This window comes from Danio aesculapii, chromosome 17 (assembly GCF_903798145.1).
Source record: "Danio aesculapii chromosome 17, fDanAes4.1, whole genome shotgun sequence".
NCBI classification, from domain to species: domain Eukaryota; kingdom Metazoa; phylum Chordata; class Actinopteri; order Cypriniformes; family Danionidae; genus Danio; species Danio aesculapii.
Window position 1 is genome coordinate 20,741,996 of NC_079451.1, and position 144,179 is coordinate 20,886,174.

General features: G+C 35.8%; 6 protein-coding genes and 1 long non-coding RNA gene across 12 annotated transcripts in view; 5 read left to right on the forward strand and 2 right to left on the reverse strand.

Annotated features, from left to right (window-relative positions):
• arhgap5 (Rho GTPase activating protein 5) overlaps positions 1–21,888 on the reverse strand; it is a 58,408-nt gene extending 36,520 nt beyond the window's left edge. Inside the window, exons 1-3 of one of the 2 annotated variants that reach the window (XM_056477154.1) lie at positions 21,642–21,888; positions 14,481–18,377; positions 13,842–13,995 (exon numbers count right to left, since the gene is read on the reverse strand). In XM_056477154.1, coding sequence (XP_056333129.1) covers positions 13,842–13,995; positions 14,481–18,200 — 3,874 coding nt within the window. In that variant the 5' untranslated portion in view covers positions 18,201–18,377; positions 21,642–21,888. Of the gene's footprint in view, positions 1–13,841; positions 13,999–14,480; positions 18,378–21,641 lie in introns of both variants that reach the window. The other variant, XM_056477153.1, reaches the window with a different exon arrangement.
• An 11,500-nt stretch (positions 21,889–33,388) lies between these two features.
• nubpl (nucleotide binding protein-like) lies at positions 33,389–42,156 on the reverse strand. Of its 2 annotated transcripts, none has more exons than XM_056477157.1 (11): positions 41,822–42,156; positions 39,864–40,011; positions 39,730–39,764; positions 39,522–39,612; positions 39,217–39,256; positions 38,427–38,517; positions 38,029–38,122; positions 36,164–36,249; positions 34,695–34,815; positions 34,466–34,548; positions 33,389–33,850 (listed from the first exon to the last, which is right to left on the reverse strand). In XM_056477157.1, the coding sequence occupies exons 1-11, from the start codon at positions 41,951–41,953 to the stop codon at positions 33,788–33,790; spliced, it is 984 nt and encodes a 327-aa protein (XP_056333132.1). In that variant the 5' UTR covers positions 41,954–42,156; the 3' UTR covers positions 33,389–33,787. The 2 variants fall into 2 exon arrangements, with proteins under 2 accessions (XP_056333132.1, XP_056333131.1); XM_056477156.1 differs by having other exon boundaries at positions 34,466–34,566.
• A 35-nt stretch (positions 42,157–42,191) lies between these two features.
• On the forward strand, positions 42,192–46,093 carry dtd2 (D-aminoacyl-tRNA deacylase 2). Its single transcript, XM_056477068.1, has 3 exons — positions 42,192–42,430; positions 42,507–42,576; positions 45,633–46,093. Exons 1-3 carry the CDS (start codon positions 42,317–42,319, stop codon positions 45,953–45,955), a joined length of 507 nt encoding a protein of 168 aa, XP_056333043.1. The 5' UTR covers positions 42,192–42,316; the 3' UTR covers positions 45,956–46,093.
• Positions 46,094–48,298: 2,205 nt separating this feature from the next.
• On the forward strand, positions 48,299–64,748 carry pomt2 (protein-O-mannosyltransferase 2). Of its 4 annotated transcripts, none has more exons than XM_056477431.1 (21): positions 48,299–48,817; positions 48,921–49,005; positions 49,091–49,195; positions 50,656–50,764; positions 50,865–50,973; positions 52,245–52,404; positions 53,663–53,769; positions 53,859–53,941; positions 54,032–54,141; positions 55,290–55,356; positions 55,444–55,504; positions 55,598–55,676; positions 56,230–56,381; positions 56,475–56,566; positions 56,664–56,740; positions 57,320–57,391; positions 61,960–62,019; positions 62,104–62,209; positions 62,285–62,425; positions 64,157–64,268; positions 64,401–64,748. In XM_056477431.1, the coding sequence occupies exons 1-21, from the start codon at positions 48,546–48,548 to the stop codon at positions 64,504–64,506; spliced, it is 2,265 nt and encodes a 754-aa protein (XP_056333406.1). In that variant the 5' UTR covers positions 48,299–48,545; the 3' UTR covers positions 64,507–64,748. The 4 variants fall into 4 exon arrangements, with proteins under 4 accessions (XP_056333406.1, XP_056333405.1, XP_056333404.1 ...); XM_056477430.1 differs by having other exon boundaries at positions 48,299–48,441; positions 48,545–48,817; positions 61,960–62,209; XM_056477429.1 differs by having other exon boundaries at positions 48,299–48,399; positions 48,511–48,817; positions 61,960–62,209.
• A 2,096-nt stretch (positions 64,749–66,844) lies between these two features.
• Positions 66,845–93,745, forward strand: lin52 (lin-52 DREAM MuvB core complex component). The gene is made up of 6 exons (XM_056477181.1): positions 66,845–66,876; positions 67,414–67,488; positions 67,650–67,687; positions 67,777–67,843; positions 68,816–68,899; positions 93,371–93,745. The coding sequence occupies exons 1-6, from the start codon at positions 66,858–66,860 to the stop codon at positions 93,424–93,426; spliced, it is 339 nt and encodes a 112-aa protein (XP_056333156.1). The 5' UTR covers positions 66,845–66,857; the 3' UTR covers positions 93,427–93,745.
• A 14,787-nt stretch (positions 93,746–108,532) lies between these two features.
• vsx2 (visual system homeobox 2) lies at positions 108,533–115,082 on the forward strand. The gene is made up of 5 exons (XM_056477380.1): positions 108,533–109,009; positions 109,395–109,479; positions 110,345–110,468; positions 113,197–113,377; positions 114,405–115,082. The coding sequence occupies exons 1-5, from the start codon at positions 108,589–108,591 to the stop codon at positions 114,710–114,712; spliced, it is 1,119 nt and encodes a 372-aa protein (XP_056333355.1). The 5' UTR covers positions 108,533–108,588; the 3' UTR covers positions 114,713–115,082.
• A 19,708-nt stretch (positions 115,083–134,790) lies between these two features.
• On the forward strand, positions 134,791–142,065 carry LOC130245011 (uncharacterized). The gene is made up of 2 exons (XR_008839277.1): positions 134,791–135,085; positions 139,740–142,065. It is a non-coding gene; the product is annotated as an uncharacterized LOC130245011 (long non-coding RNA).
• Positions 142,066–144,179: the final 2,114 nt, after the last annotated feature.

A 144,179-nucleotide genomic window follows, 5' to 3' on the forward strand; every position in this document is an offset into this window, starting at 1 on the left:
GTCGAACAGTATTTAAGTACACAAACTGTCAAATTAAATGTAAAATAAATAACACCATATAATATTTATTGCATATAAACTGTACATAAATGCAATTAATGTTTCTTGATTTTACTAAATGCTAATTTCCTGTGCCTGAATGCGTATACAGTCGCAAACACGTGCAAAGTCTATATTTTTTTGGTAACTTTAGTGTTCAATTTTGCAATTACTCCACAATCATGCATGTTTTTAACTCCTACTCAACTATAATCCTGATTCGACATTGCAGATCCTGCGATTAGCCATGGGACAACCGCTTTCAAGGTATACCGCGGTTTGGAAAAGTCAAGGTTTCCAAACTGCCAAAGTTTTCTGTTATACCGTTCCTACGGTATATGTAAGATTTGTTTTTTACGTTTTTTTTTTTGTTTTTGTTTTAGGACAACAGTATCTCCAGCAGAAAAGATCCAAAGATGCCATTTTAAATCGTAAAGAAATCTGTGTTTTTGAAACAAATGAAGACAGCAAAAGTTAATGAATTACTATTTAGCCTGACAAGTTTACGGTTAATTTGATAAATGTTTCAAAGGGTTAAAAAAAAAAAAAGTTTTAGTTTTTTACCCAGACATTTAAAAATAATATATTTTAAAAACAGTAATTACAACACTGTGAAACCGTGATACTTTTACCAAAGGTTATCATACGATCAGAATCATATACAGGCTCATCCCTACCTGCGATGTGACTATTGAGAATGATCACATTGCAATATCGATGCAGAAATGATATAGCAAATACCTGAACCAAAAAACAACTAATTTGGAACTAAATTATATTTATATACATCTATATAATTTATATATTTGTGCACACACAAAAAGAAAATCAATTTTCCCCCAAAAATATGAAATGTAAAAATCTATTTATTGAAGTGAACTTCACTAGCAATATGCTAGTTTGTCATATATTTTGACACTTGATATCAGACCATTTCATATATTTTGATACTTTATAAATAGTTATGTGTGAAACAAGACTATGAGCTTATGTTTCATAATTCGCACACAGGAATGCTTTGTCGAGCATAAGTCAAAGTTTTCTCTGCCATCTCAGAATCAGAATCGGTTTTACTGCCAAGTGTACTTTACACACACAAGGAATTTGTTTTGACTTGAGAGGCTTCCAGTGTACATAAAGTGACATGGGACAACACGAAAATAAATATGAGAAAAGATGACAAACATTAAACAGAGATGCAATTAGACAAAAAGCTCTGGATGTTAAGTTGTATGTATAGATTTGTTATAAATATACAGGTTATAAGGTGCTGTGTACTAATGCATATACTGTACATATCTCTGATGTAATCGTTACATTAGTGGCATTTTAAAGCAACTGTTTTCCCTGACATCGATTGAATGCATTAACATTCAGTATGTTAAAATATTTGGTTGTGTTATGAATAGTCAATTAGTCAATTGATAAACCTTGGACGAAAATATCACGGTTTCACGATATCATGGTATTGATACTACTCTAAAATATATTATTTTAAAATGTCTGGGTAAAAAACAAAACCTTTTTATCCTTTGAACACATTATATTTTAATTTGGGAAAGATTTATAATATTTTGGAACAGTAAACATGTCAGACTACATAATTCAAATGAATTATTGACTTCGGCTGTCTTCATTTGTTTCAAAAACACATATTTTTTATAATTTAAAATGGCATCTTTGGATATGTTTTCTCCTGGAGATACTGTTGTCCTAAAAAAAAAAAAAAAATGTAAATAAAAAAATCTTACTCATACCTTAGGAACGGTATTACAGAATGTTTATGGTTTTAAAACCTTGACTTTTCCAAACAGCGGTATACCTTAAACACGGTTATCGTCCCATGCCTATAGTCAATACATTTGTGTTAATGCTGACAGGCTTATAGTTAAATGTTTAATTCAGTAAAGGCCAACTTGAATTTCTGATTCAATTTAGTGTTTCAAAAAAAGGAAAAAAGGAGCACGAGTTAATCTGTGATTGACTGTTACAAGACAATAAAAATCAAGATACTATTTCAAGACTTGTGGGATACAGTATTCTGCCTAGTTTGCTTTAAAAAAAACGGCACATTTGGTGACTATTTGACAAAGCAAACTGTAAAAACTGTAATGATTTTAGTAACTGTAGTTTTTTCATGATTACTTTAATACAGCACTTTTTGAGAGCTAATTTATTAACGACAAGTCTTCGGACTGGTAAATGAAAAATAATGAGCTTTTAACAGTCATTTGTTCTGAAACCAGATATAAATTCCCATTCACAGAAGGACATCTTAGGCAAACTGTCCACATTATATTACGTTTTTTTTTTTTTTTTTATAAAAATGACATTCTGAACATTATTCTTCCTTTGGCATTTCCCAATTAGATGTCACAAGCCTGCAGATTTTCTTAAGTGAACAAGGTCAGCAGCCTTAAACCACCACCAGCAGGCACTTTGGAAGCTTAAAAAGTTCTGCCTGTGATTTCTTCAAGTACATAAGCTTTATTCTTGCTTTCTCACAAACTCCCAGAGCTTATGGCATCATCACCCTTCCCTTCATTGCATTTCCTAAGCCACATCCTGAGTCTAGATGCATTGGCTGATGTGTGGCGACAGCCTGTCAAAGCCAAGTGCTTCTGACATCCTCTCTCCTCAAGCATGACAAGCAGTACCAGGCCAAGGGGAATAACGGGGCTTTGCGTTGTCCGACACTTATTGCTAAGCATTCACCAGAGACCTTCATGTGTCAAAGGAGGAAAAAGCCAGAGTCATCAAAACTTTCGGCAACCCTCCAGCAAGGTGCATGTCTGCAGTGGGCAAATCAACAGTAATCAGAAAGAGAGATCCATTTGCATAGGGACCCAGCAGATTAAATTTGTTAATATGCTTAATTCTGCCGTATCACATGAGGAGAAGTGTACGAATGTGAAGCAAACTAATTAGGATTTATCCGTTAACACTGAACTAGTCCTAGCTTGGTATATATCAAAAATCAGTATTTATTTTTACATCCAGCCAAATAAAACTGACTGAGCAGAAAAAATGATGGTTTAGTAGTTCTGCAGCACTTACAGCTGTAAACAGATGAGTGTATTGACATGCAAATGACCTCAGGAACCAGGAGGGTTTTATATATAAATGTTTACATTCATAATCACCTGTACGATTTCTACTGGTAGGAGTTGCATATTACTGGCAGGTCTTTCAGGGTTGCCTGAAGGTAAGAGATGTCTATTGGCTTATTTCCATTGAGCGATGGTTTGAAATGGGTACAGTAAGTTATGCAGTAAGGTACGCATTTATGTCCATTTCCACTGTGAAAAACACAAAATAAACAGTGAACTGTGCCATACACCATTTCACATAGTACACAAGAAGGGTACCAAAAGAGTGAAGCTAGACTCACTGCTGACCGCTTTTGCTTTAGAGAGAATCGTCACCAGCATGTGCAACAAGACAAGGAAATGGCAACACAAGAAGCACCATTATTAAATACACAGCGCAAACACACACCGTAATAATATAATGAGGTTTGCAGCAATGAACCATGCTCTAAACAAAGCTTGTATCTTCTTGTGGCAACCACATGCCAAAAAGAAGCAAGATCTACTATTTGTACATCACAGCTGTTTACAGGGTGGTTCACATTTGGCATGTGGAAAGAGTGAGTTGTGCCACTTCCTCTCTCTATTTGCACTCTTTCTTCTTCGAGTAGGAATGATATCAATTACACCTGTCACACCATGCCTATACCAAGTAAAGGTACTATTGGCAATGGAAATGCAAGCCTGATCAGTAGGGCTGTGCAATTAATCGAAAATTCAGTTTCGATTTCGATTTTGGCTTCTAACAGTTATGAAAAAACATTAATCGAGATAAAACGATTGTTGCATCATATATCGCCCCCTTTCCAGTTGCAAACATTTGTTGCTCTGCAGAAGCTCAGTTTCACATGAAAATTACTAAAAGCATGTACTGTACTACTGTAAATTTTTCAGCACGGGATGCGCATCATTCATTGATCTACATTCGAATCATTCATATTTTTTAAAGCGCGAAAGAGGTCGCATGCTGTTGAGTGTATGCACCTGTATGCATCTAAAGTCATCTTAATTCGAGCGCTTTAATAGTCAAATACATGCAAATTTATGTAAAAACGCTGTGTTTAGTGATTATTCATATTAACCCTCATATAGTAATAAACAAACAAGTTGAGAATCAAAAGACATGTGAAAGAGAAACCATAAATCAGAACCGTACTGCTCTTAAAGTGACAGCGCGCAATATTCCTGCTGCCGACTGTTTTTATCATTAATCAAACATCAAAGGACAAAATCACTCACTGCTCTTGACTGAAGGACTTTTGTAGCGATAAATAAGTTTTTTTCCTGCAGTGAAGATGCTTAAAGCACAGTTTGTTTCATATTTTTATTCTATTGTATTTATTTCCTTTTCTTATTTACAGGGAGGAAAATAACTGCATATATACAGTTGAAGTCAGAATTATTAGCGCCCCTGAGTTAATAACGGCCCTTTTGACCCAATTTCAGAACGATTTTTCTAAACCCATTTCTAAACATAATAGATTTAATAACTAATTTCTAATAACTGATTTCTTTTATCTTTGCCATGATGGCAGTACATATTATTTTACTAGATCATTTTTAAGACACTTCTATACAGCTTAAAGCGTAATTCAAATAATAATTTTGACTTCAACTGTATATCATTTTGAATAATCGTGATAACAATTATGACCAAAACAATCGTGATTATGATTTTTCCCCATAATCGAGCAGCCCTACTGATCAGGGTGAGCCAAATCAAACTGTTCCACTCAGTAGAAATGAAGCAAGAAGCACATCAGCTAGTCAGAGGTTCCTCCAGGATCAGTTCTTGGACCCCTCTTCCTTTTTACACCATTTTGTTAGGTCCCATCATGCAAAAACATGGCTTTGACTAAAGGTATAACATGTACATTCATAATTTTATGAGGGAAAAGCTATCAAAGAAGTCTTTTGCAGATGTTAATTTGTACATCAACGTTTTAATATTGCATCCCATTATATTTTGAACCCTACATAACAAGCAACAGAACTAAATATTATTATAGGCATTTTATGCATGCAGAATTCTCCATTGCTATAGAAATTAGGGCTGTGTGATTGATCAAAATCGAATCGCAATCTAAAATGTTTCGATTAGCTAATCGCAAGAAGCTACGATATGAATTATATATGTATTATTTAATTTTCCCCAGAACAAATGAGTGACTGCCGTCTGTGTGTGACAGTCTTACTAACCAATTGAGTAAGCACACTTTTGTTCAACCGAACTATGCGGAAAGCCCACAATAAAACAAACAAAACAAACAGGAAAGCGGATGAGTGGGATGATGGCATTTGCTGCTTCACAAGCATTAATAGACTAATTCATATTAAAAAAACAGAACATCATTAATATGGGAATATTTGGTTTCAAAGTCAGACACCGAACAAAAACAGGTCATTTGTAAGAAATGTTGCCACGGCATGAGGAAATACAACAGCCAGCAGCTAAAAAAGCACCACAGGTGACTATATGAAGAGTGTCTTGCTAAAAAGTCAACTAAAAGTATTGCCAGTGACACTCAATAGTAGCAAGCAACAGCAAAGTACAATTTAAGTAGTTTAAGCCATGTTAGCTTGCTGAGTGTTCTGTATTTTTATAATTATTATTTTTTTGTTTTATAGGCTACACTATCTCCCTAATTTGATTTTAACTTGTCTACAGAAAGGTAAGGTCAATTTATTTGTCTTTACAGTTTGCTCTAGATTAAAAATGAGCGTTTCATTTCTGAATATTTAAAAATAAATTTGAATAAATGTTTATGCAAGTTAATATCTTTTCAGTTCCTTTTTTTAACGAACACTCACTGCATTTTAGCAGTAAGAAGCGACGATACAGATTATTGAGCTGAAGCTTAAAAATTACAACAAAATTAAAAACCGCTAATTAAATCGAAATATCTGTCAAAAAATAAATAAATAAAAAACTATTAGATATTTTTTCCCCAAATAGCGCAGCCCTAATAGAAATCTTATTGATTTACATTGCAAGCCAAGCTATCGGAGTCTCCTTTGTGACCCTAAATATCAGATACTTCACCAAAACTGCATATATCTGACAGCTTGGGCCTCCTTGGAATGCAGAACTCAATATTCTTATGATTATCATTAGATGAGAGGCATTAAAACTTGATATAATCAAATATGATTTATGAAATAGGAATATGATAAGGTTCAATAAATTGTTACATTTAAAATAAATGATTTTACTGACTTTTTTCTAAGTGACTGTCTTTACAGATTATAAGTGCTATGATAGCAATGATGAGCAATATCCGAACAAAAATCTAACAGTAAGCAGAATTCCCACCACTAAACCATTAATGTCATCAAAACAAGGAATTATCTAGAAGGACATAAGTTTCTTATATAGTTTAATTATTTATTTTTTTAAATAATAATAAATGTACATTCCATTCCTAAATTCTATATCCAACTAATACATTTTTTTCTTCTTCGGCTACACCAAATAACTGTACAATAGTACCCTAGCAGTTCAATCTACCAAGAAATTTACTAATTTGAATTGCAATACATCATGTTGAGTTGCACTAACCGCAGAAATGGGCCATGACAATTATTCCCTACTGAGTTAAGTAATCCCTATGGCTGAAAAGAAGCTGCACCATACTGAAAAGCAGGAGCTAAAGACTCTTGAAAAGGCTGACTCCTGCATTTTCACTGCACAACAGTCACTTTAAAAGTGCATCGTAGCGACAGCATCCTTGGCGGTGCGCAGCTTCTTGCTTTTGTGACCCGGTCACCAAGTGCAAATGGCCTGAAAGGTGAAATGCGCAAAGATTGCAGCCAAAGACACAGCTTAAAATCAACAACTGTCAAGATCACTAGGTTAAAACAGACCCATGGACACATACTGGGTGTAATCAAACACTCATTTCTGTGTGAAAGGTGTTATTCAAACCATAGCACTAACAAGATTTCAGTTTATACTACCATGATATGTAAATAAGCTAAAATATAGACCTTGAAAGGAAACATCAACAAGCTGTAAAAAACTCAGCCCATTTCCGCCGCAATACATCAAGCATTCTTGGAAAACAGTCCAATGTAGCAGAAGCGTGGTTTAGTGTAAACACACTTATGACCCTTTTAGCCAAGTACTGTCGCAGCGATCATGAAATATTAGTCCGTTGATTAATTGGTGCTGAAACACTCTCGCCTTTTTCTTCATTCATCAAAGCAACTCTGCACGTCCGGCTATTCGTGCTTATGCAGGACATTTTCTGCTAATCTAATACCCAGTCTGCCAAAGCATACTGAAGTCATTCAGCTATATGTGCTTCTCTGGTACATATCTTATTTCACACTTGGTAGCATCCAGTCATTGGTGAGGTAATGTATTGTTAAGCTCGTGTACGGGGCAGCATCTGCACTTGATCACACGTGTGCATTGGCCAAATCAGGTTCTTTAAACCTTGACATCATTCATTTAGCTACAGAGGCCAGGGACAGCAATTTCAGAGATTTTTCCTGGCAATTCACGTTGCTTGTTAAGCTTTTGCAGCATTCATATTTGAGCCAGAAGCCTCTGCAATGACTTGCTGCTGGGGAGCAACTGCAACTGACGCTTAATGGTATCAGTGCCTTTAACTGCCACCGTTTTGCTGCATTGCTGGCCCATCAAAATTATTGGGCTTTCCTTTTGCAAGTTAACACCAAAATGTGCCCACAGGGAAGCCTTTGTGTTTGGCTTCGCAACCAGCCGCGGGTCCATGTTGTGGATTTCAACAACAGCTGAACTAAAGAAGCTGGCAAAGCATTGTCAATTGAACTCGAAATACGGGTTGTGATGTTACACACAGGATATATAAAATAACTACTGCTATTTTGTAAGCCCATAAGAAAGTACAAATACAGATATAAAAAATTAGGCCTAGTTAATATTCCAGCTTCAGCTAGTTGTATATTAATATTCTAACTGGATAAAAAATATGTTACATTATACTTTTTTTTAGAAGAATAATGTATCCAAAATCCTTTATTGTGTAAATAAATCAACATTGTGATTCAAATCAATATCCCAATATTTTGGAAAATGTTTTGTTAAATATTACGTCAATCAGTTGTATTTTAAAATATATAAAGTATATAAACTATAAACTAATATGAAAATACTTCTAGAAATTACTTTGTAGTTAATTGAATTTTCGATTACAATTAGCCAAATGTTAATATACAAATATTTTCTATTTGAATTTCTTTTAGTTCATATTCAAATCATTTTACCAAATGCTTTGATATTTAAAAGTAACAACATCTCAACTTTATTTAGCTGGAGATTGACATTTTGATTCCATACAGCATTTATTTAGCTTATAAACAGTTAATATCACAACTCTAGTGCAATATTAATGTAACATATATTAAAATGTTTCTAGAAAATGCATTGTTATATAAATAATTTGTTAATCATTGCAAATTAGCTAAATATTACTACTAAAATTCCAATTACAGTATTCAACATTTAAAACATTACTAGTGTTATTTACTAAATGCAAAAAGATTGATTAACTAATTGGAATATGTATACATGCCAACTACTTGAATTTGGAATATTAAGCAATTTATTTATTTATTGTTATATTTCTTGACTTTTACTGGAATTTTGACAAAAGCATTTACGGAAAATACTCGAACAAAATAATTTGAATATTTAAGCTCAACATTCACAGGAAGTGCTTTGTTGTATAAATAGTCACATAATGTTCCAGCTGTATTGCGCAACCATTTTAAACAATTCCAACATGCAAAATTAAGCAAGAATGGACTGTTTGTAAATTACCTCCTCTCCACAGAGCTGTTTAACGCTCTGCTGCATCCGCAGGGAACACATCAAGTCGACTAAAGCGCACCTAATTTGCATTCTATTTGTTGCGACATTTCTAAATTTGTCAAAGTGTGTCAGTGCGAAACACAAAGATAGCGCACTGTGGTCAGCTCAGTTAAATCACTCCTGTAGGCCTAATAATGGACATGGTCGAGCCTTGGAAATATCTGCTGGGAATACTGTTTTTCTCATCATAATCTTAAGTTCACGGTTTGTTTCATAGTTGGTGTCTCATATAAATATCTAAATATCCATAACAGTTCTCACAGAAGAAGGTTATTACTGCAAAGCCCTGCAAGGAGGAAATGACAATGGGGGTACTCTTCTGATGGATAAATGAAGCATCCAGGCCTAAATGAGCCATGAAAGTCAATTAGGAAACCTCCATAAAGTCCATTTTCTCTGTACAGTTTTTAATGCCACAGGCTCTTGGTTTTCAGAATGGATGGGCCCGGAGAAATAAAGGACGCTGTGTGTTCACACACCATGTTTGGAGGAGAGGATTGCTGGAATACTTGTTCTTGACCACAGAAAAAAAAATAGAGTCAAGTATTATCATTTCCTCTGGGTTTCACAATGCAGTACAGAGTGAGATAGAGGGGCATAAATGGGAGGGAGTGAGCATTTGGCTTGGGGGGGCTGGGTGTTTGATGAACCTTTTCATCTGTGCGGCTCTTTGAGGCAAGATGCTTTCAAAAACCTCTTAAATAGAGCCCTGCGATGCTCAGACGCAGCCATGGGCACATTGTGCCATCTTGTCTTACTAGAGAAGAACCCAAAAAAAGGCCCAGGTTTAACCAAGGTCAATACAAATGTGTTGATTCAAAAGGACAATTTGAATATGATAAATATTTAGTATAGTATTTATGATATATACACACACATGATAAATGTACATATATATATATATATAGATTAGGAAAATCAAATATCAAATATGAAAATAATGTTGATATTTCAAACATTGTTAGTTATTAGATTTTGAATGTTCAAGCTTCACATATTATTATAAATTACATCCAACATTGGTTTGTCCATTAACCTTTTATCAACATTAACAAAAAAAATATATTTGTGTTAGATTTTTTTGTTGTTGCTGTTGACAAAACTGAAGACCTGTTACCAGCAATAACAAAATTGATCCTTTTTAAACCGAAATGTAAGGAATTTTTTATCATCCATTGACCTGTTAACAGCAATAATAAAGATAGTGCAGTAGAATTATTGTAGAATCTTACTCAATTGTAATTTTAGTATTTATTTACAGAACATGTAGCAAATTTACCTGTTTGCAGCAATACCGAAATTATTTGGAAAATCCTGAAATAATTCAGGAATTATTCAACAATTCACATTTAAAAGGCCAAATTTATGTGTTTATGCTTTAGAGTCATAGGTCTCAAAGTCGAATATCTGGAGCAATATCTTGCTCTAACCCTAATCAAACACAGCTGATCCAACTAATCAAGGTGTTCAAAACTGCTAGAGACTATTAAGCTGCACGATTCTGGCTAAAATGAGGATCGCGATTTTTTTTGCTTAAAATAAAGATCACGATTTTCTCACGATTCTGTAGATGTAAAATAAAGCTTAATACGAGTCGGCAATTATTATTGTTTTTTCTCAAACATGGAAAAACAACAATAATATTATGTGTAGATCTACTGGTTTCCATAAATAATTCTACTTATAATAATTCTGATGTTGAATTATGTTTGAGATATAGGGCTGTGCTTGCAATCTGTCATTGACAACATTATTAGACCATTTAATTCACTGGTAAAATCAACATTACATAGGCTTGAGTAGTTATACTGACACTGTAAACATTTATTTTCATGCACAACTGTGTGTTCGCTATGAAAGAAAAGCATATCAAATGCTTGTCGCAATCATAACTCTAAAATGCCATATGATCATTTAAATGATGTACACGCTTTTGGTTTCAGTTTCACTGCTAAGTGCTGTTCATACTTCCCGCGCGGCTCTCAAACGATCACTCTGTGCCACAAACTGAAGATTATTTACAACTTTATTACCTGTAACTCAGCCTATGCAGGTTCTCTTCACTAAAGTAGATGCGCGCGCGTCTATCATTAAGTAGGTTGTGCACCCGCTCTCTCTGTGATACAGCTCACGGTCAGCAACTCACGTCATGTGTGATGTCGTGAATACAGCATTATATGAAGACAAAAAGGACATTTTTAGGTTGATTATACCTTATAAATACAGTATGTGACTCTTTCAACATCATTTGGAGGTGTCTATGTTGCTGAGCAGTGTATGTGAAACACTGAAAAGACTCTTGCAGCCGCTTTTGCTTCTCTTCTGAACTTGAAAATATGATTGGCAGAATTGTAGAAATGCTGGATTAAGATCGTCTAGGGCAAGGGTGGGCAAACTCAGTCCTGAAGGGCCAATGTCCTGGACAGTTTAGCTCCAACTCTAATCAAACACACCAGCTTATAGATTTCTTGTGATCTTGAAGACACTGATTAGCATGTTCAGGTGTGTTTGATTAGTGCTGGAGCAAAACTGTGCAGGACACCGGCCCTCCAGGACCGAGTTTGCCCACCCCTGGTCTAGGGGGTCAAATCGAGATCGCGATTTGAGTTGGAGGTGGTTGGAGCTAAACTATGCAGAGCTGCGGCCCTCCAGGAATTGAGTTTGAGACCATTGCGACTGAGACAAAAATGCGTAGTACTTCAATCATTCATCATGCCATCAAGTAGGGCTGCACGATTAATCGAAAAAAGATCACGATCTTGATTCGACCCTACACGTGATCTTAATTCAGCTTTTCTACGATTCAGCCAATTATATTTTCAAGGTCAGGAGATAAGGGTAAAGTGGACGCACAAGTCTTCACAGAAACATTGACACCTTCAAATGGTGTTAAAAGTGTCACATGCTGTATAAGGTATAATTCACCCAGAAATGTCATTTCTGTCTTCGCATGTATTTGTGGCCGCGAAATTACATGTGAGCTGACCGCGAGGTGTTTGTTTACTTCAGAGAACGCGCATGTGCACACATGACGCCTACTCTGGTGAACAGAACCTGCATAGGGTGTGAATAACAGGTAATGAAGTTGTAAATCATTTGAGGGCCGTGCGGGAGGCTTGATTTGCATGTATGTGTTTTTTTTCACAGTGACAGCAGCCATGAGCCGAACTAGGAAGTGAAAGTGAAACCTGTGCACACATCATTTAAATGATCATATCGCATTTTAGAGTTATGATTACAACAAGCATTTGATATGTTTTTTCATTCATAGCGAACAACCCTAGCTTGTATATAATGCAAGAAGGAATCTGATAATGACAGAATTACTAATTTTACCAGTGAAAACAAATGGTCTAATAATGTTGTCAATAACAGATGACAAGCACATGTCTTAAACATAATAAATCAACTTTAAATTTATGAATAGTTTCTAATGTGATAATTTTACTGTGAATTAACAAATAGGACATATTGAAACACTGTTCAAGTCCACCATAATGACTATACAAAATTTAGCATTTTTAGCAACAGTATACCTACACATAGGCCTAATATTATTATTGTTGTTTTACCATACGTTTCAAAATTAACAATAATAATAGGCTAATCTTATTAACCTTTATTTTATTTACAGAATCGTGAGAAAATAGTGATCTTGATCAAGCAAAAAAATCGTGATTCACATTTTTGCCAGAATCGTCCAGCCCTAACATCAAAAATGAAAAAAATCATAGCTAGGTACTGCTAAATGCTTCGCTATGCTCCACAAACCTGTATGTCACAAAAAGAGTCAAGCCACTCAGCAACATAAATCAATCGTCCTGCACATTAACTGTGCACACAGCACTACGTGTGACTATGAGATCAGCAAAACAGAAGTTTCGGATTATCACGTTTAGGCTTCATGAGTGAGCACTGCAGCCGCATCACCACAAAGAAGAACCAGTTCAACAAGCAAATTGGCCAAGTATTATGCTCACCACAGACACTTTGCCCACTTCCAGTACACACCATAAAAACCACAAACAGCAGCTTAATAATTTCCTTCAGAAACCACATCAGTGGGTTTCATCCATGCATGAGTTTCACTCATGTACAGCCACAGCCAACCTGAACGGCAGTATGTGGGTGTCATCTACTCGCTAATGAAACCTCAAGCTATATTATAGGTCAGCTTTATTGACAGCAGTGTTAGTCAGAGTTTCCATTGAACACAGTTACAGAACAAGGTAGTGAAGGGCACGTTGTAACCAAACAAACTGTCACAGTTAAAGGGCCCTATCAGGGCTTTAAGTATATGAAGTGGACTTTGTCCTAGTCCAAATATGGTCAGCATGTCCTGAAATAACATTAAGACGCCCCTTGCTATGACATATGCTTGGGCCTCAGTGTTTACAACTAATTCACGGTGTCCATATAAAAGCAAACCACAATCTAACGGAGCAAGGAGCTCTGGGAAAAATTAGATCATCATAACACGTGTCATAAAAATCCATTCAATAACTTAAGAAAAGGACTTTCCTCCTACCCTGCCTGTCAACTTCCTGTTTTGTCAGCATTTATTACCTTATTCATTTCTTTCATTTTCAGATTGATGGTATTTGAACTGCATACAGAATTTCACTCACAAAATATGCAACGTGAAATGGATAAATATAGAATTTCATTGGTACAATTGCCTTGCTACAATTGTAACAGACTACATAAGAAATTCAGAGAACAAAAATGATAAGTATGAATGACTTATTGCTTCCAAACTAGCCAAAGAAATAGCCATTAGCTAGAGAAATGACAAACAACATTTGCCTTTTCAGATACAACTCAAGTGATCAGCTTAAGAGAATCAGCAAACGTACCTGTTCGCTCAATGTAGTCAACACACTTCTCAACGAATAAAGGTATGGGTCTATCAGGAGTGACCAAGTTTTGAAGAGGCACCCCAAAATAATTGCTCTCCCAATTTCTTCGAGTTGGTGGGTACAATGGCTTTGTGGTCTTTGTTGACCTTGTCTGCTAAGAAAAGATGACATATTGATGATAAAAACCACATTTCATTTTGTTTAATTTTGTTTAGACATGAGTAATTTGAAAATTGAATGTTATGTAATTGTGCTCTTTAATCCACTTATTCATTAGCATCTATAAATAATACATTTTAAAGACTGCACAAATATTAAAATTGACAAATAATAAGAGTGTAGTAGTTTTAAATTATGTCGGTGAAAAATTATATTCATTTTCAGATTTTAAAACCATCTTAAATGACTATTGTTTTAAAGATTTATTCAAAGTCAGTTTTAAATGTCAACAATGGTAAATTAAATGTAAAAAATATCGAAAAAAAATAAACTCTATTAAATTTATTAAAATATATTATTATCCAAAATGAAATCTATTTATTAAACATTTAGTCCTAAGATATAATTGACTGTACATGTGAAAAATAAGTGTCAAATATATTAAACTGAATAGATATGTAAAAACCAGTAATTCACCTTTTTGGGTTCCTTGGTCTTTGGTGCTTTCTTTTTCTTCGTTTTCCTTTCATCCTGTTCTGGGTCTGATGTGATGGCTGGATTATCTATCCCTCCTTTCCAAGGATCCACTGGTGAGAGAAGCGGGTCTTCTTCACTTCCTCGGTTGCCCCTTCCTTTCTTCTTCTTCTGTGTCGCAGGCCCCGACTCATCATCGCTGACATCCGAGTGCACTCGTCTATGATAAGCTTTTGTCTTGCTGAAGAGGATCTTGGACCGATGTTTATACTTAGAAGGCCTTCTGCCACCCTGAGACTTAGACATGGAATCAAAGCCGTTCTCTTCATCCACATGCACAGCTAGTCCGCCGAAAGAGTTGCGGGTTTTGACAGATCTGCTGTGTGCATCTTCTGGTACAGCATAAATATCATCGCTGTAGCCTTTTGATTTGTGTTGGAGAGTGTCTGCTGGCTCTGCATAGTTGTCAGATGCTTCAAGGTCATCGCCGTGACCCATCATTGGACCTCGTGTCCACCTGGACGTCCTCATTCCAGCCTCGATGGTCCTCAGAAGGTTGGGGTCCAGCTTCTTAACATTGGGTTTGGGCAGCACATTGGGCTTGGGTTTTACCGGGGGAGGCACTTTGTGGTTACGCTCGTGATCTCCAACAGGTGTGCTGTGAAGTGGGTACTCATTACCTTCAAGGTCAATCCTGTACTTCCGTTCACTAGGATTGGGCAAAAGCTGCACATCATCTCCAATCGGGCTGTAGGGTGGTGGCCCCTCTCCATCGTCCTCTGAGTCAGGGTAGTATTGGTAAGCGGGCGAATGGCTATGGGGTGACTGCGGGAAGACGTCTTCGCTGGTGCCGGTTCCATCCCTGGTGTTGTCGAACATGAAGGAGCTTTCTATGTTGCTCTTCTTCTCAAGAACCTCATTGAAAAACGGTGTGAAAACTTCAGTCTGCCTGTGATACTGGGACAAGGAGTAGAGAGCTGTAAACTTAGCAGCAATTTCAGTGGCAATGTGCTCCCCTTCAGTCATCAGTTCTTTTATCGCCTCATTCTCAAAAAAGTCCGCTTGGCTGTCCGTAATGGCCACCAGCTGAACTGGAATGACATCCTGGACTTCCGCCAGGAACGCCCTCAGCATAGCCATGGAAGACTTTCTTTTTGCTGAGTAAACTAGAATGTACCCATGCACCAATTCATCCTTTCTGATTCCAATGGAGGAGTGGTAAGAGAGCACCGTGACCTGTATGCGCCTGCGGCCATTGCCGATGATTTTGTCAAGGATTAATGTGTTGCACTGCCCGGGCTGTCCGGCACTACAGGAATGGGAATCCAGGAATGGTGAGAGAATGAGATCCACGCTGAACGGGTCTCCACACATGGCACACATGACGATCCGCAAATCTGTCTCAGACAGATCCTTAATGGAGGGCATGGGGCTCATCATGTCGAAATTGTGCTTCAATCCCTCCAGCACAGCTCTGAGGGCCTGTTTTATCTGAGACTCATTAAACTTCCTGGGAAAAGTGCCGGTGGGTATATCTACAAAAGTACACTGTAGCTTATTTGCAAGCTGTTGGCCCTGATGCCTCAAAATAGGCATGTTTTTGCAAACACTGTCACGCTGATTTGCTAGAATGAGAATGAATGGCACTGGCTGGCTATACCTATCCCTTCTGCTTTGGGCAATCTCTGCTCGGATCCGGCTTACGCGGTCACCAATGTAATTAAGCGACTCTATAGAGCTGAAGACACAAAAGAACCCATGGGGCTTGAAAGTCGATATCCAGGAATGGTTCAAAAGCATGCCGGAATTGACATCCACAGGCAAAAGGTCTAATTCATAGATTTTCCCATCAAGGGTGTATTCATCATCAGTGGACTGAGCTCGGATTTCATTTGCAAGCTCCTGTGCCAGTCCTTCTCTACCCACAAGACATAAGTTAACCTTCTCAATGTTGGCACTGTTGTAGTAGATATTTGAGCGACCGTGATCCAGCTGAACTAGACGGTTGGCGAGGACTTGCTCTACTTTGAGATCGATGCAGGCCGTGCCACTGAGACATGTTTCTTTTGTGGGGTGATAGACAAACCCAATGTGTTTCAGTAAAAGGGACTCCCTGTCTGTGGCTAGTTTTTGGAGAGCCCTGTATCTAGGCTCCTCATTAAGTACAGCATGAATCTCGCTCATTTTGTCATAGCTCGGGGTCGCATTCAGATCGAGGTCATAGAACAGCTCTGCGTGTTCAAAAAGCATTTCCTGAAACTCCTCTTTGGCCCTTTCAACTATTTCCTGCTGATGCCGACTGTAAACATCTCTGCGATCTGATTCAGTGATGTACTTGTACGCCTCATCCGCCATGACAAAGCACATGACCTCTTCCCACGGTTGGCCAGGGCTAATGAAATGCACTTGCTCCAGCGTCTTCTTAAATTTCTCCTTCATCTCCAGCCGCCTCTTCTCAGATATCAAATGCTGGACGTGGTTTTGATAAATCCTCTCTCCTTGCATGGTTTGGAGGATATCGAAGGGCACTCTTCTGTCATCGGTTTTATCAAGGTGGTCTGTCTCATACCACGGCGTGTGCTCTAACTCAATGAAACAGTATTGAAATTCATGCCTGCTCCTCATAAGGCTCTGAGCCTCAGTCCAACTCATCGTCTCAATTTCCTCCAGGTTGTTAAGCAACTTATTAAAAATTTTTGGCAGGCTGGTAAGATAATCCTCACGCCGCCTCTTGATATGCTCTTGTCTCAGCTGCTCTATGTGCTTTGAAAAAGTGTTTCGGGCCTTTTTGGTGCCTTCTAAATTGATGTACTCCTCATAATCTGGGTGGCTTTTCAACTTATTGCTCACAATTTTCCAGCTTGTGTGATAATCTCGGACAGTTTGAACGATGAGCTTTTCAAACTTGTCTGAGACTGAAGCTACTAATTGTCTCTGGGATTTGTACGCTTCCAAATAAGAGATGATTTTGGGTTTACCTCTGGTTTTGTCAATTTGCTGTGTCAGAGCATTGAAACAGAGTTCCACGTTCACAGATGCTCGTGCAGATGTTTCCACCAACATTAGATTCTTCTTACCTGTAACAAACGTCTGGATTTCCCTTAGGTATTGCTCAACACACTCGTCACATTTTGTTGCAGCAATGATAATGGGCTTTTTAGCCTTGGAAATTTGAGAATAAAGACTGTGGACAAATTTCATCTGATCGTCAAATTTTCTATTGCATCCTTTGCTTATGTCTATACACAATACAAAGCCATCAATGTTGAGCTTGCCATCGGGCATCTGCTTCTGATCAAAATCCTGTTCCAACCCAAGTTGGTCTGTGCAAATGTACATCAGCTTCTCTGCAGACTGAAGCTTCGTATTCGCCGCCCGCTTTGTGTAAGGCTGCAAGTTTGTGCTCCGATGAGGCAAGAAGGTCTGATCATCGATGAACTCTGTCTGCTCGATGACCTGAATCCTACACTCGACGCCATCATCCCCTCGATGCAACACTTCACCCCAGTACAAGAAGTGATCATTATTCACTACACGCCCTCCAAAGTCAATTGTGCTCAACACAGAAGTGTGCTCAAAGTAGTAGCAGTCCGCACTGGGGCGTACATATCTGTTGCATAGGCAGGATTTACCTACACCACAGTTTCCTTTTTCCTTTTCAGTGCCTGAGAGCCCGACGACACTGACAGCATATGTCGGACGGGTCTCCTTATTCTTGGCCATTATATTGCCCCTCTCATTGCTTGTTATGCTAAGCGAAGTATGCCGGCAAGGCAAGCACGTACTTCCATTTGTTAGTGCAGGCGCATTTTCATGTCTCACTTTTGAAAAAGCCGATGTAGCTTTATTCTAGATCATCTGTCCCGGATGACTCCTTTTTTTCCTCCTCTTATCACCTTCCTGCAATACAAAAATATGAAATTACTCAATAACATCAAGCACAGAGTTTCCAAACACTGATCATATCATATTCTGCATTTTTATTATGTTTACACAATAAGCAAAGTAAAATAGTATACATCATTACTGATATCTGAAAAGTGGCAGTGATATTTATCATTGTAACAATATTACCAAGGCTTTCACACCTGAAAAACATATTTAATATTTTCAAACTGTTGTTTAGAATTTCACAATGATCAGCAATGATTCTAGCTACTATAACAAGTCTGTTCAACTAACTCAATGACTTGCATACTGTAAGTACTGTTGAAGTACTGACAAAGTGCTTAGGTCAGAGGTGCCCACCAAACTCGTCCAGGAGGGCCGTTGTCCTGCAAAGTTTAGTTCTAATCCCAATCAGACACACCTGGGCTAGCTAATTAAGCTCTTAAGCTGCGGTCACACTTGACTTTTCTTCCCATAGACTTCCATTTATACGCACGCGAATGCGTCAGACCGGAAACGCAGGGTCATGCGTCGAGTCTCGCAGGTTGCTGCGGTGCAAAGTTCAAGCTTGGTGAACTCTAACCTGCGAAATCGCATCACTTGACTGCGTGAGATCAATTGAGGATCAAAACATGACCTCTCTGGACAGAAATTAAAAACATGGAGCAATCGCTCACTTTATTAATGTCTAATCATCTTGTTTAATCCCGCCCCTTTTCGCAGCGCCGCACAACAAAATTTCCCACACAAAAAGCCCAGTGTGACTGTAGCTTTATGCTGCAGTCACATTAGAGTTTGTGCACGCAAAATTCTTTCATATGGCGCTGCAAAAGGGGTGGGAATAAACAAGATGATTAAACATCAAAAAAAGCAAGCGACTGGTCCATATTTTACATTTCTTTCTAAAGAGGTTATGTTTTGATCTTCGATTGGTCTCACGCAATCACGTGATGCAATTTCGCAAGTCAGAGTTCCCCAAGCATGAACTTTCCAATGCAGCGAACTGCTAAACTTGTCGCACAAGTTTGCGTTTCCGGTCTGACGCATTTGCGCGAGTATGAATGGAAGTCTATGGGGAGAAAAATGCAGTGTTACTGTAGCTTCACTCGGTTTTTTTTAGAAACATCCTTGCAGGTGTGTTGAGGCAAGTTTTAGCTAAAATCTGCAGGACACCAGAACTCCAAGTTTGGACACCCCTGGCTTAGGTTCATTCACTTTTCATTCATTCATTTTAAAAGGCATTTAAGGAATGTTATTTTGATAAATAAAAGTTATTGCTTGTACTAGAAATAAGGCAACAAATCAACTGGTTTGCAAAACATTCTGATCATGATAAACAAAATACCAGCAAAAAGTATTTTAGAAACGACCCAGTAGGGCAGCACAATATATCGGTTTAGCATCGGTATCGCAATGTGAATATTCGCAATAGTCACATCGCGAGCATATGCAAAGTTGAGTCTGGATTATAACTAATCATTTTCCAAGTGTTTTTTGAAGCCTGTGACTATGTGAGGGTTTTAAAAGCATTGAGACATGAGAAAATGTACTGTTTGTTACTTTGACAAATGAATAAAGATTAATTTCATTAAATTGTTTAAAAAACAAAGATTAAAAAGTATTTTTTACATTTGTTTATTCAATTACTGTATACCTGAATACAGTTCGACTCCTTGGAAAACAATAAAATGCAGTTTATTTAATTTCTCTATTGAATTAATCTATGCTTGTAGATTGTTTGTTATATTTTATGCACTCCCCTACAGAATCATCCCAATCAATCTAAAATTATAAATTCTTTCCAAACTGTTTTTCAACTCATCTGGTGAAATTGTATTCCTATCGCAATATATAATCGCAGAATAAAAAATATCGTAATGTCTAATTTTTCCAATACCGTACAGCCCTACGACACAGAGTATAAATACAAACACTCATAGTTAAGCTTGATACTCTCACTTTCTTTCAAAGATTCACATTTGAGGAAACTGTGTCATTTACTCATTCTTGTGTCATTGCAAACCTGCATAACTTTTCCTTCTGTGAAACACAAAGGCATATATATATATATATATATATAAGACAGAATGACAGCCTGAGTCATTGCATCTTGTTTCCATATACAGGAAGTGAAGGATAACTGAGGTTTTCACTCTGTGTTTCACAGAAAATCCTACAGTGTTTTAACTAATGAACTCCCATTTCATTTATTATTACTGGGTAAGGACTTTTAAAGGACACTGCAATTCACACATTTTCTTCATAGCATTCTTGGAATAGGTTTAACCAATTCACTGCAAAAGAACCGACTCAAAAGATCAATCAGCTCACAAATCGATTCACGCCACACAAGATCAATACCTAACAGATGAAATACATCAAAACAGCGTTTCACTTTAGAAATGCCAATGGCTTTTAGAGTTCTATTAATTAAAGAGTCTATAAAATACTTCTCATAATTCTCAACCCTAGACTATTTACTATTTTCCCATGATGTCATTGAGAGACATCAAGCAGGTAAATGATGACATACATTTCGTTTCGGCCGAATAAACCCTTTTGTTGACAATATCGTAAATAAGAGCCGCGTTTGTGGCACATCAACGACGGAAGCTCGCGTGCATTAAATCACGGGAACGCCGGACATTAATGTCGAGACTTGTTTCTTAATGACGGCGGGCTGTATTTCTCAAGCGAGGATGTGAAGCAGACAGCAGCATCTGCTGAAGGTGAGAAGGAATCCCGGGCAGCAGCGCTATTGTTAAACGGGGGAGTCGCGGTCAGATGCGCATGCCACGATTCACACAACTAGTCGAGTGAATTATTCGCTATGACAACTACACTTCAAATTAGCAAGAATTTGTTTTATTTTTACTTCAAAACACATCTCAATCCTCTCACTGCTTTTAAACCGCTGGAACTGAAATTCAAATCAGAATAGTTTTAATTAAATACACGCTGGCGCTTGTTGTGTTAAATAACACGGCGATTCAGATTTGTTTGGCATGTGTTCATTTGGTCATGTTTTATTCGCATCGACAGGGGCCTTGCCTGTAACCAGGCATTAGATGCTTCCTTTGCTTGCTAGCTTCCCAGTTAGCCCGAGCTAGTTAAGTGTGACACCGACACAACGCACCACAAGCGCGACAGACAAATCTGCGCGTTTACACAACTATCGCTTTCTCGTGGATGTAATTCACACATTTGCTCAAATTCACTGAAACAGACGATCAAAAGCAGGCTAGAAAGTCACATACTCCGTGTACATTCCCCTACCTAACATGGTCGCTCCCAGCTCCCGACACCACAGACAGGAGGTGGCATTCCAACTATTTCCTTTAATTTCCACGGATGCGATCCCAAAACTAATTCCTGTTTGGTCGCGTTTACAGAAAATTCTCGGAATAATGGTCGAAAATCCACAAACGTGTTTGTTTTGTGTGATTTTTCAGCAGTAAGAGTGGTATGCGTGTAACCGGAGAGTCATCCCCTCCCCTCTCATTCCAGGCAGTAATGGCGACGGAGATCCGGCTCTCTCTCTCTCTCCCACACACACACACACACACACTCTCTCTCTCTCACTCTCTCTCTCCACACTAACTTTTCCATTCCGCTCACCGCGGGGGCACGACGCGCGCTCACGATCGTCTCTCAGGACCATGTAGGTTAATACTTGAGGATTTCTGATATCTTCATGTGATTTACGTAAGTAATATCTATCAGTCTGTCTGTCTGCCTGTCTGTCTATGCTTGAACATGTTTAAAGCTTCTAAATATAGGCTATTAAATTGTAAATATTTTATTGTCAAGCAACATCATTTATAAATTCAGTAAGTGGGTGGCGCGGTGCCGCAATGGGAAACGCTGTCACCTCACAGCAAGAAAGTCACTGGTTTGAGCCTCATTTGGCATTTCTGTGTGGAGTTTGCATGTTCTCCCTTAGTTCACGTGGGTTTCCTCCGGATGCTCCGGTTTCCCTCACAGTCCAAAGACATGTGCTATAGGTGAATTGGGTAAGCTAAATTGTCCGTAGTGTTTTTGTGTGAATGGGTGTTTCCCAGTGATGGGTTGTAGCTGGAAGAGCATCCGCTGCATAAAACATATGCTGGATAAGTTGGTGGTTCATTCCACTGTGAAGAACCCTGATTAATAAAGGGACTAAGCTGAAAAGAAAATGAATGAATGAAATTCAGTAGTGTTTCTTATGAATACTTGTATAGACATGGGAAAACTCAGGGTTTCTCAGGGTTTACTGTACTTATTATGCATGTGGTTGAGTAAAATTTCAATATTTGTTTATTCTATGAAGGTGTGATTATGGGCTATTTCTTCCAAATAATTATTTAAAATAAAAATATAGTATTGTCGTTAATTATATTTGGGAGCTCTAAGCAGTTACAGCCATGGGGCCAAACGGTCCTTTAATAAAACCATTGTACTTTTATTTATATATATATTGCTGTTTTATTTTTTTTGTTTTATGTTTTATCTTAATGATATCTCTACATTTTTAAATGATTTTTCTAAAAATTAATTCATAACTAAAAAGAATGAAAATATAGAAACTAATAAATTAAATCTTTACCTGACTTGACTGCTGGATTGCTCCATGAGTGGGGGTGAAAAAAAAATGTGTGTATATGATATAATTAGGTTAAAGAAATGAAATTTGTTAGACTCTCACCATAAAAAATATGATAGAAAACAATGTTATATGTATAATTTTTACTTCTATGTATTTTATAGGGGCCCCAAATTTCCTTGGGCCCTAAGCGGCTGATTATTTCGCTTATTGGTTAAATCCACCTCTGGGCATTGGTTATTGTAGTATCACAATTTTAGATGTTATTTATATTGTCTATTTCTACTGTATCATTTTCTAAAATTGAATATAGCATGAAAACATCACACATTTTTGTTATTTTTTATGCTAAAGAAAAACAGAGCACCCAAAGGAAACCAAAAGGAACACAAGGAGAACGTGCAAACTCCACACAAGCCAGGACTCGAATCATCGATCTTTTTGCTGTGAGCCCTTGCTCTAAATCACTTTATTTTAAATTTCAAATCAATCAGAATTTTAAAAAAGAAAAATGATTTACTAGAAGACTATAAATTATAATTTAAAGAGAATTTTCAGTTGCTCTTTTATGTTTTTTGATTGATGGATAGATTTTACTCACTGATCTATATATATATATATTACATCATTCTATACAGATCAGGGATTTTACTTAAGTTAAACCAGTTGTGTCATGCTGGAAGTTAAAACTCTATTGTCCTGGTTTTTTGTGTGAAGGCTCCGCTGTTATTTCAATAACACAGAAAACAGCACAGATTAGGAAGGACAGCCTTATCCTGTTTGCAGCATTTTTATCTATTCTCAGGGAAAGATTTGGCTCAAAGTCTAAAGTTAAATTTAAAACAATTTCTGAGGCTGCATCAATAAAACCTCAGGAATAGTCAATGTTCGTTTAGCAAATGGGCTTTTATATATATATATATATATATATATATATATATATATATATATATATATATATATATATATATATATATATATATAAAAGCCATACTCGCCAAGTTGACTGATTACATTAGGAATCAGAAAAAAATTTGGTATTACAAGCTTTCTAAAATGTTTAAATATGCAAATTACCCTATATGTAATTATATATGCCTTAATCTGCATAAATCTTCATATTAGGTAAAGCCAAGTTTAGATTTGTTTCAGAACATTTTCACAATTTATTGTAGAATGTCATTTATAATCAGGCATTTTGAAAAAAAAAAAAAATCCTTTATTTGACAGGCACAAATGTAATAAAATATGCATTTATTTGCATACATATCTAGCACAAAAATCTTAACATTAGTGGAAGTCAGTTTTTTTCCATATTGGACTTGATGATTTTGGGAGTCTTTTATTTTGTGTTTTATCATATATTGTTTTGGTATATATGTATATATTATAACTGTATATTACAGACACAAATCTATAAACTGCATTTTTGCATTTTCAATAAATGAAAAATCACTAATGAAAAGCTGAAGATAAAATAAAAACTGCATTTTTGCCTGACTCGTTCAGTTCAGTCAGTAGCACATCCAAAGCAGATTAATGACCCTATACTCCTTCGGTGTTCAATTGTTTTAATATTTTCTTTCAAATATATATATTTATGGCAATCTGAAAGCTTGGACTGGTTTGATTTAGGAATGATTTTGATTCTCTTACATTTCATGTATTTGTATTTCATAATATAATTGTCTGTTCTCCAGATCTATTGTCTAGAGAGCATCTGTTTGCAAGACACGGCCTGTCTGTGGTCAGTGGCCACCCCTCCCTGTCCCGAGACAAGTTTCTGCTTTTGTCAATGAAAATGGTCATTCTGACCACTTGAGCTCTAAAAACAGCTGCAGTCATCATGTGGTTTGCATCTTATTTTCCATTCTTTAAAAAAAAACCGTGATGAAACATTTAAAAATGGCGATACTAAATAATCAAAAGTTAAAGTTTTGTGTTTTTAGCTTCAAATTAATCTTGTATGATTAGTTCAAGGCATAAAATAAGGTTTTGTTTATTTTTATGATAGGATGATGGCATTAAAATGAGATTATATTTATTTTTATATATATAAATTCATACTTAAATGATCAAGTTCAAGATTTATGTTAAAAATATGCTTGCTAAGGTTGTATTCACAGGTAATACAGGTAATAAATACAAATAATATTGTGAAATATTCTTAGTTTTTATTTTTCCATTTTAATTGGTTCTCAACCCTTAGTAATTCCTGATCATAAATCAGACACTTTTGATTACAGCATGTGTGTTTTTATCTGCCGATTTGTTTTGTTGCACAGTGGGCTTGAAAGTCTGCAAATGAAGTGTGAATTTTATCAATACCATCATGATTGTGTCTGTTTCTTATATTAAATGTTACTGAATTAAGACCCTTCTTTTGCTCTGCAGAACTTTAAAGTCCCCCAAATCATTTAATTTAGTGTTTTAACATTTATTTTTTTTTATTTTCTACTACTACAAATTATTATTATTATTATTATTATTATTATTATTATTATATTAACACCAATTCTCATTTTCAAAATTTCTGCTTTTGAACTTTAAAAATGTTGTTTTATTTATATGCCAGCTTCAATTCAATTACCAAAATCGCTATAGTTAACAACAACAACAACAACAACAATAATAAACTTATTAAAATATAAAAATTGGTATGTTTTACCACTACATTTCTCATAAATAGTAGCTAATTCAAATAGGTCATGCAATAGATGTAATTCAACAGATGAGAACTTCTATAATGACAGACCTTTCCAAAGACATCTCATATGCAGAGCAGCAGTAATTACAGTAATACTGCTTACTAAACACAAACATGTGCACATCAAACGCTCTGCATCAGGCCTGGCTAATGTGTCTGTCTCGTGCCTGATTTTAAATCTCACCCTCTCTCTTTTTTTACATCATGAATTATTTACCTTGCCCCCCACCCCCAAATCTCCACCCAGCACCTCAGATCTGCAGATTCACTGTCAGCTGTGCTCGGAGTCTTGCTGAGAAGCGCTGGTGTCCACACCCTTTGTGTGAAGCCTGGTAGTGCAAGATAAAGCCAGTCATCATTGTGGATTTAGTGCCATCTAAAATAGCCACTATATTGCTTGCTTATTTTTTATTTACATATTAATCATTTAACTAAATATCTGCTCAATGTCTTAAAGTATTGTTTTAAGGGGACATATTATACCCATTTTAATAACATGTAAAATAAATCTCTGGTGTGAATGAGTCTGCGAAGCTTCAGCTCAGAATTCATCACAGATTATTTTTAATAGCATATCAAATTTGATCCTATTGGCTAAATGCACAACTAGTGTTTTACACCCTACCGATAAACTTCAGATGAAAGCTTAATGTGACTATTTTCAATTTCATAAGGTTCCTTTTACAGCATCGATGTTGTAATACAATTAAAATATCAGTTAAATAGACTTAAGCATTAATTTACTTAAGTATTTAATTTAATTTAGGGAAGACGTTTAAGCGCAAACACCATCAGGAGCTGCAGGCAGGTGCAGAAACTCGATTGAAAATATTGTGGTAAAATAAATGTTCATATTTTTAAGACAATGCCGCAGAACAATGTATCAAATGCAGTGCTTCTTGTACATTCTGAGACCCACTTTATATCGTACATCAATCAGGCAGATCATTGATTTTTAAAGAAAGCAGACCTTAAACATGGCAATTTTGTAACCGCATACAGTTCATCAGGAGTGGGTTACTGAGAATTGAAAGTCCTTCTGCATATACCCTATTCGGATGCGAGCGAAAACACTTTTTGTGTGTGTGTGTGTGTGCCTTTAAATGCAAATGAGCTGCTGTTTCTCAGCTTGCATTTCTGACACTCCAGAAACAACAACACAAGCAAATCTCTCACAGCCCAAATGTAGGAAATAAATAGTTTAAAGCCTTATGTGATCAGACCAGTCAGACAATGATGGAGAGGAGGTGATGAACTGCAACTGGACGTTTCTAAAAGATTAGTGGACACATTTACCTAGTTGTTGTTGGGGTCAATTAAACTCATTGACTAGCATGTTACAGCTCTGGGCTGTGCTCCAGAAAGCAAGGCTAACCCTACAGGCCCCTGTTTACTTGAAAAGATATTTTTAAAAATTACTGAAATGACATAATTTAGAACAAAATCCAGCTGAAATGAAATAAATTGAGTTCATTTCGGCAGTTCTAAACAGCTCACCAAAGCCAACTTTTGTTTGTTTTTGCTCTGAAGTACCTTTGAGCTACCATTGGTCGATTATGCAATCGGTGGGTGTCCTGGAACTCTGACTTCTTGGACGTGCTTCATATTTCTTCAGTTCAGTGTCAGACAGGAGAAAAACATCCTGCACAACAACACCAAGTTAGCAACATGAATAAACTGGAGGGTCGAGCAGCAGAGCTGATACAGATGTATCCGCATCTTGCTCGTGGAGAGATTTTAAAGAATCAGAGTCAAACACACAGATAATAAACAGATAATAAACCTTTTTTAACAGATAATAAACCTTTTCGAACTTCTCTTTGGTCTGAAACAAAGAAATTTAAAAAAGTACTTCATTTAAAGTAAACCGGGGCCTTAAACATATTTACTTCAGGTATATGTCAGTTCCAAAACCACTCCTGGAAGTAACTCCAGTCAACCCAGAGTATGTTAACTTTGAATACAGAAGACATTGTCAAGAGTCACATAAAAACAGATGCCAAAAAGCAGTATGCCACACCTTTTTGTTCTTCTTTTGTTTGATGGGGTGTTGCACTTTAAAAATCTTATCACCCTCTAGTTGTACATTATTTCCTAATGTTGATCTCATTCATTCGGTTTTCATTTCAGCATATTATTAATCAGGCGTCGCCACGGAATAAATCGCCCTTCCAGCTGCAACCCATCACTGGGAAACACCCATACACACTCATTCTCACACACACTATGGACAATTTAGCTTACCCAATCCACCAATACCACATGCCTTTGGTCTGTTGGGGAAACTGGAGCACCCGGTTGTTAGATGCTAAATAGGCAGGATAATGTTGGTTTATATATTGTTAATGGTTAGTTGTTTAAACAAGTGCAGTCCAGCACAAAAGCAGCAGAGCTTTTATTATTCCACAGTCAACCATCATTGTGTGTCGAATGTTAGCAAAATTTGAATAGTGCATTTTTCTATGTCCACGTATATAGAGGTTTACTAGTTACTAGATTGTCCTTTTACACATTTTCTGGGTTGGTAGATAGAATGGAAGCCCGATAATAGCATTAAACATAAAATAAGTCAGACTTTAATGATATTTCCCCTTTAAGATATAGTTATAAAGCTAAATGCAGCTTATAAAAATGTTTGCAAAGTAGATTTCACCAATGAGTTAAATGTCCGAAGGGTTAAAACACCTCACCGATGCCTCCTCAAACACACATCACCCCCCTCCTGCTCCCCTGTGCTGCAGTGCAATTGGAACCAGCTGCTGCTGATATTTACCCGGAGCAGCAGAACAGCTACATTGCCATGGTTATGGATCCACGCTTGGGATTGTGGGAAGGGCTGGGTTTCCGGGTCACTAACGAAAAGGCTACAGGAGAGAAGTTTCATGCAAATAAATACAGCCAGACCCTGGACGTGTGTCAAAATGTCTGTCTGCCGTCAAAACTGGGATTTTATTTTTCTTTAGAAGAACATTACAGATGTTTTAGCTGAAACTGGTGTCCGTAATGGTCCTACCAGCAATTTTAGAGACAAAAAAATAAATAGGTGCACATGCAAAACAAAATGAATGCCAATAATCATTGTACATAAAAAATAAGTCTATCTTGAGTGGCTTGAGGGTGAAACTAACAGCAAATTTAAATTTTGCAGTTAACTATTCTGTTGATGCTTATTTTGTTATTTTAGTTAAGCTGACCTGTGGACAATTGATCACAATTACAGCGGGTTAAATAAGCATCAATCCATTCATACAAAGAAAACTAAAATAATTTCTTTTGAAATTAAGTTATGTGTAATAAAATGAAACGACACAGAGGGAAATTATTGAACACATGAATAAAAATGAAGGTGTAAAAAGGCATGGAAAGCCCAGACCGCAGATTTCAGCAGTTCGAAAAACAACCCTATTATCAGTGTAAATGAATATTAGCTGCAACACCTACATTACCAGATGATGAAGCTGAAACCAGGGTGTACATTTCAGCGAGACAATCATACCAATCACAGTCAAGGAAACTTTTAATAGGTGTCAGAAAAGAAAATAAAGCTGTTATAATGGCCCAGACAATCACCTGACCCGAATCCAATATGAAATAAGAACTAAATATCAGAGTTCATTGAAGAGACCTATAGAACCATCAAGATTTTTAGACTGTTGATGTATGAAAACATACCAGAGCAATGCATGTGACTCCATTCTCCATACAATCTTGAAGCTGTCTTTTTCAAAAAAAAAAAAAAAGCCTTTTATTATATTAAATATATTTCAGTAGTTCAATACTTTTTTTCTTGTGTCATTCCATTGTTATTACACAATTACATTTTTATTTGTGTATTTGGCTTGTTTGAGTTGAAATCTGGGTTAATCTCATGTCAACTGCTCCTCAAGAAATATATTTACCATGCAGGAAAAATAAAAATGTGGTAAATACTTATTTTACCCGCTGTATATATGCATGTTTTTTCTCAGAATCTGGTCTTAAGATACAGCATTAATGAAGATATATTATACATGACAACAGTATAGCTGCTTTGAAAAATTTCAGCCCCAAAAGCCATGTACCTTACATAATTTTTGATCAATTATACATACATGTCTTTTATTATACATGTGTAGATCACCATTTCAACCAACTGAAATGCCAATACTCAGTTATGAAGACTTCATCGTGCTAATATAAGGATTCAAAGTGAGATTATGATAGTTTATGATAGATAATAATTTAATAAAGAATAACTGAAAATTCTGCTGTTTTATTTGAATGTTTATTATAAGTTTTACCTTTAAGTCTAGATAAGAATCTGTTAAAAAATCCTATTAAATGTTTCTAGCTAAAACATTATTTTTAAAAACATTTGTTAAAATTACTAGCAATTTCTGAGTGAAAAATCTTTGTTTATTTGTCAAGAAACTAACACATGATCATTTTAAACAAAACTGATGCAGAAAGCAATCTTAAGTAACGATTTCCTCTTAAGTTTCTTTTGTTTGCACCTCAGCTTATCTTATTAACAGTATCTGCTTCTGAATCAGAGATGACACAGAAATAAGACTGCCCTCTGTCCTGCAAAGCTACCCCATTTAATTATTGATTTTCTTTCCATGGCCTTAGGAAGCAGAAGCTGTAAGCCGTATTTACCACATGGGGCAAAGTCTGCATTTATAATGCCTCTGATAACACCGCAAGGACACCGGGAAATGTTTTAGAAATCCGTGTCTTGCCATCTGGGAATTACCTGAAACAAGCTGCATCATGCTGCTTCTTAAGCAAACTGAACATCTTATATAGCTGCTTTTGTCTTCTATTCTTCATTGTGAAACTGCCTTATAATCCCAAACAGAATTTTGGTGAATGTGGCATCTCTGTATGAATAGATGTTTATTCACTATTTGCTATGGCAAGCCACTCTGACTTTTACTTATTTGCAGGATATGAATTCTTGAGTTTTTACTAGTAGAAATGCTAATTCTTGATTGGATTTCTACTACAGAAACAATTTCTAGCGTAAAGAAAAAATGTATATAATTCTTGATATCAACTTTTTTTAAATGTCACCATAGACTACTATTTTATTTGCAGTTGTTAATATCAATTAGTATTTTCTTACTAGATGAAATTTCATTTTCACATATCATTTCTTACTGCCAGAAATAGGTATTTCTATCAATGAATATAATGTAACTATAAAAATCTGAATTCCTGATCTCAAGCGGTCACAGTTAAATAGCAAAATCTAGATATCTGTAAAGGTATTTCTGACATCTGAGAATGTATTGCAGATAATAGAGAGAATAATTTCAGACATATAAAATGAGTTTCTTAGTAACAATCTCATAAAATTACTATCGGCTCTAATGACAATGTAATTATATTAAAATTGACATTTTACAAGAAGCAATTGATCTGTTGATATCATTTATCATCATATATATTTCACACAGTATACCAGATACTGATCAAAAATGTAAATTGGAATTTGAGCTAAGAAATAAATTCTTGATATAAACAACTTAATTTGAAATTCCTGACATTAAGATTTTTATTTCTGTGAGTGATGTCATTATCAATATCCAAGTTTTACTTATGGAAATTGCTAATATAAAACAAAACTGCCATTAAAGTAGCATTTCAGCTATGGTGAAAACGGAATCATTGATAGATTTATTTATGTATTTATTTTTACTATTAATAATTATTACTAATAATTTTACTAAGCCTTATAGGGCCACAAGGCCGGACTTTTGTAGTTATCTCTCGTTATTTAAGGATTAGTTGGTCTTAAACCACCTTCAGATGGTTTGAAAATCTGCCAGAGACAGGAAAGTGTACGCATTTTCCCCATCTCTCTACATTAGTTACCTGTATGCTATTATACCAACCTGCAAAAGCTCTTAGGTCTGCCATCTTAATGCTCTTTAGTGGTTCAGAGAAAGTGACACAAATTAGCAATAGCTGCTCAGAAACTTTTGAATGTTTTAGAATGGCTCCAATTAAATCAGTTTAAATCTATTTATTTATATCTGGTTAAATATTCATAGTTATTTGTTTTTTCTTTTGGCTCAGCTCTCGATTTACCGTTGGTCCAGCCCTACATGACTGAAATCACAAGAACTCGAATACAAGTGGCTAGAGATTGGGTAAAGAGCTCTGTCACCCATGGAGGAACTCAGATTAAAGGCCCTGCCTCTTCACATCGAGAGAAGCCAGTTAAGGTGGTTCGGGCATATGTTTCAGATGCCTCTTGAGGAGGTGTTCTGAGCTTGTCCCAACCGGAGGAAGCCCAGGTAACAACCCTGGAGGGGCTATGTTTTCTCTGCTTGCCAGGGAACACCTTGGGATCCCCTTGAGGAGCTGCAGGAAGTGTCTGGAGAAAGGGAAGTCTATGGTTCCCTGCTGAGACTGCTGCCCCCCACGAACAGGCCCCGGATATACAGTTAAATATGGATGGATGGATATTCAATTTTTTAAATTTAATAAATGGCTGTTTATTTCGTTGCACGTCGATACTTGTGTTTAGCTGCGCTCTATAAATACCACATTTAATTATCTTGCAAATAACTAAAAGTGCAAACAGCTTGCCATATTTACTCCTCATCGACTGAGTCACAGCGTTGTGTGAGTGACATCAGACGGGTCATGCTATCTGGATAACGCTTTGCTTTATCGCGAAAACAAAGAGAAAATAAATGACACCAAAAGCACAACTGTCCGAATTCAGCTGAGGTCATTGAACAGCTGAAAAGGCCGGGGTCGCTCTTCTGGGAACAGTTAAGCAATTGAGACGAAAAGAAAGCAAAAGAGCTTCATTGCGGTGATGAATCACAGACTGCTCTGTCTGGCCTGGACTGAACACGGCTGTTTTCAGCTGAGTCAAGGGAGCTGTGCTGCTGGAATAAAAGATGGAGGATGTTTTTCTCATCCCGTCTAAACTTCACCCTACTGTCCTTTTGCATTGGCGGAATTTGTCTACATAAAGTTAAGCAGCAAAAGAGTCCGAGTGATGTTAACTACTTAAAAGTTTGTCACAGTTTAAGTGAAAACGCAGTTCGGGCTTGTTCATATCAAGTGTGCGGCGCCATCTAGTGGTTAAGGCCGCTATTGACTCAGAATTTTTTTGAAAAGACAATTCTTAAACAATTTAAATCAGTGAAATAATTCATTCATTTTCTTTTCGCCGTAGTCCCTTTATCAATCTGCGGTCGCCACAGCGGAATGAACCGCCAACTCACCCAGCATATGTTTTACGCAGCGGATGCCCTTCCAGCTGCAACCCATCTCTGGGAAACATCCATACACGCTCATTCACACTCATACACTACGGACAATTTAGCCTACCCAATTCTGTACCACATGTCTTTGAACCTCGGGGGAAACTGGAGCACCCGGAGGAAACCCACGTGAACACAGGGAGAACATGCAAACTCCACACAGAAATGCCAACTGACCCAGCTCGAAGCTCGAACCAGCGACCTTCTTGCTATCAGGTGACAGCACTAACCACTGCGCCACCGCATCACCCAGTGAAATTATTATTATTGATCGAATAAACACCAAATCTGCACTTTGACCATGTTATCTTCAGTTAAACATCTAGCTGGTCTATTCTATGGGAAAAGATCGAGGTCAGAAATAACATTTGTCAATGTGATTATTATTTTTGCACATTTTCAAGGCAACATTTGCACCCTGGTATTTTTTTCCAGGACTTTAAAAATTATAAAATAATTTTCCCACTTATTAAGTGAATCTGCTGTGTTTTATTTCAAATACTGTAGTACTTGTTAACAATTTACTTAATTTTATCAATACCAAGAAACTGTATATAAACTGTAAATAAAGATAAAAAATTGTTGATTCTTTCTTTTAATGTTTTGGTGATGCTTATCAATTTCAATTAGTGACTGCAGTCAACTCTTACTTTCTTTCTTTCACAAGTTAAATTGCTCTTTAATTGAGGCAATTTTAACACACGTATTGTATTGACATGTTATGATACCTGTTAACAGCATATCAGTGCATAAATGAAAATAAATTATTTATAAACATTCTAATAGGTATTTGATCCCAATTTTTGAATAGGTAAATGAGCTGATTTGGAGACAATACTGATCAGTTTCTGTGTAAAACATGGACTTATTTCAGATGCTCTGCCAATCGCCGTACGACTGCTGCTGCAATTCTTCTGTAGGCCTCGGCCTGCAAAACATACATGTTATTTTAGGTCAGCTGTAAAACACTTTTCTTACTAGTATTTATCTAAAACTCTGAAAATGTATACCAGTTGCTTAGTTTATTTACAACTACAACACATTCAAATACATATTATTACAATTCAGTGATTAATATGACTGTTTTTGTCATAAAGAATATTTACAATAGCAAAACAGTAAGCGTCTGTTTGAAAATGTTTTCAGATGATTTCAGTGACGGCACTTCCAGCGTGTTAGCAGCCATTCATCCTCTCATTCCCCACAGAGAGCACCCTTGTGATGGACACTTATTCTGGAATCTGATGCATGTCTCCATGCTGGTTAATTGTTTTCGGTACATCTAACCATAATATTTGATCTCAATTATCAGTTATTTGCTCTAGAGCAAACAGATTTGACTGCAATATAATTAAAAATAAAATACACTGCATACAGTAAATATACAACTTTTACATTTTGTATTTGTCATTTATCAGTACATGCTAGGCAGGTAGAATTTTACACTGAATTGATGGTCAGAAATTGTAGGACCCAAAGAACCTAACAATACCTACCACAATGGAAAAAAATGAAATGCTGGAGTCCAACATGAGCCACTTACTTCTGGACTATCTGGGTATGACACAACCACAGGCTGTCCCCTGTCTGATGTCTCTCTGATGTTTAGATGAAGAGGAATGTCTCCTGAAACAAGGAGAGAAACTTTTGTCTCACAGAATTAACAAAAGGTAGTTAGTTACATATAATGTAATAAAGCAAATGTCACAGTGTTTGGTAAATGTGCTCAAACAATCAGTTATAAAGTAATACTTTTCATAAAATGGCCTTACCAAGCAACTCAACACCGAGGGTTTGAGCCAACTCTTTAGCCCCATCTGAGCCGAAAATGTGAGTCTGATGATTACATTTGGGACACTGGAAAACACTCATGTTTTGAACAAGACCCAGCACCTGTCATTTTTTGTCAAAAAAGAAAACGTTTTGTCAATTTTTGAAGGCACTCTATGTAAGTTTTTGACTCTTCTAAATCCTACAAATACCATAATATGTTTGCAGATATTTAAGAAACATGCTACATTCTGAAAAACAATGCTAAAGTCAGTTATTCTCCAGTTAAATCTGTGTTCCACGTCAGAATGTCTGTCTTTATTTTGGTCTGTGTAACTCCACCCACTGCCAGTTTAGCCAATTATATTTCAGCACCCCACATTGCCTTGGACGCCTCAATGTATGTGGGTGTGGTCAATATGCCGACTCCGAAAGACAGTATCATCCTCCAAAATGAGTCGCGGATTCAGAGTTATAAAAATCCACATGAGGTGGTTTTTATTCGGCTAACAATTCAAATATTACAAACTAAAACATTGACTGATTGACTGAGTGTAAGGCTTAAGTCATGCTTGTAATATGTTGGTGTTGTCAATCTGGCAACCTGCTTGTGCATCATGTCGGAATAGGGGAACTGGGTGGTAAAGTCTCGATAGGCTATACGGCCGGCTGGAAGTGCAAGTCAGTAAATCTAGATAGGATCCAGCTGTGGATACGTACAACAATAATTAATATATTTACAGTACTGTGATGGTTGGGTTTAGGGTTGGGGTAGATGTTAATAAAATACAATAAATGGGAAATTTAATAAATAGTATAAATAATTCTCGTTAACTTCCGGCCACAACCATATTTAATCTAGCAACAACCGGGCTAGGTGGAAAAAAAAGCTTCTCCAATGTTTTCAATTTGGTCCACAATCCTACATACTGCATCATTAACAATAACGCAGTTTAATTTTATTTACTACAATAAGTATGATATTTAGAGTCATATCTTCCATAGAAGTGGAAACAGTGAGTCATGCAGGACCACCGAAATATTAAAAGTGATCCTATCAAATCTGTCAATCCTTTTTCAGCTCAACCAACTGAGAGTTGTGAATCGTGGCTACTATAGAAGTCAGGATGAGCCAGAGGGTATTTATGACTGATGTGTTGGGAAAGAGATTCACACACAGAAGTCCAAATCAAAAATCTAAAACTTGCAAATCACAGAAACAAGGAGTACAATAAAAATAAGCATTGACAATGCTTTAAAAAGATGGAGAAATGTAATTGTTCTTCTGGACAGATCAATTAAACTCTGCTCCAATGTTTTCCAGAAGTGCTAGCTCATTCTGTCAAGCCTCATATAAAACAGTAAAATTCTAAAAGGATAACTCTTTGATCCCAGATTTTGATACTCTTATTACTTTTAATAAATGACAAGCTGGAGGTGGAAACTTTAAATACAAAAGAAAGCACTCTACCGGAACGTTAACTTTTCGGAACATCTCAGCACCTCTTCTTGCATCCATAAGGGCAATATCTTGTGGCGTGGACACTATTACAGCCCCTAAGAGATCAAATGGACACCAGTTAAGCATAAATTATACAAGCTTTGACATTTGAAAAATAAACCTGTCAAAACCTAATCAAACACACCTGTACAGTTATTTCACATCTGCAGACTTTTCCAGAATACTACAAGTACATTGCTGTAAAGAGATTATGTGAACAAGCTCTCATTACCAGTAAATTGCTGGACTTCTGCTGTGTGTGAATAGCATATTTTTGAATCAACTTTTAAAGTCGTTCTTTTTTACATTATGTCAAGTTATTGCCATAACTGTGTGAAAGAGGCTTATGACTGGATCTGTAATAGCATACCGCCTATTTAGAGTAAGTGAGCAACAGTATGTGAATTTAGAAATGAAGATTACAAAATATCAAATGTAGTGTGTCCATATTAATTATAAACTTTATGAAATATGTATTTTTAGTAGTTGTAAAGGTATTATTTATTATGGTGGCTTGAGAAATATATATCTTTTATATATGTGACTTAAGGTTTTCCGAAAACTGACCTGGAAAATGCAGAAAAGTCCCATTGACTTAACATTGGACCAAATTTTATGACCTCATAACTTTGCGCCAGACAATCATACAGACATAAGATTACACTCAATTATCTCAGACTACCAATCTGCCAATCACTGATGACCTTTCAACTTTCTAGCCACACCCTAGCAACCACTTACGGCACCCTAGCAAATGTCCCATAGACTTCCATTGTAAAAAAAACTGCTATTGACTTTACATTGTACATACTAACAACATACCAATCCATACTAGAAACATGCTAACAGCATACTAAATCATACTAGCAACATGCTAATGCATACTAAATTCATTCTAACAAGCTAAGTCATACTGGAAACATGCTAGCAACATGCTAATTCATACTTGAACCAAGCTAACAACATGCCTATTTATTCTAGAAACATGGTAGCATAATGCTAATTCATACCAGAACTATGTTAATTTATGTCAGCAACTGTCTAGCAACCACCCAGAACACCTTAGCAACCATCTAGTAACACCTTAGCAACCACTTAGCAACGCTTAGGCAACCACTCAGAACAACCTAGCAACACAATAGCAACAACCTAGAATACCTGAGAAACCACTAAGCAACACCTTAGTAATTGCCTTGAAACACCTTAGCAACCACCTAGCAACCACTTAGAACACCCTAGCAACCACCCAGCAACACCTTAGCAACTGCCTAGCAACGCCTTAGCAACTGCCTAGCAACGCCTTAGCAACTGCCTAGCAACGCCTTAGCCACCAATGGCAATGTCATTGATTAACCCACGCCAACACGGGGAGAACATGCATACTCCACACAGAAATGCCAACTGACCCAGCCAGGGCTCGAACCAGTGACCTTCTTGCTGTGAGGTGATTATGCTACCCACTGCGCCACCATGCTGCCACAATATATATATATGTATATATATATATATATATATATATATATATATATATATATATAGGCATAAGTTTGAGATGAGTTTGACCATGTTGGGAGCTTATCTTTGAAAGTAAACCTTGAGTTAAGAATCCCTGCCATACATTACGTTTTATAGTGGTAACAAGAATTATAATAAATGTATAATAAACAATATTCATGCATTTTCCAATACAAGAAATGATCATGAGAATCTGAATCAGAAACATCTATTACTCTGGGTTGTTACTGACATGACATAACATAAAACAGTTCTTTCATATTTTATAGATGCTAAGAAAACATGAGACATACAATAAATCAGCCGTATCATTGGGTTACCTGCTATAGGAATATTCTGAGTAATCGACAGCTGGACATCGCCAGTTCCAGGCGGCATATCAATCACAAGGTAATCTAAATTCCCCCAGTCTACCTGCATGGAAAAAGTTATTACATTAGTGAAAGGAACAATGAGTTTGAGTAAACTGGATCTTTTTTTAGTTTATAGAAACAATTATATATATATATATATATATATATATATATATATATATATATATATATATATATATATATATATATATATATATATATATATATATATATATATAGTAGAATGATACAAAGTAATTCAAGACATGTCAATATCCTTGAAGAAATCAATTTGTGCTAAACGAGGACTATGGAGAATAGTAATGTATTTGACAAACAGTTATTTCCAGATCCAAACCACACACCTGTCTAATGAGTTTCTCTATAGCTGACATAACCATCAGACCCCTCCACACAATAGGTGCAACGTCTTCTACCAGAAAGCCAATTGACATGCTGTAGAGGACAGGGAAGCAAACATTAAGAAATTGTTTAAATACGTTGTATGATGGGGGAAAATATATTCTACTGTTACAAAAATGAAAGGTGGGTGAATTTTATGTATTTTATGGGGGCATTTTTTTTTAGCAAAAACGTACTGAATTGATCAAAATGACGTTTAAGGCATTTATAATGTTCGAAAATATTGACTGATAATGTTCTTTTGAACTTTATGTTCATTGGAAAATCCTGAAAAACTGAATAAGACTGTCCACAAAAATATTAAGCAGTTTTCATCACTGCAAATAATAACAAGAAATGTTTCTTGGCCACCGAAATAACAAATTAGAATGACTTCTGGATCATCATGTGACACTGAAGACTAGATTAATGGCTAATGAAAATCTAGCTTAGTCATTACATGAATTATTTATTATTTTAAAAAATTCTAATTCAAATGAAAAAAAAAAAATAAAAAAATTTTACAAAATAAATAAATATATATATATATATATATATATATATATATATATATATATATATATATATATATATATATATATATATATATATATAATTTTCACAAAATATTTTTACAGCATTTGATCAAAGAAATATGCTTTTGAATACCATTGGAGATGTCTCCAAACGTTGAACAGTCATGTATATTAAAAGCAGTATTACATTACAACAATTGTTCAGTCACATACTTACCAAGGAATTCCAAAATTCACAAGTGGTCTCATTAAGTTTTCTGAATAAAAATGAGAAAGAGAGAAAAAAGAGCAGATGTTATTTACTGACTAGTTTTTACAGTCCCTTTAAGATTTTGTAAGTCCAGTGTTTTTTTGATGAGTATTTTAACAGTAAAACACAACAATTACAGAAAATAAAGCCCACCATTTTGAGAAAACTGTCAAAAATATCAGCAATTTTACACCGCAAGTGTTATAATAAATGTCTCTGCAAAATCCTGGAGGTGTTTTGTTTAAAAAAAACAATGTGGCCTAAACACTCACTTTCTGTTAATTCAGGATTTCCTTTAAGGTTCATTAACTTGGGAACTGAGGGACCAAAGACATCAGCATCTAGAAGGCCCACAGATTTACTCTACATTCAAAAATCACATTAAAAAAGATTTGATTAGTTAGAACAAGTGCAATAACTGTGCTGTTTCAATAGTACATATCTTTAACATGGCTAAAATTGGGTCATCTTGAATTTTACCTGCTCGTTAGCCATAAGTCCAAGAGCAAGATTTACTGTGGAGACATTTAACTAAATCAGTGTTTCCAAGAATTATCGGCAGCAGACCATAAAGCATAAAAAAACTGCAGTCAGTGAATGCAAAAGCAACCGACCTGCTGTTGTGGATTTTCCCACCCCTCCTTTCCCTGATGCAACAACAATGACCTCTTTGACTCCAGCTATGGGCTTCTGTTTGGGCAAACCTCGTGCCATGTGCTGCTTCTGTCTCTCCTGTAGTGCTCGATCACCAGCACCTGAAGTCTAAACAGAAAAAAATCAGTCATACTCTAGAATTTGATGTAGTTGGGGTTTACGCATGTTTGTGAAATGCAGTAGTCAACATTTGAAGTGGATCAACACCTTTCATCAATTTTTTTTTCATCAAAGCAGGCAAATGTGCCCCAAATCAGATTTTTTTTTGCCCACATGTGACTCAGATCTGTGTTTGTCTTGACAGTGTGAACAGCCTACACCGAATGGAATCTGATGTTTTCAATTCAGATTTCTGCCACTTTCATATGTGATATTAAATCAGACACAGAGCTGATGTTTTGCAATGTGACCGCAGTGTGAACAGTTATGTAGGAATTCGTCTGACTTTTACATAATCTTTGATCAACATGTGTCATCATTCTGTGCTGTACACATCATCCACTCCTCAGCAGCATAGTAGAATAACACACAGGGCTAATACTTTACCACAAAATGTTGGTTGTTCATTGAAAAAAAAATTAAATAGAAAACTGGCGCTTGTGCATATATCAACATAATAAAACACATAGAACTATACAAAATAGCTATATTTCACTTAAATAATTAATACATTAACAGAACCATATATGAAAGACTGATATAAAAATTATATGAATATGCCAATAAACAAACTCCGCCTTCACAGTTCACTCTGCAGCTGCTTATTAACCTTTAATGAGTTCACCACACTGGAGGTCACAAAAAAAAAAATACCATGCTTGTCATAAATCACAGACTTATTTTAAGTTTCAAATGCTGAAATAAACAGTAGTAGCAGAACAACCCTTTACGGTGCATAAAATGCATGATGGTTGTCTGTAAAATGGGCAATAATAATATTAAACCTAATCTGACAACTCACTTTATACAGTACACACATTTTGTGCAAAATTAGAAATTGTGTGCAGTCCGTAACTGTACTTTTGCACATGCTGGTCAGTTTAGGACCATGATCTGTTCACACTGGATTCTGGCCACATTTATAACAACAGTGTGAACAGCTATGCAAAAAAAATCAGATCTGAGAAAAAAATCTGATTTGAGCACTAAGCCTTGCAGTGTGAATGTAGCCTAATGTATATCATGACCACAACAAATAATGGCACCCTTGGTAAATATTAACAAAGAAGGCTGTGTTATAATAAAATCAATTAATAAAGTAATACAAACTAAAGATGCTTGAGCTTGTTTTATGATGAGAGTAGATTCTTTTTTTCATGTAACACTTACAAACAATTTGCGGGGATGTTGGTGACTTACTGCAGTTTTAAATCTGTCATTCTTGGAGAGTTTTTTGGGGGCTCTCAAACAATCTTCTAACCATGTTAAAGACAGACACATTAACTTTCAGTTGACTGGAATTTCCCAATTATTGCCTTAATAGTGGAAATCTTTCATCTTTTGCCACAAATCACAGATTCATTCTTTGGTTTCACACATTGTGATGAATGGCTGAGTGAGTTTAGCCGATTTGTTTACTCATTTAATAAAATGCTGTGAAACAGGTCATGGATATTGAACATTTTCCGTTTTCTTGTCAGTTGTCTTGTCACCCAGTCTACAAAAATGTTAAATACCAATAGGAACATCCAAAATAAACTGCTCCTATGGATACATAGAGCTGCCAATAATTGTGGCATAAATACATTTAACAAATATATTTATTTTTGATGAGACAGTGCTGTGTTTTGCTATTTAATATAGATTTTAAGCAAAGACATTTTCCACAGCCTTCTTTGCTCATAATTAGCAAGGGGTCCAAATGACAGGAGGGCTCTAGTATAATGTAATAATCACTGCATTTCTCAGATTTACTTACCTTGTGACGAATTTTATATGCATTTTGATGTGATGGACTCGATCTGCTAGGCAGCAGCGGTGTGCCTATAAAATTTGAGGAAAACGTACATATTTGCCAAACCTTTTTGTAGCTGGTGAGTAGTTTAACCATAGTTTAGAGCTTCCAGAGATTAAGTCACGAGAAATGCAAAGACGACGCTCTGGTTTCCATGTGACATTCGTTTTTATGGGCTTAATTTTCGATTACTATGTTACAATTTTCTTTTATATAAAAATACGACATGAAATACTGCGAATGTTATTCAAAATATAAGTGACATGAGCTGTTGTTGGAGTTCGTCGCTCTGTCGCCTGTTGATGACGTCCAGTGTTTGGCTTGTGATTGTCAAACGGAAACGGAACAACCTAGTGGTTCCACAGTTCACCTTAGTGGAATTCATTCATAATACACATTTATAATTTCTATTATTCGGCATTAAAGTAATCACGTTAGTTTTTGTTTTATTTCGTAGCAATGTCGGAGAGAACGGATGACGGAATGAAAGCGCGTGTGGTTCTCCAGCAGTGTCTGCATGCACGGCTGCAGGTCAAACCTCCAGATGAGGAGAGTGAAGCTGAATGGGTTGAGGTATTGAAAAGATAACAATTTTAATAATATTATAATATTGTGTCCATTTGTGACAGGTGTATTTCTTTTTATTCAGATTAATCGAGGAATGGTTATCTACATCTGCTTTTTCAAAAGTGCAACTGAAGATTTAATCCCCAAAATGGGTATGGGTTTCCTCCTCTCACACTTGCAGTAAAACATACTATATCCACCCTTTTTCCTATTCTTTTTATGGTAGTAAATTCGTTTAGTTTTCCTTTTTCCTATTTCTTTTATGGTAGTAAAGTAGTTTAGTTTTTTTTTCCATTAAAAAAGTCCATTAAAGTCTATTAACCCTTTAACTGCTCCACCAAGAAAAAAAATTGTATTGCATTTCTTAACTTCTTATGTCCAGTGCTTGACATTAACTTCTTTGATCACCAGCCACTGTGGCTAGTAGTTTTTTAACATTACTAGCCATTCGCCATTTTTCCCAATTTTTTTTGTAGGGAAAATATATTTTATATGCATAAATATGACTTTGACAAGCTAAAATTACTTGATATAGGTTTTGTGTTATATCCACATGCCTCCTCATTTATTAAACTTTTTTGTGTGTCGTGTATGAGCTTGCGCAATGAGCATGAGCAAATTTATCATGGTTTTATAATGTCATATTACAATTAGTTTTTATTCCACATGAATTTTCAGAGCTCAAAATGGAGGATTTTCCAAATTAATCTCTAACATAAATAAATTATTATTTCTTAGCCTTATCTTAGACTTATCTAAAACTATGCACTGTAATCTGTCCTGGCTAAAGGTCCCTGATCACAGTTACCTACACATAAATGGGGAGTTAATCTCCCATTAAAGCAATGTTATTTGAAAAATAATAATTACACCATAATAACCATAATAACTGTAAGCTAAAGAAAGCTGGTGAAAAACATACTGTGTGTGATAATAAAAGGATGATCATGTGCACTCGGTTAACGTTAGGCCCATTAATAATCTGTTCAAAGACTGGTTAGCGCCAGTGATCATCCCCTCGTTCGGTATTCACCTGGTTTCTTCTCCTCTTGCGAACACAATTATTTTTGTCAGTTGTGCTGCTTCTTGATTCTAAGATTGCATTTGCACCTATATTGGGCCATCCTTATTGTCCTGCTTTTAAGAAAACTACAATTTAAAAAATATTTTCAACCTAGCTAGGTCTAGCCTGCCACAGCTAAAATCTACATTTGGCGGGTTGGCGGGTGTTAATCTCAAGCCCTGCTTATGTCGCTAGTTAACACAATGCCTTTTTTTTCAACACATCCCATAATTTCTAAAATATCAACCTCTACCAAATGGTAGATATGTCGATTTATGGTAAAAGTACTGAAAATATGAAAATATGAAGTGTAAGACAGATTTATTTAAAAACATAATCATAATAAAACATTTTTGAATACTAAATTATCTTTATTTTTTAAAGTATGCCATGAAATATTTCAGATTCTCATTTAACATGTTTTCTTTTTTAATTATGTGTAGTAGTGCAACAGGATTGTTTTTGTTTTTTGTAGACCAACAATGCTGTGTGTGAAAACCATTATTTTAAACAGTCATTCTTTAAATGACTTTAAAAGTCATTATTTAAAACAGTCAGTTTTTATTTTGCTAGTGTACTTTGTCATTAAGCCGAAACAAATGGTCAGATTTTGGTTGAAGATTACCAAAACAAATATATATATTCAGTTGAAGTCAGAATTATTACCCCCCGGTCCCTTTGATTTTTCTTTTTTTTTCTTTTTTCTTTTTGAAATATTTCCAAATGATGTTTAACAGAGCAAGCAAATTTTCCCAGTATGTCTGATAATATTTTTTCTTCTAGAGAAAGTCTTATTTGTTTTATTTCAGCTAGATTAAAAGCAGTTTTAAATTTTTTAAAAGCCATTTTAAGGTCAAAATTATTAGCCCCTTTAAGCTATATATTTTATCAATAGTCTACAGAACAAACCATCGTTATACAATAACTTGCCTAATTACCCTAAACTGCCTAGGTAACCTAATTAACCTTTAAATGTCGCTTTAAGCTGTATAGAAGTGTCTTATTATGAGTTATTAAAACTATTATGTTTAGAAATGTGTTGAAAAAATCAGCTCTCCATTAAACAGAAATTGGGAAAAAAATAAATCAGGGGGCTAATAATTCTGACTTCAACTGTATATACACACACACACACACAAAAACACAAACACACACACACACACACACACAAAGTACAGATAGATTGGAATTTACTGTGCTATATAGGTAATACAAATATAATCTGTAAGAATCAAACCACAGTTATGCTTGTGATTCTAATGTCCAGTGGTGGAAAGAGAACTGAAAAATCACACTCAAGTAAAATTACCAATACTTGCCCAAAAAAGTACAAGTAGAGTAAAAGTATCTGTTGTAAATATTACACGGCCCTTTTGAAAGTACTCAAGAGTAGTCAGTAGTGAGTATTATGGTGTGAAATGTTGAAGGGTTTACATGCAGCTTGTGCATGTGTGTGAAAACGTAACATTCTGTAGTGCATTTCGTTAAATAATTTATGGCCATTTGGTGATTTCAGTCATCATGCAGTAAACATCCTTTATCTTCTCATCGTGCAATCTAAACAGCCCTGGGTCATAGCGTGTAAAGATTTTGGACACTTTTAATGCCTCCAAGCGGTTTGCTTCATTTATAAAGCTCAGATGTCTTCAGGTTGTTCAGTATGGTGCGATTTACTTTCTATGTGGGATTCGATTGGACAGACTGATTTTTTTATTCAGCCAACCCCCAATAATAGTGACAAAATATATACAATACACAAAAATAAAGTAGTGACTACAGGCTGAAGGTAAATAGTGGTGTAAAAGTAGTATCAATACAGTACTAAAATGTACTTAAGGGAGAGTAAAAGTACACATTTTTAAAACTAGTTAGTATATTACAATTCCTAAGAAAAATTTGTCAGTTACAGTAATTTGAGTATTTGTTACTTTACACCACTGCTACTGTCAGATTAAAATTCCAAATGTTCTGTTATTTTAATGACAGATACTATGAAATACTATGGACAACTGTAACCTAAACAGAAAGTGCAACCCATACTTTTAAACACAGTTGTCACGTGCTGAATAAGGTGGATATGGATTCTGATTTGTAACACAAAATATATATTAATAAGATTTTGATATGACGTTTTCTCCCTCTCAGTGAGCACGCTGCTGAACGTGAAGCTTTGTGAGACAGAATCAGGGAAGTTCACCTCAGTTCTTCAGCTACCTGGCAGTGTTCTCATAGTACCACAAGCCACACTCGGAGGAAAACCAAAGGGACGAGGGATGCAGTACCACGGCAATATTGGGAAAGATGAAGGATTGAAGCTCTATGAAACCTTTGTGTCTCTCTGTCAAAGTGAGCTCTCGTCCTGCAAAAACAGTGACACTCTTACAGAGGTGAAACATGGAACATATGGAAACAGACAAGTCCTGAAGCTGGATACAAATGGACCTTATACACATCTAATGGAGTTTTAAGAATGATGCATTTTTATTATTTTGTAAATCAGTAATATATTGGTGGATGAAGGACATGAGTTAGTAAATCATTGAGAAATATGAAAGACGGTTAATTCATGTTTATATTTACACTCCTGAATAAAATACAGTATATGTAAGGCATACATCTGTGGGTGTCTGTAAATGTTTCTATGTTATAAACAATACTATTTATTTGTCTTAGGTCAGTTTAAATTTGCTGTTAAGGCTGTGGTATAATGACTGCGTAAAATCATTTACTGGAATACAAACAGAAAATAATGGGTAATTTTTTTAGTTGCCATTGACAATATGTTGGAGAGATGGAAGAAATGATTGGGGTCAGCAAAAGTATCTGGATGCAGCCTTTATGATGCAAGCTGAGATTGCATCGCTCGTCTTCTGTGAAATAGTTAATGATCTATTCTGCTCCCGATGGTCTGTTTTTCAATTTGATAATGATACAGTCGAACTCAGAATTGTTAAACCCCCTGAATTATTAGCCCCCCTGTTTATTTTTTCCTCCAATTTCTGTTTAACGAAGGGAAGATTTTTTTTAAACACATTTCTAAACATAATAGTTTTATTAACTCATTTCTAATAACTGATTTATTTTATCTTTGCCATGATGACAGTAAATAGAGAAAAAAAACACTTACAACCATTAACTAACCAGAACATTACAGATGAATGGGATTTTCTAAACAGCGATAAAGATAAAACATAAGATTTAAGCTAAAATAACTATAGAAGTTATAAGTTTGCTATTACAACAAATTGTGGAGCCTCTCAGTATTGTTATTTTGAACCACTACTTTACTGCTGCCTTATTTTACTACTTTATTTTACAGTGTTCTCATAAGTCACACATGTAATTATAATAATAAGTAAATTAGGCCTAATTACATGTAGTAATCCTAACAAAATAGTAGGTATACGCTATTATTTAGTATCTAAATGTACAATAACCTTGTAAACAAGGTTACACTGTAAAATTACAATTACACTGTAAAAAAGAAACACACAGAAGCATTGTGTAAACAAAATCAGACCCATAAAGTTTATATCTTTCCATATTTACTCAACAAAACAAAAAAAACAGAAAATCGTTGTTTTTAATTAGTGCTGGGCAACAATTAATCTCGATTAATCATATCCAAAATAAAAGTTTGTTTTGACATAATACATGTATTTATTAGGTAATTCTTTTTGAAATTGTTGCAAATTTATTACAAATAAAACCCCTGAAAAATCACATGTACATAAGTATTCAAAGTATTCACAGCCTTTGCCCAATACTTTGTTGATGCACCTTTGGCACCAATTTCAGCCTAGTCTTTTGGCACACCTGTCTTTGGGAGTTTTTGCCCATTCCTCTTTGCAGTACCTCACAAGCTTTATCAGGTTGGATGGGAAACGACGGTGTACGGCCATTTTCCGATCTCTCCAGAGATGTTCAATAGGACTTAGATCTGGGCTCTAGCTGGGCCACTCAAAGACATTCACCGAGTTGTTGTGAAGTCACTTCATTGATATTTTGACGGTGTGCTTTGGGTCATTGTCATGCTGGAAGATGAACCGTCGCCCCAGTCTGAGGTCAAGAACACTCTGAAGAAGGTTTTCATTCAGGATGTCTCTGTACATTGCTGCATTCATCTTTCCCTCTATCCTGACTAGTCTTTCAGTTCCTGCTGCTGAAAAACATCCCCACAGCATGATGCTCCCACCACCATGCTTCACTGTAGGGATGGTATTAGACTAGTTGATGTGCCCAGTTTTCTCCAAGCGTAACGCCTGGCATTCTCTCCAAAGAGTTTAATTTTAGTCTAATTTTGTTTATTATGGTCTGAGAGTCCTTCAGATGCCTTAGGCAAATTCCAGGCAGGCAGTGGCATATATATATATATATATATATATATATATATATATATATATATATATATATATATATATATATATATATATATATATATATATATATATATATATATATATATATATATATATGTATATATATAATTTGCATTAAATACATATATGTTTTATATCTAAATATGAATAGATTTTTTTCTCAAGTATATGATTGCATGTTTGTATTTATGTAGGCTATACATGGTAAATACAATATACACAGTACACGCACATATTTATCAAAACAAACTTTTATTTTGGATGTGATTAATCATGATTATTTTTTGCCCAGCACTATTTTAAAGTTATCCTTCATTCCCTCATAAAATTTGCTCGCTGTGATTCTGGTCATCCCCCTGGATCTGGATTTACAATTTCTGCAGGTCCCTCTCCTGTCCAGCAGAGGCCAGTGAAGTGCGGACATTCCCAACACTTCCCAAACCAACAATCTACAACAGTTCATGGATAAGGACAACAACATGAGCTGGATAATGTCAGGAGCTTTGCAATAAAGTAACAGAATATCTCATTCGGTACGATGTTGAACACGACCACCCCGAAAGCTCTTCAATCCTGTGAGGAATAATGTTTTATTCAACGTTACTGAACTCTGCCATTGTGTTCATAGTGGTTTTGTTACTCAGATAATGAGCCATTACTGTCCTCTTCATCTTCAAGAATGGACGGCAGACCGAAGGAGAATTTCACCCAAAAACAAGACACCTCCGCTGTAAGACATCGAAAAACATGTAAGGTAAACGAGGGGGCTAAGTTTCATTCCCAGCCTCATAATGGGACCATTATTGGGGCAAATAAGATCACCAAACGAGAAGGAGGACACATCAGTTCAGCCTGCAGAGATGATCATGTGCCCGTTTTTATTTTGGCTCTGGTGGTTGTGTTGTCTGTATCTACACGCTTTTACAAGATCACTGAGCCTCCTCATGTATGGTGAGTATTAGACCTGTAAAAATAGTAAATATAACACTGTAATGTAAAATTAAGCTTATCATCAATGTACAGTCCAGCAGTAAACATTATGGTCCATTTGCAGTTGGGATGAGACTCATTTTGGGAAAATGGGAAGCTATTACATTAATCGCACCTTCTTCTTTGATGTCCATCCGCCCCTTGGAAAGGTGTGGCTTTTAATGCAATATGATCAGAATTATTTTGTGTTTTTATTGTGTGGCTGAAAGGGATGCTTCTGTCTTTCTCATTCAGATGCTGATCGGCCTCGCTGGATACTTGACAGGTTACGATGGGACCTTTCCCTTCATAAAGCCAGGAGACAAATATGAGCACCACAATTACTGGGGGATGAGAGCGGTAAATTATAATTGTTATTATCTTTGAGATGGCTTTTAATGTAGTGTTTAATGTAATGCACAGTTAGTTTCAGCATTGTTGATAAGAAGAATGTTTTTGAGCATCAAATCATCATGTTAGAATGATTTCAGAAGGACTGTGTGAGTAATGGTGATGAAAAAATTCAGCTTTACCATCACTTTAATAATTAAGACTTAAAATATATGAAAATAGAATTGGTTTTTAACGTTATATATGATTATAATGATTAGCAAAATCCTTAAATGAAGACATGTTGTGCTTATGAGACTTTTAAAGGAAAATAAAAGTACATATTTATGGAAAGCGTAAGTTGAAGGGGCGTCTATTTTAACGTTGCAAAAAAAACCTTGCATAAAAAAATGGGTTAAATAATGTTAAGTAAAATTAATATTATTATGTAAAACTACACTCAAAAAACAACATAAATATGACTTTTCTGACTGCCTAAAACCTAGTGATTTTATGCATTCTGGGATAGTATAAAGATTGTTATTTTTGGGCTGCACCGTGAGGTTTAAATAGTATTTTATTATGCCATCAAAGGATTTGGTTATATAATTGTGAATAGTCAAAATTAGTTAAAAATCATTTTAAAAATAGTAATAAATATTGGGACAAGTTTTAATGTACATACTAACTAATGAGTAGGCTCACACGGTATGTGTGTGCGCAGAAATCTGCAGATTTTTAGCCCATCAAGTCCATTTAGTAAATTTTAGTTAATTGTGAAAGTGTGTAAGTTTATATTTATTCAGTTTTTAAATTAATTGCAGTATAATTACTGACTAATATGAAAATGTTTAAATGATTTACTTACAATACAGTTTGTAAAGTAATAATTTCTCTCTTTTAGTAGATAAATTGTACATATATTAAATGATTTGCATTGTAAACATTAAATAAAAGTAAAAAAATTATTCTTCTTTTATTTAACACATTAAGTTTTTAGTTATGATACACCCAAAATCATTCCATATAAATCTGCAGATTTTTTACAATACTCTGTATAAATAGCAAAAAATGTCTGCAGATTCGGTCTGGCCTTACTAATAACTAACCAGCTGATACTTTGACCCCTATATGAATAGTTCCTATGCATATGTTTTAATTTAAAAATATATTATTTAATAGACTTTTTAAGTAATGCCTTTTCATGGACATCAAAAATGTTGTTTTTAGACAGGCTCTCTGTATGTATGGGTTTATTATTTAACCATGACAATTTGTAATATAAAGATATGCAAGATAAAATAAAATCAAAGTAAAATAAAAGATTAAGATTGCTATAAGATAAAAAAAAATACAAGTCTACTTTGGGCTTTGAGTAAATATACTATGATATTTCTTATTGTTAAGTAAAGTAAAGAATGTTACACATAAAAATGCTATTCATAAATAATTCTGAGCTCTAATCCTTGTGATTATTTCATTTTCTGTAGTTCTGTGCTGCTCTTGGTTCCTGTCTGCCTCCTTTTGCCTTTCTTATTGTCCTGGAGCTCTCCCAGTCTCCGGCAGCAGCGCTCATCGCAGCCTCTCTGCTCATCTTTGGTGAGTGCAGCAGTCATCAGCAACACAGAGGCAAGCTGTAGTTAATAAAGTCATTGTGACCATAATCTAAAGCTAAATCAACTGGTCTATTTCACAACAGACACTGGTTGCATCACCCTGTCCCAGTACATCCTGCTGGATCCCATTCTGATGTTTTTCATTATGGGCTCGGTTCTGTGCATGGTCAAATTCAACAAGCAGAGACTCGGGTAAAGCAATTTCAAGCATTTCTATGCCCACATGAGGCTTTATGTGAATTATGGGAATAACTTCCATTAAACTGTAAACAGGGTTCCCAGAAGTCATAACATAATAACATATATATATACACACACAGTTGAAGTCAGAATTATTAGCCCCCGTTTTAATTTTTGTTTCTTTTTTAAATATTTCCCAAATGATGTTTAACAGAGCAAGGATTTTTTTACAGTATATCTGTATAAGAAAGTCTTATTTGTTTTATTAAAAAAGCAGTTTTTAATTTTTTAAAAGCCATTTTAAGGTCAAAATTATTAGCCCCTTTAAGCTATTTTTTTCCGATAGTCTACAGAACAAACCATCATTATACAATAACTTGCCTAATTACCCTAACCTGCCTAGTTAACCAAATTAACCTAGTTAAGCCTTTAAATGTCACTTTAAGCTGTATAGAAGTGTCTTGAAAAATATCTAGTCAAATATTATTTGTGTATATATATATATATATATATATATATATATATATATATATATATATATATATATATATATATATATATATATATATATATATATATATATATATATATAGACATACTTTTTTTTTTGTTGTTGTGCCAATCCAAAATCACTGAAGTCAGAACTCTTGAAATGCTGTCTGTAACAGTTCTGTATTTTTTTTTAACCTGCTCAGAGCTCAAACAGCTTTTTTTTTCTGTTCATTATAGGTAATGGAAAATCAAATTTTTAGTCAGTGAAAGTGAGGTGCAAGTATTCTTCAAACAGTTCATCAATCAAATATTATTAAACGTTAACTTAATAAATTTAACAAATTACTTTAGGCTGACCAAAAATAAATGAAGAAAACCCAAAACATTTTTCCACACCAACAGCTCCGATATAAAGAGTATATGACGATACTGCAGAGAATATAAAGAAAAACATTGAGGGGACTTTTTTTATCCACAGTTTTGATAAGTGCACAGTGCTTTTGATAATAAAGTCACTTTAAAATATCAAGCATAACATTCACTTCTTAATAGATAAAAAAATGCACAAAGCCAACAATACCTCTCACTCAGTTTTCATTATGTATATAGATTATTTTTAGCACAACTTTATTTTATCAAAAAAATGTTTCAGCAAAAGTGGAAGTTCCTCAAACTGGAAGTGCAACCCATATTTTGAAATAAAGTAACGGTGTGTGGATAAAAGGTGGATGGATGGCTTTATCAATTTTGTTTAATGTATCATGAATGCAAAACTTTGTCATTGTGTTCAGGCCTTTCAGCTTCTCCTGGTGGTTCTGGCTGCTACTGACAGGGCTTTGCCTCTCTGGGTCTCTTGGTGTAAAGTTTGTGGGGCTGTTTGTCATTCTCTTGGTTGGAATCAACACAGCGCTTGATCTGTGGAGGCTGCTTGGGGACCTCAGCTTGTCTCTGGTATAAAACTCTAGTTGAAAGGCAAAGTTATCAGCCCCCCGTGAAAATTTAAAGTCTTTTTCAAATATTTCCCAAGATATGTTTAACAGAGCAAGCACATTTTTTCACAGTGTTTCCTACTTTATATTTCTTCTGGATAATTTTTTAATGTCTTTTAGTTAAAAAAATATATTTTAAGAATGTAAAGACTGCTTACATAAATAGTATTAGACCCCTTAAGATTATTATTATTATTATTATTATCATTATTATTATTATTATTATTATTGTTATTATTATCGTTATTATTATTATTATTATTATCATTATTATCATCATTATTATTATTATTATTATTATTATTATTATTATTATTATTATTATTATTATTATTATTATTATAAATGTTATAATTGGCTACAGACAAAAACACTCTTGTCCAAAGACTTGACTAGTTAACCTAACTTGCCTCATTAACCTAGTTTCTTGCAAAAACTTCCCGCAAAACAAAATATTATGTACTAACATCATGGAAAAGACAAAAGTAATCAGTTGTTTAAGCTATCATGTTTACAAATTTATTGAATACTAGTTGTGGCAAGTATTTGAAAAAGAATTAAAAATCATAGCAGGGTTAATAATTTAGTTTTCATATGTATATGTTATTTTACAGTTTAGCTTTTAAAACGTGTATTATTGTAATTCAGTAGTCAACATTTGAAGTGAATCAATAAAACTACTATATATGAAACTACTATATACAGTACATACACAAATTGCTAAAGTGAGATAAAAGCACTTCACATGTGTATTTTCTTTCAGACTGAAGAAAAAGTCTTTGTATCACTTTCCTTTTGCACATTTCTGTTGATTATAAGTTACACTGTAACTCCATGCAAAGTATTTCTGATTAAAGTATTAGCAGTCTCTCAGCTTAATATCTACTGACACTGCTCCACCAACAGACATTTTGCAGAATATAAGAAACTTGTCAACTTAAGCTAACCCTAATCTTACAGTTTACTAATTTTCTAATGTGAATTACTTGCTATGTAGTTATGATGTAACTTCAACAAAATGTTAAAGAGACCATTAAAATAAAGTGATACCGAATACTTTATGAAGGCCAAAAAGCTTGCTTTGGATAACACATCTGCTGAAATCAATAAATGTAAAATTCAGGTGCAGTTTTTTTCTTTATAAAATATCTTTCTGGCCCAACACGTTTCTATGATTCTGTATGCTCTTGTTGTGAAAATATGTACTTCTTGTTCACTAGGTGGATTTTGCGAAGCACTTACTAGCTCGAAGTTTTGGGTTGATAATGCTCCCGTTGTTCTTATACACCACAATATTTGCCATCCACTTCATTGTCTTAAACAGGAGGTAAGTTTGAGCTAATCTTCTGTTTTTCTATTGTCAAAACATCTAGTTGGTCTATAGTAAAAAAGCATTGTTCTTTTTTCAATACACAGTGGTCCAGGGGATGGTTTCTTCAGCTCTGCATTCCAGTCTCGCTTGATTGGAAACAATCTACACAACGCCTCCATGCCAGAGTGTAAAAAAACAACTTCATTTTTTTTAAAGTTTGGATTTTGTGTAAAGATTCCATGTTTGAAAATGGGCTTTTATGCCTCCTCCCACACAGATCTGGCATATGGCTCAATCATAACAGTGAAAAATCTGCGAATAGCAGGAGGATATTTGCACTCTCACTGGCACCTTTACCCAGAGGGGGTTGGAGCTCACCAGCAGCAGGTCAGTTCACCCTCATCTGCTCTTAAGGGGATAGTTCACCCCCACAAAAAATCTAATTTACTCACTGTTTACTCACTTTCAAGTGGTTCCAAAACATTATGAGTTTCTTTCTGCTGTTGAATGCAAAAGAAGATATTTTGCAGAAAACTGGAAACCTGTAACAATTGACGCCCAATAGTAGGAAAAACAAATACCAATGAAATTGACTGTTAGAGGTTTCCAGCGTTCTTCAAATTATCTTCTTTTGTGTTAAAGGTAAACAGATAAAGGGTGAGTAAATGATGGCAGAATTTTCATTTTTTGAGTGAACTGTCCCTGTAATCAAATCTTTTAATTGCAATCTTCTAATGTTGTCGGTAATGATAACCTGATGTTGTATGTGAGGGCTGACATTCATTGAGTACCTCACTGTTTAAAAGTTAACTTATTGCAGTCTTGATTTAAATACTTATTCCAAAATGATTGGGATGTGACTCAGAGAATGTAGCTGAGCGGTACAATTATGAAATATTTTCAGATTTTGTGCTTTTTAACCACACAGTATTGTTATTTGTTCAAAATTCCAAATTTTTTTAATCCAAAATTTGTCAGAGGAAAAGTCAAGCTCCCATAATTCAATTCAGAAGGATAAACATACAACATTAACTGAAATAAAAAAATTGAAAGTACTTTTAATTCAGATATATTTCATAGTGATTATATTGTTATAAGCCATTACAAATAATTCCTGTTCTTTTTAATTTTCAGAAAATCAAGAACATAATTTAGCATCCACAAATGTTTTAAACTGTGATAGTAAGAGTCTGCTAAAATGAACAAATAATCCATCCTGCTATTCAATTACATGTTTAAGTATTTTTCTAATAGAAAAAAAAATTAGAAAAAGTTATTTATAACTCACATATAAATATCCTTTCACAGTATTGTTGTATTTTTTGGATCTGGATTTGTGATCCAATAAATTCATTTATTTGATCACAAAGTCTTTATGTCCTAATGGACTTAATCCAAAAACACTTTGGAAGTGTACATGTACATTTGCATGTGTATATTTATTGACTTTATTCTTTTAAGTTCTCCGGTGTGTTTTTCTAAGAATGATAAATCATTTTCCTCTCCACATCTATTTTGCCTATTATCTTGTGTAGGTTACTGCCTATTTACACAAAGATTATAACAACCTGTGGTTGGTCAAGAGACTTGACAACTCTGATGGTGAGTTTTTAATGCATGTTTGCATATTTGCTCAATATTCTTTATACACACACTGCACAAGAGTCAATAACTCTGTTATCTGCTAAGACCTCACAGGCTCACCAGAGCTGGTCCGACATGGTGATATCATTAGACTGGAGCATAAAGAGTAAGTGTCAGGTCTTTCTGAAAGTGACAAAATAATTAATAAGAACGATGAACATGTTGTTTAAAACAATGCAAACTTGGTTTTCGTCATCAGAACTACAAGAAATCTTCATAGTCATTTCCATGAAGCGCCCCTGACCAAAAAACACCTGCAGGTCACAGGTTATGGCATTGTGAGTACTATATCATTCGTATATTGTTACCATTCATATAATTTAGGGATTTTGTCAATACTACCGAAGCTTGTCTTTAAAGATGCCTATCTGTGGTGGATAGTGAAAAATATCATACTTCTACAAAACAGTGAACTCTAGTGTGCTTTGAATATAGCAATTATTATTTTTATACAATATTACTGTATTTATTGTTAATTAATGCTTTATTTATTCATTTATTTATTACATTTAGCAAAAAAAAAAATAATTGTCATTAGTTGAGAAGCTGTTAAACTTGGATATGTATACTGTACGCCATGCAAAAGAAGAAAATGTATTCAATTAGTGCCCGCCAACTTTTCCAACATCACTGGTTCTGGTATTTTTTTCCAAGAAATACTGTCTGTCTTTAAAGGTTAATCATTTATGGTTAAAATATTTTTTCCTATGAAGATTACTGTTGCCCTCTGTACTTTCACAATTGTGTCTTTCATACAGAGTCTGCTTTGAACTTGACTAGTTGTCCACTAAGAGCATCATGCATTTCTAGAATTCTGTCTTTTGGTTTCAGAATGGCAGTGGCGACGTGAATGACCTGTGGCAGGTGGAGGTGTGTGGAGGGAGGAAGGGAGATCCGGTGAAGGTGCTGCGCAGTAAAGTGCGTTTTCTCCATCGTGCCACAGGCTGTGTGCTCTGCTCCTCTGGAAAGACCCTTCCCAAGTGGTGAGAGCATTTGTTCCGCCAAAACCTCACAGCCGGTCTGGAGTGCACAATGAACAAATCATCGAAAATATTGTGCATTTTACTGTTTAACAGGGGATGGGAACAGGTGGAGGTCACATGCAGTCCTTATGTCAAAGAGACTCCAAATTCACAGTGGAACATTGAGGACCACATAAACCCTAAACGTATGCCTGTATAGCTGGGTTTTTTTTTTCAATATTGATTTAATGGGTAGAAAACTGCAGTTTTGTTCATTTGCTGGTGTGATTTTTCTGTGCGCAGTGCCCAACATCAGTCTTTCTGTACTCAAACCCACTTTCCTGGAGATCCTCTGGGAGTCCCATATTGTGATGATCAGGGTAAGATTCTCCTGACAGGAAAACTGCCTGTTAAATTTGCTCTTCATGTGGGAATTACTTCTAATTAAAGATAATCTCCCTATTAAAAATATCCTACCACATGGGAATGATTTCTGAATTAAATTACAGTATTTTCCAGAATATAAGTTGATTAAAAGTCTGTTAATTTTTTCTTTTTTTTACTGAAATGCACTGCTTTAATTTCAAAGTGAAGTTAACATCAAGAACAAGTAAAGTTTCACATATTTTTACTGACTTGTTTTATACTTGCATTGCTCTTCTTCTGTTGTCTGAACCATTAAATTTAGAGTAATGTAATGTAATGTGCATTTATATAGCACATTTATTGTGTGTGGCCATGCACCAAGAGCGCTTTACAATCATGCCCCCTCTCTCCTCCCCACCATCATTTGTTGTGGAGTGACTAGGGAAACTAAAATCCTAACATTTAACCCATTTACATTTATTCATGAATGAAATTATCAAATGCAACTTGCACCAATTATATACCAGTGTGACTTATCAGTTTAATAAATAATTGAATCCTAAATATATTAAATTAATAATGTTTTTGTGTAGGGAAACAGTGGTTTGAAGCCCAAAGACAACGAGATGAACTCTAAGCCCTGGCATTGGCCCATTAACTATCAGGTAAGTTGTGTATGAGCAGTTTTATTATTATTAATGTAATAAAATTTATATGATTGATCAATATTGATTTATTTGTAAGTGTTATTTATAAACGAGGGCTGCAGCAATTAGTTATTGTAATAATTGATTAATCAGATATGGGTTTTTTCCATTTTCTTTAAACATATTGTGACTGAAGTGCAACAACTAAAATCCTTACATTTAACCCATTTACTTATAGTATAGTATAGTATAGTATAGATCTCAAATAGTCAACAGTAAAAAGTCTATAAAAGCCAAGCACAGATACACACACACACATAAAAAAAAAAACTTATTGCAATAAACTTTATTCCAGGATTTTTTTTTTTAATTTTCATCATGTAATATTGGTAAAAATCCTATGTAATTTATGTATTTGTTTGTTTGTTGTTTTTAATTCTATATTTCTTACTGAAATGTTCTTGTCATGAAAATAGCCTTTGTTGCTGACATGGCATTATATTCAAAAATTAACCATCACACATTTTAATGCGTTCAACTCAATTCACAGCTACTGCACTATATTCAGAATTTAAACAATGGAATTATTTATTTCACTAGAAATGACATTAACTAATAATATCATTACTCACTTACTCCCAGGGCCATTTATATCGAAGTTTGTTACGTTATCTAACTTTGCACGGCTCCACCTAGCAAGCCAGACCTGTAACAATAAATAGTATTAAATAAAAATAATTAGGACACCTCTGAATTAATAAGGAGCCCGAAGACTCATCTCCCGTTCGAAAAGGAAAAACAACAACAAAGAAGATTGACCAAAGATATAATGTAAAGTCAAATTTATTTTACATTTAACTTTTAAGACATAAAAATCTTGCTGAGGTAAAGCCAAAATAACAAACAAAAACTCAACCACTAACTAAGTTTTAAACCCTCTTACCTGCACATGAAATAAACTACTAACCACAAGACACGAGAAAATTTAATAAAGCAAAAAGGCACCCTCCTCATCACATGTGTCTTTTTATAGATCTCAATTAGTCAACACTCAACAATTTCAACAATATCGTCGTGCAACTACAACACAAGTTTTTCTTCCAGTCCAGTTTAAATAGACTTCCCAAACATGCCGGCAAGCTTCCATGCGTCGACACCTGATTCACACTTGTGCGCTCATCATAGATATTTACATTAGATGTCGTCAATAGAGCCGGCATTTTAGTATAGGGTAGCGCTCCTTTGAAATGAATGCGGGACCAAGGTGTAGTGGAGGACTGGCCATCCAGAGCCAGAGATATACACATATGTGCATATATCTATGATCTGCAGTTTTCCTGGTGGTCAGTATGCAAATATTTTTTTATTACGAAAATTATAATTTTACGTCACTTTTCTACATCGATGGATAAGTGACCATGCAGGCATTCCTGACAAGGAGCATGTGTTTGTGTGCATGGAAATGTATTATCCTCCCACCCTTTTAAATTTGATCTCATCTGTGTCCTGAAACACAGCCCCTCTCCTGCTTTCACTTCTCATTCTAATGGAGGGAGCGATTCATTTCTGAATGAATCTCCGTTATAAATGACTCGTTCACTTAGCCGACAATAATACTAGTTTCTAGCACCGCAGCATCTTGTTGTCATATTTTATTTACATTGTTTGCTTATTTTATTCAACAAAACTAGCAGAAGCCTTGTATTTAGTGCAAGTTGGTGCTACTTTGCCTCATGGTCAATGCAGTAAGAGACTATATTATCATCAACAACGTTACTTGTTTAGCACAAAAGTTTGTAACATACAAAAATGTTAAAAACGAAATTTTACCTAAGAAATGTGATGCCTTTGTGCTTTGTTTTGTTTGTTTGCTTGTTACTACACCCGTACACAGTGCTAAAGTTCAGCATCTTCACGTTGACACACTGTCTTGACTAGTGCGGTTGAGTGACATTTGTCCTAGGAGCACTGTACAAATGTGGCGGCACTATTGATGCATGATCAAGCTCCGTATGTGATATCTAGGGTATATATCTATGTGCGCTCCTAATGAAACCTGTCAGAGAGACAGCGGAGAGAAGAGAACCACAACAAACAGAGGCATATACAACAACACAAAGAAAAACTCACTACTTGAAATAAAATATTTTTTGTATGATTGTTTTAATAAAAACGAAGTATATATAATATACATAACAAAGTTGATATTTAGCCGCACCATATTGGTGTTTTGTAACATCTTGTTTTTATGAGGTGAGTTGTTAGCCCAACGCTCAACCCTCAATCTGGAGGACCAAGACATACACACAAACACTACGGACAATTTATCTCACCTGATTCACCTACAGCACGTCTATGGACTGTGGGGGAAACTGGAACACCCGGAGGAAACCCAATGCGAACATGGGGAGAACATGCAAACTCCACACAGAAATGCCAACTGACCCAGCAGGGCTCGAACTAGTGACTTTTTTTGCTTTGAGGCGACAGCCCTACCCACCGGGCCAGCTATAGATTTGATTTAATTAAATATAATAAGCAAATCAAATAAACGTTAAGCAGACAGGAATTAATGCGTTACTTTTTTAAATAAAGCGTTGATTACAATAATTTGTATAAAATTTTTTTTGTAATCAATTAAATCGAATACTCAACAAACACATCTACGTTGAAGCGATGTCTGTACAACGTTGCATTTTTTTCAAAGGCAAAGTCGCCACTTATGTGCTCGCTACGTTGTTACAACGTAGAAATGTAAGACGTGAGACAGCTGTAGCAACGTTGTCAGGTAACATTCATCAACCTTGAGACGACGTTCTTACCACATGTATTAATGTTTTTTTTCTGGCAGTTTACCAATACTGCCTAGAATACAGGCTAAGTAGTGATAATTTTCCAGTATTGCTAAATATTAAATATTGTTCAAATGCCTCACAAATGTAAATAATCAAACTTTTTTATTATATATTTCACAATATATAATACATACGGTACACATCTACCTATAAGCAAACAGTATAAAATAGTGTTTAGATTAAATTAAATCATTACCTATATATAATTAAACTAAAAGGATAGGCTAAATTAAAATGTCAATTGAGAAAGTAAACAAACAAGAAATGTAAACAAGAAAGCAAATTAAAATGCAGACACTGGGCATCTAATCTCTGGACTGGAGAATACAGCAGACCGGGAGCACAGCCGAAGACCAGCTGTAATTGTTGGTACGAAGAAAGCAGTCAGAGAATAAACAAGTCCAACAGAGAATCCAGTTCAGAGATGGATCCACAGCAGCCACAAGTCAAAATAAGCAGTGAACAAGAGAGGACAGATCAGAGACAGAACTACACAAATCACCACTGATGTCTTAATTAGGAAGAAGAAATAAAGCACTACCAAAGACTATTTAAAACACCTGCGTTGTTGAATGAGACTCCAAACTGTCTGTTGAAATTGAAACCGATTCATTGATGACGAGTAAATGTTGTACAGTGGTTGTCCATGCCGCCTAAGCACAACTTAAAGCAACAGCCGTTTAAATGGCAACATTATGACACTGTTGTGGCAACCTTCAGCAACAACGTAGATCCTCAACCTTTTTACAAGGTTGGTACAACATTGGAGGAAGGTCGCTACGTTGAGGCAACATTGTGTGTTAGTTGGGTAACTGATAATAACTGTCAGCCCTATGATTAACCATTACAATATGTGAAGTTTATTTATAAAGTCAAGCTAATGTACGAACCACCAATCAGACGATTCCTAACTCAGTATAAATAACCAAAGCATCTTACCTTCAGCCATATTCATCTTGAAGAATCCCCACTCCCACCCCCTCTCCTCCTCTCTTTCTCTATAGGGCAGCACGGCGGCCCAGTGGCTAGCACTGCGGCCTCACAGCAAGAATGCCTCTGGTAAGGGTCTCCACCCAGCTACCCAGTCGGCATTTCTGTGTGGAGTTCATGTTCTCCCCGTGCTCGCGTGGGTTTTTCCCCGTGTCCTCTGGTTTCCTCCCACAGTCCAAAACATGAGACATAAGTAAATTGACTAAATCAAATCAGCACCATAGTCAAATTCCACCAGCAACACACCCTCATAGCAATACTTAAGCAGCAGGAGGGGGGGGGGGGTTCTGGAGATCTACCTGAGCTCAAACTCCCCTCTCACCCTGCAAACGGGAGGGAGCCCCGGACTCGAGGATCTCTTTAGTCATTTACTCATGAGCTCAGGGCTCTCTCCCGGGACAGCATGCCAAACTAGCTTATTACCAATCATCAGCTAAGTGTGAACTCTTGAATACAGCATTTATTAACAGTAATAATTATCTTTTTTTCAAGTTTTTTCAAGTTCAAGTTTTTTCAAGTAAACTTTTATAAGTTTATTGATTAATATATTATTGTGCTTTTGTCATTTAAGGTAGATTTTGTTTTATGTTTGTCATTTTAATACTTTTATTTTACTTAGCCACATAAACAAAACATTTCTTATTTACAAATATACACACACATACACACAAACACACACAAACAAAACAGTTTTATGTCATATCTCTGTACCATTTCATCACTATTTATTATTCACAACAGGGTTTGAGGTTTTCCGGAGTCAATGAAACTGAATACCGTGTTTATCTGCTTGGAAACCCTGTAAGTGTCTCTGTCTTTTTTTACACCCTCCATTTTCCAAGACCTCTTGTTCCATCATTAGTAAATATCCCTTCACATCCTCAGGTCATTTGGTGGCTGAACCTGTCAAGTCTGGCTCTATTTGTAATCCTGCTGACGGTGGCTTCATTAGCAGCACAGAGAAGAGTGAAGATGGAGGGAATGATGAAAGGTAAGCAGCAATGCAGATGTTTGTGCAGTGTATAAAAAGGGGAGCAGGTCTAAAAGAGCTGATGTTGTGTTTCAGTGCACTGTCACACACTCATGGAGGGTGGCGGGATGCTGTTTTTGGGCTGGCTTTTACACTATCTCCCGTTCTACATCATGGGTCGCATACTCTACTACCACCATTACTTTCCTGCCATGATGTTCAGCAGTATGTTAACAGGTAGGAAAGCTAACCTGATAATAAATTCAGCCCATTATCAACTGGTAGAAGTCTGATGATATTCTTATCACACTGACATCTTACCTGCCCACTGAAAATGCATAATTAAGTAGTGTGTGACTTGTAACATCAGCTTACTTTGCTAAACACTTAATTTTACAAAAGCTTATTTTGGTGGAGCCAACATACTGTCATACTACATAAACTTCTTCTTCTTCTTCTTAGACTATTTTAAGAAGGCATCTTCTCCTAGACTGTTCATACTATAACCACCAAACTAACTCCAAACCTCCAAACTATACTGAATTAAGTTTCTATATCTTTTCCAACTGATCCCACTTATGGTTTTCTGAAAACTGACCCGGAATATTAAGAAAAGTCCCATTGACTTAACATTAAACCAAAATTTATGACCTCATAACTTTCTGCCAGACTGTCATACAGACTTAAGGTTGAGCTCGTTTAACTCAGACTACCAATCTGCCAATCACTGATGACCTTTAAACTTACTAGCCACACCGTAGCAACTACTTACAGCACCCTAGCTACTGTCCCATATACTTCCATTATAAAAAAACTGCCATTGACTTTACATTGAACATACTAACGACATACTGATCTATACTAGCAACATACCGATCCATACTAACAACATGCCGATCCATACTAGCAACATACCGATCCATACTAGAAACATACTAATGACATACTAATCATACTAGCAACATGCTAATTCATACAAAATTCATGCTAACAACATGCTAATTTATACTAGAACCATGCTAATTTATGTTAGTAACTGCCTAGCAACTACTAAGAACACCTTAGCAACCACCTAGAATACCCTAGCAACGCTCTAGCAACCACTTAGAACACCCTAGCAACACCTTAGTAAACACCTAGCAACCCCTTCAGAACTTGACTTTATGCTTAAATAACAAGACAGAATTGTGTTCATTCTTTATCTTTTTGTAATCATGAATTGACTTCTAATGAACACCTCCGAAAATAAGACTAATCATATGCCCTTTTTGCCCTTTTTTATCTTGATATAAGAATTTGGCAATTTTCATTGGAAAACATTACAACAATGCTGAGGAAAAGTATCACATTTAACAGAAGCTAGTTTAAAGGTTAGTCTATATCCTATGAAATTAAACTAAAACTTAAATTAACTTAAATCACATTCCTTTTACGGTTAGAATATTGTGTTTCCTTTAATCTGGGTGATTTGGCATTTCTGTGTGGAGTTTGTATGTTCTCCTCATGTTCGCGTGGGTTTCCTCCAGGTGCTCCGGTTTCCCCCACAGTCCAAAGACATGCGGGTATAGAAGAATTGAATAATCTAAATTGTCTGTAGGGTTTGAGTGTGAATGAGTGTATGTGTGTTTCCCAGTGATGGGTTGCGGCTGGAAGGCTATCCGCTGCATAAAACATATGCTGGATAAATTGGCGGTTCATTCCGCTGTGGCGACCCCTGAATAATTAAGGGACTAAGCCGAAAAGTAAACCAATGAATGAGTAAATGAATCCATTTTCTTCAGTTGCTCTTAAAATGACTTTCAGAATACAGTTAACAGTTTCATCTGGATTTGCCATATTTTTTCGAGCTATTATAAAGTTTGCTGTGGTCGTGTTAATTATAACGTTTAATATAAAACATCTAATAACGTTTAATATAATCTAATAACGTATAATCTAAATATAACGTTTAAACCTTCTTTATTTAAGGTGTTACTCTGGACATCTTCCTTCAGAATTTGCAGCTTCTCTTTAGCTCATCTTTATCTCATTACCTGATGAGGGGAGGTCAATCTGTGCTCCTCTTAGGGGTTATCTACAGGTGAGTATCTACAAGTTTAGTTGTTTTTGTGTCTCACGCCCTTGAGAATTAATTTGCTTTTAAGTATGTTCTATTTATTAAGTTAATATTATTGCTACTCAGCCTGATATTTCCGCTGTTGTCTGGTTTCAGCTTTTATCTTTTCCACCCTCTCTCCTATGGCATGAGAGGGCCGCTGGCGCATGACTCTGCCTCCTCCATGGCCGGCCTCAGGTGGATGGAATCCTGGGAGTTTTAGACAAACATTTGAAGTGTTGCCACTTCATAAAATGTTTTTAAAACTATTTCATATGTTACATGTTGACATTTCAGTGTTGAAGGAAAGCATTTAGTCTGATCTTAGGCTGTGTTGAACATTTTCAAATAGTATTTTTGTAATGTATAAAGTTGCGATATTTTACAGTCATGTATTTTACATAAAAATCTGATGTCGTGCAACTGCTGTAGCTGGACTGAAATAAATTGATTGAAAACATTGAAGTGCCTTTTTAGTTGTAAAGATGCTGATGTATAAAGCATTAACTTTTCATTCGTGTTTAAAACATTTCAGGTTGAGAACATATAATAGCATTTCTGAATTGGTTTGTTAGAAAACTGTAACGTTTGAAATTTAAGTTACTTTTCTGCGACAAACAAGTCATGTTTCAATCAGCTGCCTTTTGATGTTTGTTTGAAATATTGTAATTGTCTTTGAGTTCTTGCTTTAAATGCAAATTGTAGATAGACTGACTAAAAATTGGCATTTATTCAAATTTAGGTTGTGTTGCATTTGATAGCAACACGTTTTCTTGCTCATTTTACTGAAAATATAATGTTGAAGTTAGAATTATTAGCCCCTCTGAATTATTAGCCCCCCCTTTTTATTTTTTCACCCATTTTCTGTTTAATGGAGAGCTTTTTCAACACATTTCTAAACATAATAGTTTTAATAACTCATCTCTAATAACTGATTTATTTTATCTTTGCCATGATGACAGTAAATAATATTTTACTAGATATTTTTCAAGACACTTCTATACAGCTTAAAGTGACATTTAAAGGCTTAACTAGGTTAATTAGGTTAACTAGACAGGTTAGGGTAATTAGGCAAGTTATTATATAACGATGGTTTGTTCTGTAGACGGTCGGAAAAAAAATTTGCTTAAAGGGGTTAATAATTTTGACCTTAAAATGGTTCATAAAAAATAAAAAAACTGATTTTATTCTAGCTGAAATAAAACAAAGAAGACTTTCTCCAGAAGAAAAAATATTATCAGACATACTGTGAAAATTTCCTTCAATTTCCTTAAAAAAAAATCAAAGGGGGGGTAATAATTCTGACCTCAACTGGATATGCTTTTCATTAATCACTGTCATTTTAAGAGCGATGTATTTTTACTTGAATTTTACTTATTGTTTAATTTTTCCTGCATAACTAATTATTTTCCCAGGTATAATAAAGTGGCCTTCTGTCTTTTAGAGACATGATCTGTAAAGAGGTGTCGATATTTGTTTCTTCAACCATGCCTTTTTTAAATAAGTCTATAAATTTGACATTTTGGAGTGATGCTATGTATAACGTATTTGAAAATGGGTTGACCAAAATAATAATGCTACACAACAATTCATTAGCGATATTTCTTTAATGTTTTAAAATAAATAAAATGAACACTCGGTTAAAATTATTGATACAATGAGCTAAAACTAGACTTGTTGATGTTTACTGCCTTTTTTTGGAGCTGTACTTAGAAGTTTGTTCTGCCGTGTATTTTGGCCTGACTGAGTCTTGACTTGGTTTTATTATATTAACACTCGGTTATAAATACTAATCGAGTAAGCTGAATGAAAGCTAAACGTATTAAAGTTTGCATATTATTGATATTTTTCGGTCAATGTTTTTTTTTTTTTTTTTTTTGCAATTTTAGAACACAGAACATACAAGGGCAATAACAACATTATATTGACATCAAAATAAATACAATTTAAAAAGAAACAAAATATATTACAATTAATCAGAGACAAAATTTAAGGCTTTAAAGTAACAGTTCTTTTTGCTTAGGTATTTTTTGTTTCTTTTATTGTACATAGGTAATGACCTATTTCTTTTTTAAAGTGAGTAAAATTAGTTTTTTCACTGCCCATTTACATTTATGAATAAAAACATTTCCATATATAATGACCAAATTAACAATATACCAAATTTTGATGTCGACTGTCTTCACATAAAAAATAAAACATCTTTTTCTTTGAATTCCAATGCAATATTCGTACTCTGCTTAATAAAAAAAAAAAGAAAAGATCACACCGAAACAATTGTGTATAAATACAATCATAAAACAAATGAACAATACTCTCTTCTTTATCATTTCAACATCTTTACAAACTTTTTTACAGGATAAATACGATGAACAATTTTAAATGATACCTCTTTAATTTTATTTGTTATACAAAAACCTCTGGAAATCATTAAAGTCTCGTTTTTCGGTCAATGGTTGCGACCATAGACTGTAAAATATATTGCGACATCCCTTTACAACACAAGAGGGTGTGGCTATATTATCCAAGACCTCCAGCCATTGGCTGCTTAGAATCACATGTGTTGTTGTCAAGATGGCGTCTCCGAATGGAGGTAAATTTTAATTCCTCTTTTCCTTGGCAACATTAGTTGTTAACGCAATAGTGCAACGAACTAATTAAATCCTATAAATCATTTTGCGGTTTAGCATATTTTTCATAAAGAACTGATGGATTCTGAAGCAAAATGAGCTTTTCAGTCGGAATATCGTCATAAAATTGTTTGGAGCCAGTCATTAGCAAGCTACGTGTCAGACGACATCAGTTGTGTAGTAATAATTTAATACGAGTGTAATAGTGTAGTGATTACGCTAGACATATTACTTTTGTTGTGTCGTGTTTTTATCTTTAGTTATGTATCTCCTTATTTTGTGACAAGATTGCCCAATGCAGCTAGCTCAGCTTTGAGTAGCAGCTGAGTAACACAACAATCTGTCACAACATCAGCTTCATTTTACACCTTGAATAATATGTGACAGATTTTTTGTAACAGCATCTACGCTGAGTTTTGTTATAACTAAACTTTTATTTATTGATTTTGTTGCTGATCAGTTTTATCTGACCATAGAGCTTTTATCTTTTTAATGTGTAGGTGAGGACTTTGAATCTTCTCTGATAAGTTTAGAAAATCTTGACCGGGCTTCACCTGACCTGTGGCCAGAGCAGTGTAAGTTTGACTTTCTATTCTTATTCATTTGGACTGAAATAATATTTATAACGCATTAACATATATTTCCAAATATGAGTCAAAGCGACATTGATTGAAATACAGAAATTACATTAGATTATTACACATTGTCATATTTTTAAACGCTTTGTTTTTAACAGTGCCAGGTGTTTCAGAATTTGCTGCATCCTTTAAAAATGTGAGTAAATATTCAATAATGAATAATGAATGATAATGAATAAGTTTCAAAGTTGATGTGAAATTAAGACTTGGTTTTTGTTATTTCAGCCTATTACAAATTCTCCACCCAAATGGATGGCTGAACTGGAGTCGGAGGATATTGAAATGTTGAAAGGTCTGCCTTTTTATTTTTAGAGGAGTATTCCTATCAAGTCTTTTAATGTATCATTTAGTCTTTTATTTCTATGCTTTTATATATTGCTGAATAGAAAAGCTTAATAATAATTAGATGAGTTGCTTGGTGAATTTCAGGGTGTCTGCGGGGTCTTAAAAAGTATTAAAATGTCTCAAAATCAATATTTTACACCTTAAATAATCTTAAATTTACTGAAATATTATATAGTAAATGTAGTGTATAAATATAGTGTTGTAGGTCTTAAATCTTTTTTAAACAGGTCTTAATTTTGCCTTTGTTCATGTATAGCTACCCAATCAGGCCATTAACACCCATTCAATTACAAACAATCCATCTCAACAAAACTTTTTATTTAAAAAGGTAATTTTTAACTCAACCATAATGGTTTAATTATTTTCCTTAAAATAACCTTTATTTAAAAGTGCTCCAAGTATTTACTGCAGAGGACACAGACCTGGATAGATTGTTGTGCATAGATTTAGTTTATTATAGTTTTTAAAACTTTTAAAACATTTGTTCATTTTTTTTATTTTAAAGAAAGTTTATGTTGGAAAAAAAGTGTATGGATAACAAGTAGAGCTTGCTTGTTTTTAAAGAATATTTAAATATTTTTCTAAGAAATATCTAAAATATTAAATTTTTTATTATTAAATTATTAATCATTATTATTGTTTTATTAAATTATAATAATTTTTGATAGGGCAAATAAAAAAATCTTCTCCATCTGGGCCATTTGAAAAATTCCTCAACAATTAGCTCTTTATGAGTCTAAAATTTCATTCATAGGGGTCTTAAAAATGTCTTAAGTCTTAAATTTATCTTGGTGAAACCTGCAGAAACGCTGGAATTTATAAAAGCTATAGTATAATTTTCTGTTTGGGATCTGCTCCATTTTTGTTTTATTTTTTGTAAATTGTTTGTTGTGGCGTTTTTTTTTTTTTTTTTTTTAAGAATTAGGAAGTTTGACCACAGCGAATCTGATGGAGAAGGTGAAGGGTCTGCAGAATCTGGCTTACCAGTTGGGCTTGGAAGAGTGTAAGTAATGTCTTTACTCAGATAAAGTGCATTAGTTCACACAGTTTATCTAGTGGTAATATATTGTAAGTCGTCCACTAGATGGCGATATTAGAAAAAGAATAAAACTTACTCACAAACGCAAACCCTGCTTTAATACATTAAGGCATTTTACATATTTTTTCAGCCGCTGTAATATTTATTATAGAGTAAAAAAAAATTCTTTATATGAAGTCTGGAACCTAAATCCATCTGAATCCTTGTGTGGAAAAACAATGTATTTGTTATGTTCTATTCGTTTATTTTAGTCTATGTCTCAAATGAATCCCCACTCTGTTTAAACAGAACTGGCTTGTTGCCCAGTGTCTCTGTAATATTATATCACAGAATTGCTAGATGTAGTATTAATCCACATAGGCAGGATTACAGGAAAGATAAGTGTTTCAGTTATTTTCTAGATGAAAATGGGCATCGAAACAAAGCACAATTTGAAAGCGAGTACTGCAGACCATTTGTGAACACTTGTTTCAAATGCATTTACATTCCTTCTGTTGATTTGACCTTTGTGTGGCATGTCCCTCAGAAAGCCCTCAACAAACTATGCTTCAATGTGGAAAAATCAGTCAAAAGCTTTTCAGTCCACTTGGTTTTTACTCTATTATTTTGAATAATTTCCATATATGTTACAGAGAGAGGATAAAAAAAACATCAGTTAAATTAAATAATTAAAAGATATGCATTTATATTGGACCTTAGATTAAGCGCATGAACTATTTTATTGAATAAAAATCTTACATGCACAACTGTTTTAATAACGTTGGTAGTTTTTAGATTTAGATTCATTCAGATATACATTTTAATCTCCTTAAGCACTTGTGATATTACTATATTTGTGAATTTGAAATTCACAAACTTAATAAAATTAATGATGAAACTGGTATCATTTGAACAATGGTTCTTATCATGGTAATCTGAGATCACATTATGATATTACTTCTCTTATAATGTCTTAGTTGTAAATAATACTTGTTTTTATTAACCCAGCATATATTTAAGGGACAGTATATGTTACATTTAATTTTTTTGTTTCATATATTAATAGCTTGAGGTTTCTTTATCCGTTGTGTAATATCTATAATATTGTATTTATTTTGAATGAGCCACATTTGGATAGAGCTTCCATGCTGCCTTTTATACATACAACAATACAGTGTGTAAATATACATGTAGTCTGCTTGCATTTAATATCATTGCAGTCTGCTTCAATCTTACTTGGTGTAATAAGTCAACCTAGATGTCTCCACCCTCTAGTCATTTTGTCCTCTGCTTGTTTAAATGCTCTCTAGGAAGGCAGCATATTCCAAATATTTATTAGTCTTAACAGGAGCAAGAAAATGAATTTCACACAATGTTAAGCAAGTCTCTGTGTCTATATAATATACAGTGGGGAAAATAAGTATTGAACACGTCACCATTTTTCTCAGAAAACATATTTCTAAAGGTGCCATTGGCTTTAAACCAAAGAAATCTATATATGTAAAGAAAACAAATCTAATTAGTTTACAAATTAAGTAATGTGTAGTAAAATGAAATGACACTGGAAAAAAATATTGAACACATGAAAAAAGGGAGGTGTAGAAAGGCAGTGAATGCCCAGACAGCAGCTGAAATCTCTACTCTTTGTCAGTGTAAATTAATATTCGCTGCTTCAGTCCAACATCTACATTAACAGGGTGATGAAGATGACACCAGAGTGGACATTTCATCCAAAACACAGCCAAGAAAACTCTCAAATGCTTTCAGAGAAAATCAAGCTGTATAATGGCCCAGCCAATCACCTGATATGAATCCAATAAAAAATACAAAACAAAGATCAGATTTGATAGAGGAGACCTACTTAACCATCAAGATCTTTACACTCTGTTGAAGTCTGAAAACCTGAGCAATTCATGTGACTTCATTCTCCATACGAGAGACGTCTTAATACATTTCAGTAGTTCAGTACTTTCTCCTCATGTTATTTCTTTTTTATTACATAATTACAACAAATCTTTCCGATTTCTTTTGTTTTGTTTTATTTTTATGTTTCTATTGTTTGGGTTTTTACCAAAATTTGGCTAAATTCCATGTCAACAGCTCCTTTAAAAATATTATTCTCAGAAAAAAACATGACGTGTTCAATACTTATTTTGCCCGCTGTGTAATCGCTACATCTGTTATTTAGTGTATTTATAACATTTGTTTCACTAGTTACTTTAGTCTCTGCTCAAACCTGGTGCTCTAATGGGAAACATATACTGGTAAAGTGATGAGAGGTCGCTTTGTGAGTTCACCGATGACTTGTAAAATCTCCATCAAGAGTGCAGGATTAAAGTAAAGTCGTTCATCCACGATCATGCCGAACATAATATATCACCGCTCTATGCCATTAATAGAGGATAGCGAGCTGGATGAACCCCACACGTTTTGTATAAAAGTTAATGTGTATGTTCTGTAACTTGATATGACAATAGTGTAAAGCGAAGCTTGTCCTTTAGTGAAAGAGAGAAAGAGAAAAAAAACTGACTGTCTGTAAAATGTGATGGAATTTACTTTAATTAGTAACTTCTATATATATTTTATATTTGTTTCACCCATTGAAATGTTCATTTTCTATAAAGTAATAAGCAGTACTTTTTTCATAATTCATAATTATATAAACGTAAACAAAATTTGCATATTCAAATGATTTCTCAAGGATCTCATGACGCGCAAGAACTAGACTGGGAATGCTTTGTCATTACAAAATTAAATAATATTTTAATTTATATGAAAAACATTTTTGACCGTCCTTTCAGCCAATCAGCAGTAAGGGGCGTGTTTAATAACGATAGCAGAGATATCAAAAAGAGGCAAGGTATTGTTAGGTTAGCATCTACACAAATTTCTCTAAGTGCTCCTGTAATATACTAAGCTGTTATTTTAAATCATAAAAAAAATCATTTTTTTCTGTATTTTTAATCATTGGTGAACACTCTTGTCAATATTTATATACTACTGTACATCACAGTGTTTATTTAGATGCTGTTTTATGCTTTTTTATTTTATTTTTTTAAGTTGGACCATTCTTTGCTTTGTTTACGGTAGCTATTCATCATGCCATTGTTTCAACAATCATATGGAGTGTCAAAATTATGTCTATCAAAAGTTGCATTACCTTTTGGCAAGAGATCTTGCTTTAATATCTGACCCTGAGGAGAACCACTCTGTCAGGTTTACTCTAGCATGATCCAAACACTTTCTATGGACTTCAGGTCAATTTGTAGTCAAGTCGTGTGTGACCATTGAATTCTTCTTCTTCCGACACAGTTGTTTAAGAAAAAAACAGCCAGTCATTAATGAACAGTCAATTTTGGGTTAACAAAATTGTAATGTCATGTCAAAAACATATTAGATACAATTTTAACAATAAAGATACATTTATAGACCTATTTAGAAAAAAAAAAAAGCAGGTGTTTTTGTGTATGGTGTGGGAAAAATTAAGAGACCACTTGAAAATTCTCTGTTTCTTTGCATGTACCAGATTTACTAGGTATTGATTGAATGCAATCTATTTTTTTTTGTTATGTTCTATTAGGGTCTGGTAAAGTTTCTGATAGGATTTTAAATAAGAATTATGATTTTTTTTTTCAGTCAAATATTGATAATATTGATTTCTAAACCTGGAAATGTTAAAACATTGGTTTTGTGTTATATATACATAACTGAAAACATGACACCTTTTTGTTGTTTTGATCCAATATCATTATGTCCTGCTTTAAATTACAACATTTTTCTTTTAATCATATTCATTAGTAGTTAGCAGAACAAAACAAAAGGCATGTTTTATGCAAAATCATGTTTTATTCATATAAATTGTGAAACAAAAGAAACAAGCTATATGCATATACTGTCTTAGGACTTTATTATTTTTGTGGTATAAATATCTGAGGAAAGAAATTAGATTTTAAATTCACAATATGGTCAGTGATAAAAGAGTCTACTAATCTACCAATGGAGAGAGCGTAACAGCTCACTTGGTTCACGTGTCACTTTAATAACCAATCACGTTACAGACATAATGTCCATTGACTTTCTGTCAGTTTGTGAAGACCATAGAAACTAGAAAATGCCAAGAAGTGTGTGCTGTATCCTACCTCTGGCAACATTGGCCGAGACTGTAACTGCATTTTCATTCAGTTGATGGAGTTAATCATCTGAAGTCTCTGATTTATTTCTGGACTTCATTTAAATGTTGCAGCTGCTGAAGAAAGTCCAGCACAGACTAAAACATTTACTGTTCGTTTATGTGTGCATTACCTTTTGTGAGTTATATATATATACATCTTTAGAATTGTTTAATAGGTCTTCCATTTGTTGGGTGTGAAAACTAATTGAATCTACACACCCTAGTATAAATATTTACTTTATTGGTGCAGAATTTCGTAATATTTTTAGACTTGTGACGGATTATGCAGACTTTTTTTCTGGTGTAAAATTTTAAATTAAGTCAATCCAAAACTATACTTAAAGGGCACGTATTTCAAAGGTTAGCCAGTACACTGTTGATTCCTAAAACAAAAACTTCACCCCTTTTCACAAAAACAGCATTGTTTTTTCAGCATATTGAATCATTTAATTCAATTCAGTTCATGTTTTTTTCTTTAGCGCTTTTACAATGTAGATTGTGTCAAAGCAGCTTAACGTAGAAGTTCTAGTAAATTGAAATTGTGTCATTCCCTATGTTGACATTTATTAGTATCGTGTCTAATAAACTGATGCAGCTAGAGCATTAAATTTACCTGTTATTCTTTTCTTTTGGCTAAAAGTTGCAAGCCTGCCTTTGTTATTGCACATTTGGACCCGTGTTACTACATTTGGACCCTTTTGTGCACATTTTGAGATTATTTTTGAAGATGCATCTCATGGCTGTACTCTATTCTTGCATGAATTCATTATACTACAAAATGACATGATTGCATCATTGTAGTGTTCTGTATTTCAATGACATAAAGATATTTTAAACACACGTTCTGCTATGCAGTGCCACTCGCGCTGAGGAGACAGATATGAAATTACGATTATGATTGGGCTCAGAGCAGCATTTAACGCGCCGCCCTTTAATGTGCTGTGGTTTAATTTTCTTCCTTCTCCTGGCTGTCAGGGGAAGCCTTGTAAATCTGAGCTACTTTTTCATCATGTTTCTTTCTCTCTTCGGCGCCTTTAAACGAGCTGACGAGAGATAGTGTTAGTAGGAGGAGGAAGATTTACTGCACCTTTGACATGCCGGCCATTAAAGTCTTGATCTGGTTAATGGGGATAATGCAATCAGGCAGTGAAAACTCACCCCAAAGGCAAGGTTATCAGCCGCACGTTGCTTTTATATATTTATTTCGCCTTTGCAGCTCGGGCTAATGCACACACAGAGCTTTTAGATGCATTAGTTGCATATGTTTGGGGTGAAAAAAAATATGATTAACAGCAGCATATATTATGCTTTGATTTATTATGTTAAGCTTAAAATGAAGCTTAGAAATGTGTAAATATGTGAATGTTGTTGAGTGGATCAGCACATTCTGTAAGCAAATTTATATAATCTATCTGTACTATATATATGTACATATGTATATGTATGTGTATATATATATATATATATAAATATGTGTGTGTGTGTGTGTGTGTGTGTGTGTGTGTGTGTGTATATGTATATATGTATGTGTGTGTGTGTGTGTGTATATGTATATATATATATGTGTGTGCGTGCGTGCGTGCGTATATGTGTATATATATGTGTGTGTGTGTGTGTGTATGTATGTATGTATGTGTGTATATATATATATATATATATTTATATATTCATATGTACACACAGAGCAAACAATGTACTGATAGTAATTTAGATTTTTTTATAACAAAGTGCAGTGTTTTCAGATTAAATATATATTTGATATTTATATGCATAATCGTGTGTATAAAAAATAAAATCAAACATGAAGAGCCTCAAAATCCTTTTGTATGAGGAACTACTTTCTTACGCCATTCATTCACATCTGCAGCTGATGTCAGAACAGCATTAATCGTTGCTACCTCACACACGTCATTTTAGAGATGTGATTTTGCTGACATTTTAAGATTATAAGGCTGAACAGCATGAAATGCCATCAGTCTACAGAGATTTCCCAGTATTTCTCTGTTGCAATCGGGAGATCACAATAATTATCCCTAAAAAAGCCAAAGCAGTGGCAATGCAGTAAGGAAAAACACATGCAGGTATTTTTTCTAGTGTGCAGTAACGAAAACAGGAGACACATTAGAAACAGTCAGATGGCCAACCAAGGGTTATACAAAGAGTGGCCACACAAACTACATACATTCCTGATATCTGAGTCCCATCTCGCACTCAGTACACTACAATTACTATGGTATAAATACAGCACTATAACATACAAAAGAGAGAGATCGACTTAGAATATCACTCACCTGTTTTATAATGATTTGATCAGCTGTAGTTAGAAATTACGCTGTTTCTCTTCTAAGACCTTATTATGCAGTCTCTGTCACCATCTTGTGGATGGAACGTCAACCAAAATTATAAATATTAAAAAAGCCTCAAAAGTACGTTATGTTGTCCAACAGCTGCAGTATTTTTCAAACTGTAGAGTGTCCTCTGCTTGTTGCTGTATGTGGGTGGTGTAATACACAAGGGTGAAAAGTTAAGGACAAGTTGTTATTATTATTATTACAAGTTATTATTTGCAGAATATCGCACGGCTATCAGCCAATCAAATTCAAGAACCAGACAGAACTGTTGTGTGTGTATATTAGATCTGCAATATACTGTATACTGTCACATACTGTATTTATAAGGTATAATTCACCCAAAAATGCCATTGCTGTGTTCATCTAATGATGTATTCGCGGCCGCGAAATCACGTATGACGTGAGCTGCTGACCGTGAGCTGTTACCACATAGAGGGCGGGCGCATGCCTGTGAATGAAGTCTACTTTAGTGAACAGAACCTGCATAGGCTGTGAATAACAAGTAATAAAGTTGTAAATAACGTTCAGTTTGTGGAACAGAGTCATTGTTTGAGAGCTGCGTGGGAAGGATGAACCGCACTTAGCAGTGAAAATGAAACCGAAAGCATGAACAACATTTAAATAATCATATGGCATTATAGAGTTATGAGTAGACTACGACAAGCAGTTGATATGCTTTTTTCTTTCTTAGCGAACACAAAGTTCTTTGCATGAGAATAAACAGACCTACATATAATAATAATAATGTATTTTTTTACCATGTTTGAGAAATAACAATAATAATAGCCTACTCATATTAACCTTTATTTTACATCTACAGAAACGTGAGAAAAGTGATCTTTATTTTAAGCAAAAAAAAATCGCAATTCTCATTTTAGCCAGAATCGTGCAGCTCTAATATATATATATATATATATATATATATATATATATATATATATATATATATATATATATATATATATATATATATATATATATATATATATATATATATATATATATATATATATATAAATATAAATAATTCATATTCTTATTTTTGGCAGGTTATTCTGTATTTGGTAGAATAATCCTGCGTTTCCATCAAAAAAAAAAGATTTTCCTTTATTTTATTTTATTGGCAAACTGAGTTGTGTAAAATACTAAAGGTTGTATATTACAGTATTTGAATATTTAAAATTTGGAAGATGTGCTGGTAGACCTTTATTTGATTAAATAAATATTTTCCATAGTTGTATCTTTATTTATTCAATATTTTATAATTAAACTTATATTATTTCAGCTAGTTGCCAAGGACATATTTTCAGGGTGTTTTTGCGGTCTTAAAATGTTTAAAAATGTTAAAAATGCTTAAATTCAATAACAAAATTTTTGGCCTTAAAAAGTCTTAAATTCGCTAAGATATTGACTTTTAGATCTTAAATAATTTTAAACGTCCATTTTTCAGTGTCCATGTAAAGCTACCCAATCAGGCCAACACCTGTATACAGTATGCAGTCACCAACAATACATCTCAACGAAACTTTAAACAAAACTATTTACAACTCTATTTAACAAAATGTTTCAGACCACTGAGCTGGATAGACTGTTGTACATTTTGTTTATTATAGTTTTTGAAGCTTGTCAAAGAAAAGTTTAAAAAAGGAAAATAAAGTGTATGTATGGTGTGCTTGTTTTTACACATTAAGTATTATTCAAGTAATTGGAAATTTTTAATGGGGCAAGTAAAATATTTACAGTTTAGCCCTGAATAAATCTGAAATTTCATTCATAATGGTCTTTAAAAGGTCTTAAAAAGGCTTAAATTTGACTTGGTGAAACCTGCAGAAACCCTGTGTTTTACATTTATCTCTAAATAACTCAATGTAAATAACTACAGCTAAAATATTAAAATATACTAACATTAAAATAAAAACAAATTATATGAATAAAAACTAATTTTAGCTATTAATAAAAACACTAATCTCTCATTGACACGAAAACACCACAATAAATTGCTAGTAAAATTAACAAGCAATTACAAAGAATTTGCACTTCACATGTTGAGTAAAGTGTGACATTTCGAACTGCAATGACTAAAATTGTACACTCCGCTGCAATTTTATTCATTTTTAAGAGCTGTAGTCAGCCAAAGCTATCATGCACATGTATATATCAGTGTGTGTCATCATGCCATGTCCCGCACCAGTCTCTCTCTAGGGACATTGACCCCTCCTTTGCTGGCAGCGTGACGCTGATCAGCGTGTTTGTGGGAGTGTGTGACGCGTGCTGCTTTTCCAGTTCCCATCTGCTGGAGGCGTGATGAATGAACGCTGCTGAGCTCGGTCATCAGGCCCCTCGGTCCCGCAGGACCAGTCACTACACTGATAAGTGCTGTTATTGAAGGTAATTGAATGGAGAGTGTTCCTCCGGGACAGACGGGCCTCAGGCGATGCTGATGATATCTCTGATTCCTCTGCGGACGCCTGCACACATGATGTAACACACTTGTTTCTACTTGACTAATTGTGGGGGTGTTTTATTTTTTATGCAGCAGCAAATATTTTGGAAGACTCTTGTAGGATTAACAAGATTATGACTATATTTTATGTGTTTTGGAGCAGAATAAGTACTAAGAGGTCTTCAAAACTCCTTAACTCAAAATCGTGCAGCTTGTCGAGAAGTGGTGTGTTACGATTTTATTTTATTTATTGATTTATTTAATTGTTTTGACAGCATTTACATAAAACCCCTAGCAACAATTATAGCATCATGACTACATGTTTGTATAGTCAAGCAGTCATCACATAATTTTCTGAAACTGCTCATTATAGTTAATGTGTTTATTTAACACACTCAGCATAATTGAGTACACCCCATTTTGAAAATGAATATTTTTATCCATTTCTCAGTGAAGGTAGGCAATTTATTTTGGTGCATTTAAGCAAAACTGAATTATTAAACGGATATATTAATTAAAATAATATTTTAGTCACCAAACATATTCAGAAATTTAAAGATAATACAATTAAATTCAAGAAACATATTGCAAAAGAAATTACAACCGACAAAATTTTAAAAAAAATTGTCAATTTTTTGCATCTGTCTTTTTTTCCCCTTTTTAAATTTTTTATTTAATATTTCTCTATAACATATGACATATATAACATATTTTCATATAACATTTTTTGGTGTACTAGTTTTTGACCCGCTATCGTAAGTTATTTTATTAGATAAGCTCCAGATTTGGTGTCAGTACTGACTAATCTAATGTACAGTTAAAGTCAGAATTATTAGCCCCCCTTTAAATTTATTTTTTTCTTTTTTAAATATTTTCCAAATGATGTTTAATAGAGCAAAGAAATTTTCACTGTATGTCTGATAATATTTTTTTCTTCTGGAGAAAGTCTTATTTGTTTTATTTTGGCAAGAATAAAATCAGTTTTTAATTTTTTAAAAACCATTTTAAGGGCAAAATTATTAGCCCCTTTAAGCTATATATTTTTTAGATAGTCTACAGAACAAACCATCATTATACAATAACTTGCCTAATTACCCTAACCTGCCTAGTTAACCTAATTAACCTAGTTAAGCCTTTAAATGTCACTTTAAACTGTATAGAAGTGTCTTGAAAAATATCTAGTCAAATATTATTTAGTCATCATGACAAAGAAAATAATCAGTTATTAGAAATGAGTTATTAAAACTATTATTTAAGAAATGTGTTGAAAAAATCAGCTCTCTGTTAAACCGAAATTGGGGGAAAAATAAATTATGGAAGCTAATAATTCTGACTTCAACTGTATATGCACATACTGTATATATATATATATATATATATATATATATATATATATATATATATATATATATATATATATATATATATATATATATATATATATATATATATATATATATATTGTATAGCTTCCTATTAAAAATAGGTGAGGGGTGTACTTGTATATGCTATGCACTGTACAATAGACATTATTGAGCACCAGAAAAAATGGGTTAATGACAAATAAAAGAGTCAACAGTATAGTTTTACTTGGGGATGAGGGTTTTTGTAATATTTGTGTAATTAAAACTTATTATGTTTTATACCAAAACAGTTTTGCAGTACTTATTCTCTATGTATGGTCTCTGGACCTCTTAGTAAATTTCCAACTTAAACTCCTAAATCTTGTCGGCACCAGTGGTGTAGTGGTTAGTGTGTCGACACATGCACTCACAGCGACCAGAGTTCGATTCCCGCCTCGCAGTCTTATGCCGATCCTTCCCCTCTCTCTGCTCCCCATTCTTTCCTGTCAGTACTCTCTACTGTCCTATACAATAAAGGTGAAAACCCCTATAAAATAATTATAAAAAAATCATAAATCTTGGCAGTTTGTAGAAAAACATTTCCAAAAAATGAAATGGTAAAGAATATTAAGTTCAAGTACACTATAATGAAAAATGCTAAATATATGAAATCTTTATTTTCCAAATCATGTTTCACACTTCAACTGCTTATTGCTATAGAACTAAACAATTGTGATGCTACTTAAAAAAAAAAACTGTATTCTGTATTATATTATATAACTGTATTCAAAACTATTCTGTTTTGGCCTAATGATTACACTAAATTAAATTAAGTTTTCTCATTCATTTTCTAATGTGGCCATTGAATGTTTTGTTTCAGATTCTTTAACCTTATTGAATCATGGCCATTATTTTTTGTGTTTGTTCTCACGGTAAGCTGTTTAGCCCTTTACAGAGTGCTGTTTTATTCTGATTAAGTAACAAATGTAAAAATAAAATTCTTTTGGTCAAAAGTGACTGAACGGCACCAGAGGATTATTTCAGCTCAAAAAGCATATCAGGTATATTCAAATAATTTTTATTTCATACATTTTAAATGTATATTGGAATAAATGATAATATCCTCACATAACACGTAGACATCACATGTCTGACTCATATTTGATTCAGTAATCTGTGAAAAATGCATGTGGTAGAACTAGACAGTTGCTTATCTTCAACAGTTTTATATAAGCCATGATAGTGAACAATATTGATATCGTGGACAATTTTGTTTTGTTTTTTTACATTTTTACTGTACCTTTTTAAAGAGTTTTTAAGTTTGTATTTGCTGTTGTGTTAAAAATGGTATAATGCTTAAAGACAAATAGCTTAATAGTTCAAGCGTACTGATCCCATGCTGAAATATTGATTGAAAATTCTGTGACAATTAGGCTTCAATAGTAAACATTACTTCATTTAACTAATTTAACGCACGATGAAAAATACAAAAGCATTTATTAATCTTAAAATATGTCTGTTTCTTAGTTAATACCTAATAATGCTTTAAAATCATAGTCTAATTATCTGATTATAAATTGTAATAATTTAATTCAATGTAGTTAATAACAATCAAATTCAGTTGTATTTGTAAACTAATATCAACACACTAACTGTAATAAATCTGCCATTTTCTAACTGTTGATTTTAATCCTTTAACTATCACTTACTAGTCAGACTTTATTGTAAAGTGTTACCTGTTGTACTTTATAATCCTTTTGCAATTTAATTTTGTTGTGTTGTTTGTTTAGGTGGATGCAATATTATTATATTATTGTATTTTTGGTTATTATACCACTTAGTGCTATTTATGCTTGTCTAATGCTGGTCTTTTAACTTTTAAATCAATATGGCTATAATCTATATGGGGGATCGGGAATTCTCTTCAATACCACCTAAGTTGTGAATTCAGAATGCTGAATATCTAACTGTTTTTAAATCATCACTTAAAATGTATTTTTCATGGGAGCTTTTATGTGATTTAAAATATTTTTGGGGGTTTTTGCTATCATTGATTGTCTATTTTTTATTCATTTATTGTTGTATTTATCTTTTACCTCTATACATTTTATATGAATGTAAAGTACATTGAAATGCTACTTTTAAAGGCACTATAAAAAATAAAGTTTATTATTATAACCATTTTTGCAGCTTAGGTCAATATCTGAACAAATCTGGACTTTACTAGAACTTCTATGTTAAGCTGCTTTGACACAATCTACATTGTAAAAGTGTTAAATAAATAAACATGATTTGAATTGCATATCATTATAGAATATAGCTTCAGCAATAATTCGCACAAAAGAAGTTTTTATCCTAGCCGTAATTTCAGCTCACGTTTGCAAATTTTTGATCAGTAACAAAACTGTGGCTTGCACCATGTAAGAAGCTGCTGCGTGCTGTTCAATCTGTTCTTGCTCCCTGGAATGAAGGTCACACTCGTCCAGTGCTAATGGCCCCAATGTTCACTGCCTCCTCCCCTAGATCAATCTCTTCTCTATTAAGCGCAGTGTGTCGCTGAATATGATTGCAGTGATGCTACCCTACCGTAGTAATGTGCTTCCATCAATCCATCAGAGACACCCGAGCGCAGGGGCAAGCAGTTATGAAGTGCTGCTGGATGACAGGTTGAGCAGTGGGAAACTCTCCTCTGTCTTCCTGTCCTCTCTTCCTCTTCCCCTCCCCGCACACACTCCATTCCTGCTGCTTTATGGACAGTGTTGAGGCAGAATGAAGAAGGGAATGTTTACGGTATCATGTTCAAAAGATAATCCTGTTTTTGATGTTTACACTGTAAAAAAAAATGGTTCACACTTTATTCTAAGATACAATTCTTGCTAATAATAAAACTTTAACCAAGACTTTTCATTCAGTAAAGTACAATTTGCTGCATATTAAGGTAGTTAGTAGTTATTAAGGTAGTAGTTGGGTTTAGGTATGAATAAGAATTAGATCTTCTAAGAATAACATCATAATTTATAAGTATTAATAAACATCTTATTAATAAGCAGGTAATAAACCAGGAGTTAATAGTGGAAATTTGTACTACCAAAATGTGTTTCTTTCTGAAACAAAAGTATCATACACTCAAAAAAAAGAGAAAAAAAAAGATTTTGCTGCTTGTTTAAACTACTAATTTAACATGAGCTTAAACAACACAATTCTTGAGGATTTTTTGGAGACAACTTTAATAGTTTTATGTTCAGTCCACTTAAATTTGTTAAATGAACTTAGTCGATTTGTGTCAGGATAACCTGAATGAATTGTGTGGAAACCTGCATTTTTTACAGTGTAGTTAAGTGAAACCAGAACAAAATCTTAAAAACAACTTTAGAATTAAAGCATTTTAACTAAATAAAAGCTGAAACTAGGCTGGAGCTAAAACTAAATACAGAAATTAGCTAATTCTTTATTTTTATTTGCTAGTCTTGCAGTATACTTTAAAAAAATCACAATTACTGTAAAAAATGCTGAGTTCCGCACAATTCCTTCATATCATCTCAACACAAATCAATTAAATTAACTTAAATATTAGCTTAATTTAATTAACTTAATTGTTTTTACAAATTTAAGTGCATTAAACATAAAACTTTTAAAGTTGTCCAAAAAAACTCAAGAATTGTGATGTTTCAGCTCATTTAAATAAGTAATTAATTTGAACAAGCAGCAAGAATAATTTAAGTATTGATTGATTGATTCATTCATTCAATTAAGAAGTGAACACATTTTAAATTACAATAATATTTTTAATTCTGTGTGCACTGTGTGAAAAAAATATTTAAACATTATACAAAGCTTGCTATATCCAAGTCGTTTACCCATGTGTGCTGACAAAAAAATCAATAAAACCATAAATGTACAAATACAATTAACCTACGTTAATTTAAAATTAACCTGACGTTTGAGATTGTCTATATATTACACCAAATTTGAGTTGATTAATTAGTGTAGCGTCCACATCAGTGTACAATAGCATGTTTTTTTTAGTGTGCAGTTTTGTTTTAAATATTCTCTAAACTCTTTAAGCCAGATGGATTCTGGTTGGCTATTGATGTTTTTATCATTCATCAGACTAAACAATATTTTTCAGTGAAGACTTTTAGGACAATGGGCTCTATTTTAATGATCTAGGTGCAAAATCTAAAGCACATGGTGCAAAAGCATTTAGGGCGTTTAGCATTAATCTAGTTTTGCTATTTTAAGGACGGAAAAATACAGTTTGCGCAAAGGCGCATGATCTAACAGGGTTGTGCTTATTCTCTTTATGAGTTATAGGTGTGTTTTGAGGAAAACGTGCATTAAATCAATTAGTCTCATCTCACATTTCTTTTAAGAGTCAGTTGCATCATGCCATGGCGCATTTGCTCTTTACATGGCGGACTTTGTAAGTGGAAAAACTGAACGCTTCACTAGCAAGAAAACAATTAAAATGACCATCTACAGTGCGAGGAGAAAGAATGAGCCTCCTCCATTTGGCCTCTTTACTTTCTCTTTACTTTACTTTTACTCTTTATTTTGCTCCTTTACTTTCTTGGATAAGGACACAGTGTTGTACGCACTCCACTGAAGACATCCATTAGCCTGCATATTTAATTTAATTTGTTAATGCTAAGATTTGTTTCAAAACTATTTCTAAATTCATTTCCAGCAAAGGAATAAATGAACAATAATAACGAAGTGTGGTCAAAAAACTAGAGTTATGGAGTTATATCCAAACACGCATCCTATTCTTGTGCTCCATATGATGCTGCAGATGTCTCCAAAACCCGAAAGGTGGACAAATCTAAACTTGTTTTTATTAAAACAAATAGAAATATGCATATAATAAATAATACTGCTGATAATAATAACATTACAAATGAAAAATGAATAAACTGAAAAAAACAGACATGAAGGAGGCATGCAGGTAGTGGTTTTTATATTCATGTGGAAAATACAATTTAAATTCTTTAACTTTTTCAATATGTAAAGATATTTGTGTATTGTTGTACATCCTGTGTGTATTAAGCAATGTGTAAGCGTTTGGACCTGCATAGGTGCATAACAAACACGCTCTGCACTGGACTTCAGACCAGCTTTTAGTTGGTTAATGGCACAGTCTATTATAGTTCATCAAAATATCAACGCGCAAGCAGTGCACCTTAACACACCTCCTTTTAAGACCAGAACACCCATGAGTCCACAAAGTGGCGCAAATGGATTTGCAATTTAAACAAAGTTGCACAAAATGTGAAAATTATAGTTGCGCTGGTCTGAAAATAGCAACAAATCGCACCATACACGTCTTGCGCCTTATTGTGCCAGGTGTATGAAAGGGCCCAATATTTTTTGTCTTTATAGTATCTCTATGAGCATCTCATTATTGTTGTGAAAAGCCTTAAGGAATTATTTATTTAATTAACTTATAAACTGGCGTCATTTCTATTCTTCAACCACAGAGATACATCCAAGCTCTCCTCAAATTTTAACCATCTCAGCGATGAAACTCGGCTCTCTCTTCTCTGTCCTATAACCACCACCTCTGTCAACAGATCGGAAATGACACCTTATTTCCATAAATACATTAGGAATTCATTGGATTTTCTTTCCCAGCTAATCATAGCGCCAGTGCGAAAGCTTTTAGGCTTTTTAATGAATGAATTTTGACTGATTGCCTATTAATAAGGACACCTCTTGAACGGGGGATAGGCAGTGGCAGGACTGGCGTGTGGGTAATGATTGGTGGTGTCAAGCGTTGGGAGGGGAGGGTTGAGGAGAAGAGGAAAGCTCTCGGCTGGGACATTAAGAGGAAGCAGTGGCTCCCTTGGGAAATCACTCACCATGTCTGCATCTTAAATATCTCTGTGAAGTATCAATAAGTAGGTAATTGAATTTTGAACACAAACATGAGCATCAGGTGTATGTGTTCCAGCGCGGGGCTTGTGTGGGAGCGCGTGTCTGTCCTCCACCCGTCCCACGAGGTTTAGGCAGCCAGAATGGATGTTAAATCTATTAAATAAAGATTACTCCCCGTAATAGCCAAGTGGCAGTTGCGGATGTGCAACAGGGGCACCATTAGTGTGTTTGACTTCTAATGAAAGTGAATTGGGGCAGTCAGGTTTTGGAAGAAATTCTGTTTAAGGTCCAGAGATTTTTTTTTCTTTTCTTTCAGGCTTTAAAAGAAAATGTCTTGGTTAAACATGTGCTTTATTGGCCACTAAAACATTCTACGATCTTCGTAAACAAAAAAAATTCAGGACAGTTATTTTATTTTTTAAAAGCTTGTAATGTTTATGCATGTGTGTGTGTGTGTATACATGTAAAAAATATGTATGCATGTATGTATGTACACATGTACAGTGGTGTGAACATTGTTTACCCCCAACTGATTTTTTTTATTGGAATTTTCTATAGATTTTTTATTTTTGCATATTTTTCTCACTTTAATGTTTCAGAACATCAAACTAATTTGAATACTTTTCAAAGATAACACAAGTAAACCCAGTATGCAGTTTAATTTGAGGTTTTTATTATTAGGGGGAAAACAAAATTCGAAACAAGATAGTGCCCTCCCCCCATCCCCTATTGAAAACCTAACTTAATTCTGGTTTATCACACCTGAGATTATTTTCTGTAGCCACACCCAGGCCTGATTACTGCCACACCTGTTCGCAATCAATAAATTGCTTAAATAGGCACTGCCTGACAAAATGGAGTAGACCAAAAGATCCTCAAATTCTGCTTTGTACTAAATAATCTTGAAGGAGAATGTCCGACAATCTGTTAGTGACAATAATCCAAAGCACAACAGCAATTTCACTTCTTAATGGCTGAAGAAAAACAAAATGAAGACTTCGGAGTGGCCTAAAATAGCAGTTCATACTTAAACCATCCAACAATTCTGCAAAAATGAGTGAGCCAAAATTCCACGGCACTGTAACAAACTCAAAAAAAAAGAAGTAATCAAAAATGCTTGTCTGCACTTGTTGCTGCTAAAGGCTGATTTATACTTTTGCGTCGAGTGCACGTAAATGGTCCGGCACAGCCTTTGCACAGTCGCATACCACTCGTAACTATACTGTACATCGTGACTACACTTAGCGCAAGTTCTGTGATTGGTCAGCTTGATAGCATTGATGAGTTTGGGCAGGGCCGAGAGCCGTGGGAGAGGAACGAGCCTGTTAGCGTGAGTGTTTAGCAAGTGATGGGTCCTGTGGAGGAGCTAAAAATGCATAGCTTTGTTCTGAATTTACTTTATGATTTAAGTTGTTGCATGTCAGCCGCTTCCCACGTTTGAATGAGTCCGTTTGCGTTGCTTGTAGCATTTCAGGTATTACCGTTGTTCAACACCTGCGAAGAAAATCGATACAGAACATAGAAACCCTACTGCTAGCTAGCATTTTCAGAAGTGGTATTGCAGAGCAACACAAACAGAATGCAGAAGTGTAAATGCACAGCTACGTGCAAGGCATTCGCCGTGGGTTACAGCGATCACTTGATGCAGAAGTATAATCCAGCCTTAAGGGTGACTCAAACAGTTATTAGTCTTAGGTTTATTTATTAGGCAAACACTTTTTTACACAGGTCTGTAGTTTTGTGTTTTGTTTTCCCTTGATAATAAAAGCTTTCACTTCAAAACCACATGATGCGTTTACTTTTAATTGTTTTTTTAATAAATATTTAAATTAGTTTGATGTTCTGAAACATTAAAGTGCGACAAACATGCAAACAAAATAAGAAATCAGTAAGGGGCAAACACTGTGTATGTACGTAAATATGTATATATGTATTTATGAATGATTATTAATACATTAATATATTTATTAGTAATGTATATTTTACTATTTACACAAAATTATTTAACAACATATGCTGGATAAGTTGGCGGTTCATTCCGCTGTGGAAACCCCGGATTAATAAAGGGACTAAGCCGAAAAGCAAATGAATGAATGAATGAATGAAAATATTAGATTCATGTATGGGTGCATTGTATGTGTATAATATGCTATTTATGTAAATATTTATAAATAATACCTATATATCTATTAATAATGTCTGTCCACACGCTGAATAATATAAATCATTTTATGATGTTAATAATTTTTTCAAAATTTTAAACTCCATAACCATTTCTTTCAATTTAATCTAGCTAATTTTGCCTCATTCTGTTCCTGCTGTTTTGCATATTAAGTCATCATGAACCATATTTCCTTCTTTGAAATATTAATGAGTGTACATACAATATTAAGAAGATAATATGGCCTCTGGAATCCATATAATGCCATTTAGTATGGATGTCACCGGCAACAAGCTGCTGATTAACTAAGTACAGAATTAGTAATTGACCTTTCTAATCAACTAAACAAATCTCTAACTCCTGCTAATCAGTATTGATCTGCCCTGTCCAGTGACAGCACCAGCTTTGTGTGTGTGCGTGCTTCTATTTGTGTGTGTGCCTGTGTGTGTGAGCGAGCAAGCGAGGCTAGCTGGCAGGACCCTCTACACTCCCCTTTTTAATCTAACTCACTCAATGCAAATCATTTCCCTTCTGCTCTGACGGGAATTGAGGATAAATGGAAATCTAATTAATGAGTGGATCAGAGGGGTGCTCTCTGGTGAAGGGGTCTCATGGGACAGTGCTTAGCCAGACAGGCTCCTGTATTGTTTTGGACAGAATATGTGAGGGAGATTGGGAAGAGGGGTAGTAAGAGTTAGAGTGGGGTTGTTAGTTCAGCTATGACGAAGCTCTTTTCCCCCCTGTTTGGGGACCCCTCCAGAAAGCAGTGGCCCGTTAACAAAGCATTAGTTTGGCCTATCATTGACATTAAACCTGGGATTAAGACACACGTACACTTATAGAAAGTACTTAAGGCACTAATCTCACCCTGAAAGACTGCTTAATGATGGTAATATCTTATAAAGCTCATCTTTACCTGAGTGTTTTAATTGCATTGTGAGATCTGTTATGTTAATATACTGAAGATTAAGTTGCGCTTCAGGCTTGACTCCAAGCTTTATAAAGGATCTAATCAGAATAGGCATGGGCCGGTATAAGATTCTGACGGTATGATGACCTTGGTTAAATATATCTCAGTTTCACAGTACCACGGTATTGTGATTACTGTTCTAAAATATGTTCTTTTTAGATGTCTGGGTTAAAAAAACAACAACTTTTCCCCCTTTGAATACAATATATTTTATTTTACAAACATTTTAAATATATTTTTGGCATAGTAAACATGTCAGGCTAAATAATTCATATAAATCATTGAGTTCTGCTGGCTTCATTAGTTTCAAAAATACAGATTTTGGCATCTTTGGAGATATTTCTTTTCTTTGGATATAAAGTAAAGCCCCTGCAATTAAACGGTGCATAAGCAATTTGTTTTTCATGGGCTGACCAGTAGCTTTTGAAGTGGATGGACCTTTTCTAGTGGAGATACGCCATAAAAACTAAGTAAAATAGTAGTAAAAACACACACACAACACTGAAACTTTCATATATATCATAGGAACTGTATAACACAAAAACACATTTTTTAAACCTTGACTTTTCCAAACCACAGTAAATTTTGAAACTGGTTATCGTCCCATGCCTAAATGGGAATCAAATGATTATTTACTAAATGAATTCAAACCTATGGAAGAACAAATAAACTGCTATTCATTCCTTTGAATTTCCCCCAAATATTATTTAGAGTATTTTTAATTTTATTAGTTCATTTATGTTGCATTCTTGAATTCTTCTGCTTATCGAGCTAGTTAAAAACTGGTTCTTACATGCCATGACACTTTGAAAGTTATCATTTAAATATAAGGTAAATTAAAAGTACTGTTATTAACATAAGTATGTCATATATTAGTTAATGTTTAATGCGCAAGTAAACTTTTTAAAAAAATTACGTTTTTAAATGATTTTCATATTGTTTGGTCTTTGTACAGCAATAAATGTAGGGTGAATTAGATTGTTTTTGTTTAAAACAATGTGTGAAATATGTAGAATACATTTTGAAACATTGGAAACTTTGTTTTTGTCTTGATCACCAGCGATCTAGTAGCTGCAGATCGCTGAAGGACTACAGATCCACCATTTCTGGACTACAAGACCCAGTCATGCTCCACACACACAACCGGTTCCAGATCCTGACTGATTGCATACACACAGCTGATGCTGCTCAAGTACTGATTACACACACATATATACAGCTCACTTTGAGACACTCATGTCTTGTAGTCCATAAATGGCAGATTTGTAGTCCTTAAGCGATCTGCAGCTACTAGATCGCTGGTGATCAAGACAGTTTTGGAACATTATTATGTTAAGCTCTGTTTCTGAAAATATACACATGTGAAATATGCTAAATGCATGTGGAGTGCACATGAAATGTGTTTTTGGAACATTTTATGAGAAGCCCATGTGGAAATGTTCCATAATGTTTCATATAAAAATGGTCATTTTACATATTTATTAATTTTTTACTGTAAGGGAGAGCTTGTTACAGTTATTGTTACGGCATTTATGCTTCAAAAAAAGACAAACAAATGCTTTCTGTTTATTAAAAAATTGTACAATATTATCAGTATTGGGGTAACGCATTACAATAGTTAAGTAATAATATTACATTTCTAAGTAACGAATAAAGTAAAGCATTACTTTTAAAAAATTAAGTAATGGTAGCTGAGTTAAGCTGTGGTCACACTGTACTTTTCTCCCTATAGATTTCCATTCATATGCACGCGAATGCGTCAGACCGGAAACGCAAGCTTATGCGACAAGTTTTCGCAGTTCACTGCATTGGAAAGTTCAAGCTTGGTGAACTCTGACCTGCAAAATCTCATCACATGATTGCGTGAGACCAATCGAAGATCAAAACATGACCTTTCTGGACAGAAATTTAAAACATGGACCAATTTAAAACATGGGCTTACTTTATTTAATGTCTAATCATCTTGTTTAATCCCGCCCCTTTTCGTAGCGCCATACAACAGAATTCCGCATGCACAAACTCTAGTGTGACCGCAGCATAACTTTATTAAAAATGTAATGCGAGTTACATTTTAGTTTAGTTAATTCGCTTTTTAAAAATAAATTGCTGAATTGATAAGAACGTAGCCACGTTAAATCCCGCGCCCAATGAGAGAATGCAGGAACAGACAAAAAAGGAAAACGGCACAGCCTTACATTTCTGGAATGGAAATATTCTTATTATTTTGAACACAGGGAAGAAAAGGAAAAACAGATTAAATGAATGGACATTGATTTTACTTTTTAATAAGACAAAAGTTGCAAACGCATTGCTTTAAACTTTTATTAATCTGTATATACAGCATGTAGAGGTCTGGGGTCAGGATTTTCTCTGAAGAGAACATTATCCAACAATAATTGTTTTATGTGTTTTTTTTAAGGCAAATGAAGGTTATGCAGTGTGTTTTTAATTGCAGAGCTCCTCTATTTAAAAAAAAGAAGACGAAAAATCTCCCTCTGCAAGTTCTGATAGAGAGCAAGCCTCAGCCAGGTCAGAAAAAGTAACGCAAAAGTAACCATAAGTTGCCATTAGAGTTAACGCAACTAGTTACTTTTTTGGGGAGTAACTCGATATTGTACTTTCTAAAATAACTTTCCCCAACATTGAATATTATATCCCAAATTCCACAAAAATATTAAGCAGAACAACATTTTTCAGCATTGACAATCATAAAGCATCATGTTTAATCCAGTGATGGGCAGCTGAAGGTGAATCCACTGACACTTGCACCTGTCATTAACATGCCACACAGGGCGGCTCATCTAAATTACAATCCGCCACATTATTTCATTAGCTGCCGCTTAACACCAGGGGTTACCCTGTCCCTCACACACATCACATCCCTCCTGAAAAACCCAGCCAACAACTCATCAGCGCCTGTGTCAGCCTGACCACAGCAGGGTCATCACTGCTAAATCTCCATTTCCAAAAGCATCAGAAGAGTCTGCTGTAGATTATGCAGACGGAGCTCTTAGAATGAAGGAAGATGAAAAAGATAGCTTCATTAATATCACTTTAATGAAGTGCATTACACTTCAATAATTACTCAGGATCTCAGTTTGATTAAAATATGCCATGTAAAGCTACTTTATGTGCGTCTGATATAATGTGTAGACCTGCTGCATCTAAAATTGCACACTTTACATCTGTTAGATAATGATAATGTTAAAAACAGCATGCAAGCCATGTGACACGTTTGAATATATTCTAGTTTGAGTTCTTTCTATGGATGAAGGGTCCATGTTCTCCATATTAGACATCAAGACACTAGGTCCTTAGCCTGTTTAGTGCTAAAATGTTTCAACATTTGCCAATTGAGATTCTTCACATTATCCTGTGCTCTTGTGTATTTGTCTTTCGTGGATTACCAGCCTTTTTTAGGCATTAAAATGATCATTTGATAGACCTTCAACTATTCTATGACGCAAATTCAGTTATAGTACATTCAAATAGTACTTTCTATGACAATATATGTTGTGGGATGCACTGTTTGTCTTGTTTTAAAACCACTTGTGGTATATAGACTACTGTTTCCGTGTCCAAGATTCTACTCCTTTGAATGCCCATTTATGATCACAGTTTACTTGTATCACACATTTAAGCAAATCTTTTACAAAAAAAAAACAAAAAAACGTTGGAGTTTCTGAATTTGCTACACCAATATTTCAATTTATAAATGAGGATTCACTGTCTGACCATTTGAGATTATACATAAATGGAAACATTACAGTCATTATTTGTGATATTACAGTAGACTGTTACTGTGAGCATATATTACAGGCCCTTAGCCAAGGGAAGTTCAGGTGATTTAAACCATTTTTGGTCCTGTACATGAGCACCCTTGTCTCATTTTGTCTGCTATGCAGTCACAAATTATAGGGCTTTTTCATCATAAATTCAAAGTAGGTTTTAGGACCAAACAGAGTTCTTTGCTGCCTGCGCAGTCCGTCTTCACAGCAGAGTGTTCAATATACAGCACTTGCACTACTCATCATCAAAAAGACATCACAGTCTGTGTTTTTGACTTAAACAAATCAGTTTGGGTAGTTAACAAAAATACATCTATGTAGGAGGCTCTTTTTCATTTTAATGTTAAGCAAAGAAAGTCATTACACTTGTGACTTTTTTTGAAACACAAAATGACCAATAAAAAAAGTGTCAAGCACCAAAAACAGTTTATTTATACTAAAATACAGGCTGTTTTTGTTATGCATGAAATTTAAATGTAATATTTTTTTAAAAAGAGAGGCAGGAAAAATTGTGAAGCACCTCATTATTAATAATATTTTTATGCTTTTTATTTTTTATTATACAGATTGCCAAATTCTGAATTCAGATTGCCAAATATGCTGGCCAGTTTGTTATTTGCATAATTTATTACAATGGGGACTATTTTTAACTGGTTCCTAAAATATTTCTTATATATATAATTTTATATATTATAATATAGTATAATAATATGAAAATATATTCAATCGTATAATAATATAATCCTATTTATGATGCTGTAAAATAAAGCACAGATTAATAGATCACAATTATATCAGGGTGTCCGCAGGGTCCTAAAAAGCCTGAAAATGTCTTAAATTTCAAAACAACTTTTAGGCCTTAACAAGTCTTACATTCACTGAAATATGATGTTGTAGTTCTTAAATCATTTTGAACAGGTCTTAATTTTTTCCTTTGTCCATGTAAAGCTCCTCAATCGGTACAATGAACAATCCATCTAAAAAAGGGAAAGCGTTTAACAAAAGTTACATATTTTTTAACTTTATTTATCAATTTGGCTTATTTATCTTTCTTACAATGACATTTCTTTATGAGTATGTGTTTAGAAAATATGCGTTTGAATTTTAATGGGGCAAGTAGAAATATTTTCCACTGGCTATTAGAAAAAACCTTTAGAAAAAAAATTTGTTTTTTCCTACAAGTCTAAAATTTTCTTCATAATGGTCTTAAAGTCTTAAATTTGTCTTGGTGAAACCTGCAGAAACTCTATATAGAAAATAATTGGAATAACTACAATCTAATGCATGACATCAGATTTTACAAGTGGGTTACGTATACAAGTGCAGTAACCTAATAATGATCTTTTCTTTTCCAGCTCGAGAAATGACAAGAGGGAAATTCCTGAACATCTTGGAGAGGCCCAAAAAGTGAAGAGACAGATGGTGATTGTTGACCTGTGGGGTCAGCTATTAGCTGATTGTGAAACTGTAAGGCAGAATACGGTAGATTGACTTGTGCGCATTCTAACGCTTTCACAAAGACTTGACTGATTTGGGGTCAAATCATCATAACAATTCAGCAATTTTGTATATATGTTTGTAAAATGTTTGACTTCTTTAAATAGCAGCTGCTGAGTAGAATAGGTTAGATAGCGGTGTGCTTTTGAATATGTGTATTTATTTTTCATTCTTCAGTGTTTAATACAACTTCAGTTGTTTTAATAAAAAAAATTCAATGTTGTTTAACGGTAGTACAGCTCGTGTCAAAGTTTTTTCTTTTCATTTTTGGCATCAGCTAGTGCTGCTTTGCTTTCCATTGGCCAGCCAATGACATTTGCTGAAAGTAGCTTCCATCAAACAATGAGGGAGTTCATGAAGTAGCGTTCAAACTTTTAATTAGGGCAATAACTTCATGCCTGTGCCACTCCATCGACTGCTCCATTAACGTCTCTGTTTTGCTCGGGACATGTAAAAGGCTTTGACATGAGAGTGCTTCCACACCAGTGCAAGGCCATTTTTTCTATTTAATGGGAATTGGAAGTTTTGAAGGCCCCCAGCACAAAACATTGCGTAAAAATAATATTGTTCATTGTTATCCCTGTTAACAAGAGTTGACATAATTACTAGGGCCATTTCTTCTCTAATTAGCACACTTCCAGGGACATTGGCGCGAACGGTCCCGGAGAAAAGGGAATCAGACAGGCATGCTGAACGGCAAACAAAGAACGCTCCGGCGAGTGTAATTAGGTGAGACAGTGGCCAGGACTGTTCTCGGCTGGAGATGTCGTAGGGGCTTCGGCTGCGGTTGGCGAGTGTTCGCTCCTGCTCCCACCAATTCTTAGAGGTACGCCTCTCTCCCCCCTACCAGTGCCTAATAAGCCCCTAATTGTCTTTCTGATTCACATGGAACAAGCAAGCTGCTGATTTGAACCTTGCAAAGCTACTGCTGGTGTCTGATCCTGCTTTGGAGGACCCAGATTTGCCCCTTATAAACAAGCTTTTGTTGCCAATTTAAAGTGCAGTGAACTTGCAAATTCCCTGGCAAACATCCTCTTATTTTGACAAACAGTCTAATGTGTTTGGTGAATGAAGGTATATTCTACTTTTGTTTGTCCTATTGATGAATTGTTTACTAAAGGCCTTGATACACTTAAAGCAAAGTCAAAAATGGAATCGTTAGGAATAGACCAAATGAAGTTTGTTTGGATTTTGTTTTTGGAGATGGTCCTTCAGAAAAAAAGTTTACTTCAGATGCTAAACAACTTCAAACGACCAATGGTCCTTTGCAATAATAAATATTTAGTTGGTGTATGTTCTTCTTCGATGAAGAATTGTTCGGTAGATTATTTAATATGACAAGAATAAAGCGCCATAAAGATAGTATAAGAATTAAGAGCACCATAAAGTGCTACTTTATATAAAAGTTGAAGTCATTCTAAATCAAAGTGACACTAGTTGCATTTCCTCACCCTTCAAGTATCTCAAACGCAATTTTTAGTCTTTTATGATGTGGTTTTTCAGACAAATTTGAAAAAGAACTTACATAACTGCTTTGAAATGTTTTGTTTCTGCATTTACAGGCCATTTGGAGCATGTAAAAGAAGTTACTTGATCGTTCTTTAAAGATAATGCTATGTGTTTATTGTAGAAACTGGAAATCACATACAACCTTCCAGAAACCCCTCATACTTGGCACAAAGTGTGGGATAAAGTATATCCAGGCAGTTATCACAAAATAAAGCCTGACAGACTTGTCGGTATTGTGTAAGCATGAAGAGCTTTACCCTGCGAAAACAACCATCTGGATATATTTTATCCCACTTATTACATGGCTGCATGCAACAAAATGTAATACATAGGCACAAAGTATTGTTCTTAGCTTAAATACAAAGATGACAGAAACAAAAACGGCTGAATGGAGCATACACTAACCCCTTTATTATTCAATAAAAGGATTTAAAACAGCAGTCTTGAGGTGGGCAACAGTACGGGTTTTCGTTGTTTCATTTTGCGCTTCAAAATGTGTCACACATTGATTGGAGACAGGTCGGGACTGCAGTCAGGGCAGTCAAGTACCTATATCCCCTTCCTCCACAGCCAGAGCTTTGTAATGTGTGCAGAATGTGGTTTTGCATTGTCTTATTGAAATATGCATGTGCTTCCCTGAAAAAGAAAACGGCATGTTGTGCTTCAAAATCTCTATGTACTTTTCACTATTAATGGTGCCATCACAGAAGCGCAAGATACCTTTACCAAGGGCACTGACACAACCCTATACCACGACAGACCCGGGCTTGTGGACTTGTTGCTGGTTACAGTCTGCATAATCCTTTTCTTCTTCTTCACACAGTGTCCATTTCTCACAAAAAAATACCTTAAACACTGAATCATCTGACCACAGTACATGTTTTTATAGCGTGATGGTCCGTTCCAGATGCTTCCGAGCCCAGAGAAGGCCACGCTGCTTCTAGATTCTGTTAACATAGGGCTTCATTTTTGTACAGTACCATTTTCACTGGCATTTGTGGATGTAACTATGTATTGTGGTACTTGACAAAGATATGCCAAAGTAGTCCTGAGCCCATGTAGTGATATCGCTTATAGAAGAATAATGATTCTTGATGCAGTGCCGCCTGAGGGATCAGAGATCACGGTAGTTCAGCTTAGGCTTGTGCCCTTGTCCTTTATGCACTAAGATTCCTTCAGATTTATTGAATCATTTAATTATGTTATAGACATTTGATATATCCAAATGTATTTCTATCTTTCTTTGAGGAAGATTCTTTTGAAACATTTCAATAATTTTGTCACATATTTGCCGGCAAACTGCCGATCTTCTGCCCATCTTTGTTCCTAAAGAACTAGACCTGAAAACTAGTGCCACATTCGTACATTTGTACAATTCTTTTGTTCTTACAATACTGACATGAACAATTGCAACATGTTGCATCGCGTGTTGACAACATGAGCAACAACAGTCATGTCCTTTGCAGAAATGGTGTAAAAGTGCCATATTGGAATTTTTTATTCTACTGCTAATCAATGAATGGGAAATAGCTTAGCTGTGAGTACATTGGGGACTTAAATCTGCACTTACAGACTTTATGGATTTTACTAAAACTTTGCACTTGTTGTACAAGAACACTTGTTGCGTCCCATCACACTTTGTTGTCTTCATAAATTGTGACATCTTGTAGGGAACAGTGAGTGTAAGTGAAGTGTTCAGTAAACTGACATCACGGAAGCTGCGGTGCACATAATAGCAGTCACCGGTTGTCAAACAGGCCCCGTCCAGACATCCTCCCTATGATGAGGGTCGTTCCCCACAGAGGCTCTGTCTCCAGGACTGGGGTGGGGGGGGGAGGAAAGAGAAACACCAGCACAGCCATAAACAACCCACTGCCCTGACCTCGACGGGCCCTGCTGCCCTAACAAACGTCAATCCGATGTGCCCTCAGGCCTTTAATTAGCTGTCAATTAGTGCAAATTAATCAACTCTTCGCCTAATTAAGCAATGCCAGCAGGCAGCTTCCAAACACGCTATTGTGGGAGCTGTATGAGAAAACTGGAACTCGCAAACTCTCTCTGCATCAGGGGGTCATCATTGCAGTCTTGCCGGTTCGGGAGGGGAAAGAGCTCTACAGTTTCTAGTTTATTTTCCACCTACTCAGCACAAGGTGTTTGCCATTATCAGACTGCTGTACTCAGTATCTACTCTCAAAATCTTCAGGCTCAGGAAAAGGAGTTTCCTAGTCAACTGAGCTGTAACTTAAAACACATCATTGGCAGTTTAGTTTAATATAAGACAGGATTGTGTATTTAATGTATTCTTTTTGGATTATTTTGTATTTCTATGTTATTATTGTAATGCAGTAGTTATAATAATTATGACTTGTTAACCTTGTTTTGGGCATGGATTGTCTCTTTCATAAACTTAAACATCTCTAACTTTTTTTCTTTAAAGGTGACACTTTTAAAAAGGTCAAGTTAAAAAGAGAACAGAAGTAAGGTTATTTTGAGACAAATGCACAAAAATACTTTGATACAAATTAAATATTTTCCAAATAGTCTGGGGTTTAATACAAGAAAAGCATGGTCAGAAATCAGTGCAGGTTTGTGGTGAAAATGCTCATTTTTTGGCATTACATTTACATTTGCTTGTTTCTGTTGAGCTTGTGAATGCAAGAACCAATCAGGTCCTTTAACTTCGTAATCTATCATTAGTATAATCAATTAAAATTTAATTTTAAGATATGCATATGCCACAAGACAGACAACAGAAGACACAAGTTTTTTTTTTATTGTAAAGAGGTTTTTGTTTCACAGCAGCTGTTACATTTTACAGCATTTTTAGGGAATTAAAATCCCCAATGAGGAAAAGAAAACTAAAAAGAATTAGACAATTCTTCATAATAATAACAGCAATATATCCCTTTACATATTTATTTACACAAAAACTGTTTGCAGAAGAATGTGTGAGTGGACATAATATTTATTTATAGGCATGAAGCTTTGTTTTATAATAGGAGTCATACTCAGTTAATTTGTACCAAAAGTAAACAAATATATTGTTGGATTATTTGAGTAGTTTTCTTCATAATAAACATACATTTAACAGTGTTAAACATAAAAAAAGAAACATTATGTTAAAAAAAGTCTGTACAACTAGAGTTTTCTTTTTTTGACACATTGAAATATGTGGTTAAGAAATGACTAGATTAGGTTTTTTCCTATTCCATTGGTCCAGCCTGGCTATTACCAAAAATCCTTAATGTTTAGCCCTGTATAAGTCTGAAATAATGGTCTTAAAAAGTCTTAAATTTGACTTGATGAAACCTGCAGAAACCCTTCTCCAACATTGTCGCAGGCTTGTGATAGATGAGACCTTCATGGATTGTCATATTTGTAGGGAATTTGTACTAAATCAGCAGTATGAGTTACAAGTTGTTCTTTTGAACTTCCACAGATGTTCAAACTTTCAGTATTTTTAACATTTTGTGTATGGACAACATTAAAGTGTGGACATATAAATGTCTAGCAGTGCTGTTGGGTACAGCTAATGGGCATCAAAATTAATAGTATATATTATAATGGGATTATAAATCATGTTAGATTAATGATATAGACCAGGGGTGCCCAAATGAAGGACCAAAAACCAAACTTGATTGAGGATGGTGAGCCAAAGGTAAATATACCAAACTCTATTCCATTAAATTTGCCATGGGTGAGTGTATATATCTAATAATATATAAAAAATAACTAGAAAACATTGCTTTAATGCAGTTTATATCTTTTCATTTTATACAAACAATCTCATTTATAAAAGAATAAGGTTACACTAGTCAAGCTGCTTCTGTTTTTGCCTTGATTTGCTCGCCGATGTCTTCTGCATGGTCCTCTAATTATTGAGTGACGGTATTTTTGTATTTTTTAAAAATCGAATTCATTTACAAATATGTAATTGAAACATTTAATTTCAGTTTGCTTTTTTGTAATTCAGCAATAAAACAAACCAAAAAGGTTACGTTAAATTAGAAATTACGATCTCTGTTAAAGGCATTCACCCCAACCCTTCCTATCATTCTTCCTCTCTTCTCAGACGGGATGATGGGCCAAATTAAAGGTTACCATGGGCCAACTTTGGCCCGCTGGCCCTAGTTTGGGCATCTCTGATGTAGACTGATTGACATGTTGCTCTCTGTAATGTGTATTTTCTGTGCTGTAATGGCATTTAACCCTACTTTATGGCAGTGGATCAACAGTGGTGGAAAGAGTACTGAAAAATCATACTGAAGTAAAAGTACCATTACCTGTAGTGTAAATAGAGTTAAAGTATCTGTTGTAAATTTTACTAAAATTATAAGTAAATAGTATAGCCCTTTAAAAAGTACTCAGGAGTAATGAGTATAAAGCTGGGAAAGGTTAACATGCGTTTACATGTCATTTGTGCGTGTGTGTGTGTGTGTAAAGGTAACATTCTGTAGTGATTTAATTATTGTTTAAGGCCATTTTGGTCATCATACAGTAAACATCTGTCATCTTCTCATCAGTGACATTTAGTCTAAACAGTCTTATTGTGTGTAAAGTATTTTCTTGGACACTAATGCTTCTAAACATTTTGCTGCATGTCTTAAGCCAGTTAAGTATGATGCGATTTTTCTTTCTATATGCGATTTGATTGAACAGGAATCACAGGACTGATTCTAATCCCCATAGACAGGTAAAAATAAAGAAGTGACTGCAGGCTGAAGTAGTGGAGTAAAAGTACTGATACTGCACTATAAATGTACTCAAGGGAAAGTAAAAGTACACATTTTTGAAAGTAATTTATAGTAAATTGCATTTTCTGAGAAAAAGTACTCAATAACAGTCATTTTAGTATTTGTAATTTGTTAATTTACACCACTGTGGATCAATCAGGTTGCTATAATTGGACACTTTTGCCTGTAACTATACTTTTGTATTTTAATTATTATTTATTATTTTTCTCTTCAAAATGTTTACATATAAAAGCTTAAAAATAGGAGGTTTTTGAGATACAATACTGATTGTAATCATTGTAAAAAAAAATGCTTTAATAGCATAAATGCTGGATAATAGGCTATAAAATATCAGAGGTTTTGGATAAAGGGGGTATGGGCACTCGTCTCTGCCGCAGACTGTATGTGTGCTTGGTGAGCAAAAACAAAATGCTACATTAAAAACAATTCATCACTTCCAATACATCGCAAATGCAGAATTATCACCAGAAGAGCACAAGTGATTCTTCATTTAGATTGCCTGGCATGAGAAGATCAAGCACCAGCAATCTGTGTAGGGGCCGGACTAATGCAATACAATGTCCCTATAATACAGCCCCATCCCAAAGCTCATTACCTTGCGGTGACCTTCCAGAAGCAAAAAGAGAGAGAGAAGTTATTCGTAAAAGACAAATAGCCATCAAGCATTCCAATACAAGAGACGTCTTTATTTGTTTGCAACCCATTAGGCTGTAATAGTTACATCTTTGAACAAACTCTCATTTTAGCAGCTTTAAAAAAGGATTGTGTCCCATATTTTATGTAGAGGTCAAGGAAATGGTGTAATTTTCCATCCATCTGTTTTTCTAACGCAGAGATTGCCCAAACTAGGGCTCGTGTGCCAAAGTTGGACCATGGTAACCTTTAAATTGGTCCGCCAATCCATCTGAGATTGGTTTAAAGATTGTCATTTCAAATTAAAATAAACTTTCATTTGTTTGTTTTATTGTTAAGCTACAAAAAAAGCTATCTGAAATTAAATGTTTGATTTTAAATGGTGTAAATGAACCAGCTTTGGCTTAAAATGTACACACAGTGCATAGAGGACAATGCAGAGACTTTGGTGAGGGCAGCTTCTGCTTAACTAGTGTAGTCAATATTGAACTCCACTGTGTTATTGTCACGATCACCAGCGATCATACTCCCAGGTCGCTGGTTCTCTCACACATGGACTACAAATCCGCCATTCAAGGACTACATATTCACACATGCACTCTGTACACACACACACATGCTTCCCCATTTCCATTGATTAGACTCCCACAGCTGTTGCAACTTCCAAGACTGATTACACACACTATTTATACATCTCACTCACTCCATGCCTTTGCCGAGTCTTGTCTACTGTATAGTGACTTTACAACGTGTTTCCTTGTCTTGTCTCACCGTGTATTTACCCTAGCCTTGTCTACTGATTTATCCTTGTCTGCCGCCTGCCTTTCGACCTCTCGCCTGTGACTGTTTACGATTCTGGACTGCCTATATACATCTGTTTGCACCTGTGTTGACCATTGCTTCTCTGACAACGAATAAACCTGCACGTGGATCCTAACCTCTGTTGTTTCTGTCACTCCCCCGTGTTACAGAAGACTCGGCCACCCAACATGGATCCAGCGGGTATCGCAATAATGCGTCTTCGTCAGGAAGCCCGGTCTATTGAGGAGTACGTGGAGGAATTCATCGAACTGGCACACCTAACATCAATGAGTGAGTTGTGTTTGATGATTTTCTTTCGTGGAGGACTTTCAGAGCCCCTTTATTCCACGATGCCTTTGCATGAACCCCAAGGGACTTTAGAAAAATACATTGATCTTGCACTGCAACTGAGTGGGTCCCCCTTCACCGTGGGCGAGGTGGAGGAGACCCCTAAAAATTTTTTGGGAGGGGGCAATGTACAGCAGGACCAGAGGACAACAGGGCTTGCTGTACATCCCACGGACACATTAATGCTGGCAACACCCATACTCCTGTCTCCAGCTCACAAGATGGCCGCTTCTAGTCCTCCAACTCACAAGATGGCTGCTTCTAGTCCTCCAGCTCACAAGATGGCCGCTTCTAGTCCTCCAGCTCACAAGATGGCCGCTTTCAGTCCTCCAGCTCACAAGATGGCCGCTTTCAGTCCTCCAGCTCACAAGATGGCCGCTTCTAGTCCTCCAACTCACAAGATGGCTGCTTCTAGTCCTCCAGCTCACAAGATGGCCGCTTTCAGTCCTCCAGCTCACAAGATGGCCGCTTCTAGTCCTCCAGCTCACAAGATGGCCGCTTTCAGTCCTCCAGCTCACAAGATGGCCGCTTCTAGTCCTCCAGCTCACAAGATGGCTGCTTCCAGTTCTCCGGCTCACAAGATGGTTTCCTGTTCCGAGTCTGTTCCTGCCTTTGTTCCTGCCATAGTTCCAGTTCCTGAAAAACCATCGCCAGAGCCACTACTGCCAGAGCCACTGCCTGAGCCACTGCTACCAGAGCTGCCAGAACCACTGCCAGAGCCACTGCCACCAGTACTACCAGAGCTGCCAGATCCTCCAGAGCTCCCAGATCCTCAGTCACTGCCAGATCCTCCAGAGCTCCCAGATCCTCAGTCACTGCCAGATCCTCCAGAGCTCCCAGATCCTCAGTCACTGCCAGATCCTCCAGAGCTGCCAGATCCTCCAGAGCTGCCAGATCCTCCAGAGCTGCCAGATCCTCCAGAGCTGCCAGATCCTCAGTCACTGCCAGAGCTGTCAAATCCTCCAGAGCTGCCAGATCCTCAGTCACTGCCAGAGCTGCCAAATCCTCCAGAGCTGCCAAATCCTCCAGAGCTGCCAGAACCTCCAGAGCTGCCAGAACCTCCAGAGCTGCCAGAACCTCCAGAGCTGCCAGAACCTCCAGAGCTGCCAGAACCTCCAGAGCTGCCAGAACCTCCAGAGCTGCCAGATCCTCCAGAACTGCCAGATCCTCAGTCACTGCCAGAGCTGCCAAATCCTCAGTCACTGCCAGAGCTGCCAAATCCTCCAAAGCTGCCAGATCCTCAGTCACCTCCAGAGCTGCCAGACACTCAGTCACCGCCAGAACTGCTGCCAGAGTCACTGCCGCCGCCAGAGCCACTGCTGCCAGAGCTGCCAGAGCTGCTGCCAGAGCCACTACCGCCAGAACTGCCAGAGCCACAGCCGCCACCGCCGCCTGAGCTTCTTGAATGGCTGCCACCGCCGCCTGAGTTCCCTGAATGGCCGCCGACGCCTGAGCTCCCTGAATGGCCGCCGACGCCTGAGCTCTCTGAATGGCCGCCACCGCCTGAGCTTCCTGAATGGCCGCCGCCGCCGCCTCAGCTTTCTGAATGGCCGCCGCCGCCTGAGCTTTCTGAATGGCCGCCGCCGCCTCCGCCTGAGCTTCCTGAATGGCCGCCGCCGCCTGAGCTTTCTGAATGGCCGCTGCCGCCGACGCCTGCGCTTCCTGAATGGCCGCCGACGCCTGCGCTTCCTGAATGGCCGCCGATGCCTGAGTTTCCTGAATGGCTGCCAACTCCGCCTGAGCTTTCTGAATGGCCGCCGCCTGCGCTTCCTGAATGGCTGCCGCCTGAGCTTCCTGAATGGCCGCCGCCGCCTGCGCTTCCTGAATGGCCGCTGACGCCTGAGTTTCCTAAATGGCTGCCAACTCCGCCTGAGCTTTCTGAATGGCCGCCGCCTGCGCTCCCTGAATGGCCGCCGCCTAAGCTTCCTGAATGGCCACCAGGTTCATATGACCCGCCGATGTCTGCTGAAAGTAAGGCTCCAGGCTCTCTGCAGCTCCATGCCCCAGACCCTACGCAGCTCTGTGCCCCAGGCCCTCTACAGCTCCAGGCTCCAGGCTCTCTACAGCTCCATGCCCCAGACCCTCCGCAGCTCTGTGCCCCAGGCCCTCCGCAGCTCCACGCTCCAGGCCCTCCGCAGCTCCACGCTCCAGGCCCTCCGCAGCTCTTCGCTCCAGGCCCTCCGCAGCTCCATTCTCCAGGTCCTCCACAGCTCCACGCTCCAGGCCTTCCTCAGCTCCACTCTCCAGGCCCTCCGCAGCTCCATGCCCCAGGCCCTCCGCAGCTCCACTCTCCAGGCCTTCCTCAACTCCACGCTCCAGGCCCTCCACAACTCCACTCTCCAGGCCTTCCTCAGCTTCATGCTCCAGGTCCTCCTCCTCTACATGGTCCTGGCCCTCCATCCCTCCCCCTCTTCCGCCTCCGCTCCACCTCCCGCCTGACCAGTTTTAGGAGTGTCTGGAAGCCACTCTTAGAGGGGGGGCTCTGTCACGATCACCAGCGATCATACTCCCAGGTCGCTGGTTCTCTCACACATGGACTACAAATCCGCCATTCAAGGACTACATATTCACACATGCACTCTGTACACACACACACATGCTTCCCCATTTCCATTGATTAGACTCCCACAGCTGTTGCAACTTCCAAGACTGATTACACACACTATTTATACATCTCACTCACTCCATGCCTTTGCCGAGTCTTGTCTACTGTATAGTGACTTTACAACGCGTTTCCTTGTCTTGTCTCACCGTGTATTTACCCTAGCCTTGTCTACTGATTTATCCTTGTCTGCCGCCTGCCTTTCGACCTCTCGCCTGTGACTGTTTACGATTCTGGACTGCCTATATACATCTGTTTGCACCTGTGTTGACCATTGCTTCTCTGACAACGAATAAACCTGCACGTGGATCCTAACCTCTGTTGTTTCTGTCACTCCCCGCGTTACAGTTATAAATGTGATTGTTTTTAATCGCAATAAGTTATCATTTTAAAAAGTTATACTGCATTAGTTAATACGATTCAAAATAATGTTTTCTATTTATTTAACATATTATTAAAGGAATTAGGAATTTATCCATGGCAACTTTAATGTAAAATAGTTTGGTATATTTATCTTCGGCCGACGGCTATCAGTGATGTTTGGTTTTTTGCCCTTCATGCGATAAAGTTTGGGCACCCCTGCTCTAACACAATCGCTTTTTCAGTAACTCAGCCTTTGTAAGATGTCGACGGTGGATTTCACTTAAAATAAGTAGGCAAGAGCTCAAAAGAGACTGAATATTCACAGAGAACTGGAAAAAAACCCACACAAATTTCGCAACAGCTGTTTGCCTTTTAATCTGCCACCATCAGATCTTCCAGTCTTTGATAGGCCACCCAATCTACACGAATGACTGAACTAAATCTTTCCTTAATCTACAGCCTTATTAGTTTGTCCTCTTATGCATGTAAATCAGGATGCATTCATTTTCATATGTAGATGGATTATTAAAAGCCGTGGAGTGTTTTTTTTTCTTTTCCCGCTCACAATAAACAACAAAGCCCGCCACAGATTACAGCAGAAGCGGTGGCTATGAGAGGGCAGGAAGCAGTTCGTAATTGACAGGCTGCTTTGACAGAGCACGAGCCTTGTGAATAGATGGGTTTATCTAGACCGGGTGATGCATCATTAGCATATCTTGATAACATTGATTTCTTCATTACCCTTAATGAAATTTCCACTTAATGGCTTCTAATTAGTTTCAACTGGTGCCCGTGTGATTGCAGCTGTAATATTTTGCTCGGCGGCGCGGAGGTGAATTCTTTGAAGCGACGCTGAAACTCTTGCGTGAAGTTTCATAGTCTCTTTCACCGACTTGCGTGTTTGTCAATTTAAAGCTCGCTCATTTGTGATTTTTTTTTCCCTATATGTGATTAAAGTTTACTTTTGTGTGGCTGCCAGTTTTGATGATCATCTCATGTAATTGCCGTGGAGCCCGGCCAACAAAGAATTAGCATGGGTGGGTAATTGAATAATGTCCCATAAGGCCACAAATCACATGGCTTTTCTGTGTTTTTTAGACGAGACACTACAGGAGAAAACATGCTCGTGTGTTTTTCATGCACCTGCTAATTTTGAGATGTTGGACTTTTTGTGTTTTTGTAAAATGTTTTTTTTTTCAGTGTAATGGGAAGAAAACATCCGGAATGCATGCTGTTTTGTCGCACCAAGTGTGTGCCGTGCGATTCATGCATATTTTCAATTCTGAAAACTGGAATGTTAGTTTCAATTCACTATAACTTCTATGTTAAGCTGCTTTGACACGATTTACATTGTAAAAGCGCTATAGAAATAAAGATTAATTAAATTTAACTGAATTTAAATATTTTGTTTGTTTATTTTTCTGGTTGTTAGTGGATTTCCGAATTTTTCAGTGATAAAGAGAATCCCCCCTCGACATGTTTGAGTCTAACATAATCTAAAATCTAGGCTCTCTGTCTGTCATACACACTGTAAAAAACATTCTGCTGCCTCATTTTTTGTTGAATCAACTGGACTTTAGTCATCTCAACTTGCATCTGTCAAGCTAAAAATATTAAGTTAAACTTTGAAATTAAAACCTGATTTAGTTTGTTTTATTAGTAACATAACATTTGTCGTCTTGGCTTTTTGTTATTTTTTACAGTGTTTATGCATCGGTAGTGCACTGTAAAAAAATATGATCAATTAGTCCTGACAACATATATTTTAGGTCATTGTAACTTAAAGTTAATCATGTTCTAACTTAAGTTACCCAAGCTGTTTTAAGTTAGTTTAACATAATATAAATTCAGTGGACTCAAAAAGTTAATTTGATTCAGCTTAGAAATTTAAAGCAACCAAGATTTTATGTGTATATTTCATTAAATAATGCCTTATTTGCATTTTTAAACGATATTTTAGAAAATGTCCTTCAGTCAATGTGATAATCAATGATATAATCGTTCAATTTTGGATGTATGGTTTTGTTGTTTTTACCTATGTACCTGCAGTGGATAGTTCACCCAAAATGAATATTTTATCACTGTTGACTCATCCTCAATCCTTTTAGAAGCCTGTTAGATTTTTTTTCTGTGGAAAGTTTGAAATTGGCTTCTGTATCTTGTTTTCCCCATGGATGCCAATGGCTGCTGTTTTCCACCTCAGAATATCTTGTTTTTGGTTCAACAGAAAAAAAAAATAGAACCGTGAGTAAATGGTGAGTCAATTGTCATTTTTGGGTGAACTATCCCTTTAAGCAGTCCAAGCAGGATTATACAGTGTACCTTTAGTAGAATTGAATTGTTATCGGCCTACTTAAATATGATAAACTATTTTCAAGTGTTCGATGTTAGTAATTGGCCAGAAAAGCAACATATCAGGCGTGATCCCGCGGGAGCGCGCGCTCGGTGTTTCTGACGCCACGCGTCTGACGTTCTGCTGCTGCTGTCCTATGAATCATGACGTTTATTTATGCATCAACACATGGCACTTTGATAAGATTGGTGTTATCTCTGTCTCCATCAACGGCTCGCTGCTCATTTCCATAAATTATCTCCCAGTAATTATCTGTCCAGATGTCCAAATTGTGCCACAAATTATCTGCAAAACGAATCAAAATCCCACTGTAATTTAGTAATAGCTGATTAGACCTCGGTGTATTAAAAAACTTGGATGTAATTAGAATAAGCTATATTTTGCAGTCTGTTCAGAACACAACACAAAGTAATGATTTAATAAATCCAAACATTCATATCCACAGGCGTTTTCTCCCTATAGCCTACCAGACCTTTTAGAATGAAACAACCCCGTTTATGTTACAGTGAACCAAAAATATTGGGTGTCATTGTAGTCCCTCTCTTTACTAGGTCTTTCAAATATGGTGAAAAAAATAAATTTTATATATATATATATATATATATATATATATATATATATATATATATATATATATATATATATATATATATATATATATATATATATATATATATATTCTATTTTAAAGACAAAAAGTTTCATTAAATATCTGCAATTGCTAATGTAATGCTAATATTTATTGGTTTAAACTAAAATAATTTTGTCTCAATTTATTTGATTTGAATAAAAAACTATTTATAAATTTGAACGAAACAAAGTCTTGTAGAAGTTTGTTCATGTTTGCTAAATTCCTTATATTAACTTGACCTTTTATAATTATAAAATCTCTTTGAATGACCCTAATATTTCTTTAATTATTTTTGCACTTGTGATCTTACATTTTACACTAAAATTAATTTGAATCTATATGGAAGAATGTAAACAGCGATTTAGCAGGAATTATAAATCCTCAAAGCTCTGTAGCCTAAACCTTCATTACACAACAGAAGTTGTTTTAAACTTAGCAATGGATTGCACATACTATTGTGCTTTAATAAGGCAAAATGCCTTTCCAATATTGTTTTGCTTCTCTAATGATTAATTTTATTTACGCCTCTTATTGCATGATTATTGCAGCCATGTTAAATTTTGTTGCTCACGACGTGGGTTTCCTTCGTCCAGCTTTCTTTTTCTTTTTCAGACATTTTCCAGTCCATTTAAGTGTTATCGATGTAGCTACTACACTCCAAAAATATCCATGTCGTGTATAATAGTATTATAAAAGTAATAGTATTAAAACGTATTTAATTTGGTATCTATAAATATTATTATAGTTTTTTTTAATTAGCCTACTTTTGTTCATGCTAATTTAATTCTAAATCTGTTATTTGCTCGTTTTAGTTAAATGTCAAATTAGCACATAATTACAAGCAAATTGCGATGCGAATGAAATGATATAATGCATAATAAATAGGGGGAGCAGTATCCTGTATCCTCTGGAATTCTAAATCGCTTAGTCGCCGCTGATTGGCTGTTGAGTTTTGACCCTTGTTGGGATGGACCTGTTGGATAAAAGGAGAATTTCTAGAGGGATCATGCGTATTGCGCCGCGGATGCCTGTGCACAGGGGACCGACACGAACGCAAAGAAGGGAATAGTCTCAGAGGCACCATGACAGGAAAGGATGGGGCTGTTTTGTCGGAAAGTTTGAACAAATCAAAATCGCTGTGTGCCACCGAGAACAGGGGAAATAGCAATCCACATCTGTCAAAGAGCAGCATCACACATCCGCCAAAATGCACGGGTTTCGGCATCCAGGAGATCCTGGGACTAAATAAAGAGCCATCCTCCGCCCCACGGAGCACACTGGACTCCTTCCCTGCCGGGGCGCACCTTCTGGCCAGCAGGTCGATGCTCGGTCCAGCTGGTGTCGGTGTTGGGGTCGGGATGGGATTAATTGGCCCTGGAGGTATTCCGTCTTTCTACAGCCAGCCCGCGTTTCTGGAGGTGCTATCAGACGCGCAGAACGTGCACCTCCAGCCGCTCAGCAGGACGGTGGGGCCGCTGGAACATAACCAGTCTGCCAGCTCAGGTACAGGCCTACCACATTCATCATCAAGGCCACTCGGGGCTTGTCCTTGTGTGTCGCAAATGTCTTTTTTTCGTTTGTGGTAAACTGTAATTTTCACAAGGAAAATGCTTTATAATAAATATCTAGATTTTGTGTAAATGTTTGTTATTGTTGCTATTATAAATTGTATCAAGAGAAAAAGCCTACAACCTGTTGCCTTTTTGTTCAATTACTGTTAATAAGCTAATAATGCATTAACCCCTCACCCCCTTCCCCCTAAATTGTCCACAAATTAGTCCATTGTCCACAAATTAGCATGAAAGGGCTGAAATTGTTGTAAAATAAAAGTCTGCATTTTGAAAAACAAAAATCAGCCATTTTGATTAATATTTCCTCCATGTTACAGATTCAGATGATGTCTCTTCAAGTGAAAGGAAAATGTCAAAGTCTTCACTGAGCCAGAGCAAGAAGAGAAAAAAGAGACGACACAGGTGGGCTTGTTGAAAATACTATGCAATCTTAAGCGTTATTTTATTTCCGTTGTGTCCGAAATAAAACACCCAAAACAACAGATTTAATTATATTTTATTTACAACGATAAAATTGCCAATTTTGTTCTCTTCCTCGTTTCACGATTAAAACCAGATTGATGACAACTGCTAAAATGTTAGATTGTTTAAGAAACTGTCGAACTGCGACTTCGGGATGTCCAAGATTTGTCTCATTTTCGAAATCTAATTATAAATATTTTTTTTCGTATCGACTTAATTGTTAGTTGGATTTTCAATCCAACAAATATCTGCTTTTCCCCTCTAAATAATAATAATAAAAGCAATAGCCTAAAATGTCATTTATGTGGTTTAATTTGAGAGGCATATGGTTGTTTTGTATTTTAATTTAGAATGAAAAGTGTATATGCTTTATACACATATACACTTATTTAACAACACACTTTACATGCCAATTTGCACATAACAGCTGCACATATAACGTTGTATATAGTAATAAACATGTACATACACTTGTCAATCTGTATATTTGCACTCACTACTTCTATTTTTTTTTTTTAATATATTTATTATCTGTTTTTTGTCCTGTCTCTGTAATCCTGTTGCACTGTAAAACCTCTTCCACGAAAACAAATTCCTCGTATGTGTGAACATACCTGGCCATAAAGCTCTTTCTGATTCTGATTCTTAAAACACGAAAATGTATGCTTTTTAGCCATGACATCGACATTTAGCTTTTGCGGATGGTCCTCTCGAATTACAGACTAAATGAGATGTTGATTATTCGTAATCTTTCTAATGATTCTAATGATTTTCTTTGACAACTGTATGTTGCTTTTTTATATAGAACAATATTTACATCTTACCAGCTGGAAGAACTGGAGAAAGCTTTTAACGAGGCTCACTATCCGGATGTGTACGCCAGAGAAATGCTGGCCATGAAAACCGAGCTGCCCGAGGACAGAATACAGGTAGGAAACGAACCAAGCTATTATACACTCGTCTTTTAATTAAAGAGATTTATGAGATAAAGAACAGACAATGTGCTCTAAAAAAACATTATTTATTTTCTTGAATAAAAAGCCGTTCCTAATTTTTTTTCATGCGTCAGTATTCATGGATTTTTTTTTATTTCTGTTTTTGTAGCTGCTATTTGTGGTTGCCTACTGTTGTCCAAAACAAATGAGAAATTTGTTTTTTAATTGTGCTCGATATTTATTTATTGTTCTTATTAAACATCGCTTGTAATATGTTGTAATTGAATTGTACCTCGAGATACGGCATTTTTTCTTTCTCTTCAACTTTGGTGTATTTTAATGCCACATTTCAGAGCAGATTTTACACTATATTCACAATAACATGACAAGCTTATTATTTAAAAATATTTACAATTGAGAGAGAGAGAGAGCGCGAGCAATAGTGTAATGAAATAAATTAATCCCATGTTAAATTGAATTGAATTTCCTCATCCCATTATTTATTATTTCTAACATTGCATTTAGGCCTTTACATATAGGCATATTTGGTGATTCATGAGATGGACCAGTAAAAATATACTGTTATGTGGACTATAATTAGGCCTATAGTCGACTTGTGGTTGGTAGAAATTATTTCAGTGCGAATTGTGAATTATGCTAAGCGACTAATAATTAGGAGAATTGTTATAAATTGTGATTTAGCCTATTTCCATACATAGACCTAATTAAAGGTTTCAGCGGGCTTTTTTATTATTGATAATAATAATAATGTAATAACAGCTTTGTTAGAATGCGTATTTTCATTTGTAGCAGAAATAAAGGCGCCTTGAAAATTTTAATATTTGACTTAATGGGAAAACGTAAAAAATCCTGAAATTGCTATAAAATAGGGGTCTACTTTAAAATAATAGACCACCCTAAAAGTCATTGTACAATTCGCACACTGACTATATCGATCAAATCCAGCATCCCTTGGACAGATAATATCTCATCAGCCTCAGTTGGATGTGAAACAATTTGCTCCGAGAGAGAGAGAGAGAGAGAGAGAGAGAGAGAGAGAGAGAGAGAGTTGAGAGAGAAAGGCGCTAACGACCTAATCAAGCAATCAAGGCGGAAGAAGATTACTGTGTGACCTGAACCATCCATCTGCTGGCACGCCTTTTAATTTCCTTCTCATTACGGAGCCTCTCGGTGAATAAATAATAAGGAAATAAATAAATAATTCTATACCAATCCAAAGTAAAATTAACATCTAATTTTCTCATCGAGTGTAATTAGTTAAATGAGAAAAGCTCGCCGTGTTCCAAGGGAAGGGATGTGGCGAGATGTGGGGAGTTCAAATGAAATAACTACATTGAATTTATTAGCACGGGTCAATGGCTCTGCTCTCCTGGGTCCTGCTCGTTTAATTTCCCGTGATATTTGCCCGCCTGTCCACCATCGATTGGGCTCGAAATTTACTTATTTTTCAATCAGCTTCTGCGTGCCCTTGGGGTCGTCTCTCATCGCTGTCTCCACCCGCTTTCTTTTGAGTGCCCGATAACCAATTTCTCCTCAAAAAGTAGCTTGCATGAAATGAGGGCTATCATCATCGGCATTACCAGAAAAGATTGGAAAATGGTTTTGATAATTTCTTGTCCAATGTCTGGTCTCTCTGGCCCCCAGAGCCCCTCCTCCCCGTCAGCTCTGCTGGCAGCTAGAATTAGTGAAGGGCAAGTGCTGGTTAAGCGGCTGATCAACCTGCGCTCGCGCCGCGTCCTGACACAACTCAACCGCGGGGCACTTTGCGCATCGGCACGTTTATCTGAAATGGACACCATGATGCCTGCATGCTTAAATTGTTTGCTCGATAATACAAGATAGCAGATGAGAGGTGACGGATATCACAGTTAAACATACAATTATATATAAATTGTGCACACACTGGAAAATGTGTTGAACATTAAAACATCAAGATGTTTGTTGTTTCGTTGGTTTGTTTGATTAATCTTTTTAGACTCTTTTCTTCCATTTATTCTACTTTCTCCAAAAAATCTTATTATTTTGTGAAAGGCCAGATTATCCTTTCCCCCTAAATACACACAAAAAAATTGGTCTTTTATTGAGTATACCTTTCATTCCTTGGTTAAATAATTTTTTTTGTTTGTTATTTTGTGTTCCCCCTGATATTGAGTATTATTTAGCGTTTTTTGTAAGAGAAAAATGTTTGTAATGTTTTGTACAACACACTGAAAAAAATGATGCATTGGATTTACAAATATTTAGGCTAGCCTAAGCCATTTTATGGGCTGTATTTAAACAAATTAAAAAGTTAAACATTACTACATTTAATTTGTTTAAATCCAGCCTTTATGAATTGTTTGCATCCACTTGCCTTAAAAATGTTGTAGGCCTAAATTCAGTTCTATATTTTTTCAGTGCACCATTTATTTTATATAGGCCTATATCTGGAAGAATACGCACACAGGAAAAAGTAGTTTAGTTTCCCTAACATTTTATGTGACTATTTAAGTGTCGATTTCGTATGAATGGTTAGAAAACGAGCGCAGACATGAGGGCCCGCCACTATCACTTAATTGGACCTGACCACTACGAAAATGCCCGAATAGTATAGTCAAACCATTACAAATGTTTTGGACTGACTGAGTCTGTCATTCCGTCTGTACACCTTTCAGCAATGTTTAGGCTACTGATCTATAATATCACATTTGCTTGTGAACAGGTGTGGTTCCAAAACCGGAGGGCCAAGTGGAGGAAGCGTGAGAAGTGTTGGGGTCGCAGTAGCGTGATGGCGGAATACGGGCTCTACGGCGCCATGGTGCGCCATTCCATCCCTCTGCCCGAGTCCATACTCAAATCTGCTAAAGATGGCATCATGGACTCCTGTGCCCCCTGGCTTCTAGGTATGCCAGAGCAGATTAAGTCGTCTTCTTTGCCTCATGATGCATCATTATTTGATTATTCATTTATTTTTGGGGTATTTTGTTTATATCATAATGATTACCTGTATTCAAGTCTTTATTTACAATAATTGTAATAAAATGATGTAGTTTTAATTAAATATAGTTAAATTTGTAATTTAATATAACGAAAACTAATTAAACTAATTATAGCGTTTAAAAATGAACATATTAAATGATAAGAAACATACACATTACATTTTTATGTTTAGTTCTCTCTGATAATTTAATCTTCTTAACACTGTATTTCCTTTATTAACTATCAATACAAAAAATCAATATATACATGAAATCTGATCAAAAAGTTGCAAAGAGAGCAGATCTGCATCATATCTCTAAGACACAGCACTGCTTTAATAAAAAAGCTTATTTTGAATTAAAACCTGCTGCAAATAGTTAATTAAATGTATCATTTATTTTAAATTACATACTATTAAATTACATACTAGCAAGCAGATTTGCCTACCTAAGGAAATGCCTTTAATCAGTTAAATTTACCACAATTAGCCATATTGCAAAATTGTAAGAATAAAAAATCCTAAATAAACTTGTAGCCACTGACATCTATAGGAAAAATAACATGAAAGTCAATGGCTACAAGTTTCCAACATTCTTCAAAATATCTTCTTTTCTACTCGACAGAATTAAAATAAACTCACCGATTTGGAACATGTAGAGTGATGGTAAACGATGACAGAATTTTCAGTTTTGGGTGAACTACCCCTTTAAATCCTTATTGAAAGTATTCTTAAATTATTAAATTAATACCACAGTAAGATTTTGTATTTTCATTCATTCATCTTTTTTTCTTATTATCCATTTATTTAAATGTAATTGCGTGACTCTCATAGCTCCGATTAGTCAAGCGCTGTTACTAAATCTAAAATCTGTCTCTTGCTATTTCCAGTACAAGATGGTTTTCCTACCACCAGCTGCTTTTCTAAACACGAATACCCACCATTCTTTGCAGGGATGCACAAGAAGTCCTTGGAGACGGCTGGGCACCAATCAAACGAGAAGTCAGATGTCACTCAGAAACCGACCAATCCCAAGCCGGATGAGGCCGAGGCTGAGGAAAGGAGGACAGAGTCACCAATGTCCAAAGAGGAACTGAGGGAGAACAGCATTGCTGCTCTCAGGGCAAAAGCACAGGAGCACAGCGCCAAAGTGCTGGGAACAGTTTCCTCAGAGAGACTAGAGCATAACATGGAGACGACGGCGACAGAGGAGAAGTCCAGCGAACAGATAGACGCAAAAGAAGAGGAAAAGAGCTCTTAGATCATGCACTGTAACAGCATGAAGCTTAGAAAATATCTGGGCTGTTTTCTCATCCTCAACACTGGACTTTTAATTCTTCACTTTAGCAGGTCAACAGCATTTAGAAATGTACAGTATTTTGATAGTAGAATTGGTTCATACATGCAGCAGGTTGATAGCCTTTTTTAATAGAGGCCTACAAAAATCTCAGCCATAACTTCTTGCTAACACTCTGATCCTAGTTTTCAGGCACTTTTGTTATGAGCCATGTACAGATCATCATTCAAATGAAGAAACCGAAAGATATGAGACTGCACAACATTTGTTTTGAGCATTTGAGATTGATTTACAGCAGCTGCTTCAGTATTTCAAACACTTGACATGGCTTTTGTGTTAAAGACAGTTATATTAAAAGATTTAAATTAATATATACACCGTTCTAAATAAAAATAATCTGATATGACCACAAAAAACACACTGTATAAGTCACATTAAGCATTTCCTCTTAAGTTCTATAAGGTTTTCCCTAAAATGAAAATGTACTCAGCATTTACTCGCTGTCTGAGTTTATTTTTTGTGTTGACAACAAATGAAGATATTTTGAAGAATGCTGAAAATCGGTTGGAAAATATATATGCACTATGTAAGTCAATAACTGGTTTCAAACATTCTTCAAAATCATATGTCTTATGACAACATCATATAGCACCATAATGCTCAGGGTGACCCAAGTTCGATTCCCAGCTCGAGGTCCCATACCCATCCTTCCCCTCTCTCTGCTCCCAACGCTGTCCTGTCTGTCTTCCACTATCCTATATCAATAAAAGGTGAAAAACCCCATAAAAGAATAATAATATTAAAATAAAAAAAGAAAAGAAATATATAAATAGGTGGCTCAGTGGTTGGCACTGTCGCCTCACAGCAAGAAAGTCGCTGGTTCGAGTCCCGGCTGGGCCAGTTTGCATTTCTGTGTGAAGTTTGCATGTTTCTGTGGGTTTCCTTCGGTGCTCCGGTTTCCCCCACAGTCCAAAGACATGCGCTATAGGTGAACTGAATAAACTAAATTGGGTAGTGTATGAGTGTGTATGGATGTCTGCTAATACTGGGTTGCAGCTGGATGGGCATCTGCTGCGTAAAACATATGGAATAGTTGGTGGTTCATTCTGCTGTGGTGACCTCGGAAATGGAGACTAAGCCAAAAAGAAAATGAAAGAATAAATGAAAAAACGACTAGAGGTTGAGTACGTTTTCATTTTTGTTTGAACTATACTTTTAAGATTCAACTTAGGCCCTTTCGTTTGTATTCTGGGTGAATCTGCTTGTCCACATCATCAGTGAGGTATATATTGAGTTTGCTCTTTTAATACCACTGTCTTTTTACACGCTAAAACGAATGTCAGTCAATGGAGGAAAGCTTTGTTTTCCCTTTCAGTAGGTCGTTCCTATGAAAGTTTCATTTGATCAGGAAGGTTTCCTCCTCAGTGCTGTTTGCAGAATTCCTCATTTGAATATAATCCTATTTCAGTATGAAGTAATATTGTCATGATCACAAAATAAGTCCAACTGAGCATCGAAACAACAGATTGAGTGCTTTTCCTTCTCATTTTGTACAGTTGTAATAGTTGTAATAGTGTGTATTGCTGTATATATTGTAAATGAAGATAGCCTGCTACAGTATTGTTTGAACTCGACATGAATGTACTGTAGTCTTATTATGTGCTTTTTTCGTAACATGTAAAATCCGATACACATTATTAAAAAAAGGATGAATGGTACTAACCTGTTTTACATCAAGCGTGTTTTAATTAAAATTGAACTACATAAGATGCAACGATTTCTTCAATCTTTTACACAGAGCAGCAGTTAATAATAGCTTGTCATATGTTGCTGTTTTAAACAATACCCAAAATTCACATTTGCATCAAAATCATTTACTTTGTGCAGTTTTTCAATGGTTTTCTCTGTCGAGCTGAGAATAATAATGGTTTGCTTGAAGCCTAAACAGTTGTGTGTCATTGAGTGTAATCCGACACAGCTGAGAGGCCTCAATCTGAGCAGATTAAACGGCAGGAGTGATGCAGAACAGACATATGGAGGAGAGCAGCCTGTGATGAGGTGCTCTGATGGAGGATAGTTCTCCTCAGCTAATACCCTTTATCTCCCCTGTCTATCTGTCTCTCTCTGTCCACCCATCTATCTCTTTATCTGTTTACATTGTCTTTTTGTCTATCTGTCTGTCCATGTGTCTGTCTCTCTTTCTGCCGGTCTGTCTTTTTATTCTTCTCTCCATTTATCTATTTGTTGGTCTGTCCCTCTATCCATCCATCTGTTTTTCCATCCATCCATTTATCTTTATCTGTCTATCTATCTATCTATCTATCTATCTATCTATCTATCTATCTATCTATCTATCTATCTATCTATCTATCTATCTATCTATCTATCTATCTATCTATCTATCTATCTATCTATCTATCTATCTATCTATCCATCCATCTATCTATCTATCTATCTTTCTATTCATTTATCTCTATCTATCTATCTATCTATCTATCTATCTATCTATCTATCTATCTATCTATCTATCTATCTATCTATCTATCTATCTATCTATCTATCTATCTATCTATCTATCTATCTATCTATCTATCTATCTATCTATCTATCTATCTTTCTATTCATTTATCTCTATCTATCTATCTATCTATCTATCTATCTATCTATCTATCTATCTATCTATCTATCTATCTATCTATCTTTCTATTCATTTATCTCTATCTATCTATCTATCTATCTATCTATCTATCTATCTATCTATCTATCTATCTATCTATCTATCTATCTATCTATCTATCTATCTATCTATCTATCTATCTATCTATCTATCTACAGTGCATCCAGAAAGTATTCATAGCGCTTCACTTGTTCTACATTTTTTTATGTTACAGCCTTATTCCAAAATGGATTAAACTCATTTATTTCCTCAAAATTCTACACACAATACCCCATAATGACAGTGTAAAAATAGATTATTTGAAATTATTGCAAATTTATTAAAAATAAAAAACCCTGAATAATCACATGTACATAAGTATTCACAGCTTTTGCCGTGAAGCTCTAAATTGAGCTCAGGTACATTCTGTTTCCACTGATCATTCTTGAGATGTTAGATGTCAGCAGCTTAATTGGAGTTCACCTGTGGTAAATGCAGTTGATTGGACATGTTTTGAAAAGGCATACACCATAAGGTCCCAGGGTTGACAGTGCATGTCAAAGCACAGACCAAGTATGAAGACAGGAATTGTCTGTAGACCTCCGAGACAGGATTGTCTTGAGGCCAGAGCCGGCCCAAGGCATAAGCCAATTAAGCGGCTGCTTATGGCTCCGTGGCCACCAGGGGGCCCCCAAGAGTGCATGAAATGACTGAGTGGCTTTAGTTTTAGTTTGTTGGGTTGTTTATTAGGGGTGGGACAAAATAGATGCCAATTTATCATGTTATTTACGGCCGCGATACATACTCTGGCGCCAAGTATCGATATTTATCTAAATTTACAAAAGATCTAAATTAATGAATCAGTCTTTTACATTGACTGCAGCGGTTTACAGTACACCCAGCCACCATCAGGTGGTGCTTCCCATAATAGCAGATCATAATAGAAGACCGCTGACAGATGAGCCATTGCAATGTTGAAAATCTCAGACGATACGGACACATTCTTCAAGGAGAGCTTGTCAAGCTTACTTACCTGCATGGAGCACACTCATGCATCACACCGTTTTGAGATGCATTGTGTATGCTTTACTAATTTTAGTAATACTTAAAAATAAAAAAGATATTTAAAGAAAAAGCCAGAAATTGAAACTCGCTCAGATTTATTCAATTTTACAAAAGCTTTTTATTTCAGATAAATGTTGGTACGGATCTTTTTAATCATCAAAGAATCTTGAAAAAAAAACTTGTCAAATGTTAATAAATATTGATGATGATGATAATAATAATAATTGGACTGTTTTTACTGTGCTTTTTGGTTCAATTACAGGTTTGGTGAGCAGAAGAGATTTCTTTAAAAAAAATAAATTGTGAATTTATGTACTCTGACAATATTGTATATGCTCAAGAATATTGAAGTGGATTGTTTTATTTAACTAAACCCAACAAAAACCCTACTCAGCCCCTCCCTGGTTGTGGCGTCACTCACAGACAGGTGAACAATGTGAGATTTGTATAAAAAGCACTATTTTAAGACGTTGTTTTGGAACTAATTGCAAATGTTTTAAAGAATTATACATTATTTAATTCCTTAAAAACGTAAATAATTATAAGAACATCACCTTTGGGTCACATCACCCCTGCTAACATGACTAAATTTCTGACGTGGAAACGTATGACGATTTTCAAGTTCAAAGGTTCAAATATTATAATAAAGAAAAACGGGGACATTATTTATTTATTTAGGTATATGGGCCCTCTATTATTATACCTACTAACTATTAAGATATTTTCAGTATTTAATACCATTTAACAAAAACTGCCCTCTACAAACATACAGCTCTTGCTTCTCTAATTGACTTAACGCTGATGTCTGTTGTTTACATTTAAACGACCCTCGTCATTCTGTCACCACGGCAACTTGAGTTGGTTTAAAAATCCACACAACTGTCTATAAAGTTATCAATCCTGATCATCGCGCTACAAAACTCTGAACAAATCTCCCGTTGACTGAGTTTCACCTGTTTGTCTACTTTGGGAAGTTGTTTTGGAGTTTGTGATGACGCTGAGGCGCTCGAGAAGGACCAGGACTCTTCCTGGACACCTGAAAGACTTCTTGCTGAAGAGCGTCTCTTCCGTTGAGGAGCGCGCAGCGGCGGCCAGGCCGGACACTAGCAGCTGCATGTCGGACACTTCACTGGAGGAGAAACACCTGAGGAACGCAGCTGTCCTTCCTGTCCTCCATCCCGCAGCATCAGTCTCCTCGGTGGGTGAGTGTCCGCAGGAGGAGCCGCTCTCCATCCACGGCCGGAGTGTGCAGGAATATCAGCACATCTACTACAGTGTGATGGGCTCCACCAAAAAGAGACGCCGTGGCCGTTACAACCTTCAGTGGGGCTTGGAGATCAAGCAGCGGCTGTGGGAGAAGCTGGACCGGCCTGTACTGTTGGAGACCGTGCAGCCTGATGCACGTGTGGTCATCACGGAAAGCAGGTCCGAGTCCAGCATCCCTCCTCAAATCATGGTGGACATCAGTAAAGAGCCGCTGCCCAAGGAGCCCCGAAGGAAGAAGCCCAGGCACTGAGTCATCCTATAGTGCCAGATGAGGATCAAGGGCACGTATGTACATATTGTATATAGTTCTAGAATAAGTTTACAATACATCAAATTTCACATTTCATTCAAGTTTTCATCACATTGCTGGATGTTTTGCTGATTGTCAGTGCTGGTGATATTCGGTTGTTGGGTTCTTTTGGATGGTTTGCTGGATGTTGGCAGGTGTTTAGCAAGGTTTTCTAGGCGGTGTCTTGCGCGTTGTTGGTCTCCTCTGAGTGGTTTTTGGCACATTAGTGGTTGTTAGTGTTGGCTGTTGGGTTAGGGTAGGTTAGGGTCCCTCACACGGTTTGCAGCTTGACGTGCTGTGAGGGCTTGTGTGCAACAGTGATGCTGAGAGCTACGCCACTGGTACTTCACAGCTACCGGTAGGGTCTCCCATAGTGGACAGGTCTCAGCTGAGATGCCCGACCAAGACAAACCACCTGATTCTAGAGAGTAGAAGATTGGCCTGATGCCAATATATATACATATATATATATATATATATATATATATATATATATATATATATATATATATATATATATATATATATATATATATATATATATAAATAATTAACATATATAATTATAACATATATAAATATATATACATATAATTATATTAATATATATATATATATATATATATATATATATATATATATATATATATATATATATATATATATATATATATATAAATGAATATGAACACACATATATGTATATAAATAAATAATTATGTATATTTATATAAATATTTATATACATATATATATATATATATATATATATATATATATATATATATATATATATATATATATATATTTGTGTGTGTGTGTGTGTGTGTGTGTGTGTGCACATATTCATTCTATCATTTTTGGCTTAGTCCCTTTATTCGACAGGGGTTGCGACAATGGAATGAACCGCCAACCTATCCAGCATATGTTTTACACAGCAGATGCACTACGGCTAATTTAGCTTAGCTTTCAATCCACCTATAGTGCAGGTCTTTGGACCGTGTGGATAACCGGAGCACCCGGAGGAAACCCACACCAACACAGGGAGGACATGCAAACTCCAAACAGAAATGCCAACTCACCAGCGACCTTCTTGCTGTGAGGTGACAGTGATAACCACTGAGGCACTGTGTCGCCCATATATATTTAAATAAATATGCCCAAAGACATCTTCCTTAAGCATGATTGTTCATGAGGCAATTTTCGTTACTGCAACACAAATGCTCTTGTGCGCAGGAAGAAGTTCCTCAGACAGGAAGTGGAGAGCAGTACTTTGGGAAGCCCTGCTGCTGCTGCTGAGCTTCTAGAACACCTGCAGTCCAGATAGCGGCTCACCTGCACTCAACTCAACACAGATGCAGCACCAGGTGAGTCCTCATTCACTATCACTCTGTGCTCGGTGTTACACAGACTACTACATGTCATTCATGTAACAGATATATACAGTTTATGCCACAATTATTAATCCTCTTTAATTATTAGCTCCCCTGTCTAAACATAAGTTTTAATAATTAATTTCTAATAACTAGTTTCTTTTATCTCTGTCATGATGACAGTATATAATCTTTTACAAGAAACTAGAATTCAGCTTAAAGTGCAATTTAAAACGCTTAACTAGGTTAAATAGGTGTATGCATGTATACATACATATACGTAGTGGGTATGGAAAGTATTTAGACCTCCTTACATTTTTCCACTCTGTTTATTGCAGCCATTTGCTAAAATCATTAAAGTTAATTTTGTTCCTCAATGTACACACAGCAGCCCATATTGACAGAAAAACACAGAATTGGTGACATTTTGCAGATTTATTAAAAAAGAAAATCTGAAATATCACATGGTCGTAAGTATTCAGAGTTCAGACCCTTTACTCAGTGTTTAGTAGAAGCACTCTTTTGATCTAATACAGCCGTGAGTCATTTTGGGAAAGATGCAACAAGTTTTTCACACCTGGATTTGGGAATCCTCTGCCATTGCTTCTTGCAGATCCTCTCCAGTTCTGTCAGGTTGGATGGTAAATGTTGGTGGATAGCCATTTTTAGGTCTCTCCAGAGATGCTCAATTGGGTCAATTGCTCAAGTCAGGGCTGAGCCATTCAAGAACAGTCAGAGTTGTTGTGAAGTCACTCCTTCGTTATTCTAGTTGTGAGCTTAAGGTCATTGTCTTGTTCAAAGGTAAACCTTCAGCCCAGTCTGAGGTCCGGAGCACTCTGCAGAAGGTTTTCATCTAGGATATTCCTGTACTTGACTGTACATTCATCTTTCCCTCAATTATCGTCCTGTCCCTACAGCTGAAAAACACCCCCACAGCATGTTGCTGCCACCACCACGCTTCACTGTATTGGATAGGTGATGAGCAGGGCCTGGTTTCTGCACACATACCGTTTAGATTTAAAGCCAAAAAGTTCTATCTTGGTCTCATCAGACCAGAGAATCTTATTTCTCACCATTTTAGCTAACTCCATGTGGGCTTTTATGTGTCTTGCACTGAGGAGAGGCTTCCGTCTGGCCACTCTGTCATAAAGCCCTGGCTGGTGGAGGGCTGCAGTGATAAACTTTCTACAACTTTTCCCCATCTTCCGACTGCATCTCTTGAGCTCAGCCACAGTGATTTTTGGGTTCTTCTTTACCTTTCTTACGAAGGCTCTTCTCCCTGTATAGCTTTGTTTGGCCGTTGGCCAGCTCTAGGTAGAGGCTGGTTATCCCAAACGTCTTCCATTTAAGGATTATGGAAGCCACTGTGCTGTTAGGAACTTTAAGTGCAGCAGAATTTTTTTGTAACCTTGGCCAGGTCTGTGCCTTGCCACAATTCTGTCTCTGAGCTCTTCAGGCAGTTCCTTTGACCTCATGATTCTCATTTGCTCTGACATTGTGAGCTGTAAGGTCTTATATAGACAGGTGTGTGGCTTTCCTAATCAAGTCCAATCAGTATAATCAAACACAGCTGGACTCAAATGAAGGTGTAGAACCATCTCAAGGATGATCAGAAAAAATGGACAGAACCTGAGTCAAATATATGAGTGTCACAGCAAAGGGTCTACTTAGGAGGACCATGTGATATTTCAGTTAAATCTGAAAAATTCTGTGTTTTTCTGTCAATATGGGGTGTTGTGTGTACAGTAATGAGGAAAATGATTTTTTTTGTAAAAAAAAAAAAAGGGGGGGGGGGGGGGGGGGGGGGGGGGTTTTCTGAACACTTTTCAGGACCATGTGATATTTCAGTTTCTTTAATAAATCTGAAAAAATGTCCAGAATTCTGTGTTTTTCTGTCAATGGGGTGTTGTGTGTAAATTAATGAGGAAAAAACACTTAAATAATTTTAGCAAATGGCTGCAATGTAACAATTCTGAATACTTTTTGTACCCTATATATATATATATATATATATATATATATATATATATATATATATATATATATATATATATATATATATATATATATATATATATACTTCAACTATCTATCTATCTATCTATCTATCTATCTATCTATCTATCTATCTATCTATCTATCTATCTATCTATCTATCTATCTATCTATCTATTCATTTATCTCTATGTATGTATCTATGTACAGTATCTATCTATCTATCTATCTATCTATCTATCTATCTATCTATCTATCTATCTATCTATCTATCTATCTATCTATCTATCTATCTATCTATCTATCTATCTATCTATCTATCTATCTATCAATCAGTTGAAGTCACAATTATTAGCCCTTCTGAATTATTAGCGCCCCAGTATATTTATTTCTTCAATTTCTGTGTAACGGAGAGAAGATTTTTTTTCAACACATTTCTAAACATAATAGCTCTGATAACTAATTTCTAATAACTGATTTCTTTTAGACCAGTGGTGCTCAACCTTGTTCCTGGAGATCTACCTTTCTGCAGATTTCAGTTGCAACCCATATCAAACACACCTGCCTGTAATTATCAAGTGCTGTTCAGGTCCTAATTAATTGGTTCAGGTGTGTTGAATCAGGCTTGGAGCTGAACTTTGCAGGAATGTAAATCTCCAGGAACAGGGTTAAGCACCACTGTTTTAGACCTTTTCTGACATGTCCGCCCAATGTATGTAAACCTAAAATAATTGTGCAAGTAGAAAAAAAACAAGCAGAAAACACCCCTCAACTTCCTCACAGTGGTTTGGCCCACTGCCTGCTTTCCCGGTTCATCTCACCTACTCTACACACACCTCGTGGTGTGTGGCCTCAGGTGGCTCAGTTGCAATCTGAGCTGCATGCAATGTTTATAAATGCGCACACCTAACCCCACCCCTAACCCTACCGCTCACAGTGACATCACTAGCTCCATTGAGTGCATTGTGTCCGACATTGCAAGTCCGGGTACTTCTTGCATACTGATTTTCGAATTCTACGAATTCGCACATACTACTCGACTCACATACTGATTTTAGCATACTATATAGTATGGAAGTATGCGGTTTTGCACGCAGCCTTGACTTGCAGTTCAGCTTGCATAATCAAGGCTGCATCCAGATAGTATTGGAGGTGTGTGGCTGCGGCTCAATTAATGTTGAACTCCATAAGTAGAGTGTGTTATTCACATTAATTAAAGCGATTCTCTTTAGTTGATGCAGACTCATTCATAAATTAGTTGAGGCAAAAATGCTGATTACCAATGTAATTTTCCATGAATCTGCTATTAATGATTAAAATATTACTTATCAGTTAACTTGTTTACAATGGCTTGTTTACAATAGCTTGTTTACAATAGCTTGTTTACAATAGCTTGTTTACAATAGCTTGTTGCATAGTGCACTGCTACTAACTTAAACCCCAGAGCTGTTTCCTATGCATTGTTTTATTTTTGATGACTTGGCATAATGTTAACTTAACATTAACAGCCACAATTAGCTAATTGATTAACTGTGCATGTACTAAATGAGCACTGTGCTACGTCCGAACAGACCCCACTGTATTTTTTGTATAATCAATTTCTATTCTGTTCTTCATTCATTCATTTTCTTTTCGGCTTAGTCCCTTTGTTAATGCGGGGTCGCCACAGCAGAATGAACCGCCAACTTATCCAGCATATGTTTTACACAGCGGATGCCCATCCAGTTGCAACCCATCTCTGGGAAACATCCATACACGCTCGCTCACACTCATACACTACAGACAATTTAGCCTACCCAGTAGGCCAATTTCACACTTTCGCATTTGTAACTTCCGGTTATGGCCACCCCTGGGTAAACTTACTTCCGGTAAAAACAATGGCAGCACAGTCGAGGAGCAAGGCGTTCTGTTGTGTACCAAAGTGCAGCAATTCAAAACAAAAACAGCTGTATTTGAGTTTTCATGAGTTTCCAACAAATGACCATCAAAGACAAAAGTGGGTACATGCTATTAGACGAGATGAAGGGCCGACGTTTGCTATTCAAAGAGCAAATACATTAGTCTGTAGTCAACACTTCACTGCTGCTGACTTCATGCAGGGTATTTGTCGTCTGAAAGCTGGAGTTATTCCAAGTCGCCTGTACCGCATGTCTTTGGACTGTGGGGGAAACCGGAGCACCCGGAGGAAACTCACGCGAACACAGGGAGAACATGCAAACTCCACACAGAAACACCAATTTTCTTGCTGTGAGGCAACAGCACTACCTACTGCGCCACTGCATCGCCCTCTATTCTGCTCTTAATTAATTTAAAATACAATTTTAAATCTTTTTTTTTAATTCCTTCTTTTTATTGCTGTGATTTTTTTAATAATCGTTTTACTTTCTTTATGATTTTTTTACACAGAGCAGTTACTGTAAATGGGCCATTTAACAATTGATTTTGTTACCAAACATGACTTATTTTATATATCTTTTTCACAATAACAGTCATGTTTAAATGTTATTGTATGTTGATGGCTTGACTGTAAACAACATAACAATAAATGCAATAAATAGTTTTGAAGAATAGTGAATAACCCTGAAGAAATCTTTGAAAATAACCATAATGACGCAGTCTCCATTCTGCAGTAATAATGACAGAAGCAAAGGTTTTCACTGTGGGGACAAATCTTTATAAGTACAATCTGACAATTATTTGTGTCCCCTTAATATGAATATTATATTTATTGTCTCCCCCACTGTAAAATGAAATTTGCGCGAGTATGATGACAGTAAATAATAATATACCAGATATTTTTCAAGATACTAGTATTCAGCTTAAAGTGACATTTAAAGGTTTAACTAGATTAATGAGGTTAACTAGTCGGGTTAATTAGGCAAGTCATTGTATAACAGTGGTTTGTACTGTAGACTATGGAAAAAGAATATTGTTTAAGGGGGCTAAAAATATTGACCTTAAATTAAAAGAAAAATTACACTCTTTATTTATTACAACATACACCTGTGGAACAATTTTTCATTCATATTTGAAATTTAGTGTCATAAAAGTTCTTTTAGACAAAACAAAGGCAATTTACTTGCAAATGGCTTGCATATTTTCATTAATTTTATTTATTACAATGTAAACTCAAGTTTTGTTTTATATCTCTTGCAGTTACAGGCTTCAGACATGAAATGTGTGAAAAAGGCTAAGAATAAAATGTAGATATCCGTTTAAAATGAATAACAATGAGCTGTTTGACCCTTCAGGCTAAGTATAATGAATAATGCTGCCCCGAAGATCAGCAAGTTTCTCTCACTTGGCGAATGTCTTCCTTCAGGTAATGATCCTGCTGTTTCCATCATCCAGCATGTTTTAATATGTAGTGAGATCCAGAAGTAGATTCAATTGTTATATCATTGCAGATTGTGGAGGAAGCTCCTACGAGAAGCTTGAGTTTGATCCAGAATGACTGGCCATCTTGAAAGCGACAAACAACCTTCAGAAACCATCCCACAGTTTCTGAAACTCTCCGCTGGACAGCAGATACAAAACACACACAATGATCACAGTTGCTCATTTTCTGATAGCTTTCTGATAGCATATTGACAAGATTAGCTTAAAGGAATAATTCACCCAAAAATGAAAATTACCCCAAAATTAATTCCCCTTAAGTCAGCCTCAGGGGATAGAAGTGATGATTGGGTGATTTTCATTTTTGGGTGAGCTATTCCTTTAGCTTGTTCATGACAGTGGAGTAAACACATTTCCATAAAATAAGGGCAACTTACTTCACAATAGTCAATGATTTGCCCATGAATTCATTTCTATTCCTTAAGTATTTTAGCATCCTGTTCTCTGCTTCTTTCAGGTGGAATTTCAGTCTATCAGACAGACATCTGCATCCTGGTGGGCAAAGCGGACAGACTTTCAGGGAGGAGTTTTTTCAGCTTTCTTTGATATTTCAGAAGAACTGCATTTATCAGAATTAAATATTTTCAGACATTATAAATGACTCTATTGCCACTTTTGTTCAATTTAAAGTATCCCTGTCATTTTATAAAGTTCTTTGACAAAAAAGAATAATAGTTGGACTGTTTTGCTGCGCTTTGGATCAAATTGCAGGTTTGGTGAGCAGAGGAGGCTTCTTTAAAAGGTTAGGTTAAGTGATTGTTGGTGTTAAAATCAAGGAAACTGAAATGATGAACATTAACTCACATTGTATTTGCTCAGTAGATGATGATTATTAAAATGTATTGTTTCATATTATTCATTTTTAGTAATGTATTTCAACAGTGAAATATTTTAGATGATTAGTAATTAGTCATTACTTTTTGTTTTATTTTGTAAATGACTGGTGAGATTTATTTTTAAATAGAAATTACATTTAAACTTCATTAGCTTAAAATAACAAGAAGGTATCAAGTTTTCAGACCTGTTCATTTTAGTCAACACAATACTAAAGTTTTAGCTTTACAGGAGTTTAGTCAATTTACCAAACTTGATTTTCAGTCACAATTTTTCTGAGTTGCCTTTTTGTGAAGAAACAAATGCACCAAATGACAATAATTCATGAGAAATTTTGAAGAAATGTTATCAGACCTTTATAGAATAAAATGCATATTAACATTTTACTTAAACCTATTTATTGCTGCAACTGTATTTAAATGTAATTGTTATTATAAATAAAGTCCATTCATTGTTATCTGCATCATTTAATATAGCATCAAACCAAAATATTAAATAAAAGAAATATAAATTTTAAAAAGAAATAATAAAAAAAAATTTAAGCAAATATTTTGGGTTAAAGGGGTACAACTCACAAAAGAGTAGCGATTCTTTCATCAAATGACAAATTTATGCACAAATCCCAAAAGTAATTTACCATAAATAAACAAAAAACAGAATCAATAAACTATGAATAATTTTACTGCCATTGTCTGAACAATTTCCAATAATGTAATCCATAAAACCTACCTTTATCTGGTAAGGAGAACACAATCTTATTTAATGTACTACAGATTATATTTGAGTCCAGAAATGCATTTTATCAGTACAGGAATACTCTCAGATTTTCATTGGGATTTGAACTAAGTACACACAACAGAATAACAGATAGCACGTTTTGCAAGTATTTGGTTTAATAAAATAAAACCATAAAATCATTCCAACCTTATAATTCAACTAGTGTACATTAATTATTGGCTCATGATCTTAAAACATATGTACATTCCTAAAAATATGTGTAAAGTATCTCACAAAAGCGAATACACGTTATTATGTTGGACATACTTTAGAGTAGTCAGTATGCTGCTTGTATAGCAGTGCAGATTTATTGGCCTCTGAAAATAACTATTATTGTCGACAAATCTGACCAGAGTGACCAGATTTCTGACGTGGAAACGTATGACGATTTTCAAGTTCAAAGGTTCAAATATTATAATAAAGAAAAACGGGGACAGTATTTATTTATTTAGGTATATGGGCCCTCTATTATTATACCCACTAACTATTAAGATATTTTCAGTATTTAATACCATTTAACAAAAACTGCCCTCTACAAACATACAGCTCTTGCTGCTCTAATTGACTTAACGTTGATGTCTGTTGTTTACATTTAAACGACCCTCGTCATTCTGTCACCACGGCAACTTGAGTTGGTTTAAAAATCCACACAACTGTCTATAAAGTTATCAATCCTGATCATCGCGCTACAAAACTCTGAACAAATCTCCCGTTGACTGAGTTTCACCTGTTTGTCTACTTTGGGAAGTTGTTTTGGAGTTTGTGATGACGCTGAGGCGCTCAAGAAGGACCAGGACTCTTCCTGGACACCTGAGAGACTTCATGCTGGAGCGCGTCTCTTCCGTTGAGGAGCGCGCTGCGGCGGCCAGGCCGGACACCAGCAGCTGCATGTCGGACACTTCACTGGAGGAGAAACACCTGAGGAACGCAGCTGTCCTTCCTGTCCTCCGTCCCGCAGCATCAGTCTCCTCGGTGGGTGAGTGTCCGCAGGAGGAGCCGCTCTCCATCCACGGCCGGAGTGTGCAGGAATATCAGCACATCTACTACAGTGTGATGGGCTCCACCAAAAAGAGACGCCGTGGCCGTTACAACCTTCAGTGGGGCTTGGAGATCAAGCAGCAGCTGTGGGAGAAGCTGGACCGGCCTGTACTGCTGGAGACCGTGCAGCCTGATGGACGTGTGGTCATCACGGAGAGCAGGTCCGAGTCCAGCATCCCTCCTCAAATCATGGTGGACATCAGTAAAGAGCCGCTGCCCAAGGAGCCCCGAAGGAAGAAGCCCAGGCACTGAGTCATCCTATAGTGCCAGATGAGGATCAAGGGCACGTATGTACATATTGTATATAGTTCTAGAATAAGTTTACAATACATCAAATTTCACATTTCATTCAAGTTTTCATCACATTGCTGGATGTTTTGCTGATTGTCAGTGCTGGTGATATTCGGCTGTTGGGTTCTTTTGGATGGTTTGCTGGATGTTGGCAGGTGTTTAGCAAGGTTTTCTAGGCGGTGTCTTGCGCGTTGTTGGTCTCCTCTGAGTGGTTTTTGGCACATTAGTGGTTGTTAGTGTTGGCTGTTGGGTTAGGGTAGGTTAGGGTCCCTCACACGGTTTGCAGCTTGACGTGCTGTGAGGGCTTGTGTGCATCAGTGATGCTGAGAGCTACGCCACTGGTACTTCACAGCTACCGGTAGGGTCTCCCATAGTGGACAGGTCTCAGCTGAGATGCCCGACCAAGACAAACCACCTGATTCTGGAGAGTAGAGTATATATATATATATATATAAATAATTGTGTATATATATATATATATATATATATATATATATATATATATATATATATATATATATATATATATATATATATATATATATATAAATAATTGTATATATATATATATATATATATATATATATATATATATATATATATATATATATATATAAATAATTATATATATATATATATATATATATATATATATATATATATATATATATATATATATAAATAAATAAATAAATATATATATATATATATATATATATATATATATATATATATATATATATATATATATATAAAACATATATAAATATATATATACATATACATATAATTATATATATATATATATATATATATATATATATATATATATATATATATATATATATATATATATATATATATATATATAAAAAAATATGTGTTTATATGTGTGTGCTCATATTCATTCTATCATTTTTGGCTTAGTCCCTTTATTCGACAGGGGTTGCCACAATCGAATGAACCGCCAACTTATTCAGCATGTTTTACACAGCAGATGCACTACGGCTAATTTAGCTTATTCAATCCACCTATAGTGCAGGTCTTTGGACCGTGTGGATAACCGGAGCACCCGGAGGAAACCCACCCCAACACAGGGAGGACATGCAAACTCCACACAGAAATGCCAACTCACCAGCGACCTTCTTGCTGTGAGGTGACAGTGATAACCACTGAGGCACTGTGTCGCCCATATATATTTAAATAAATATGCCCAAAGACATCTTCCTTAAGCATGATTGTTCATGAGGCAATTTTCAGTACAGCAACACAAATGCTCTTGTGCGCAGGAAGAAGTTCCTCAGACAGGAAGTGGAGAGCAGTACTTTGGGAAGCCCTGCTGCTGCTGCTGAGCTGCTAGAGCACCTGCAGTCCAGATAGCGGATCTCTGCTCACCTGCACTCAACTCAACACAGATGCAGCACCAGGTGAGTCCTCATTCACTGTCACTCTGTGCTGTTGACAAATAAAATCTTTTGGAGAAGCCGGTCTCACACAGAGTACATGTCATTCATGTAACAGATATATACAGTTTATGTCACAATTATTAATCCTCTTTAATTATTAGCTTCCCTTTCTAAACATAAGGTTAAATAATTAATTTCTAATAACTAGTTTCTTTTATCTCTGTCATGATGACAGTATATAATCTTTTACAAGAAACTAGTATTCAATTTAAAGTGCAATTTAAAAGGCTTAACTAGGTTAAATAGGTGTATGCATGTATATATACATATACATAGTGGATATGGAAAGTATTTAGACCTCCTTACATTTTTCCACTCTGTTTATTGCAGCCATTTGCTAAAATCATTTAAGTTAATTTTGTTATAAATCTGAAAAAATGTCCAGAATTCTGTGTTTTTCTGTCAATGGGGTGTTGTGTGTACATTAATGAGGAAAAAAAACACTGCAAACAAATGGCTGCAATGTAACAATTCTGAATACTTTTGTACCCTATATATATATATAATCTAATAATTGTGATGCCGGCTCAGCATTGTGATGTCCATCGGTCATTGGCAATGGACAATGGCATCATCTATCGACCCAACCCTAGTTTGAATCATAGTTGACCAGGAGCTACAGAACACGTGATTTGTAGAGTCACTGCTTTGTTTAACGAGCAGAAGTTTAATAAATTAATATGCAGTAAAAGTCACTATAAAGCATGTGTTTTTAAAGCCTGTGACTACGCATTTATAGAAAGTTTAAAATTTGGCCACATTTAGGCACAAAAAATGATGGTGTTTGGAGGTGTAAAAATGTATTGTATTTAATTATACGATTTATAAAAAAAAAATTGTATAATTGTTGTCTTGTTTCTAATCCAAATATATACATTTTAAAGAAAAAATATGATGTTTTTTGACGTACCCCACTAGCAGATCATTTTGTTCGTTTTAAGGAAAAAACTCTTAATTTTGAATTATTTCTTCTAAAGGTGAAAACAAAACAATATTTTTACTTGATCCAATCTTAATTTTTTGATATTTGTACTAGAAACGAGACAAAGCAAAGTAAGAAAAGCATTTTTTGCATTGCAATTATTCAATCTCAGTACCTGAATACACTTCCCAGAAAAAAAACCTCAAATAGAGCTATTCAAACTATCTTGTAAAATACATTGCAATATTTATCGCAGATAAATAAAATATCACAATATCAGATTTTTCCAAATATCGTGCAGCCCTAGCCTGAGGTATTTATTAATGATTTTTACAATTTTCCCTTTTCATTTATAACTATTCTTGAGACAGTCACAACAAAGACAGATAGTTGACAGAGATTTGTTAAAAAAATTTGAGATAAATTTTTTTTTTTAACCAACAGCTATTATATCAAAAGGTCCATTGTAGACAAAGAAATGTTTATCCAGTTACAGCATTTTAAATGATGAAAATACAGTAAAAATGCAACATTTGGCTAAAAATATTAGGGGAATTTAAAAATATTTAAAAATTATGCTCTTTTGAAATAGATGAGTAAATGACTAATGTTCTCCACTGCTGAAAACATCATACGTGCTCAGAGGAGTCTGTGCTCTCTTCTCAGAGCATTCTGATCAGTTGAAGAAAAGAATATTAATCTAGTGGGAATGCAGGATTTTTTTATTAAAATAAACCAGGGCAAAGCATTAAATGTTTTCATAAAATAAGTTGGTGAAGTTGGAATAAGTGTTTTAAGTTTACAGAAAACTAGAAAGTATCAAATTACTATTTTGACAGTGTTTTCTTCACTGCATATTCCACAAATTGAGATTCTGCTGCTATGATAGGGATGTGCTCTTTTCAGTGACAAACTGCTCTCTGCACATCTGCATTTTTAAGCTTGTTTGACAGTTGTGTGCTGGTTTTACATTGTTGTAATTCTATGAACGTGTGTTAATAAAAGAAATGCATCATAACTTTTTGATGCATTTTTCCCCTTCATTTACAAAAATCGTGATATATCGTGGTTGGTTCTCTTTACAGAATCACTGATATCGTGATTGAAGCAACAGTGCACAGCACAGCAGCAAAATGCTTCATAAACTTGGTGATAAAAATAAGCTTCTGATTTATACATTTGGTTCAAATTTCTGCATGTACTAAGGTTCATTGACAGTTGGTAAATACACTGCAAAAATCATTTTCTTTCTTCTATTTTTTGTCTTGCTTCTAGTCCAAATATCTGAAATTCTTAAACAAATAAATATTTTCAAGACATATTTTTTGTCAAAATTATGTGTGTTTTTTTTCATAAAGGAATATTGTTTCTGGTTTTAAATAAGATTATTTTACTTATCTCATTGGCAAAAAAATCACTAATTCAGAGTTATTTCTGAAAACTGAATTTTTTCTAGATATTTAGTAATATGATAAATGTGAATATGTCTAGAAAATGCCTCCTGATTTAATTTGATATATAGATTTTTTAAGATATTTGAACTCCAAAATTCATTTTTTTTTCAGTGTTAACATTTATATCCATTTTTTAATTATCTTTATTGTCACTGGTTTTGACTGTTTGGCAGCATTTTGTGACTGAATAATAATAATAAGTATGCTATTGGCTAATTCCAGCTGTTTTTGTTTTTGTCCACATTAATTACAGCTCAGATTAATGTTTTGTGTCTAATTGTTTAGTTTTGTGGCAAGTAGTCATATAAAAAGTGGGATCAGTAGGCAGTTTTTTGCAGTATAATATTTAAAATTGTCTTAAAACATATATTTTATGATGTAAGCAACACAGCTTCAGCAAATAAAATCAATAATGCATGTTTTAAATTGAAAGTGTGCGAATAATGAAGGATCGACGATAATTTGTCATATTGTTTGCACCCTGAAGGCTTGGGCCGGCCCTGCTTGAGGCACAAGGCTGGGGAAGGTTACAGAAAAATTTCTGCTGCTCTGAAAGTTTCAATGAGCACTGTGGCTTCCATCATCTCTTCACCCTGTACAATGTCGCTTGTGTGTCTGTCCTTGAGTGCAGGAGAAGAATCGATGGAGCCGTTGGAGCTGGAGCTGGAAGCAGTGGAGTCCCAGATTCGCTCCCTCAAGACGAATCGAGCGCGGCTCTGGGAACAACAGGCTTTGCTCGATGTACCCCGTATTTGCTCGTCTGAGGTAAGTGTACAATACAATCACAATACTCCGTCTTCCTCAACTCTGCGTGTTTCTCTGTCCAGGCCCAGCGCACAGAGGGTGCGGCTCTCCCAGGCGTCGTTCACGCCGACACCCGGCTACCTCGGCCCCTGGGTGCAGCCGCGTAAGGTGCTTGCCAGGTCCCGGGGCAGAACGTCATCTCCTTCGGTGTTCGAGATCCCCACGGAGAACCGCTTCACCCCTCTCCGCGAGACGGGTCGCGATGAAGCTATCATCGGTGACTCCATCGTGCGCCACGTCCGCTCCACTTCCTCCAAAGGTAACAAAGTATGCACTTTCTGCTTCCCTGGTGCCCGAGTTAAGAATATTTCTGCACAGATACCTACTATCCTGAGCGCTGCCGAGAGCCTCGGTGCCGTCCTCCTCCACGTGGGCACAAACGACACCGGGCTCCAGCAGACGGAGATCCTGAAGGACTTTAGGAGCCTGATCGAGACGGTTCGACGCACCTCGCCCGCCACGCAGATCATCGTTTCTGGACTGCTTCCTACCTACCGCCGAGGAAATGAAAGGTTCAGTAGACTTTCGCTCTGAATGAATGGCTATTAACATGGTGTAAAGAACAGAAATTGCTCTTTGCCAATAACTGGAATCTTTTCTGGGAGCGTCCTAGGCTTTTTCACGTTGACGGGCTGGACCCCAGTCGAGCTGGAGCTGAACTCCTGTCGGACAACATCTCCAGAATACTTCTATTTACGATCTATTTGACTAGTAAGTAAAAATTCACAAAATTCACAATTTAGCCATACAGACTCCTATTCGTCCCACTTAAATAACAGTAGTGCATATCTGGCTAACTCCATAGAGACTGTGTCTGTTCCTCGTATTATTAGATCAAGAAATAAATGTACTGTGTGCTCCAGAAATAATCTATTAAGAATTAAACCAGAAAAAACACAAAAAAGTGAAAATACAATTTTCATAAAGCTTGGTCTCCTAAACATCAGGTCACTAGCGCCTAAAGCACTTATCATAAATGAAATAATAACAGATAACAACCTTAATGCACTCTGTCTCACTGAAACCTGGCTGAAACAAAATGACTATATTAGTTTAAATGAAGCAACTCCTCCAGGATTCTTATATAAACATGAGGCTCGTCAAACTGGTCGTGGTGGTGGAGTTGCATCAATCTTTATAGATATTCTTAATGTTAATCAGAGAAATGGACTTATGTTTAGCTTCTTTGAAGTATTAGCGCTTAATGTTATGCTTCCGGACACTATGCAAAAACCTATGTTATCTCTCGCTCTAATCACCATATATACAGTAGACCCCCAGGACCCTATGTCAATTTTCTAAAAGAGTTTTCTGATTTTATCTCTGACTTACTAGTTAAAACTGAGAAAATACTAATTGTTGGAGACTTTAACATCCACATAGATGACGCTAACGACACATTAGGGCTCGCGTTTATGGATTTACTACATTCACTAAGGATAAAGCAAAATGTTATTGGTCCAACCCATCGCCTAAAGCATACACTAGATCTAATTCTGTCTTATGGAATTGAGGTCATTGATGTAGACATTATACCACAAAGTGATGATATTACAGAACACTACCTCTTACTATATAAGCTGTGTTTACCTGAAATTAGCAGATCCACTCCGATATATCGCCCTAGTAGAACTATTGTTCCATCCACCAAAGATGAATTTATAAATAACTTACCTCGATCTTTCTCTATTTCGAAATTCACCTGCAAACGCAAATGACCTTGATGTAGTAACCAGCAGTATGGGTGCCATCTTTACTAGCACTCTAAATACTGTGGCACCCATAAAACTAAAAAAGGCTAAAGAGAATAAAACTACACCATGGTATAATAGTCATACCCACGCTCTCAAAACAGCAACCCGTGCCCTGGAACGTAAATGGAAAAAACTAATTTAGTTTAAGTTTTTAAAATTGCGTACAAAGACAGTATGTCCAGCTATAGGAGGGCTCTAAAATCTGCCAGGGCTGAGCACCTCCGCAAACTGATAGAAATCATCTTTGGAACAAAACATTCCACCGCAAATTAGTAGTGATGCCTAAGAAAATAGGAGATATTAAACTTTCTGCACCGCCTTATACTTCAGATCCAGTAAACATTCCACAGAATCAAAATAACCTACAGTGCTTCAAAATCATAGAACAGGAAGAGCTAGATTAAATTATAAATAGCTCTAAACCAGCTACGTGTATGTTGGATCCAATTCCAACAAAATTACTGAAAGAATTGCTACCTGTTATAAGAGAACCTCTTCTTAAAGAGCCCATATTATGGGTTTTTGAAAATGCCCTTCCATGTAGTGTGTCACACAGCTCTAAGTGAAGTGAAATATCCAGCTAAGGCTTAAATCTGTAAGTGTACAGTGTTTAAAATTATTGATTCATCTATAAAAGAGTCGACTCATAGTGCTTCAAACGAGTCGTCTTGATAACGAGTCATTAGGTGTTTCGCGATGACGCAGCTACGAAACACAAGTAGTTGGGCGCGCAAACCCGGGAGATTTGAAACCTGCGTCCCGCCCACTAACAGAAAAAAAGTCACACACACACACACAGAGACACACACAGACACTGGTCGAATGAAGTCACGCTGTGCAGATGGATATTATGGACAGTCTAATCAAAGATGAAACATCAGCAATATAGCCCAGCCTTGAGCAGTTCTGAGTGCTTCTGAAAACTGAGTGCTTCTGAAAAATCTGCTTTCAAAGAAGACTTCATCAGTTTGTTAAAGGAAGGATCAGTATAGACTGTCAGAACATGGATCAGTGCATCATGGATCAGTTTCTACCCCCATTTCACCAGTGTAAGTACGTGCGATTAAAACTGTTGCCTCGTTTACTCTATCTTGCACATGATGTATTTAGTTGTGTTTTGTGACTTGTAACCATGTGTACTGTATCAGGTTAACTCTTTATATTCTCATATCGCGTGTAAAGCCACGTTGAAAACGCGACGCGTGCCGCTTTGATTACGGATCGTCAGCTGTTTACACACATGCAATGGACAAGTTTCAAAATATTTCAGCTCAATATTATTGTCTCCTCGTGTGTGTAACGCACGGGTATTCGCGGATATAACAGCGCCGCTCCTCTATGGACGCGCTGGCCCTGTGTGTGTGTGTGTGTGTGTGTGTCTCCTCGTGTGTGTAACGCACGGGTTTTCGCGGATATAACTGAGCGCCGCGCCCTCTCTATTCAGCCGCTCCTTTATGGACGCGCCGGCCCTCTGTGTGTGTGTGTGTGTGTGTCTCCTCGTGTGTGTAACGCATGGGTTTTCGCGGATATAACTGAGCGCCGCGCCCTCTCTATTCAGCCGGTCCTCTATGGACGCGCAGGCCCTGTGTGTGTGTGTGTGTGTGTGTGTGTGTGTGTGTGTGTGTGTGTGTGTGTGTGTGCGCGTGTGTGTGTGTGAAAAGAGCAAGAAGACTGTGACCTCCTCGCCAGTTCTTGGACTTTTTGCTCAATAAAATAGTTAGTCGTCAATATTTTCTAGTCCATCGTCTGTGTTTACATTCACCCACTGGCAGCCACTCTGTCTGGCGCTGAAGCCTTGTCCGTGTCGACCAATCGCAGCAGGCTGTCATCGGTCCAATCAGCGAAGATTAGCTTCGCGCTGAGGAGGGGGTTGGGAACAAATGAATCGCTGAACGATTCATATGGGAGTCGCTGGGATAATTAGGTAAAAATAAATGCAGATTATAAGACCATCAAAGTGTTTTTTGACCTTGCATGCATATTAGACTGTTGTTGGAGACCCTTACAACCTAAATATGACCCTATTTCATGTATAATATGGGCTCTTTAATGTTATCAATTGTTCTTTATCTTTTGTCCATGCAAATCCTTACAAGTTAGCTGTTATTAAGCCTATTATTAAGAAACCACAACTGGACCGCAGCAACTTAGCTAATTATAGGCCTATTTCAAACCTTCCATTTATATCTAAAATACTAGAAAAAGTTGTTTCTGCTCAATTATGCTCCTTTCTGCAGAAGAACAATGTTTTTGAAGTGTTTCAGTCAGGTTTCAGAGCTCATCACAGTACAGAAACTGCATTAGTGAAAATAACCAATGATCTACTCTTAGCTGCTGACCAAGGGTGCATCTCGCTATTAGTTCTACTCGATCTTAGTGCGGCATTTGACACCATTGACCATGGTATCCTCATAAATCGCTTAAATTCTACAGTTGTCCAGGGACAGGCTTTACAATGGTTGAAGTCATACTTATCTGACCGTTACCAGTTTGTGAATATTAATGGACAGCCTTCACAAATCAGCCCAGTAAAGTACGGGGTGCCTCAAGGATCAGTTTTAGGCCCTTTACTGTTTATAACATACATGCTACCCCTGGGAGACATTATTAGAAGACATGGGATCAGCTTTCACTGCTATGCAGATGATACTCAATTATATATTTAAACTAAACCTGACAATATGTCTAAACTGTCTAAGCTAACTGAGTGTATCAAAGATGTTAAAGACTGGATGACCAACAATTATCTTCTCTTAAACTCAGACAAAACAGAATTATTACTTATTGGGCCTAAATCCTGTACACAGCAGATCTCACAACTCGACCTACAATTAGAGGGATACAAAGTTAGCGTTAGCTCTACTATAAAAGATCTGGGTGTCATATTAGACAGCAATTTAACTTTTAAAAATCATATATCCCATGTCACAAAAACTGCTTTCTTTCATCTGAAAAATAGTTACGAAAAAAAAGTTACGAAGTTACGAAAAAAAAGTTACGAAGTATGCTATCCATCTCAGATGCAGAAAAGCTAGTCTATGCTTTTATGACTACTAGGCTGGACTACTGTAATGCACTGTTTGCTGGCTCCCCAGCATCCTCTATTAACAAACTTCAATTAGTACAAAATGCAGCTGCCAGAGTTCTTACCAGGTCTAGAAAATGTGATCACATCACCCCAATTTTATCCTCCTTACACTGGCTGCCTGTTAAGTTTTGTAATGAATTTAAAATATTGCTTCTTACATATAAAGCTTTAAATAATCTAGCTCCTGTTTATCTAACCAATCTTCTGTCTCGCTACAATCCAACTCGCTCTTTAAGGTCTCAAAACTCAGGGCTTCTGGTAGTACCTAGAATAGCAAAGTCGAGTAAAGGAGGTCGAGCCTTCTCATTTATAGCTCCTAAACTCTGGAGTAGCCTTCCTGATAACGTACGATGCTCAGACACACTCTCCCAATTCAAAACTTGATTAAAGACCTATCTGTTTAGTAAAGCATACACTCAATGCACCACTTAGCGGGTTTCCACACAGGTTCTGCATCTTGTTTATATACACTATGAACAGCAGCTACGCTAATTATTCTTTTTATTCTCCATTTCCACCTGAGGTTACTCTTCCCGAGTCCCTCAGACTATGCAGAGTCGATCTAAGACCAACGACGAGATGAGTCTAAGGTTTCCATATCCTGGACCGGGCCGTATCCTGAGCAGCTACTGTGATGGTCATGGAAGAGTGGAGAACATGAGACTGATTCCTGTGACGCTCCAGAGACAGACGAGTCTTCGCTGAGGCCAGCTTCCAGCCTCCGCCGCTGAGACTGCAGCTCTGCACAAGACGTTTGGCCAGCGGAGAAATTAAAATGGTCGTGCCCAACTGAGTCTGGTTTCACTCAAGGTTTTTTTCTTCACTTCGCCAATTAGTGAAGTTTTTTTTCCCTCTCCGCTGTCGCCACTAGCTTGCATGGTTTGGGATCTGTAGAGCTGTGCATTGTTGGATTTACTCTTCAGTGAGTATCTCAGTAGTGATTATTAAATCACACTGAACTGAGCTCAACTGAACTGAACTTAAACACTAAAAACTGAACTACACTATTCCAATTTACTATGACCTTTTATATGAAGCTGCTTTGACACAATCTACATTGTAAAAGCGCTATACAAATAATGGTGAATTGAATTGAATCATCTGTAAGTGGAAGATGTTTGGAACCACCAGGACTCTTCCTAGAGTTGGCTGGCCATCTAAGTGAGGGATCGGGGGAGAAGGGCCTTAGTCAGGGAGGTGATCAATAACCTGATGGTCACTCTGTCTGAGCTCCAGTGTTCTTCGGTGGAGAGAGGAGAACCTTACAGAAGGACAACCATCTGTGCAGCAATCCACCAATCAGGCCTGTATGGTAAAGTGGCCAGACGGAAGCCACTCCCCGCCTGGAATTTGCCAAAAGGCATCTGAAGGACTCTCAGACCATAAGAAACAAAATTCTCTGGTCTGATGAGACTAAAATTTAACTCTTTGGAGTGAATGCCAGGCGTTACGTTTGGAGTAAACCAGGCAGCGCTCATCACCAGGCTAATACCATCCCTACAGTGAAGCATGGTGGTGGCAGTATCATGCTGTGGGGATGTTTTTCAGCAGCAGGAACTGGAAGACTAGTCAGGATAGAGGGAAAGATGAATGCAGCAATGTACAGAGACATCCTGAATGAAAACCTTCTTCAGAGTGCTCTTGACCTCAGATCTGTCTGTCTGTTTGTCCGTCCATCCATCCATCCATCTGTGTTTCCATCTGTTCTTCTAACTAGCTGTCCATTTATTTGTCTATCATCTATCTCAGTCTGTATATCTATTTTTCCGTCTGTCCATCTATCTGTCTATCTATCTGTCTATTCATTTATCTTTATCTATCTATCTATCTATCTATCTATCTATCTATCTATCTATCTATCTATCTATCTATCTATCTATCTATCTATCTATCTATCTATCTATCTATCTATCTATCTATCCATCTGTCTATCTGTCTATCTGTCTGTCTGTCTGTCTGTCTGTCTATCTATCTATCTATCTATCTATCTATCTATCTATCTATCTGTCTATCTGTCTGTCTGTCCGTCTGTCTGTCTGTCTGTCTGTCTGTCTATCTATCTATCTATCTATCTATCTATCTATCCGTAAATTCTCCAACTACTAACTCTGCTGTGACACACTTGATGTGTTGTGAGAGTAGAGTATAAATATTTGCACCATGCTGTCTGTCTGTCTGTCTGTCTGTCCATATATTCATCCATCGGCCTCTCAATCCATCTGTCTCTCTATCTGTCAATCTATCTTTCCCTCTGTTTGTCTATCTATCTGTCAATCTATCTGTCTGTAGTTATTAGCTATGTATCTACTGTAGCTGTTATTAGCAGTCTTGGATTTTTTATAATTTAAAAATCCTCACATAACAGGATAGAGGAAAGCATGGCAATTATCTTACAACTGTACACAATTAAATATCATCCATAAAAATGTTTAACCCTAATAAATAAAAATATAGAGGCCTCCCTTGGACTAATCCGTAAATTGTGAAATCAATCAGGATTTGTGCTGATTAGAGGCGTCCGCACTCTCTCTGTTTCATCTGGACCGTTGATCCCTTCCATGCCCTTATTATCAAGGCCTGTCAGCAGATTATTGATACACACTGTTAATTCAATCCTAATTTAATTTACTTAGTGTCTGCGTAATTAATTAGTTGACATCTGGGGTGATAAGGCTAGGCTTACGGCGCAACAGAATACACTGTATCTCTATCCGCTTTTCTGACATCTCTGTCACCCAGTGATCCTGTCAGGCATATTAGCCTTTTTATATTTCGCTACATTGCTCTATATCTAGCCATTTAATATGAAGTGAAACGCTCATCAAACATTAAAGCCTTTGTGGCATAAAGGGTTTTAATTCTTTTTTTTGCATTGAAATTGCTCCACATTTATTGTTGTATGATCATTTAAAAATAAGATCATTAATAAATAAGATCACATCTTATTATTAGGACATTTCGGTCTTGATCTTTGCTCTTGCTCCAGTTTCTTGTTTTTATAACAGCTCTTTGAGGCACTCTCACTGTTAGAGGAATCCTGAATTAAGTACTCATAATCCCATGGTTTTACTAATGGTAACCATTAGAGGTCTGTCTGAAGAGTAAACTGGACTCATCTGTGAACTGAAGATTATCAGAGTTAAGATCATTTATCTTAGTGGCAAATCTATGCTGTCTGATGAGTGATTTCTTAATCAGATTGTGATGATCCTGCTGCTGTGTCATTAGCAAAACCAGGTAATTTGAATATTTTCATAATTAGATTTGTCGTAGTTGAACAAAGAATTTTTCAGTTTTCATGTAAAATACATCAAATACATTTCATTTTGAGTTAAATTTATTTGATCTGAATTGATTTCTGTATCCTTTTGTCTTTTCTGACCCACCTCAGTTCATGTTCAATCTATATTTATTTCATATCTGGATATAAATTTTAAAAATGTATAGGCCTATATAAATTTAGAAAAATTCATGAAATATATAAATATAATCTAATTCATTCATTTTCCTTTGGCTGAGTACCTTATTTATCAGGGATCCCCACAGCGGAATGAACCACCAACTATTCTGGCATATGTTTTAGCAGATGTCTCTCCAGCCGCAATCAGCACTGGTAAAATAATGAAATTTAAAAACAAAAACAAAAAACTCATTGTATGATATTTAGTATGCTAAGAGAGGAAAAGATTTAAATAATATTCACAATGTTTTGTGATTGTGACACATTACTTTGTTAAAATTAAAACACACACACACACAAAGTCTGATTGACTGACTGAATGGGATTTCATGGTTACGTGTTTGCTCAGTAGACTTCATTGTTATATTTATTGTGATATCAGTATTCAAGGTATGTTTGTCACATTAAAATTATGTCAATAAAGTGGTAAGAAAGATTTAGTTCCCTTTAAGTATTCAGCATTGTACATTCAGGGGGCTTATTTGCTCTGAATAGTGGAGTACTGCCATTGCAAACCAGCAAGACATTCTAATTTTTATCCTGATTTTATTACTTCTTAAATACAATGAATGAAACAGAAAAGTAAAGCTTAAAGATTTGCCACATTTCTTCTATAATGCTCTGAATGATTTGAACATTTTAAAACAGCACTGATTTTTATCAACTGGAAGCTTCAAAAAATGAAGAATTAAACAATCTTGGATAAATGGACCAGTTATTCCTACTTTAGTTCCTTTTACAGTGTTTAAAACATTTTCAATTAATTTAGCAAACCGATTAAAGATTCTATAAACTATTCTAGGTTAATTTTTTATTTCATTTAAAAATAATAATAATAATAAATGAAATAATAGTGAACAATAATAGCTTAAAGTGAAAATGCAATACTTAATATTACTTAGTATTACTGGTTTCCCCCACAGTCCAAAGACATGCGGTACAGGTGAATTGGATAGGTTAAATTGTCCGTAGTATATGAGTGTATGAATGAGAGTGTATAGGTGTTTCCCAGTGTTGGGTTGCAGCTGGAAGGGATCCGCTGTGTAAAACATGTGCTGGATAAGTTGGCAGTTCATTCCGCTGTGGCGACCCCAGAATAATAAAGGGACTACACCGAAAAGAAAATGAATGAATAATAATATTAAAGATAAATATTTAGAAAAAAAAAATAAGAAAAACGGAAGCAACAAATCCTGGGTTAATGTTAATAATTTTCCTTCCATTGACTTTTTTCTGTATTGGTATCTTCTTGATTTTTGAGATGACAGGTGTAGAATTTATATTAAACCAGGATTAATTCAATGGGGACATAACTTTAATAAACATACATTGCAGTAAATACATTTGAATAAGCTTTGTTTGTAAAATCAGGCAAAGCGGGTTGTGAGGCCACCTAGTGGCGGAGGGGCCTAGGCCGACAAGAGCGACACATGTGGATAAACAATTGTAAAAGTGATCATTTCCTGACCTCTTCTGGTGGTTTGCAGTAAATGAAGTAAATAA

What these genes read in the sequence shown, in the direction of transcription:
- nubpl (XM_056477156.1), bottom strand. Translation starts at nt 41,953, where the DNA reads ATGGTTAAACTACTCACCAGCTACAAAAAGGTTTGGCAAATATGTACG. An exon ending in CATATAAAATTCGTCACAAG is followed by an intron (nt 40,012 to 41,821) that starts GTAAGTAAATCT and finishes TTTTCTGTTTAG; the next exon opens with ACTTCAGGTGCTGGTGATCG. An exon ending in GACTTATGGCTAACGAGCAG is followed by an intron (nt 39,613 to 39,729) that starts GTAAAATTCAAG and finishes TTTTGAATGTAG; the next exon opens with AGTAAATCTGTGGGCCTTCT.
- dtd2 (XM_056477068.1), top strand. Translation starts at nt 42,317, where the DNA reads ATGTCGGAGAGAACGGATGACGGAATGAAAGCGCGTGTGGTTCTCCAG. An exon ending in GTGAAGCTGAATGGGTTGAG is followed by an intron (nt 42,431 to 42,506) that starts GTATTGAAAAGA and finishes CTTTTTATTCAG; the next exon opens with ATTAATCGAGGAATGGTTAT. An exon ending in AGATTTAATCCCCAAAATGG is followed by an intron (nt 42,577 to 45,632) that starts GTATGGGTTTCC and finishes TCTCCCTCTCAG; the next exon opens with TGAGCACGCTGCTGAACGTG.
- pomt2 (XM_056477428.1), top strand. Translation starts at nt 48,546, where the DNA reads ATGGACGGCAGACCGAAGGAGAATTTCACCCAAAAACAAGACACCTCC. An exon ending in ACTGAGCCTCCTCATGTATG is followed by an intron (nt 48,818 to 48,920) that starts GTGAGTATTAGA and finishes GTCCATTTGCAG; the next exon opens with TTGGGATGAGACTCATTTTG. An exon ending in TCCATCCGCCCCTTGGAAAG is followed by an intron (nt 49,006 to 49,090) that starts GTGTGGCTTTTA and finishes TTTCTCATTCAG; the next exon opens with ATGCTGATCGGCCTCGCTGG.
- lin52 (XM_056477181.1), top strand. An exon ending in TGACCTGTGGCCAGAGCAGT is followed by an intron (nt 67,489 to 67,649) that starts GTAAGTTTGACT and finishes TGTTTTTAACAG; the next exon opens with TGCCAGGTGTTTCAGAATTT. An exon ending in CCAGTTGGGCTTGGAAGAGT is followed by an intron (nt 68,900 to 93,370) that starts GTAAGTAATGTC and finishes TTTCTTTTCCAG; the next exon opens with CTCGAGAAATGACAAGAGGG.
- vsx2 (XM_056477380.1), top strand. Translation starts at nt 108,589, where the DNA reads ATGACAGGAAAGGATGGGGCTGTTTTGTCGGAAAGTTTGAACAAATCA. An exon ending in AGAAAAAAGAGACGACACAG is followed by an intron (nt 109,480 to 110,344) that starts GTGGGCTTGTTG and finishes TTTTTTATATAG; the next exon opens with AACAATATTTACATCTTACC. An exon ending in CTGTGCCCCCTGGCTTCTAG is followed by an intron (nt 113,378 to 114,404) that starts GTATGCCAGAGC and finishes CATTCTTTGCAG; the next exon opens with GGATGCACAAGAAGTCCTTG.